This window comes from Epinephelus fuscoguttatus, linkage group LG3, assembly GCF_011397635.1.
Source record: "Epinephelus fuscoguttatus linkage group LG3, E.fuscoguttatus.final_Chr_v1".
Lineage (NCBI taxonomy): Eukaryota > Metazoa > Chordata > Actinopteri > Perciformes > Serranidae > Epinephelus > Epinephelus fuscoguttatus.
The window spans coordinates 40,321,733-40,443,628 of record NC_064754.1 but is presented as its reverse complement, the minus strand read 5'-3'; the positions used below and the strand labels follow the sequence as shown (position 1 = coordinate 40,443,628).

Here is a 121,896-nt window from a genome sequence, read left to right as displayed (position 1 = left end):
TAAACAGCAACAAAAGGGATCAGTGTGTTATATTGGCTTTCCAAATACCATTTTGTGTCCATTGTAGCTCAAAGCACAAAAAACCTGATCAATAATGAAAAAAAGACTAAGATCAGAGTGTTTAAGACAACAAAGCTAGAGAAATCTTGGGTAACAAAGCCAAAAATATATATTTTGTGACACAACCTATGCAATAAATACCTATAAATAAAGACATAAGTAAATGTGCATTTAAAAATGTATTCATGTACACACACAAAGTCACACACATACTGTACATGCAAACTCATTCCCCATACATGTAAGACATTCCCTTGATATAAAAGCAGCTGTCCTACAAAGGTCAGTTTCGTAGTAATGAAAGATAAATTTCACTCTAATAAAATTTCATTTTTAACAAATGTACAGTATCTAGGCATTCAGAAGGGGTCAATACCCAACATTGGCTTCCCTGCATTTAATCTGGCACCATCAAATTATAGGCTTTTATCCAATTCTTTAAAAACAACCCTGGATATTGAAACACAAACCTTCTGAAAACATGACCCAGGACACAAACACTCTTGTTTTCTCTTGGCTCATCAGGATATAAAAACCGAAGCAACGGTGACATGGAGTCTCAAGCATGAACCGAAACAACATCTTTGTAAACTTGTGCTAAACTTATGTAGTAGTAAGTACTTCAAATATGAAATCATTTCATAGACTCTACCTTATTAAAATTTCAATATATTAACATGAGCTGTAGATCCATGTCAGATCAAATTGTAAACAATACAATAAGTTACATTAGTAACATAATCACACAAGAAAGAAACAGCATGGCTTTCTGAAGATAGTCAAGTGAGTCATTATTACTTCAGTTTTACTGTCTTTCTTCTACTGTGTCCTAACAGCAAGTGTCAGTCTACCGCACCACGTCAGATTGCATCGCATGCTCTCTGTCCTCATTGAATCTCTGTTATGATGTGTAAACAAATCACACTCCTATCATCTGTGTGCTCAGAGACATCAGATCGGAGACGCAACTACTGAAAAGATGGGTGAGTATTTACTTTATTGTTGTTGCTACTATACTATATCATACCACCATTTCCACTTTGTAAAACAAGCTAGCTAGCTAGCAAGCCCTGCTGAGAATCCCACACAACAAAGCTAAACAGAAATGGTTAGCTACCTGCCAATCTCCCTCTAGTCAGATGCCAAATTAAGAAGGTTGGCATCTGAGAAAGTATCATACAGCTAACTCCTCATTTTACCCCTGTGAATCAACCGTTCCTCGTCCATCGTGCCACATAAAATAGAAATGGCATGCTGCATAACGCTGCGTCACTCGCAGACAGTTAGGACATTCCAATAAAAAACAATGCCATCAAACTATTTAGTCACTGACGCTCACTTGGGTCGCATTAAGTTAGGACACATTGTCAGGCAGGGATTTTTGCCGATAGAAAGGGAGAGAAGAAAAAATCAAACGCAAACTTCAGGGCTCTCATTGTGGTGCGTCTCCAGTCTCTCTCTATCTTCACCTGTCTGCCCCCGGTCAGCAGGGACGAAACACAGTCCAGACAGTGGATCGCCTTTAACTCAAAGGCTGGAGCTTTGGATCCTAGACGGCCCTCCAGCTTGGTGCTAAACTCCACCATATCTCCAGGATTTAGGTTTAGCAAAACTTGCCTGAACTCATGGCTAGCCATTAGGATTATATCCCTGGCTGGGTCCTCTGTCTCCATACTACCATCCCGGAGCATCCCCACTGTCACCTCAAAACGGTGGCTGTCAAAGCGCTTGACATGGCAGGTATGTTTTGCCAGAGCCTTTATCTGACACATCTCCTCCTCTTCTTGCATTCGGAGCAATAAGGGTAGTGAAATGGTAGCTGACTCAGAACCGGCTGCCAAATTGGCAGCTGTCACGTTTGCAACTGTAGCATTCTTTGGCTCACATTTGGGATAATTCTCTCCATACAGGCAGCGCAGCCAGTCTCCCATGAACACTGGCAACATGCTGATAACCGACTGTGCCCCGTTGTCTGTCTCGACCACGCGGACGTGTTTGAAACGTCCAACCCATGTGACTCTGTGTCCATTAAGATGACTACAAAAGAGCTGTGTCTGGGCCATGCCTTTGGTTTCCCAAGCAGGGGGCCCGCATGCCTGGCTGTACTGTCTCCAAGTCAAGGTGGAATTGTACACCTTCTGTCCCTCTGCATGGTACACATAGATAGAGAAGAATAGGATCACCATGGAGATACAGAGTAAGATGAGTTTGACCGGGCCGCGGTGAGTAAGTGAGCTGAAGACATCCAGAATAGATGTGCTGAAGCGTGTCCACAGCCGCAGGGTGACAGGGATCGCGCAAACTACCAGAGTCACAATCACCTTTGTCAATTCCAGCTCAAGGAACCACTTTAAGACCTGTATCAAGACCATGGCGGCGAGGCCAAAAGCCAGGACAGGCAGGGCAAATAGGAAGAGGAAGTAGGCTACACAGGTGCGCATTAGACCCACAACAGAGGAACTCTGAAGGAGCACCACAGAGAACTCACACCACATGAAGCACACAAGGTATGGAACCAGGAAGCAGTAAGTCCCTCTAAAACCACGCATCCTGGCCATGCTGAAGGTGGAAACAGACAGAAGAGGAAATAAATAATTTTTTAGGGCATGAACTTATCAAGACTGTAGTGGACTTTAAAACCCATTGACACAATATAGTGTCTGAAATAGTGTGTATAACATATCCAATCGCCCATATGCTCACCTGAAGAACAGATAGAACAGATAGACATAGAGCAGGCAGGGGAGACTGAGCTTCAGCACCACTGACTCCCCCAGTGGCAGCGTGGCGAAGGTGCGCCCCAGGCAACGCAGTACTGTCATGTTCTCTGGCAGAAACTGGGTCAGGCCACACAGAGACGATGCAACCTGGATCAAAAAAGAAAGCATGTACATAAACTAGATTTTGTTGCTAAATTTTGAGGGAACAATTTCATTTCATAATCAAGTGTGTTAGATTAAGAAGGATTAAAATAAATATAGATCATGTATGTGTAAAATTCCTGTTAAACATTTCTACTGCTTCATGCTTTGTAAGACTGTAGTTATGATGGTAACAATATTAAAGGAATACTTCACCCCCCAGAATGACCATGTCTATATTAATTACTAACCTCATGTTACATTGAATTTGGAATATGGATGCACAGTATTGGATTTTCTGCCAGTATGCCCATATGCAACCACTCATTTGACTGATACAGATATCAATACATCCACTTTTTTCCCTACCTAATTTTAGTGATCATCAAGTCTCTTCTGTAGTGGAATTAACATGATATTATTCCCTCATACTCTTACTGTGATGGCCCAACAGCAGATGGAGACGTGAAATACAATGTTTTTCAATGTACGTAATATTCATTCATTGTGCAAAATAAGAAAGAGCATGTTGGCCGATTCTGACAGTTCATTTTAAAGCTGGCCGTTATCAGTGATGTGTTGATATCATTGTGTATCCCTAATTTGGGGAGATTTTTCTTGCATCACTTGATGGTGATCGAAGAATCCAAAGACAGAAAAAATTCTTGAAGAATTTTCAAGAAGAATTGAAGTCGAACAGCGATGCTGGACCTTAATAGGTTACTCGTTACTAGTAACATGTAAGACAAATAATATTACCTTTCCCAATAACAAGTAGTGTAATGAATACTAATAAAGTTTCAGTGATAATATTACAGTTACCCCCCAAAACAAATAATTTGTGACAACCTTACTTTTGTTGTCATCCTCCTAATGATTTGAAATCCAACAATCCAATCACATCCCCAGTTTTATTTTCATAATCATCTCCACATGCACACCACAAAGCAGCCAACTAGTCTGGAGAATGGAATTGCTTATGTTCAGCTGCTCGGTAATGTTTCCATTACTTTCATTTTGGGGGGAGGAAAGAACCTCCTGCAACACCTACTATAACTGACAGCACAATAATATAAAAATCCACCCCACCAAAGGTGAACCCTCTGTGAATGCAGAAGATGGCTGTAGCCCTGCACTGGCAAAATGACCAAAACTTAATTTTAATCATGGACAGCTGCAGGCTACAAACACTCTGTAATGAAGCTTGTGGCTGGATATGTGGTGAATGAAATGTTGCCTATCTCCATGATTGACTCTTGTCTTCATCTTTCAAGCCGATCCTTGGGGAAATATCAGCCGCAGGCAACAGAGGGTAAAGAATCATTTGCAAGTTAGCCTTGGCTGCGCTTACTGGCTCATATGCTAATCTCTGTTTTGAGGAGAAAGGACACAATTACCATCTTGTGGTGTGTAACTGAAAAGTAATAAAAGAGGAGTGCTGGCAGGGAGAAAATAGTAAAGTTATTTACTTTTGAAAAGAGTAACGAGTAATGAGTAGTACATTGTTTGAGTAACGAGCCCAACACTGAAACCGCACAGGCGCGCTGTACTCCTTGTCCGTGCCTGGGACTGTTTATGCTAAAGGATTTTGAAGAGTAAGGTTTTAGCCAAACTGCATGTGTATGAGCACACAACTTGAAAAATGAGACTTGTATTATACTGTACAAGTTAAGTATTCCCTTAAATATATTGCGTGATTTGCAGTTATTAGGCTACAGCATGCAAAACTGCAATTCAAAAATTTTTAGTCACGTTATGCCAGTGTCGTGCTCCCCCTGACCTCTATGGCCATTGCTCGGTGTGCGTATGTGGCAGCAGTGGGGCTGAGGCTCTTGTAGCTGACAGCAGTGAAGAGGATGGCCACAGTGGAGAGCTCAGAACACGGGATCCAACCCTTGTCAGCTACAGGGAAGGAGAAAATAACAAAGAAAACAGAGAGAATAAAATAGAGGTACGGTTCTAGGTTGTTCCAGCCAAAGTTGGTCTCTGCCTGCTCCACATCCAGGCCTGGCTCGAAACGTGTCAGCAGAGATGTTAGGGCGCTTAAGTTCTCCCAAGCCTGCCATAAAAAAGGGAAAGGAAGATGTTAGATCAAAGAGTGAAGACGACGCTGACAGGTAAGATTGCAAGCATCCATAACTCTTCACTGCATTTCTGCCTGTTTTGAAACATCAGCCAATAGCCAACTATACTCACCTTGCTGCTCTGTAAAATACGCAGTGTGCAGATGATCATGGAGATGAAAGAGAGGTAGAAGACGAGCAAGGGGATGACAAAAGCAAACAAGTCAACAGTCAGGTTGCTGATAATGAAGAAGAAAATAAGTGCATTAACATGTTGCGTGGGGATGACTGTGCTCAGCCACTGGACGCCAGCCCGCGACGCCCAGTCGACCAGGTGCTCCTTCATCTCAATAATGGCATGCAGCGGGTACTGCAGTATCTGAAGTGAAGAGAGACATATATAGAGAGAGTCCATAATAATTAACATTAAAAAAAAACAAAAAAAGAATTAAGAATTGAATAATTTAACAACAGTAAAAATATCCACAGCAAAAGACCTTCAACAGAAATTTAAAGTCCCCCTCCAAATAAAAATCTGTTTATGATTATTTCTATTGGTGCAAAGTTTGTCACCAGAGGTTTTCACATTCCTTTTCTGTGCACTTCCCTAAAATCTGTGATTCAAATGTACATTGGTCAAGCTAGATTGGGTATGTCACTAATTGAAAAGCCAATTTTTAACAGAAAACACAATGAGTTTATTATTAGCACAGATTCATTAAACCAGTTTCATTTACAGTACACATCATTATGATAGGCTAACTGATATCCATGAATTCCTTTGCAGTCATGTTAACTAGCACTAAATCGCTGAGCAGCCCGTCGGCTACAGCGAGATGAAGTGCTTAGCTAACGGTTATGTGATATTGAAACATACTGGCCAATAAGCTGTATCAGTTTTTCAAGATTACGGACATTACTCTGAAATACTGTCCACCTCAGGAACAAACATGATGTATCAACATATGAATCTGCCAGTGATTATTATTTTTGAAAGCTTAGCATTGTATGCATCATTAAGGTGTGTGTTCATACATGGCACTTTATACATAAAGAAGAAAGCAGGAAAAGCTCGCACACTGATCAGAAAAATGTTTTGTCCACTCCAGAGGTTCATGGATGTTAAGGTAGCATGTTTAATGGTTTTCTTTTTATGTGACTCCTTTCACTTTATATATAAAGTCAGTTTTACACAATATAATAGGGGGTCCCTACACTGTCTCTTTCAGCTAACGGGTCCTTGGCCTGAAAAATGCTGAAGACCCGTGGTGCAGAGAGCACAGTTAGCATTAGCACAGTGAAAGTTTTTACAGCATGGTAGAGCATGCAGTTTTTGGAGGCAAACCAACCAAGATAAACAGACTATAACATTGTAGCAAATGTAATTGTATGTTTCACGACTACTAACGCTGTGTCAGCCACTATCGTTTAGCCTACAAGCTAACAAGCCAACAAACACCATTAAAATATAAAAGATCCCAACTATACTACTTAGTATTGTGATTTGCTGGTTGCCAATTCTGGTGCACAACCAACTCCTGGTCTGACTGAGGCTCAAATGTGTATGGCTGAATCTCTCCCATGCTTCCTCTAATGCTAACATTAGCTATCTCAACACGGGTCCATGTAATTGGTTCAACAGCCCATTGATTCGACATCCCATTAGTCCGACTGTCTGCGGTGCTGAACGGCTCGCGGCAGGCGTATGGTGCGCCGCGACTGGCTTGAGGCGGAGTAGGCTCACAGCTTATGTGTTTATGTGTGTATGTGTGTTTATGTGTGTATGTGTGTCACTTTCTTTTTCATTTTAACCAGTATTTCTCAGTGAGGGAGAAAGAGATTTGCTTCCGACCCCTTTTCAGAGTTTTTTTTTTGGTTTTACTTTTTATGTGCAAAAAAAAACATGGTAAACAAAATAATCATAACCATAGCAGAGGATTTTACATACTTTACAATGTGTCTGGAGGAGGACTTTAATGTAGGATAATTCAAGGTATGAATTCTTATATTAGATATGATTACCATTAAGCGTGATTTCATGTCCATGGCTTTTTTCATGGCCCCATTCTCCCTTGTGTCTCCCAGCATCATCCCACTTCTGGCAAAACTCCATGAACGTCTATAGACCTTCTTGTATCCTGGTGGTACCAGCTCAGCCTTGTGCTTTGAAACACAATATTCTGAATAGTTACAATTAAAAATACAATGACATCTATGTCCTCATGATCACAGATTATTCCCATTTTTGCTGATTTGACTCTTTTACCTCCCGACTGCGGTTGTTAGGTGTAAGGCTTTCAGTCTTGGCTGTGACCTGGCTGTCACTCTGGGGCGAAATACCTTGTGCATACTTTTTAGTCATCTCAACAAAGTCATCCAAGTCCACCAACTGTGTGGCTGAGAGGACACAAACAAAGCAGTTACAGAAAAAGACACATTATATTCACTGTTTCTCTCTCTCTCTGTCTATCTCTCTGTGTCTGCATACTTACCCTCATTCTTAACCATGCTCTCCAGTACTTTCTGGGTCTGGCCTGAAGTTGGGGCAGGAATCCTGTTTGCAGTGCCACCTACTGGTGAGAAATGAGTGAGTGTTAAACATTTCCCTGGAGGCCAGCATGCAATATGATATTCTTCACCCTGACAGCTGCAAATACTGAAATCACAAAGGGGAATATATGATATATGTAACAGTAATGGCAGCTCTCATTATAACAACATACCACGACATTCTGGGCAGTCTGTAATACATAAGGCTGGGCTGTTGTCACAATTCAAAAAAATACTTGCTGGTGTCTTTCTCCACATGTCTGTGATTGTGCACAAGCATCCTACCTGGCACTGCATTGACCTGGCTGACATTTTCTAGCATCTCAGCCACAGCCACCTTCGTCTTCCTGTCTGGGTTGAGTTTCCAGTACATCATCATGGCTGCTTTACGCACTGCCAGCTCAAATTTACTTTCTGTTGACAACCTGCGCACATCGGCCTCATTCTCTGGGGTGATTCCTAGGAAAGGAGGACAGAGAAGGAACAGTTAATGAACCATAAACCTGAATACACAAACAAGCATGTGCTTTGTTGAACCGTGGGACAATAACCTTTTTTCTGGATCCAACAGCGCTGCAATGCTCTTGCTGCACCTTTTCTTCCCTGTTTAGCTGCTTTAATCAGCCAGTCAACAGCAATACCATTATTTAGCTCTGCGTCCTTCTCTTCAGCAAGAAGCAAGTAATGCTGACCCAGCTGTAATACAGAATAGAGGGGATAAATTCAGCGTGTGTGAGCTTGGCCTAACACAGTGGTGCTCAAACTTTTTTCAGCAGTGTACCCCCTTTGAAGTATGTTTTCATCTGAGAACCCCATGACCATCACAAAAGATCTTTGGTATAAATGCACAGTGAACAAGCGTAGACATGAATGAATGAATGTGATTGAATTTGTTGCAGCAGCTGACAGTTTACAGCACATAAAGCAAGGGTAAGAACATGTCTGGAAACGGCAAAAAACCCAGTAGTATTTGAAAATACACCCTCACCCCCCCCAGCACAGGGTGTCACGGCAGGCTGGTAGCCAGCAACAGCTCGGGGTCTAACCAGTGTAATGGCAGCAAAAGAAAGTTTGCTGATCTGATGAGGAGCTGTCTGGTCCTCCAGAGCTTGCTGGATTTGAGTTGCTGCAGCGTTGACTGGGGGTCCGTCTTCAGAGCTGTTGCCTGCTCTCCTCCTGGCGAGGTGGTCTGTAGCGGTCAGGGATTGAAACGGAGGATACACTGTGTCGAGGCTTTAGCTAATGTTAACTACATACACATGAACTTGAAGCTGCAGCTATAAGCCTCCTGTTAGCAGAAGGCTAAACTGCTAGCAACATTTTCTGTCCATGTCTGAAATGCTTGCTGATACTGACGTGTTTTATGTATCTTACTGTCTGTCTCACATTTAGGCTGTCTTTCTGATAGTCCTCTTTTCTTTTTTGGGTTTCCCTGCAGTGTGCGCAGTTGTTGCCAATGCTGACACAGTAACTTTCTCTTCAGGATTCTCAGCTATTAAATCAGGCTTTCACCGAAGAAACATGCACGCACATCTGCTTTTGTAGAACATCCAACAGGAACCCTCTCTCTCTGAAATGATCTATGATTGGACAAAGTCTTCTGTCACTGGCAAGATTGTCTAAATTCTGAAAAAATGTCAAGAGAAGGTTAAGAAGTAAGGTTTATCTCAGTCCATCTGAATTACAATATGCTTAAAGTTAATTATGGGATTTTTGCCTCATGAAGCCAAAAATTAAACGGCTTACCCCAGCTTTAACAACTGGATTGAAAATAGCAATACTACTATACATATATAATGAGGTTCATCAGAATTACATTTACAATTTTTATTGAACTTATTATAGTATAGAAAATATGCACGACTGATATTTTGAAAATTTCCATTAAAAAAAATCTACCCCTAGGGGTGCCCATAACCCTATTTGAGAAGCTCTGGTCTAACTAAGTACAATCGGACAATGTCCCCCATTACTTTGGATAATCCTCAAGGTACATTGGTTTAATAGGGATTATTTCTTTGTTAGAAAGTGGCTCTAATCAGTTAACAGTGAAGTTCATGGAATCACATTTGTGACAGGTGACTACAGAACCCATAATTCCCTGTTCCCGAGGCCATCAGGGTCTCTGTCATGGCTATCTACCAGGGGTGGCAGAGGCCTAGGGGTATATCAAGTGACTTGTTTTCCAATCTTAACTGTCATTTCATAACTTCCTTCTCTCACGGTTATCATTTAATAAGTCTGTTTATAGGGGGATGAGATATCACAGGAATATATTCCTGCCTCTCAATAAGTATAATCTCATAAACTTGCTTAATTAGCATGCTTTTTAAATTGTCCAACACTCATACTTCCCTATGTATGGCTGTAGGTGTATAGCATGTCTATTATGATATATGAACATTATTGGAGTGTCTAATCCACTTTCACTGCATGTATATCTTACTACTGTCCCAATTTGGTCACTCGTTTTTGACATGTTCACTTACACACCCTGTGGTTATTTAGGTGCTTGGTATTTGCAAAAACGTGACGTATAGCATGGGAAAGTTAAAGCCATATAACAAGCCACTTAGGAATTTACCCTTTCAGAGCTGACAGGTCTTATATGCAACGTCTCGGCTCATCTTCCACCTCCACCAGTCCCCCCCCCCACACCCCTTTCTTCTACCAGCACAACGTTTTACATTTGTATTTGTTGTTAGAGAACAAGGCGTAAAGAGAGTGTGAATATTTCATTATCATTTGTGCGAATTCAATGCGGTGCTGCAATGCACTGTAATAGTGTTGAGAATGATTTGTGCGTGTGACAGTATCTTGGTGTATCATATTGAAAGCCTAGGATCATCTTCCAAGGGGCCAAAAATAGACACATGCTCACAACCAGACTGAGTGAACCAGCAGGACTGAAAACAATGCCAAGTGCCACTCTGTGTGCATGTGCTTTAACACACCCGGGTCTGAGCTCTGGCATCACCAGCTTTGGCCTTCTCCTCCAGCTGCTCCATGGACAAATCTTCTTCTGGTTCTTCATCTGGAGGAGCGAGAGGAGATAAATGTTCACATATCCATCTCAATCAGTCTCTGAATCAATGGATTACACAACACACTCGCCTCCAAACTTGTACAGCGGTATAACTTTACTAAAGGAGCAGTGTGACTCAGTGCTGATTTTTACACATACTGTGTTCAAAGCCAGCGATCAACAAATCCCTCCTGACATATATCGTGTAACGTGAGAGTAACAAGAAGTCAGAGGTGGAGTAGATGTGAGAGAGTCTGTACATCTGTCTGTCAATGCAGATCATGTGACGACACCCCAGAGCTCCATCAACACCAAGCCCAGCTACTATGTCACACTATTAGTTGTCACTTGCATTGAGTTTCGTAACGGTTACTGTCTCCCTAGTGTCCTTTAAGCAAAGGGGTTCAGGGGTTCGTTGCCTGTAGGGAAAATGTCAAATGTCATATACTCCTATGCACAGCAAGATATCTTACTGGTACATGAGTTTGTTGGTTTCACTTCCAACAGCTCTGCAATATGACAGTGTAATATCACAATGTTGAAGTGTCTAACTAATAATAATTGTTTCAATGTGGGTATTTTAGTTATTGCTGACAAAAGGCTAACAACAGAGCTTAAGCATGTTCAGATTCACCAAGACAAAGAGGCCACTCGCCAGTAGGAAATGTTGGCACTGTACGTTTCTGCAAACCATAAATATGTTCAATTTTAATGTATCATATGTATCATATCATCATTTCTAAAGTGACTCAACATATGAACTGACTGCTACTCAGTAACCGTTGACACAACCGTTGAGTGGTCGGACAACTAGAAAGGCACTATACAAGTGCGGCCCATTTACCATTTTTACCAAGACATCGCTGTGTTTCAAGTGGGGATTAGCCCCCAGAACTGGGTATTTTAAGCCACCACATGGTCTTATCCCATCTGTAACCAAGTTACTGGTTATGGCATTGTTGAAATGTAAAGGTTCAATGTATCCTTAATAACATGCAAAGTGTAATATATACATAGTTTGCATAAAAGTACAATGCCAACATTTTTTCTGGCAGTTGAGTTGAGTGGCTCTGTGAGACTTAGGCACAGCAGTGCTTTGAGCTCAATGCTAACATCAGCATGCTAACATACTCACAAATACATTGCAAACATGCTGCTAAGCAGGTACAGTAGACTATGATGTCTACCATACTCCCCATCTTAGTTTAGCCTGTTAGCATGCTAACATTGGCTAACATAAGCACTCAACACAAAGTACAGCTGAGACTGATGGAATGTTTTGCAGGTATTTAGTTATAAACCAAAGTATAAATAAGATTTGGAGCTTATGATGACACATTAAAAGTTTGGTCAGAGAGAGGGCCACCAAAGTTTTAAAAATCAATCCTAAGAGGAGCATAAATGTGTGCACCAATTTCAATGGACTAACAATTAGCCAATCAGCGCCACAGGTGGGACCAATGCCATTGTCAAGCGTTTGTCGAGCAGTGCACTGAAACCACCGAAGAGTAATAAAACAGTGGTGAGTGCTATAGACATGACACTGCTATCGAGGCAACTTTGCTCCACTCCGCTCTTAAAACCCCAACAAGTATGTTGGCATGGTTACACATCAGTAAGGACTTAAAAAGACGTTAGATTCAGAAGGTTATGTTGGTCTATAGTGGTTGGTTAGGGAATTGAAACCCTCTTCCCAAAGGAAATCGATTAGAGTGGACGCAATGTCAGACTGAAGATGAAAACAGAGTGTAATAAGTTGACCCTTCTGTCTGATATCAGGCAATTGTAAACCTTGTGGTGGCACTACATGAAAACTGAGGGATCACCAAAGTTAGTAGGATGTATCCTCTGGCGACCATGAACATCAGTAGAAAATTTTGATTGTAATCCATCTAGCAGTTGTTGACATATTTCAGTTTGAACCAAAGTAGTGACTGACCAACCATTTCCATCCCAAAGGGCCTTGCTGCTAGCATGACTAAAGCATGCTGCAAGAATATTTGTCCGCATGTTCACTACTCTGAACCTGCCAGTCATATGGTAAACAGGAGAAGGTAATGTATATGCAAAGGCCTTGCTCTTTTTCTCTGTGGAATTTCTTTCAACACAAATCAGTCACTGAGCAAAGCTGGTGGTCTAACAAGCAGGGATTCAGATGTTGAATTTAACTGAACCATTGGATGACGAAAAAAATATTTAACTTGATGTATTGCATTAATTTCTGTTCTTGTATGACACAGAGATGCAGCCCATGGTGCTTCATAAAACAAGATTACAATGAGTAATACTGCATTCTGGCCAAGAGGGATGTTTATCCAAGGGTTGGGTTACCCTGTTACACACGGAAACACACTCCAAAACATAGCTCAAGGCTTAGCACCACAACACTGCAATTGGGTGCAACTTCTACTCTCAGGCCCATTAAAATTCTCAATATGTCATTTAATTCCAAACTCAGAACAAATATTCTTACCATCCTCTTCATCATTGGCGTCCTCCTGTGCTTTCCTGAGTCTCTCCTGTATAATCACCCTTTTGGCCACGGATGCAAAGGTACGTTTCGTGGGGGCGGATATAGTAATTGCAGGAGCTACAGTGGAAGCAGCAGTAGAGGGAGGAGTAGGGGAATCTGTTGGAGGGTTACAGGTCAAGCTTGGTGATGTAAAGGAGGCAGATGTGAGCTTAGAAAAGGATGACATTTTAGGGGTTTCAGGGGTAGAGAGGTTAGGAGACATAACAAGTGGTGTTTTGCTGGGAGGAGGCGAGGACGGTTTAGTGGGAATAGGTTTAGATGCGAGTTTAGAGGGCCCAGTAGGAGTTAAGGGCTTTGACCCCTTCACAGAATCCATCGGTTTAGATGTGTCTTGAGTGGATGTTTGAGAGGAATAAGATAATTTCCTGGGTTGTGCAGCGGTCTCTGTTGAGGATGGAGGTTTGGCAGGGTGAGAAGGAGCAGCAGAGAGGTCACTGGAGATCACTGAAGGAGGAGTCTGCATGGGGGAGGGAGGAGAGGGTCCATCCATGGCAGGGCATGACCCCGGGGTGTTGACACCAGTAGAAATTGATGCCGAATCCTCCATATTTTCTGGAATTAAAAAAAGGGTGCGAGTCATTTTTCATGTAGCTAATAACAACCATGCACTGCAGCAAAATAATTGAGGTCATTTCTAATAGTGAGTCATAAGTGAAAACACAGCTGGGGGGCTGAATCTGTGAACACCCTGTCAGAGAAATTGGACGACCCTATCCTGTGGATGTTTTGCACCTAAATATGATACCTTCACTGTGAAAGGAGAGGAGTTTTACAAACCTCAGTCAAACCATGTTCTACTCAATTTCAGTCTACATCAGGAAGGGTATTAGATATCTAATAAAATATATGTTGCAATAACATGCAATTAAACTAAACAAAGTGACAAATAAAAATAGAAACACTCTCTTAAGGCTATTCAAACTTTGAAAGAAAATTACAGAAGGGTATTATTAAACTACACACGCGGACACTACGTGTGCGAGTAAAAGAGAACTTAATGCCAAGTTCTCCACATGAGACCTGCGCCATAGCAGCACTGAGTACAACAACAGATAGAAACCTTACCTTGCCGATTTCTTCAGGATAAAAACTCAACTTTCAACTCAACTCAACTCAACTGAATTTAAAAGTTGTGTCAGTAGTCCATGCTCTGCTCCGTGCGCTCCGCACAGCTCCGAGAAACCAGAGACGCTCTGGCCGTTGTCAAACTCTCATGAGTCTGGTCTACAACAACACCGCAACTTTACGGTCTGCCCTCTTTAAATAGACTCGGCCCTGATAGGAGGAAATAAATGCCCATCAAACGGCCGACGTATCTGATTGGTTATTAGCGCGCTCTTGCTTCTCGAACTTCTTAGGGAGATTTTAAGAATTTGTATTATTCTAGGAACAATTTGTCTTTAATTATTATCTCAACTCATTCACTCTTTGTCTCTTCCTGTAGCTTTAAAATGCTTTTAAATGGAGGGTTCAATGATGCTGTATGTGCTGTTATTTCCACTGAGCGGCCGCTGTATTTAAGTAGATTATGGGGTTCCAGGTCAAAGGCCTGCTCTTAATCGAGTCTGACTCTCTCCCATATGGCACGGGAGATGTGGGGACAGGCAGCGGTCTGATAGTAAGGTTACACTTTATCATAAAGGTACACCAAGGAGCTCTCATGATTAAGAAATGAGGATAAGCTTAGATGTTTGCGCCTGACTACTAAAACAGCCTGACAACACGTACTGTTCATAAAAGACAAGGGTCTGAAATGTCATCTTCCATTGGATTTCATGAAATTTTGAACATCAAAGTAACATGATTATTTCTTAAAAGTGAGCAACTGGAGATACATTAATTCATGCATTTGATCATCATGAATCATGTTAGTTATATATTGCTTAAGCAAATGATTTACACTTTTATCTAATGTGTTACCCAGTAATAACAATGATCATGTAATGTTTCTGTAAATAAGCCATTAAGTGTACCAAAAAATTAACTAAAATAATATTAAAAATAAATGTAGATATTAATTACTTGAAAAAATGTGACATAAATTGGAATTTCTGTTGTAATTGGCTTATTTATTTACCTTTAAATTACCTCCCGTACTTAGTAGTCAATCACCAGAGGATCCATGATACTATACTATCATGATACAATATTGTTGTGATTTTAAATATGTTGCAACATGCTGAATATTGCAACAATATATATTCCAATACATTGCAATGACCTTTTTTTTTCAACTGTAAATTATGTCCCCGAAGGAAAACTATGTCAGCACCTGTTTTATCTAATAAGATACAGTTTTCAGTCTGTTCATCTGACTTCAGTCATTTTTTGGCAGCAAAATGTATCTAGTGGATTGAAAAAGCAATTGATTAGGCTACATTATTCTAGTAGGCTACCTAAAGTTTAATTTGTATTTGTCATATTAATAATTTATAAATGATACTTAGCAAAAAAATACTATGCTGTATCGACCCCCCCCCCCCCCCCCCACTGCTACACTGTGTACCTTTCTATTATAAATTTCAAATTTAGCTATATATATTTTTACTTATGTTTTAATTCTTTAACTGATCAATTTTTAAAATGTATTTCTGTATTTATTTCTGTACACACACACACACACACACACACACACACACACACACACACACACTCATATATTATATTGACAGAAAAAAAAAAACCTTTATCAATTAATTAATGCCTACATTTTTTGTAAGATTTTTTTTTGGTTGACTCATTTATTTATTTATTTATTTATTTATTTATTTATTTATTTATGTTAGATTCTGGCCACTTCCATCTTCCATGATAGGCCTGTTTCCAGATACGTGGTATACATGTATTGTATGTATGTATGTACATACTGCCAGAACTGTGTTTATACATGAGCACTGTAATGCTTTCCAATAGGCTGTGTGTGCTGTGTTGTGCTGCTGCTGTGCTTCATGGTTTGGTGCATTGTTCCTCTGGGAGCTGTCCACCTGCGTGAGTACTGAAAAGACAGCTCCCAGCTTCTCTCTCCTTCACTCTCCCTCTCTTTCGCCTTTTCCCAGAATCCCCATGGGCCACAAGAAGGACAGTCTGTTGCTGTCTGGAACAAGACTGACTGCTCACATCAGCAAACATCCCATGAGTACATTCAGGTCACTGGTTTCGGCCCAGATGAGATACCTGCTGCAGCCTGAAGTCTCATACCTGCAGGTTGCACACATTCAAGGCTTTCTTGCAAGTTGCAATAGACCAGCACCCCCTGTATGTGGTCAGCCCTGAAAGCACATACACCATTTAACAATCTGTCTTTCCCTCCCTCCAGATGTGGGTTAAAGGATGACACATGCTGGTTTAATCCTCTGATGGTGTGACCTGCTCACGCACAGCCCCCCACATTAAAGGATGGGTGGTAGGGAGACTTGCTTTCCTTTTATTTATCTGTATGTATGTCTGTGTATGTGCACGTGTGGTTATTAACTAGGCGTTTGCATACTGAAACTAGTTCACTGACACTCCACCACCCTCTAAACTGGAGCACTGCATCATTTCACTTGCATGTGTGCGTGTATGCGTTCATAGGTAGCCCGGAGAGAGCCGCTTTTCACAGTTCACAGCATCAGAGCGCGCTCGAGGGGCGGGGCCGTCAGTGACCCGGTTAGACGTAAGGCAACCGAGGCTTCTGTCTCCATCGTTTCAGATTTTGGGGGGAGTCTCCGTCTGCTGTGGAAGCCACAATGTCTGACTGCAGAAGGCAGTGGAACCGGGAGGATGAGCTGCCGGTGTACCTGGCGGGGCCGATCACCACCGGGCCGAACCAGCGGAAAAGCTACGGGATGTTCAGCTCCGTGGAGGGGGCGTTTGAAAGCAAGACCATAGACTTCGATAACTACGCAGTGGGAAGGAAAGGGAGCCGCACCCCGAGAAGCGGGAGCCGGGAGAGGGTCTTGGACGATGGGGTCACCATCGATAAGGCGTCCAGCGAGGTCCGGGAGGGGTCACTGACCAACTCACCCGGGGACACAGACGATGTGCGCCCCGGTGTTGAGATTAGATTTTCCTCGGGGAAGGAAAGCCCAAATGGGGAGGTAGGACTCAGGATTTTGCTTCTTGGCTTTTTTTCCCCTCTGGTTGTCTTGTATAGATAGATTTCCCTAAAATATGATTGATAAATTAAACAGAAACAAACACGCCTGTAGACTGGTAGAGAACTACTGGCCTAATTAGAGGAAGAACAAAGACTATTGGTTAATGACTGAAAGCATAAATTTGAATAATTAAGTCTTGATATGTGTTGTGTTAGCCTAGAGCTGACATCCCCTCAGGAGTTGTTCTTCTGATACAAGTCTGCATAAATGATGAAGTTTTGTGCTGCATTGCAGTTTGGCCATTTTGGTTTACGACTACGTAGCTCGTAAAAAATCTCCAAAAAGATGCAAACGCACGCTGACACAGTGAAGCTCCTCTCAGTGTGTGGTGCTGAACCGGACAGCTCCAGACAGCGTCTCTCTCTGTATTGTTTTTCTGCTCTCACGTGAGCTGTTTATGCGCGTGTACAGGGGGGTGTGATGTAGCCTACACCGTCTTTCTCGGTGCCGTGAACGCCACCGGGCAGGCGCTTGCTTTCCGCACGCGCACGCACAGGATCGTCAGGTCTTGTCACGGCGCGCGCTCCACGCATCCCGACGCAGCCGTAGCCTTCGGCGGCGGATTCATCGCTGTCCCTGTCTCTCTCTCTCTCACACACATACACGGAAACAATAACCAACACATATCGGGGGAGACAAAGGGGCGCAGAGCGCAGCGCAGGGCGCCGGAGTCATCGCAACCCGCTTCTGAGTTGACTGCCCGGGGGCAGAGCGACAGAGAGAGCATGTCTGGGACCGGTTACCAGGGGAAGAACAGCATCCCCCATCTGACGGTAAGAGACCCGGCCTGGTCAGCGGCGTTGGCTGGAGAGGCTCTCCGCTTGTATGCAAATCCCTGCCGCCAGTGCCGGCAGTGAAGGGATTAAATTCTTAGTGAGGCGGCAAAGGGCAGAAGGCCCTCCTACAGTTTCTCCTGTGTGAAACAGCAAACCCAAGATGGAGAGGTGACAATTCTCAGTGTCTGTGTGTCAAATCGAACGCCTGGTATCACTCAGAGCCGGACAGTGTTGTGTAATCTCGCCGCCTGTCAGAGGGATTAACTCGGTTGACGTGACGGTGCAGGACTCGCACAGGAAACAATGGCTTGCATAAAACAACACAAAAGTGTGAGGCTGGATTTGTGCAAAGATTCATCCCTTTTCAGCTATATTAAAGCATGCACTCTGCAGAAAGCCTCTGTCATTTTTTAGAGTAATATCAAATCCCAAATGAATCCAAAGGCCACTCACAATTTATATAACTAAGCATTACATGTCATATTGTAACAGCGAAGAACACATACTGTTTTCACATTCCTCCTTTTGTTAGCATCCTTGTTGGTTAAAGATGCTGAGAATTCAACAGGGCTGTCAGCTGCCTTCATCTCAAACCATGGGTGATCACTGGTTACCATGGAGATATAACATCTTCCTAAAGCTGTTGCTAGGCACTCTGCATGGTGGTAGAGGGTGTGGACACATAGTAGTCTGAGGAAAAGATGTGCTTTTTTAACACTGCTTTTAGATATCTATCTGATTGTGCTTATAATATCATCCTACCTGCAATGAATGCAAATGAAAGAGGAAGCATACAGCACTAATATTAGCTTTTGTGAGACCCCACCCATGCACAGCGTGTCTCTCCGCTCTCATCCACTGCACCGTCATAATATTACTCTAAGGTCAAGGATTACATAACGGATTGTGCAACAGCTTGTCAGGATTGAATTCAGCCCCCTTTGTACCTCTCCCTCTCCCTCCCCCCCTCTCTTTCTCTGTACTCCTCCCCTGCAGAGTGAAAGGCTGTTGATCAAAGGAGGGCGGGTGGTCAATGATGACCAGTCTCTCTATGCAGACGTCTACATTGAGGATGGGCTCATCAAGTGCGTATATAAAGAGTTAAAAGAAACATAAAAATGTAGATGTGCAAAAAAAATGCAGTTGATAATGATTTCACTTCACTTATTCCCCCTCATATTCCACAACCTGTTTTCATCCACGCCCAATTATTTTCCTGCACTACACTTTATCCCATCCCATCCCTTCTCTACATGCATCTGATCCTTGGCAGGCAGGTGGGGGAGAATCTGGTTGTACCTGGGGGTGTCAAGGTGATTGAGGCTAATGGCCGCATGGTGATACCAGGAGGGATCGATGTCAACACCTGTCTGATGAAGCGTTACCTGGGCACACAGCCTGCTGATGATTTCCTGCAGGGCACCAAGGCTGCGCTTGCTGGCGGCACCACCATGATCAGTGAGTGTGGATGCCGAGATGCACGCATGCAGTCACAGTAACCACATCTTCATTCAAATGTTGAAGAATATTAATTGCATTCTTTCCATCTTAACCTTTGACCCCCTCGCACCTCCCAGTTGACCACGTGACCCCCGAGCCTGGAGAGAGTCTGCTGGAGACGTTCGAGCACTGGCAGGAGGCTGCAGATAAAAAGGCGTGTTGCGATTACTCCCTGCACGTAGACATCCCCCAGTGGGATGAGAGTGTTAAAGATGACTTGGAGCTGCTGGTGCAAGAGAAAGGTGTGTCACTTTTTAGTTGCTCCATAACATTTCAGCACTATGGTCTTTGCTGTAATTCTCATTTCAGTTCCATGTTCATCCTTCTTTTGGACCCATTTCACAAAAACAATAGGGACAGATTTAGAAACAATTTGGCCCAGTGTTGAATCCTCTTACAGCGAAGGCACGGCGAAAATCCATTGTTCTCTACAGCGCTGTCATGGTGGTAGTATTTGAATTCTACTTGTAATCTGTTTTAAGTAAAAAATCACTTTACTTCTGGGGCAGGCTACAAAATAATTCAGTAACAGAGCCAAGGCAGCTGCTTGTGTGACCAGCTCCTTTCCAAGATAAATTTGAGAGTTGTAATTCTTGGCTCAGATGTGAGACAAAAACAAGCTCTGGATGCTTTGTACATCAGGCGAGATGGTGGATCACTTTCTGTATTTTGCAGCTCGAAGTTTGCCTTTTATCTCCTCTTTATTTATTGCATTTCATGATACAATATTTTGGCTACACTCAAATTGTCTTTGTAATCCTTGCTACTGAGTTTTCTTGTTATGAATACATTTTCCACTGTTGTCAGGTGTCAACTCCTTCCAAGTGTACATGGCTTATAAGGACATGTACCAGATGTCGGACTCTCAGGTGTGTTTCATAATCACTACTACTGCACTAATTTCTCATGTAAATCTGTGAATTTCTTTCACTATTAATCTCTTTTTTGGACTCATCCCTCCCTCAGCTCTATGAGGCATTCTCCTTCCTGAAGCAGCTGGGTGCTGTGGTGTTAGTTCATGCTGAAAATGGAGACCTGATTGCTCAGGTAAGTTCAACATGACCTCCTCTATTTTTGTCTTTAAGTGCCCACCAATACCTCTTGTAACATCATCATCACCTTTTAGTGTTTTAACCTCTAGACAGAGCAGTTTACTATGGTGAAATAGCGAACTATATATAATGTCTAGAATAAATCATGCCCAGTGTTCTACTTTTATCGTCTTTCAACCTCCACTGCAGTTGAGAGATATTCTACTTACATAACTCCAGCTCTCACACAGAGAGAGAGGATTAATGCTGCCGAAACCGCTGAGCATGACAGGTTTTTTCATAGACCACCCTGGCTGGTGATCGTTATTTTACTAATGACGATGATGTAACGGTGATTAAGATGGCGAGAGCGAAGGTGCTGATAATGCTGACAGCGGTGATGAAAAGTGGTAGTCGCGGTCACGGAGATGAAGGTCCTGATTAAGGGGACAATTAAGGCGGAAACCATGATGTATGTGAAGATGAATGAGGGTAATGAATGATAATGGGACTGCTGATGAATAATAATGACATACTTGTTGCTATAACTGTAATGGAAATAGAGAGATGGGGGATGAAAAACCTTTAGAAGCACCAACCCACTTGTGAGCACATTATTAAATTATAAAAAAATCTGAAAGAAAGGAGAAACAGAAAGGGGGTGGGGGTGGTTTTCATCTCAATTTTGCCATTCTCCAGACAGTGCTGTCAGAGGCACAACAAGTGCAGCCAGCTAAAGCTCCCCACAGTGCGTTGGCATTCTAGGATTACAATGCACACTTTAGTTTCTTTGATAATATGACAGACCATGAGATTTTCATTTTACAGCCATGAGATAGCAGCGAAGGCACTGCAGAATATGCAAAATGGGTAAAACATGATTTGACAGGTACTGTATGTATTGCTGACAGTTATTATAGTGGGCATGAAGATAATTATAATTAAATTAAGTTCATTTGTGTTTCAGGAACAGAGAAAAATCCTGGGAATGGGAATCACCGGACCTGAAGGCCATCCTCTGAGTCGGCCTGAAGAGGTGATATCATTTTTGTATACTCCATTAACGTATCCTCATACAATGATCATATAATATTCTATGAATTAGGACCCCATGAATTGGCGCCCCTACCAGTTAGGTTTGGTTTCGGAGAAGAATTGTGGTTGGGCATCATCACATTTTGTACTTAATGTAAAGAAAAATAAAGTTACTTAGGTTAGGTTTAGGAAAAGAATCATGGTTGTGCATAGTGACATTACATACTTAACATGAAGTTACATCCTTAATGTAGAGTTATGTGGGTTAGATTTAGGGTTAAGTTACATCGCTTAGGTTTAGGAAAGTAAAGTTTAGTATGTAACTTGACACACACAACCATGATTTTTTTCCTAAACCTGAGCTACATAACTTTATGTTAAGTACGTAACTTAACATTAAGTATGTAAATGACGACCCCAACCATGATTCTTTTCCTAAACCTAACCTACGTAAATTCACTTTCCTAAACCTAACCCATGTAATTTTACAATAAATATGTAACTTTATGCTAAGTATGTAAATGACAACCCACAACCACGATTCTTTTCCTAAACCTAACCTATATAAATTTACTTTCCTAATTCTAACCTACATAACTTTACTTTCCTAAACCTAACCCCTTTATGTTACGTAGATAGCATTACGTTAAGTATGTAACGTGACACACAGACCCATGATTCTTTTCCTGAACCCTGCCTACATAGATTTACTTTCAAAAACTTAACCTACATAATGTAATATTATGTAAGTAACATAAGGTTACATAGGTTAGGTTTAAGGAAAGAAAACTGGTTGGGCATCACCACGTAATGTCATGTTGTCACATGTAATGACATCGTACCTTAGAATAACTCAAATTTCACTTGGTTTTACACTGGTCTTCTGGGGGAAAGTCCTGTGTCTGTTTGACCCATCCACCCCAACCTGCATCCTTATGCAGAGTTTTGCTCTTTAAACGACTTCCATCTTTACTCCAACTTTACATCATTTACTTCCATCTCATGTAATCACAGTCATCATGATTACGTGGGTTATATTTGAATTGTGGTGCATAACTTTTTGTAGGTATATGTATAAGCAGTGCATGAGAACAGCCTGAACCCATCCATCCATCCATCCATCCATCCATCCATCCATCCATCCATCCATCCATCCATCCATCCGTAGGTTTTAATGTTTTCTTTACTCCCTCTCCATGCAGCTGGAGGCTGAGGCAGTGTTCCGTGCCATCACTCTTGGTAACCGTGTAAACTGCCCCGTCTACATCACTAAGGTGATGAGCAAGAGTGCAGCTGACACCATCGCCCAGGCCCGTAGGAAAGGTCAGCCTCTCTTTCTTCTCACCCAAAACATTTCAGCCATTTCATGTATCTGATTCTATTTTAATGACTCTTTCTGAACATGTACTTTTCCCATCCTGACCTACGCTGCCTCACTATCCTCCCATCCAGGTTCTGTAGTTTTTGGGGAGCCGATCACAGCTAGCCTGGTCACTGACGGTTCCCACTACTGGAGCAAGAACTGGGCCAAAGCAGCTGCTTATGTGACCTCTCCACCCTTGAGTCCTGACCCCACAACCCCAGACCACCTCAACACACTGCTGTCTTGGTACGTCTTAAACCTTTTCACCAATGGATGCACATGATGCAATCTAAGTAAATGCACCAAAGTCTCCTTTTAATCCAAAGCCCCTGTGTTTTTTGGTATGTGACGATCATGCTCTGAGAAGCCTGACTAAATATGTAGCCTTCAGTATATTTCATGAACACTGGGACTTGTAAAAACTTTTTTAATTAATGAGGGTAGCGAGAGCAGACCAAGTGTTTAATTTAGTTATAACCTCTGCAGAAAGTGAAATGCAAATCAGCTTTATGACACCAAAGGTGACACCTACAAGGATCTAACTCTCACTCTTTGTCCTTAGATATTAGTTTGGCATTCATGCCACAAACAACTGTTTATGTAATGCACAGTGTCAGAACAGTTTCAGTGAAAAAGATAAACAGATGGAGAGAGGGTGAAGGTGTGTGTATGAGGAGAAGAGGGACAGAAAGTGGAGGGAGTGACTTAATAATGGATAAGCACTGCACTGCATCATTTGCAAGTCACTGTAACTGCATTTAATACTTCATACTATTATACTTTAGACATACATTTATACACGTATAATGTATAAAGTATACCAGTGTATGTATACTGTTATCAGTGCAAAACAAATACATTTTATTTCAGTTTTAACTCATGAGTGTCATAGAGAGGGATGAAGTGCCCCAGACCAAACCCACCTCACTTCTCACTTCACACACTCATACACAACAGCACATCCTGATACACTTTTGACTGTCCCCGATTCCATAAATAGCACAGGAACTAGAATCCTTCATCATCTGTTGCCTTGGCTACCAACAGCCTGCCTCCTCATCCTCCTCCTCCTCCTCATCATCATCATCATCACTCCTCCTCTCTCCACCCTTCCTCTGCAACTCCAGCTTCTCTAGGCGGGTCCGTGCTGTCACACCAGTGGCGTGATACTGCTGGTGTCTTTGAGCGTCTGCTGAGGCGACAGGGTGTATATTTAGGTTTTTTTTTCCCGAACAAAAGAACAATACTTTTCCTCTCATGTCTGCCATGCTCGTTATTTCCATAATAAGTACTCTCATGGCACTGGGGCCGATGATCCCAAAGCTCACTATCATGAAGTAATCACTATAATTAACGAATGACTAAAAGGCCTCAGATGAGAATTTATCCTAATCATAGCTCTTCAAATCCAGCCTCTTGTATATTAACAGGTAAAGGGACTATATATGTTGATAGCTTTCTGATGATGCAGTCTCTCTTGTGTGTGTGATGTGGTCTAGTTAAGGCTGTAGGGACTGGTACTGCAGCTGCATTGCATCATCCGGACTAGTTCAGCTGGCTGTTTTTTTTTTTTTTTTGCCCCAGGCCATAACATGACTTGTTCTTTAACTCCGATGCTCAATGAGGACACCTGATGGCTGAAAGTAGAAATATCCGTCTTTATGTTCATCACAATTGCTTGAATGTGAATATTGTCTTGAACCATAGACAATATTCAAAGGCTAGGCTATGCACTTTTGATCTTTTCCCGTCCTGCTGTAATTATTTACACTGACCTCATTCCAATCACGCCATTACATTACCTAAAATGGCATGCTTTGAAGACCATCTAATTTTTTTTTCATCTGAGCCCTTCTGTCCCCACTACTCTTCAACACACGCCCTCGTCTTGAAGTGATTTGTGCAACCTCCTCTTTTAACTGACCTTGTGATCACAAAGATTGAGCTGCCTTCAATAGGTCGAGGCATTTCAAAATCCTGCGATAAAAAAATATAACAATGTACAGGTTAATCACTGCAGTGTGAAGTCTGTGTTGATAATAATCATTTTGTTGCCTTGATCCAGTGGGGACCTCCAGGTGGTGGGCAGCGCCCACTGTGCGTACAGCACTTCCCAGAAAGCAATCGGTAAAGATGACTTCACCCTGATCCCAGAGGGAACCAACGGAGTGGAGGAGAGAATGGGTTTTGTCTGGGACAAGGCCGTGGTGAGCGATAAGGACATATTTATATGTGTTTGTGTCTTTTGTAAAACTCTGACAGTGAGTTTTGACTCTAAACGCCCTCTTCTCTGTCTCTCAGGCCATGGGGAAAATGGATGAAAACCAGTTTGTGGCAGTAACATCTACCAACGCTGCTAAAATCTTCAATCTGTACCCACGCAAAGGACGGATAGCAGTGGGTTCTGACGCTGACATCGTCATCTGGGACCCTGACAGCATCAAAACCATCACTGCCAAACTCCAGCAGTCGGTGAGTAAAAATAATATAGGAGAAAAGAGATAGGAAATATGATAAAAGAAAAAAGGCAGGATGGATAAATTGTTGAATTGAATTCAAGGGATAACAGGGTAATGAAACTGATGTTCTGTGATCCTCAAATGCTGCTTTGGTTGAGGGAGCAGAAGCACATAAAGGAGAGGAGGCAGGAGAGAAAGGTTCATCTGGGAGATGGCTGTGTGTGAAATAGGATTAAAACCAAAAGCAGAAACACAGGAGGTGAAGTAGGAACCTGAAATGTACTTTGAAGTCGGAATATATTATTCAGTCAAGCCTGGCATTACTGTGAGTGATATCATGGCATATTGCACAGGTGTGGTATCAGAGTAACACAATACATGCATTACATTAGATACAAGGATACACAGCCTGTTTAAAGAAAATTGAAATCCTATTTGACAAGTGCATAAAGGGTTTATCTTTAAATGGTCAGTTTGATCGTTTTTGAAGAGGCATCTGGCCATGCAAATGGTTTTTGGAACTTTTTCTTTTTGGACAATGACATTGAAGTTTCCTCAATAGAAAATAGTTACAGTAAAAGGGTTTCATAATGAGTTCTGGGTGTTATTGTGTTTTGTAAACCTTCGTTTAGAAGAGCCATATTCTGTTAAACACTTTTGTATTGGGTTGGCATCAGAAATCTCCATGACCAATATTTCAAACCTGAGACAAATAAAACAAAAGCTCTATGCATGGCAAGATTCACTAAGAGCTAAGTATGGAAACATGTTCTTTTGTTCTTTATGCAATTTAAGTGATCCCAGCATTTCAATTTTTTTTTTTGAAAGATATGTTTGAGGGTTTTTTTGCCTTCAATAGATAGGACAGCATTAGCATGAAAGGGGGACAGAAAGAGAGGGGATGACATAGAGTAAAGGGCCATGGGTCGGAATCGAACCCTTGGCCATTGCGGCAAAGGCAAAGGCTTTGTACATGGGGTGCCTGCTCTACCAGGTGAACTACTGGGTGCCCCCCAGCATTTAAATTTCAAGAGAAAACAACACATTTAAAGGAACAGTTCATCCCCAAATCAGAAATACATATTTTCCCTCTTACCTGTATTGCCATTTATCAGTCTAGATTGTTTTGGTGTGAGTTGCTGAGTGTTGAACATATCAGCTGAAGAGATGTCTGTCTTCTCTCCAATATAATGGAACTAGATGGCACTCAGCTTGTGGTGCTTAAAGAGCCAGAAAGTACATCTGAAAAACTCAAGAGCAATGTCTCTTTCCAAGAATCATGACCCAGTTACTCAAGATAATCCACAGACGTTGTTGTGAGCAGTTTCATGTAGGTGCTATTTTGTTTCCACCGGACTACACCTGCCAACCGTAGCACTGCACAGAGGAAAGCATGCTTCTACTCAAAGACAAGAGGCTCGTGCTTGTGACAGTGTGAGATGAGATGGCATCATCCTTGGCTGAGCTGTAATGTTAGCTAGCTCAGTGATTCTAGGTGAACTAGCAGTAGATGCACTCTTCCCTCTCCATATTGGCACGGTTAGCGGATGTAGTTTAGTAGAAGGAAAATAGTTCCTACATAAAACTGCTCACAACAAGGTCTGTGGATTATCTTGAGTAACCAGGTCATGATTTCTGGAAACAGACATTGCTGTTGAGTTTTTTAAATGTATTTTTTGGCACTTTGAACACCACAAGCTGAGTGACATCTAGTTTCATTATACTGGAGAGAAGGCATCTCTATGACTGATATCTCCAACACTTGGCAACTCACTACAAAAAAAAAATCTAGATTGATAAACAATGCTGCAGGTAAGAGGATAGATATGTGTCTTTGATTTGGGGGTGAAATGTCCCTTTGAACTCAGCAGCATGGCCTCAGAGGTGAAAATTGGCCTCGAGCAATGTGACACAATACAGTGACGACATTAGACAGTGAATAATGTATTTGGTCTGCTGCAGTGCTCTATAAAGCCCTAATCCAGACTGGTGCCAGCTTTCGGTTATAATCCCCCTTCACCCCTCACCCATTCTTTGCTCCCATCTCTTTACCCATCCCCCTGTATTCACACTGTCGCTCCTCCTATATGCCCCAAGCCTCTCACTTATTCATCCCCCATCTTCTCAAATGCTGCATTTTACTGCATGTATTAAACCCTCTGACACAATGCTTGCTGAAATAGCACAGTGGGCCGCGACTGTGCAGTATATCTGTTCTGATTGGTGGAGGGGGGGACTGAATGAGCTCTCCGTCGTTTATCGGCTTAATTCCCTTTTCACACATTTCTTTGTCTTGTATGTTTTATCACTCCCCATGCAGGCTGCAGAGTACAACATCTTTGAGGGTCTGGAGTGCCGCGGGGGTCCAGCGCTGGTGTTGAGTCAAGGTCGGGTGGTTTATGAGGAAGGCAAGCTGCAGGCCCAGCAGGGCACCGGTCGATTTATTCCCCGCAAGCACTTCCCAGACTATGCTTACCAGCGTATCAAGTTCAGGAACCAGGTATTGTAAAGACATTTCTACAGTAGGGGTAAAATGTGAAATTTAAAATTCCAGCTGGGCAGTCAACACCCAGTTATCGTTTTTCATAACTGTCATCGAAAAAACTTAAAACAATACATATTAAATACACTGATTTATAATTGTTTAATTTGGTTTTGTGTGCATTCAGCAACTTAATACATCCCAAACAAACAAAAACAAACAAAAAATTGTAAGTCATCTTCTCTAAAAATAATGCACCAACATTGGCTCATATAGGACTCACACCTCAGTCCCCTGTGTGAAAGTCCTGTGCTTGACCCACTCACCCACCACATTTTACTCTCTCCATAGACTGTTGTGCTCTTTATATCACGCCACCTGTCCTTCTGGCAGTACATTTGTAATTTTTCCATGTAAATTTACCACTTTAATCTCAGAGAATACCCAAACTTGGCTCATACTTGCCCTAACCCTGACCTTTTTGCCCTAACCCTGACCGCTGCTGACCTTGCAACACTACAATTCTTTATCTATAATGATATGTTTTGACATGTTTACCATTTTTAAAAGATTGCAGCTTCTGGGATTTGAGTATTGCACTTGGCGATATTGAGATTTTGTTAATATTTTGATAAATTGTGCAGCCCTAGCAGAATCCTTAATAATGTGTCTTAGGGATGGATGTAAATATTCGAATAGCAGCAGTGTGCAAGAAGACAAAGACATTCCAAAAGATTTAGATTTGTTTTTGAAGAATTACTAATAGGTTTGTTTTATGTTCGTGTCTCTGTGTTTCTGTCCAGGTGACGTGCAAGCAGGGCGTTACTCGGGGGCTGTATGATGGCCCTGTGTATGATGTCGTTCCTACCCCCAAATATATTACTCCTTCTCCATCAGCCAAAACTTCACCCACCTCTCACCAACCACCACCGATACGCAATCTTCACCAGTCCAACTTCAGCCTATCAGGTAACAGAAATAATATATTCAATCCAGCGATGCTTTTAATGTGTTAAATGGAGGAAACTGTAAATGTCAAGTATGATGTCAAGATGTTCTGTATTAAATAAATTTCTAATATTCAAGTAAATAAATCTAATGTTTCAATTTTGTCTTCATTTCCCAGGGGCACAGATTGATGACAACATCCCTCGTCGATCTGGTCACCGCATTGTAGCACCCCCCGGTGGTCGCTCCAACATCACCAGCCTTGGTTGAACACTTGACTGTGCACAAAGTGTGGTTGTTGTGGGGTTTCACCTCTTGAGTGTGTGTGTATGACTGAGAGTGTGAGCACAACTGGCATGAATGAATACCTTTGTATTTTTTCGGTACAAAGGTAACACGCTCTTTTTAGACCTTTATGATTTTTATCCGTTCGCCTTGAGTCACAGAGAAGAAGCACATTAATACTTCCAATTAAAAGAATAGTGTGATATACAATCAACCAGGTCGTTCAAAAAGACAAAAAAACTCAACAGGCTCACGACTGAGGCGCTCACACACACACAGATCCAGTGTGGGACCCCCTTCAAGCACCCAAATATGACCCTGGTGTTATGTCATAATGTTGTTACCTCCTTTCCCATGAGCATGACTTCCTCCTTCTTCTTCCTTACATCCCACGTCTTACTGTGTGGGTCTGCTCAGACACGGTGCTCCCAGCTGAAGAGAGAACAGATTTCTCCCTCCTGCATCTGTTTTTCAACATCTCAGCAGTATTTGTTTCAATGTGGCTAAAGTGGATCAGTTATACATATTGCATGGACACGTCTTTAGATGTTGCACTACTTGTGGTTTATTGTTGCCATGGAGGAACACTTCAAATTGTACTCAAGGCACATTTGTATTCAGCAGCACAGACATATTCTTATACTGGTAAATGTATGCTTTGGACACATAATGACATTCACTGTGGATAGAGCCAGCTGTTACTAGATTCAAAACACATTCAGTCATGTTAACATTACTGTGAATTTCAATAAAAGCAATGCAGTGTCCTCTCCACCGTCAGATCCTATATGCAAATGTGTCAATACTCTTCTATAAAGTGTGAACAGTAGATGAGCAGTTGGAACAAATACAAAAATGGCTGTGCACTGAAAAATGAATTCCTAGATTGCTGTACCTACATAGAGTTTCACTGTAAAGACTTGATGATGTGTGTGATAGTTTTCTGCCAATCACTCATGCCAGAAATAGATCTTTGTTGTAATGACATGCTCGACTCACTGCTGTAAAAGGGCTTCAGCTCCCACCCCTGCTCTTTAAAACTTCACCGAGAATCTTTTTAAGCCGTTTTTCATTTTATTTGATTGATTCTGGATGTTTTCTTGGTACATTTAGTGTTTCTATGCCACTCTGTTTTGTTGCTGTTGTCTGGTGTCTCCAATGGAACCACTAATGATCAATAAAGACTTGACTGTTGTCAGAAAATGATGGTAAGACAAACATTCCTGAGAGTTTAATGCCAACTGTGTCCTTTCCCATGCCATGTCTTTGTCTTTGTTTGCTGAATTTCTCTGGCACAAATCATTTGCGCCAATTAATCCTGTCAAGTTAAATTTGCAAGTGCTTCAGCTAGGACAATATGGGTTCAACACATGGCCCCTGAGACACACACACACACACACATACACACACCATGCAAAAGGGAACTTATACACACCAGGTGGGGTGGAGTGTGAGGGATAAAATACCAAGTGCCACATTTATTTGGCATTGTTGGGGTGCTTGATTTGCAATTAGAGCAGCCCAGATTATTATGGCATAATAGACTGCAATTATTTAGATATGCACATGCTATGCTCTATGCTAGAGTAGGCAATCATGCACTGCCATGTGGAATAATCATTAGTAAATGTAATCATAAAAAGTTATTTAAAAAAAAGTAATAAAGGTCATAGTGTAATATGTCATAAAAAGCCACAGTATAGTACATCATGTCATACATAATGTCATAGTACGTCATAAAACACTATTAAAATTTCATAAAAAGTTCTATACGTCGTAAAAATGTCATTGTATGTTAAAAAAAAAGTCAGTAAAAAAGTCATAGTATGTCATAAAAATGTCATAAAGTCATAAAAAAGTTAGTCAGTGTGGAAACTTTTCCTCTGCGACCCTCAATGATATACTGGCTCCCTAAAATGGTAATGTTTCAAAATGCTCTAAAATAGTCCGTTTAGCTTGTTGAGTTTCTGACAATTTCTCCTGAGGTAAACAGGCGAATGGCAGGTAACCTGCAGGTAACATATTATGATAACTAACATTAACGATGGTAGATGTATTAGAACTCGCAAACTGGCCCATTTTCATCATGGAAGGCATTTTGAGCATATCTGAATGTTGGGGGATGGGGCCCCCCTAAATATATATCTGATTTTTTTTCCCCCTCTTCTTTCGGCTTTGCTCAACATGGGCGGAGTTGCTCCAAAGCTGCTGTCTACTCTCCTCCCTTCTGAGTAGTCTCATGTGCTGCAGTGAGATGGAGTGACTACTGGTTGCAGTATGGTCCATCTCCATGCATTATGACTGCAGTAGGTTGGAAAATAGCATGATGGAGCACTGAATTTAATTAAAATACACATTATTATGGATCCCACTACTTTTCTCGCTATGTCCCACCCCAAGAAATCCCCCCAGAAACAGACTAAAGTCCACAGCTCCACAGCCAGGGGAATGTGGACACCGAAGGGAAGCTGACAGAGGGGCATGGGCATGAGCCCCGCCAACCTCCCGCCCTCCCTCTGGTTCTCTGGCAGAGAAGCAGAGCACCACCTGTACAGAGGGGCTTGCTGGATGTGAGAAGGGAGCTGAGGCCCTAAGGACATACTGGAGAACCAGAGGGAGTGCAGGTGTCCACACACCCTTGAATGTGAAGCCTTCAACATGCTCTGCAGGCCTTGGCTCTCCTCTCACTCGCTGTGACTGCCCCTCCAGCCCCGGTAAAACCTCCAGCATGCCCTGTAGGCCCTGGCTTGACTCTCAGCTGCCTGGCTCTATCCCACAGCATCAAAGCAGCCTCCAGCTGACCCACGCTGCTCTATATGCAGCCAATGATTTATTATGATTATGTTACAAATACACTGGTTTGATATGTTTTCCAGGCTGCAGTGTCCATAATTTAGTATTTCATGAAGTATTGATGTCCACTTTCAGACAGTGCCATTGAGTTACCTAAATTTGCTCTATGTGGGTGGGGTTAAATGTTTGACCCTGCCTGTGTTGAGTGCTGCCTGGACATGCCAGTGAGGGGTACTTGACTAAATCCTACACACTAGAGCTAAAATCTAACATCTAGATCTAAAATCTCTTTATTGCCTGCCTGTTGTGTATAGGATCCAGCTCAAAATTTGTATTCTTGCTCACAGAGCATCACACTGTCAGGCTCCCACTTAGGTGGCTGAACTCTTTTTCTCTTCTGTATTCTTCAGCTCGCTCTCTTAGGTGCGATGTGTTAAACCTGTTGTCTGTCCATGGCACTCACCTTGAGACCCATGGTGATCTAAGTTCTGAGGCCGTAGCACCTACATTTTGGAATGCTCTGTCTGCACGGTCTGCTGACTCTTTGGTACATTTAAAAGCCTACAAAGGGCACACCTGTTTAGACAGGTGTTTGGATAACTTGTTTGCACTAGCTTTGCATTTTCTTCGTATTTTGTCTATACTTGTTGTGTGTTTGGCTTTTTTTTATTATTTATCTTCTGAGTTTTTACTCTTGTATTTTGCACTTGTAAAGGACTTTGTGAGCTATGATTCTGAGAAACACTATATAAATGCATTTACTTAGTTACCTACCCTTAAGTGGATGCTTTGTTATGGTAAAAGTGCAATCGGGTGAGTTTTGAGGGTCACTGTGCCAGGCAGCCATGAACTGTGTCTGATTAATCTCCAGGCATCACTTCTTTTTTGACAAGGGGAAATGTGTGAAAGCCTTGAGAACATTGTGACAATGATGAGGATAAAAGGATGCCTGAGTACAGACCTTGGAATCTGCCTGCTCCACTGAGTTGACTGAAGATGAAGATGGAAACTGAGTGCAACAAGTCGACAATTTTGGCTGATATCAGGCAAGATAAAAGGTTGGACCCTATATAAATTGAAACCAACAGGGAGTCTGCACCATCAGGTTCCAATTCAATTGCAGGCTCCCTGTAGGTCTCAATTCAATTCATGTCAGAGTGGTTTGATTTAGAAAAATGTATAGAGCAGCAGCACACAAATGACTAAAACCAGAAATCTGTTACCTCAGAAGCCAATATTACACTGTGTATGAAATTAACATTCTACATGGATCAGGACTGAATGTATGCTATAATGACATTTTAAGCTTTTTAGCAATGAATTTAGTTCTGTGTGGGGAGAGGGAATGGATAGATAATGAAGGAAAAGGGAGGACGAACAAATTGTTAAATAGAATACATAGAATAACAGAGTAATTAAGCTAATCTTCAATTACTCCATCAGTTGAGGAAGCAGGGGCGCATAAGAAACGGGAGGCAGGAGAAAAAGGTTTCATGTAATGACATAGTAAAAGCTCTGTGGCAATGAAATTAGTTCTGTGTTTATAGCTTCCTTTCAGAAATTCATTCTGACAAATTAAACTGAAAAATACTTTGATGGAAGTCTTTTGTGTCTGCTGTTGGGGAAATAAATGGACAGAATAAGGACAGGAGAGGCACTAATTGTCATTTCCTTCCAGTAGAACTATTAAGGTGGATATGTTTCATGATTTAAGGCTGATGAGTGTGCTGGAGAAGGTTGAAACGTAACATCATTACTAAGCTCATGTTGAAATAATGGAATATTAAACCTAACATTACACCTTTTTTAGTACTTTTTTTTAAAATGCAACATATTAAATTGTGTGTAAGAGACACCATCCAATAAGATGACACACATTTGACTTTTTACTTTACAACCCATTGAGCACACTTTACTGAACAAGTGGTGGAGCCTGAGGCTGACAAAGTCTGTCAGTCTGACCCTCTGTTCAACATGTGCACAGAGAGATGTTTCAGTGAACAACCTTCCAGACTGCAGTGACATTTGCTATAAAACTGAAAGACATGATGCAGATATAGACATTACTACTATGTAAAAACAATACTGCTTGTGAACAAGCAGTAAGTTAAATCTGTCAGCCTGTGGTGAATTAGTCAGGTATGCTGGTAAACTCCAGCTTCTTGTTTTACACAGCTAGCAGAAATAAACAGGCAACAGTAGGTCACCTAAGCTTGCCTGTAAGTTAAAGAGACAGTTCCATCCCAAATCAAAAATCCATATTTTTCCTCTTACCTGTAGTGCTATTTATTAGTCTGGATTGTTCTGGAGTGAGTTACAGAGTGTTGCAGATGTTGGCTGTAGAGATGTCTGACCAGATGGCACTCAGCCTGTGATGCTCAAAGCACTGGAACAAATACATTTTAAAAACACAGCAGCAATGTCTCTTTTTAGAAATCATGATCTGTTTACTCAAGATAATCCACAGACTTTGTTGTGGTGAAAGTGAAAGTGATATAACTGATCAACGTTTTGGCTCAGTCCATTGGCCGAATAGTGCAGGATAAAGTAACTCAGGAGATAGTCACTTTTCTACATGCTCCCTGCCTACCAACTGTTGGGGCAGTCACAGGCACAATAAATCATTTCCAAACTAGAATTACCATCTTGCAGTTGTATGCCTCCACAAACCCGTCAAGTTGCAATTACAGTTAACATCTATGTCTGTGAAAACATGGATGCTTCACACAGAAGATCTAAACAATCAGAACAGTTTGACCCCTTCTGTTCCTGAGATATGGCACTGAATAATGACCATTACATTATGATGTCACAGTGAAAATGACCTTTGACCTTTTGGATACAAAATGTCATCACTTCATCATTTTATGTTATTAGATATTTGTGGGACATGTTGTCAAGTTTAGCGTATGAATACTTGAGTTATGGCCAAAAACATGTTTTGTGACCTCTGACCACCAAAATCTAATCAGTTCATTCTTGAGTCCAAGTGGATGTTTGAGGAAATTCCCTCAAGGTCTTCTTGAGATATTTGTGACAAAACAATGCTCCAGCCATGGCTGTCCTCGGTGTAGAGGCATAAAAATAAAAATACTTCCATGAATGTGTTAAGTGAAGAAGCACAGTGGTGGATATATAATAATACACAGCAATTCAATAATGCCAATTTCTCTGGTAAGCTATCTTGAAGGCGTTTACAAAATAATATTGATCTTCCACATTGTGAATATTTGTAACTTATATCACTTACAGTCTTCTTCTGAAAAAAAGTTTGTCTTCTGTAATCTGGGGGATTTGAATGTTGCTGACATTTATGTTGGGCTTTGAAAAAGTGTGTGGGGGTAGAATACGGTCCTCTGATATAGTGCAGGGGACATGTCCCCTGTGTCCCCCTGTAAATTACAAACCTGCCTTTGACTAAAAGTTCAGGCCAAGACAAGGCCTTGATGCTTATAAAACCACATTTTTCACTTTTACTGTATCAAAATCTCACAGGCAAACTGTCACGAGCACAATGCGGTTACAGTCTCAAAGTGGCATTACTTATATAACAAGACATAAACCACAAAACTTTTAATCTTGTTGTATACTGTAGTTGTCAGCTTGTTATCATCTTTAAAGTGCTTTCACTTCCAATGTTTCATAGCACCGTATATAATTAATTATGCTGCATCTGTAGTATATCCACACCCATCTGTGGTCCCAGAGGAATGTTTCCCTTCATTGTAGTCCCTGACAATAACAGCTAATTTACTTCACTTAATTTTCACGTTTCATCTGGCAGAGATTGGCAGCACTTGTTCTTAAGTGTTGTCTCCAAGGAAAACTCTTCGGTAGACGAGTTTGTTCAAGATGTTATTCATAAGACAGTTGCATAGATATTATGATAAGTATCACATAAAAATGCACTCTTTCATAAACTGTGACACACTTGAGGGTTTATTTAGAGTCATAAGCTACTAAGATTCTTCACATTATTGCATTTGTAAGGTTCAAGACCAGCCAGGAAAATGACTACACTGACAGTGTGTGTGATGAGATGTTTAATTTCTTTCCCACCTTTAATGCTCAACACATTATACATCATTTCCAGCTCAAGCTTTGTCCTCAATCTTGCCTTTACAAACAATGGAGCAACTTTCCAATCAGCCCAGTCACTATAAGAAAATGTTGGCACTGTACATTTCTGCAAACCATGAAGACATTACATTTGCACATTTCATACGTATCTTATCTTTTCTAAAGTGACAAAGTGTATTAGTTGACTTTGCCATCAGGAGGTGAAGGGGATGGGGGATGGTGTGTTGCTAAGCTGCAGACCACTGTTCAAGACCAGCAAACAACAAAAACATATGTGATTTAATGTTATTGTGTTGTTTCCAGCAGTGTTTTTAGGCACGAAATGTGGGGGATGTACAGTTACCACCACTGTTTTTCCAGCGGGATATGGAAAGTGGTTATTTTTTCCAGAGACATTGCTGCATTTCTGGCATGAAAACTGGCTGTTTTTCACCAAGACATCACTGTGTTTCCTGCCAAGATAGTGCTACAAAAAGCAATTGTTTTTTTTATTTAGACATCACGGCATTCCTTACTGCAATAGTGGCATGAAAAGCTGTCATTTTTTTAAAGACATTGTTGCATTTCCTACTGGTATAGTGGCATGAAAAGCGGTTGTTTGTTTTACAGAGACATCATTGCATTTCTTGCAAGAAATGCAATGATGATCTCTCAAACTAGGTATTTTAAGCCAAAATGTTATCTTTTCCGAACCCATAACCATGTGGTTTTTGTGCCTAAACCTAACCACACATTAACCTAAACGTAAAGTTTCAATGTACCGCCTACATCATAATGCACAGTTGTAATGTATCTGTGGTTTGCAGAGACATAGAGTGAAAACATTTTTTTTCTAGCTATTGGTTTGTTCCCATTTTAAATGTTCATTAAATATACAAAGATCACAAAGACTGTCAGCGAACCAAGTTTTAACTATAAGGGATTTGAAATTATGTCCCAGCAGATAGAGATGTTCTGTAAACATGTTAAAAATGTATTGTTAAAAGCATGCTCTAATGCACAGCAGAGTAGTATAGCACATACAGTAGTTTGACATTTCTGCAGTTATGTGATCTCCCCAGTGAGGCCTCTTTGAGTCGACTGGCTTCAGATATTTTCTATTTATAACATACAGATATGTGAAAAGAACATTTTCCAGCTTCTTCTCCAGATGAACTGATTCCAGACATCACCTTCACAGAAACCAACAGAGACCTACATTCTGCTGCTGCCATCTGCTCTGGGAGCAAACCAAAGAGATGTAATATTGAGCTCGTGAGACTGAAATTATGCAAGTTTCCCGTTTTATGCAGCGGGTCATGAAATCACAGAAATGGAAAACAGTGGAATACAGAGTCTGTGTGTGTTTAGGGTATACAAAAGTCTGAACAGGTGCCATAACAATGCAGAAACTTCCTATCCCTTGAAGAAAACGGGCTGATGTTTGGGAATAACAGGGGGTTGACTGCATCCAGGCAAATTACTGAGCCAGCTGTGCCATTCTTCTACGGCTGAAGGTCCTTGCTGTGTATATCAGAGCTGTATCCAGCTACTATGCAATAAGCAAAAAAATATGCTAGATTTCTCTTCTGAATGCAGCCAGATTGTGAGTAAGATCCAATCAAAAACTAACAATAAAGATGTCTATTGACCTTCAATAAATTCAGTGGATTTTATAGTAATTTCAAGGGAATACAACAAAGAAGAATTTTTCACTGTCAGCAACACATTTCTGGTTAATTCAGGGATCAAAAGCAATATGTGATGTAAAAAAGTCTTTATTTACTTTTTTTTACATATCAAAGTGCCATTCATATCACATTATTTTCAAAGTATTGCAAAAGCTGCATGATATTGAGGCTGTAGCACTCCCATTTGTCCAGTTGGTGTCCATGTTGAGCTTTGTTAAAAGGTCAGGCCTGTCCTTGAGGCAGCCCTACAGTCGATGGATGAGGATTCACAAGATGTTTTTAAAAAATTTACTTCGCCTTGACCAAGGTGAACCTTACTTATCTGACATGACATGGCAAGACTTTTACCAAATGCTCTCAAGGATGACCAATTTATATCGAGTTTTAAAGGACAGCTTTTATTTTTATTGTGAGACCTTTGTCAAGGTGAAGTATGCCCAAAAGCAAACAGTCACACTTAGTTTCGAAAATCCCCCAATACACCCACAAGCCCCTTGACAGCTTAATTCTTACCCCTGAGTTTTTTTAAAAAAGAAAAATAGTTACAAGTTTCAAGTACAGGCTTGAGCTGCTCAATACCTGCGTTCAAATCACAACTGTCACAACTGCAGCATGAAGCTGTCACTTATCTACACACAAGCCAAACACTCTAACAATTAGAAGTTAAAGCACACAACAGCAACAGAAAAAGATAACAAGAGAGAGAGAGAGACAGAGAGATTGGAACCAGAGTCTCAGGTCTTTTAAAAGCCAGAAGTGGTAAACTATCTGCCAATCAGCAGATGAGACTCACCTCTGCAATCACTTGAAGCATCAAATCACACATCAGCACCTGCAGGTCATCAGCTACACACACACATCTATACAGGTCTTTACTACTTTCTGAGGAGCCCAATCTCAAGGTGTCCGTGAGGACACTCTGACTCACTGGATGTAGACTGTGGCTATAAGCTAGCTATTGGCTGGTTATTTATGCCAGCATTCCCCTTCTGCTTTGTATGTGTTACCCTTTTCAAAATCCCCTTTCCACAGGAAACAACAACTTCCAAGCTAACAAGGTACACACTGAAACTGGCAAGTTTTGATGAAGATTGACCCACCAAGGCATACCTGCTTTGTTCTTTCAGTGAACCGTTGTGAAGAATTACAATAACTAAAACAACTTGTTAATGCACCTCAGAAAAGCCCAAACCATGTCTCGCAGAACTCTCGTGCCTGATGTTGATCTGTTTTCAGACACAGCAGGCCAGAATTGATTTGCCACAACCTTTGAAACATCTCCAGTAAAATGATTTCTGAATACAATCCTGTTTGTGCCAGGGGTCTGATTTCAGACCATCCCGAATCCCTACCAGATTAGCAAACTTTCATCTTGCTGCTGTCAACAGAGCCACTCTCCTGCCAGAGACTGTGCTGGGTTAGCATGAACTAACACACCAGCACTGCAAACACCAAACACTTGCTGTTAAACGGTCACGACAAACTCACACCGATAACAAAATGGCTTGTTGTTAAACCTGTTTATAACTGTAAGATGCTAACAGTGAGCCTTGTCACTGTGTGTGCCTTGTGTAGCCCTGTCATTCTATTCTGCAAGGGCACCGTTGCTGCATCCTGGGCTTAGTGCCGCCCTGGGTGATTGCGATTGGTTTAAAGAAACAAATACAAGTCAGAATGTTTTTTCCCCTACAGCAGAATGGTAATATTGTGACTCCAGACCTTTCTCAAATGCTGACACAGTGCTGTCCCTTAATTTGTGTATTTTAAGCCAAAACATGATATTTTAGCTAAGTCAATGTTTTTTGTGCCTTACACTAAACACAAAAGTTTCAACATATCTGCTACATAATAATGTGTAAATGTAATGTATCTGTGGTTTGCAGGAACGTACAATGCCAACATTTCTTTCTGGCAGTTGGGTTGGTAAAAGCAGTGTCAGTGTTTCGTCTTCAACAAACCACTGTTAAACAAATAAATCAGATGTAGTTTGGAAATGAATGGTGGAAAAATAGCAAGCTAAAAGATAATAACTGCAACAAAATCTTTTACAGTGAACACCTTTTCTCATGAAGACTGAAGAACATGATTAAACCCTAAAAAAAACATGTGAAAAAATAAATCTGAAGTGTTTTTCTTTGTGGCTGATACATACTGTACTTATCTCATCCTGAGATGCACTTTTATGTAAAACCACGCTGTGTATGAGTTATTTCCTGCTATTTTACCAAGAGTAGTGATGGCGCAGCTTTGATGAGTTCAAGCTGATGTGACCATGAAAAGATGAAGAGACATAAATGACAGCCTACGGAGGAACACAGGAAGGATAAAATCTCACATCAACCGCCCGCATATCAGGGAGAAAAAATGTTTACAGCTCAGCTGCAAGGCTTTCCTGAACAGAGGAACACAGCACTGACAGAATTTATCACATCTGCAAGGCTTTATGCTCAGCTGTACTGATGCTGGATGTTTCTTTGGTGTTGGAGGGATGCAGCACCCTGCTACAGATGTTAACTGACTGGACATCAGAAAACATTTCAACATATTACACGATTATATCTTTTCCACTTTGAAGCTGTGAGCCCTCTCTTTCTGCATGTAAAGGCAATTCACTTCAGCTCACTTTTACTCGGAAAAGGAGTTTGCTTAAGCCCCTGAAAGCATCTGACAACTCCAAAGACCATTTGATATTTCTGGATAGTGCGTGAGGAGGTTAACATTCTGCGGTTTACTTCACCAGGCACCTCCCTTGCAACCTTTTCCTCTATCTTTATAAAATCCATAAAATTCACATCCACTGGGTCTATCCCCAGGATTTAATTAAGAGTTCAAAGACACTGACATTCTTTCTTTCTTTTTTTTTTTTTTGAATCACCAACAACTCCCCGTCCATTTATCTGGTGAAACTGTGTGATTTATTTACAAAGCCTTTTATGGTCAGCACTTATATGAAATGTCTTAGGACAAGGAGTTGATTGATGCGATACCTGATGCTTTTGATGTTTCAAAAAAGGTTGCTAATACCTTTTATTGTGTGGTGTAATGATTTTTCTTTTATGTGTGTTTTTATGGCTTTATTGCAGGCTGCAGAACAATCGGTCCTTCGGGGATGGTAATGTCTGGACTGCTCTTTCCCGAAGACCTAAAAATTGTGGTCAGTAATTCATAATTTTCAGTTGAAAACAGACTTTTATTGGATGTGACACATGCTGGCATTTTAATACAAGCGATTACACTAATTGCAGATAATGAGGATACAAAATTATATGGCCTTGGAAGTCATAAATTGACATTTCAGCTAGACCCATCAGCCTAGAAAAACACTGTTTCAAACCTTTCCTGAAACAACATAATTTGTTGAACCTGCGATGTGAATATTAAGTTGAAATTGTTTGAAAAATTTAATTAGTAAGTCGCAGTGGATCTACATTAAGTGATAGGCCAGGTACAAAGTGCAGACCAACTTCCTGGCCTGTTGGAATGGAAAACAGTGTACATTTTGCTTTTTCTGTTGTTTTGATGATAATAGGTAACTGAACATTAAAAGATGTTTGGTTTGTTAGTACCAACCACGCATCACCAAATAATGATTAGCATGGTCATTATGAAAACATCATAATCATATATATACTTATTTTTCACACTGATTCTACTATTAAGGTGCACTGGTTGTGGAGGCAGAGGTGGTATTTCTTATAGGTGACAGAAAGGGCACCAAATGTTCTAGGTTTGGCACTACCTGCAAGTGGTGTTTCCATAACCCAAAAACGTCATAAAAAAAGTCATGAAAAAGTCATAAAAAAGTCATAGTGCAGTATATCATTAAACAAGGCATTCAAATGTCATAGTATGTCATAAAAAAAAAAATTACAAAAAAGAAACAGTGTGTGCACTTTTCCTGTGCGGCCCTCAGTCATATGCTGGCTTCTCCAAATGTAATTCAGTCATCAAAACTTTGAAAATCCCTGATCAATTTTTTTTTTTTCCAAAATGCTCGAAAATGATCAGTTTAGCTGTGAAACTTCTAAAAGGTGTCCAGAAGGCTGAAAATGGTCCCCCACCCTCATGTAAAATAAGTAACTATGGCCCTGGTTGGTATCATTTGTAATGGTGGTTTAGCTGTACACAAATGTAAAAATAAATAATTACTGTGCTTTAAGCCTTTTAAATCTTTATGCATATAACATCCAAACCGTACAGGCAGTCACAACTCCCTCACTTTTTCTCACATTTACACTTCTACATTACACCTACAGTAAATGCATCATCCACCTATTATCCATTTTCATATCTGATATGACATAAATTGTGAAATATGAAGAGCCTTATACTCATAAATTTTCCAGATTGCTATAAATTAAACTAGCAGGTGGATCTTCCAGCTGCCGGCTCAAAAGAAGCAGCCTTCAACTCAACATTCAAAGAAATATATTTATAGCTCTTCAATATTGTAGTCTCTGAGATTTATTTAGATAAATCAATTTCTTCCTCGTCCTTCTGCTTCTCTGCTGTCCTTTGCTATGACCAAGGTGAATCTGACACAAAGGAGAACTGCTCACAACATGCTAAAGAACCATCATGTGCACTGCTAGAAAACTAAAGTAATATTAATTCATGACCACATGGTGTCAGTGTTGTATATTGGACTAAGGGGAATACAGATTGCGGGACTTTTTTTTTTTTTTTTTGACATTTTGAGTCCTTCACACTAATCTTTGCAGCAGTTAACACCTCGGAAGCGTTTTCTGATAAGTCTAAGTCCAAATTGCCCTCTACATTTTAAAAGTTTTCTTGCAGCAGGATCCGGTTCAGAAAATTCACCTTTCAAAGATATAGCTGATGGATTGTGCCACATTTAAGTGATACTCTCCAAATATATTCTATTCAGCTGGCATTTCAGCCAGGTGCAATTTGACATTACACATTAAAATAAGAATATCAAGGTGTCATTCTGTTTAATGGGAGGATTTTGGCTCTATTGGTTGGGCATGAAAACGGTTTAAAAATTGAGCTCCACAGTTCAGTCTTGACCTTGTTAATAGAGGATGTCAGTACCATCTCCACTCACTCAGTCGCTTGTTTTGGAGCTTTCAACTGTATCACATGGTCTTCTCTGCCAGATGAAGTTTGCTCAGTTGTCATGGAAGTGTCAGCTCTATAAGCCAGTCTGGTGCCATTTTCTAATGAGGCACCCTTAAGTTGTAAATGTTAGCAAAACATGAATAAAGGGTCAAACATTGTAATGAGCCATCAGCAAAAGAACAGCCAGTCACCTGCAATTATACGCCAATCATTTATAGAGTTTCTACAGCTATTTATCAAGTCTGCATGCCGTACACTAAAAGACTTTGAAAAGACTTATGCAAGACTAAAGTCTGAGACCATATCACACCTAAAGAAAAGGTCAGTTTTAAGCCACACATTTTAAGACTTTGCAAATGCTGGGAATCTTGCAGAATCACTATTTGCAAAACTACAACTAGATTTCTTTTGAGATTATTTCCCATCCTGCTCCTGGTGGAAAATATTGTGCCAAACTCTGTTTAGGATATATGATATATGAACAAATGTATCCACAGAAACATATAACTCTAGAAACACAAGATAAAAGGTGTCACATGTTGACAGTATTCTTTCAGCATTAACGTAATCCATAAAGATAAACTGTTTTTGCGTACGAAAGCAACCAGCCTCCGTTGGTGAGCTGCGCTATCTAAGTGGAAGGAGACCGTGGGAATGAAAGCTAAGATTCAAAAACTAAAGATTTCTCACTGAAATATGTGCTGCTTGGAGGATCTGATACATTCTGAATTAAACACCGACTCTTGTTTACTCCAAAACTCCACCAGTTTCTCCTCCTTTTCCACAGTATGAGAGAACTTGTTCACATTCTTGCTCCTCCCTGGTGTGCCCTCCATGTTTACTGTCTACCCGATGTGCTGCTCCTTGTTTGGTGCTGGAGAGCGTGCAGCTATTGTTTGTTGACAGTGTTCACATTAGTGAACTTCAGCATTTGCATGAGCCCAGACTGAAAACTTACAATAAGATAAAACATGTTTGATTTTGTCAGAATGTGAAGACAAGAAAAACACTTAAAGCTACAGTTACAGACATATTTGCTGTAACTCTCACTGTATTCTACGTGACAAAGATCAAAATCATGACCCTCCTCCTCTTCCAATTGCCTCTGGCATTCACTAGAATCGACAGCAATGCACCAAAAGCAACTATCAGAGCCCAGGAATCTGTAATGCAGCTGTCGATCATGTCAATCACTGCTCATGAACTGTGGTCAGACTGTCAAACTGGGCAGTACTGATCAAATATTAATCAAGACTCTGCGACTGTGTTGCCTACTTTGGTGTTTTACAGCTAAACAGTACACTAAAAATGTTTATGAAAACTTTTGAGGTGAGAAATAGGCAATGTAGTAACAGAATCTTAATTCATATTTGAGTAGTGCTACCTAGTTTGACAGTTTGACTGCAGTGCACAAGCAGTGATTGACATGATTGACAGCTTTATTAAAGACTCCTTGGCTCTAATTGGTTGTTTTTGTTCACGTACAGTAAAGCTGTCAGATGTGCAATAAGGCTTCTGACAGATTTAAGCAAATATGAAAAAAGTGGATTTCATTAAAGTCATCAACTACAGCTTTAAGACAATTTGGCTGAGTTTTATGACCACCTAAACCAAATGATCGAGATCCTGAAAGCGCACACCGACTGAGGTAAAACTCTCATGATTTTTGTTTATGTCATAGTTACTGACTGTGTGAGTTCTCTAAAAGTTAACAGACAAACAAGAAACAAGAGTGTTTGAAGTTTTTAATGTCAAAGTCAAACCTTTACATGATTCATCTTCATACCAAACCATTTGTCGACAGCTCCTCTTCCTCATCATAGCAAATGCAATTAGTTCATTATGTAATTACAGGAAGGGAGCAGCAAAAAACAGAGCCAGCCCCCGTAAGAAAAGAAAACAAACAAGAGGAAAATAAAAATAACATTTTTTTTTTCATTTTTTTCTCAAGTGCAGATTCGAAGACCTTAGGCATGCCATTGTCTGTTACGGGTTCCAGTTGTCTGTTCTACAGTGTAGTTTTATCTGTACATGGCTATAAGGGGTAACAGCACGAGGGGGATGACAGGTACATGATGTGCGCTGAAGTGTCTTGTTTTTAAAAATGTCTCCATTAGTGGGTGATGGTAGATCTCAGACGGTACGCTCTTCTCTGTCTGTCTCCCCTCTCTGTTTTGCAGTAGACTGAAAGATATTCATGTTTAAACGTGCAGTATAAAAAAAGATACACACCCACACAGATTCATGTACAGCAAGTTCCCTTAAATCCGGATGGGAGGGTCTGAAAGGTGCCATAATGACACTGCCATAAAACAGCAGTTTGAAGAAATATCTGCCACTGTGAAGAGGCAGGGCTGTGTCAAGAGTCTCTTTCCAAAGCTTCCAAACTAGACGTTTGTTCTTTAAGACCCTTCTGGTGTCCAAGGGATTGGGACACACTTATCTTTCTCCCAGAGAAACAGCGTGTGTCCTTCTGTCTTTCAGTGTATGAACTCCGCAGGATGTTGTGATTGTTTTCACCAATCCCTTTTCAACGTGAACTATCCATAAACAGATTAACTCCATGCGTTGGGTTACATCCTCAGCACAGTCCATCAATGACAGAGCTCAGTAAACAGCCATGTTGGGGATTTGGGGGTAATGAAGGCTTAGGGAGTAAGTACATCAGTGGCCTAAAACAAGCTAGAGGGAGTCAGTCAGAGTTGTAAAGTTGAAGGTATTTACAGGTATACAAAGTGTAATCACACACATGGAGCACACCCATTTGTCAGGACGATAACCACTGTAAAACGAATGTACAGGAGTACTTTACTGTGTCCACACGTTGAGTTACCTTTCAGTGAGGGGACAGTCAAGCAGCAACAGTGTGTGGGTTTGTGTGTGGCCAAAAACCACAAGTAGTTAGTGAACAAGTTTGTCGCACATCTTACCTGAGTGTTGCTCTTCTTTCTAACTCTACAAGAATCTAGGAACTAAATTGTAGCACATCCTTAACAAGCATGTCTCCCTCGCCTCACCTCATCCAAAACAAGCAGAAAAATGAAGAGACACACTTACTGGCAATTTCCAGCAGCGTTACATTCGCCAATCCAGACATTAATGAGATCAGTGCAGATCAAGGGAGGAGAAGAGAGGAGAAAGGAAACTCATTAAGACCACAGGGACGACCTAACCCTATTATCCCTATCACACCACTGAACCACACACTGATGATGGGAATTAAGATGTGCTGGCCTCGATCCACACCCACTCTTCAGCCCAGTGCAGCAGAGTGTGTCTGGAGTCGTGCAGTAGCTGCTGGGAAGGACGAATGTGAAGGAGTCTGTTATCTGTGCAGTTCAGCACAGCAGTATGGGCGTGTTCAGGTCGGCACTGCGCGGTGAAACGGGGTGCAACAGTACTCTGCGCTCCCACTACATTGTGTTCCTTTTTGTTACAGCCTGCGGCACCCTTTTGTGCCAACTTTGGGCCGTGGAAAACTGAGAGAAAAGGCCCAAGGTTACCCCCAAACTCGCTCCACGATAAAGCAGGAACAGTTTAATCCACTAAAGCTAACTCCCTTGCTGCCATCATTATCTCCATGTCCCCATAAGCACACACATATAATACAGATTTATCCAAATAGGCGTTGTATCCAAAAAAGGCGTGTGGTTTAAAAAAGAGAGACAAAAAGTTAGCATTATCTTTCTTTCATGCAGAGTCCTTTTTTCGTGTCCATTTTTTTTTCTTACAGAAATTTGGTTTTTCTATGAGTCCTACTTACAGTATGCAGAATATCCCATATTCCCACATTGTCTATCATTACATAGATGAAATGTCTGAAATTCCCTTTAATGGAGCCCCACGCATCAGTCAGAGAGATGAGTAATTATTATTTAAATACATTTCATGTTTAAATACTGGCTGGAGGGGGAGCAGGCAAAATGCTACAGCTAGTTCAATGAGAGGCAATATGTTAAAAAATTATGATTAAGAGCACATACACACATAGTGCATATGAATTGCGCACATCTTAACATGGGTTTGTGTCTTTACTTAGGTCTTAATATGCTGAATGTGTGTGTGTGTGTGTGTGTGTGTGTGTGCTTAATGTACTCTGTATGAAAGTTAATGCAAGTTATTATATACTTTATGTTACATGGCCACTGAATCATGTCATAAACTGTGGCCCTACGCATGTTCACATTCTGTAAATGCACTGTATGAGTTTGTGTTTACATGCTTCGGTCTGTGTGTGTGTGTGTCAGTGCGTGCATGCGTGTGTGTGCATGTGTGTGAAAGAACATTTATGATACATGAAACACTGTTAGGATACCGTAGGTTTGCAGTGAACTCATCACCTCAGTCTACTCTGAAACGGTCACAGAGAGATAACACTGCCGTCTCGTCAAATACACACATACAATATATACATACAGACTGGGTGTGAAGGCCAAAATAATAAACACGTATTTTCACACACGCCGGAATTCTGTGGCACTACTGACACTCTATGAGAACCATGTATTCAGAATTACAGTTGATTACTGTAAAAAAACACATTTTCACATTGTTGCAGTTTGTTCTGAATTGTTCATGTTTTTAAAGATACCTGATTTTAGAGATCAGCACATTTTTTCCTACCGTTTAACTGTACAGTGAGAACAATTTTGTCCGTACTTTGATACTCTGTTTGTTAAGATTCTCACGGGATTAGCAGTTTGATTGGTTAATATCCCCGTCTTGTGTTACGATAGAGTCAATTAGACATTACAAAGTTTGATTGGTTTGAATTAGATCCAAAAAACTCAATCAAAGACCCGTTACTTCTTTTCATCTATTTTCGGCTGTTTAAGACCTCGGTGATATTTTCAGCAGATGGTTCACCAGTTGAGTCCAAATCTTGCCTGCTGTAGCCTCGGTGAAAGTTTTTATATGCACCGAGGCATTTATAGCATCAGGATTTACTCAGTCTCAATCTCTCTCTTCTTCACACAGATCCCTCTGTGGCAGAGGGTCAGGCATGCATTGGATTCAGGTAAAAAGAAGAAGAGATGAAGTTGTCCTCCTCCACATGGACATAATAGGATATTTGCCTGTAGGCAACTTTCACTAGTAGTTAAAAAAGACTTCATTTTTTTTAGTACTCCTGGTCAGAGATCTCCAAAGAGTCGATCCATCACTTGCTTGAGTTTAGGTGCCTATAAATAATAATCAGAATCCAAGAGTTCCAATTTGATATACGGCTTTTGGAAAACATCTTTTCTGACATTTTCACATCTTCGCGGGTTTAAAAGGCCTTCCAAACTGATGACTTTCCAGTAAAGTCTTAACCCTCCCTGTTTTTCAGAAAAGGGAGTGGTGCGGTGATGATTGCTCCATTGCGAGGCTGTCACAGGTAGACCTCTCGACGTGACAACGTGAGGCAGGAAGTAGTCTTGTAGTCCCCTCCCGTCCGCGTCAGTGGTATGACCTCAGGTGGGTTCTGGCCCTCTCCTCCTTCCTCCTCTTGCTGGCGCCTTCCGAAGCCTGCGCTGCTAAACGTGTCATAGGATGCTGAAGTCATCTTGCGGTTCAGAAGGTTACGGTTGTGATCGCCCATGTTCCTGTTGCGGTCTCCGCTACCCAGGGTGCCGAGAGGATCCCCATTGGTTAAGGGTAATCTCTGACCTTCTCCGCTGACGACCACCCCAGGTTCTGAGCTCCCTGCGCTGCCGGCACTCTCGCTGTCACTCTCATGGTCATTGCCACGGAGGTTGTTATTATCGTCTCCAGGGGCGAAAGTTGAGAGCCGTGGGGGATCGCTGCCGTGGCGCTGGCGCTGGCGAGGTGAGGGGCGGACGGGCATCCAACAAGTGTCAGAGTGGCCAAACTCATCACACTCCCTGGTACACTTTCCTGTCAGAGCTACGTCTGGCAGCTGTCTGGCATCTGGATAGAGGGACAGAGGGGTAAAAAGAAGAGGAAAAAAATAAGGGTTTTTGCTGCCTTCATTTGATAGTTTTCAGTAAAGACACAGACAGGAAATATGGGGGGAGGGCATGACATGAAGCTAAGGTGCACAAGCAGGATCCAGTGGGGAGGCTGCCATTGCACAGTATGTGTTCTAACCATCAGGACAATCCAAGAAGAGACAATCAGGATTTCCTCACATTTTTACCAATATTCAAAATGTCTCCATAACTTTCCCACAGTATTTTACCCCATTTCTATGACCTTTTTTTTTAAGTAGTTTAAAATGGGTAGGCCTATATAATGATGCAGCCATACATTTTAAACATGTACTCCATTGGCATTTGCAGATAAGCAGACTGCTAGAGCCTGCTAACTTTACTCACTTGCTTGACATTCCTGCCACCAACTAGGTGCATTTAACAATAGGGCAGACTGGCATATAAGGGTACTTTCATAAAATAAAGGTCTTGCCCCTTTTTGGCGATAGAAAACCAATGATATCAATGCAATTTGATGTGAGTTTGGATTATAATTTTGATTTTTTTTTATTTATTTCTTGATCTTGTTTTGTGACTTTGCCTGAATCTGAGAATATTAACAAACCTTCAATAAACCTTGATAAATTAAGACTGATCATTGTCATGCCCCTTCAAGCTTCCCCTGTCTAAGTGGATCAGTGACCTAACACACCAGCCTGAAATTTCACATAAAGATGGCTGGATTACGATACCTTGATATTCAATCAAATATGTATATTTGACTGGATCATCAGATATCGTTTGGCTAAGTGTTGCCTGTAAATAACCAACATGTTAACAGCCAACGGTTTGATCTATAGGCTGAGATTTAGCTGGAGACAACAGTCTGATGCTGCTATACTGAATGACTTTACTCAAGCTAACGTTAGCTATCCACTAGTAGTAACTGTCACCAGCATCATTTAGCCATTTACCTAAGTGACAGTGAATATTCATGCATATTTTGTTGCTCAGATCTCAGTTTGAAAACCTTGGTTAACCCACTACACATCAGCTTTTAAGCATTTTCTTGTTTCTCTCCTGATGTGACAGCACGTTTCTTCCCCCCTTAAGAGGTGCAGCCTTGGCAATGACACAGTACTGGTCTGGTATATGTGTCACTTGATAATAGTGATGTTTCAATGGTTACACAGCACAGTACCAGATTTTAAATAAGTATAATACCAGGAATGCATTTTGCATAATGTTAGGCATGGTTTGGATTTTTATGGACATAGTTTAAACCAGTGGTTCTTCACCTTTTTTGGTGTCAAGGTCCCCTAAATTGATACACATTAGGTGACAAGACATCGCTTCAGGGACATCCATCTGAAGATATTTGGGTTGTCTGACAAGATTCAAACCAGAATTCTTTAGTCGTCAACTACAGTTGAAAAGATAAGTGTGGAGGAAGTGAAACCTATGATTAGAATCATCACCATTGTGACTCTTACTCATATTGGGCTCACTTCTATAGTGAATTAAATAGTGAAAATAAACTATATCCCCCTGGGAGACCCCTTGGAACTCCCTCAAGGACCTCTGGTTGAGAACCACTGTTTTAAACAATAGCCAAAACAATGTATATCAACATTTTTCCAAAACAATCTATTTATTCAAATACAATCCCAGGCCTGGAAAACAATTCTACTTTCACAGCTTTTCCAGGAATTTCATGACCATGGGAACCCTGGACAGTCGAATACGAAAGTAAAGCAGACAGAGTACAAACAGAAGAGATAAGCTGAACATTGAGGAAGACAAGACGAAGAAAAAATGGTTTAAAAAAACGGGACAAAGGTTATAAGGGGAAGTAATTTGAGGGAAGCAAGAAAGGCAAGAAAAATGCTGGTAGAGCAAAATGGAAATTGCTGACTTTGAAAGAATGTTTCTGAAAAAAAATAGCAGCTGTGCTCAGCATTACATGAAAGGTGAAAGGTGAGGTCAAAACAAACAACTACTGAGGCCAAACTGAAGATAATTGTCAGAAATTTGAGTGACAAATCTAAATTTCTTCACATACAGGGAAAGGATTAAGTGCCATAAGTGTTGGTTCAAAAGGTGAGTGAGGCCAACAGAGATGCTGATGCTGATGATCTACAGGGGCAAGTGTCAAAGGTTCTGGTTATTATCTATGTAAATCAGTCATTTATGAATCAATACTGACATGGTGTTAAATGGAGACAGGACCTATAATGATGATAGATGAGGTAAATGTGACTTTCCTGTCAATTACAGAAACTGTGCTGGTGTCATGTAACAGATATTTAAAGTTAAACATTCCATGCACATCTAGTGAGATTTATTTTTATCCACTGTTTGAATTTCTAAATTCTGCCTTACTTGAATTAAACACAAGAAATTAAATATTCCTGTTGTATTCTGACAACTAATTTCAGTTTAGGTGCCTATGTACAGCAGCAGCAGCAGCAGCTGCAGCAGCAAATCCATGTGAAACCAAACAAGCACATCATTATACAGTATAATTATAACCAACACAATGAATTCTCTGTTCAATTCCTCTCTCAATCTGACCGTGAAGAAAATGCATTAAACCTCACAAACATCCTCAAGATTTCCACGTCAGGCAAAAAGCAGCATTTAACCCCGCAGTACAGTCAATCACAGTCCCCAAGGTCATAGTGACCTTGGTGTGTTGCTTCAGTTGTTCCCACTTTGGCGAGACCAAATAAAAAGAAAAGATATAATAAAAAACCTTTTCTTTTTGCTTTTCTCCATCCTTGACAGAGACCCGGTTGGAAAAGGTAAAAACACAATTTCATTGGTAAAAGGGAAAGTTTGGGCTGCTGACTGACAGCAAGGCCACTGATGAGCCTCTGGCACAACGCACTGCCGCACATTAGCTTTTCTAAAGAAGCTTTTCACATAACACACACGCTTTCAAAGAAACATATGTGCAGCACATGCATACACACACAGGACAATTGCTTTATTCATAAAAGAGAAGAGAAAAAAGGCTTGAAACCTTGACAGCAAGTCAGGGTTTCAAAGGTGTGTGTGTGTGTGTGTGTGTGTGTGTGCGTGTGATTGGGAGTGTGCGTATGATAAGAACATGTCTATGGCATTCAGAGAATACAGTACATACAATAAAGCCTTGAGAGACATAATACGAAAGCAAATGTGTGTGGTAGCCTCTTGACCACAACTCTGAATGAGTTCAGTGAATTTTATTGGCTGTTTACTGTATGATGTGTATGTGTATTGGTGTGTGTGTGTGTGTGTGTGTGTGTGTGTATGTGTGGTTGCTCTAACCATTCTCCACATGCTCCTCCTCCCCCACACTGCCCTCCGGTGTGGTCCGCTCGTAGCCTTCCTCGGGCAGCGGCAGAGCACCCAGCCGCGGCCCAGATGAACTCTTGCTGCTCGGCGTCTCCGAGTCCTCCAGGCCACTGTCATAGCAACCGCCATCCTGGGGCTGGCTCACTACCGAGAAGGTCACCCGGCGAAGGGTCCCCTACGGGGAACATACAAACACAATATGGGATTAATCATCCTGCATTCCTAATCTGAGATTCTAAATCTGGGGATTAGGCTGGTGGGCAGGGGTCTGCAAAGACATATTGAGATTATCTGATTGTGTTCGCCTTGATTATGAGCTTAGCTGCTACAATGGAGGGTAATAGTCATCAACCAATCACGGAGGTCTTTCAAAGTTTTCAGTTGGCTTTTAATCCCAGTTTAGATTAATGCTGCTGGACATGGCTGATGTTTACAAACCTCTGGCCAGCCTGGAGACAGTTATTTTTCATCTGGAATGGCGCCCAGTAGCAGCAGCTGGGTAATAGACTCCACTCTCAAAAACACTTACTTGGTGCTCCATTAAAATAAGTGAAAGGTGTTAAATGAAAAGTCTGGTGATATTCTATATTTTTATTACAGTCAACAAATCCTGCTGAAAGAACAAAACCAGTAACGCATTGATCTTATTAACAAGACTTGACGGTGTATCCAAAGCCTGATATAGCTCCATCGTAGTCAATTAAACACACATCAATGAGCCATACTGTGGCAATGGATGACATGTTACTTTATAAAAGATAACATGGACACTGTGGTCTATTTTAAGTTACTCCCAACTACTGTGTTTACACACACACACACACACACACACACACACACACACACACACACACACACACACACACACAAAAGAAACAGATTTACAACCTCAGAGGGAACAAATGGGCTTTTGGCTAAGTGCCACAGACAGGGTAGGAAAGTTGGAAACTATGGGAGGCGAATTATTGCATTGTTGGTTTTGCTTTTTTCATTGAATTTGTTAACAACAACAGAAATAAAGAATATTTTTCTCTGCATACCTCGACAGTGAGTGAAGAATCTGAAAAGGGCAAACGTTCTTCATGAAATGAAGTCATTGGGATCCGCAAAACTATATCAAAAACTCCATTTACAAACTTTGCAACAACTCGAAAAGTATAATTAAAATCTAATTTTGGTGCAGGCCTGTGTTGACAGGTTAGAGCAGCCACAATGCCCGCGTGAGCAGTGCTGCTCAGCTGCAGCACATCTAGAGATTTGGAGGCTCACTGATTTTTTCTGTGTGACGTGAACAAAAATAGACAATGAAAATGGTCTTTTGATATTCATATTTACATTATACCACCTTTCATCTATCACCTTTCACTACAGTTTCAATGTCTAGATCACTCACAGACATCAAGAAATTTGAACACTTCTGTCTTACTCAACCTTTCCTGTTTCCGTTTCACAATAAAAGTGCTCTGACAACGTTTCTATGGACAGAATCCCTTCATTTGATAACACAAGGCTTTTTGTTGTGAAATATTTGCATGACCGTGTTATTGACAGTGCAGTAAGTTGCTTGCATGGCTCCATAAATGAGTGGAGTATCGGCACAATGCTCTCTGTGTGAACACTGCAAGCGTGTGAGCAGCAGTAGTTCAGCGAGGCAGCCATCACATGCTGCACATGCATACAGCTTTGGCCCGGCCCTCATCCATCCATATGCTCGGTACTTCCTAAACACACGCATTTTCACAACTGTAACCTTTAAATAAAAATGCACGTGTTTGGGAAGTACTGAGTGTATGTTTGGATAAATGAGACATGAATTATACTGCACGAGTTGTTTGTGAGTTTGTCAATTGATGTTTTGAAAGTTTTGTTGTTGTTAAATGCAGTCACTGTTTACTTCAATTTATGAAGAATGATCGCCTTTTTGGATTCTCCTTTCACCTTGTGTGCCTATGAGAAAAACAAAATTTTCTTCACAAATTTCAGGTGAGTAATTGATATACAGATGGTATTCCTTAAAGCAATGCTGAAGTCAACTGGGATGTGAATAATACAATTTGTGAAAGCTTGAAGTGCAACCATGTGGCTTTGAAAAGCAGGCTGCACCCATCACTGTGAACACAGAGCAACAGGCCATCTACCACCACTGACAAATATCCCGATCCTGCAGTGGAAGTGGTGGTGATTCAGTAACAAATCACATCATTCACTCAAACTGAGCATTACACCTGCTGTGATTTCACCACACAAATCACCCCAGTCTAGTTAGCAGACCAGTTTTCACTTTGGAGAGGAAAAAAAGGGACTGTAATAAGTCCATGCTGAGAGAATATCTGAGGGAGTTAAATGACTCCGTCTGGCCTGGAGGGATCACTCTGCACCAGGAAGCCTGTTTCCATACAACACCCCTCCTATCTCCTCTCATACTCATTTATCTGCTTGCAAAATTATAACCCTTTCAATTTAGATCTGCTTTGTAACACGCAGCGTATAGCGAGGAAGTGAGGGAACAGAGGGAAGACGCAGATTAAGGCGGTAAAAACTTCAGCTCGGAACGTCGCCTCGGGATAATCTGGAGGGAAACGGATGGACGACTGGCATGAAAGACCAAACTGAACCAATTCTTCTTTTTCCTCCAAACACCAAAAGAAAAGGGAACATTTGAACATTTCACCTAATGAACATGCAAGACAGGAGGAGAGAGGAACACAGCAAAGTTAATTAAGCAGGAGAGGGGAAATTAACGGAGCACTTGTTTCTTCCGCCATTTCTTGACAAGGCTTAGATGAAAAAGGGATGAGAGAAAGTGACTCAGACAGCAAAGATTGTGAGCACAAGCAAGACCGAGGAGGAGGAAGAGATATTAGATTCTAATGGAAAAGGAGCAGTTCTTGGAATCTCAGTGGCTTCATCTTAACTCTCCACAGAGAAAGCAATGTATTTTTAGAGCATTAGTTTAGAAGAAGCAGCCCAACCTCTTTTCCACTCGTTCAGACCAGGGGCGATGGCACAGAGAAGAAAAAGTGGGTGAATAAGTATAAGGGGCTGAGTATTAGAGGGCCAGAGAGGGCACGGGTAAATATCATTTTTGTTGTCATGCGATGAGAAGAAAGTTAATTGTGTGATCTCACCATAATAAGTTTTTGAAATCAGTGATGATGACATCACAAATAAATCCTCTATTTCTTGACTTAACAGGCTGTCAAAACTGTTCTTACGATCATAGCATAATGATAATTCAACATCATGGCTGAATGTTTTTTCATGTTCACAGAATAATTATTTCATGATGATGATGGTGTAAAATGATAATTATTTCTGATCACAAGACAACAAGAGACATTATTTCTCCACACACGTTTCCGTCTCTTCTAACCATCTGGAGGAAATGATATTCCATAATTTTTAACCAGTTTCTGGAGATGTGCCTCATTTTTAAACCAAAGACAATAGCTGGAAATGTCATCTCCTTGCTCAAGTTTTATGGAGCCATGCCATTGTTCAGACAGCTAATAATTCCAAGGCTCCAATAGTCTGGAAAATGTCCTACTGGACCAAAAGCCCATTTGTATGACTGCTTGGTATCTCAAAAACAAATGGCATTGCTGTGAAGGTCCTGAACAAGAGGACATGGCTAATAATCATGCAGGATGAAGTCATCTAATGTCCTACCACAGAAGGCATGACCCACCCTAGTCTGCCTCTAATGGGCCTATCTTGATATTCTTACCCTCACCCTAACCAATCTTACTCGTCACGCCTCAGTCTAACCCACCCAAACAACAAAGGCGACAAGTATTTGCCAAACAGAAGCAAAGTAGGGCAGGTCATGCCTTTGCCATAGTAGGAAGGTCTGATGACATCATTCTGCATAATAATTAGCCATGTGCTTTTGTTTGGTAGACTGTTTAGCACATTCACACTGAAAAGTCCCTTTTATTTTATGTTTAAATGCAAAATAACACATTCATATTTGCTTGTGTTTCACAAAAACAGCAAGGGCATGTGTAATTTTAAGCTACCTGTAATAGGAAATACACAACCTGGAAAATATGTGAAGGATGAATAGATGTTTTACTATGCAACAGATATTTTTTCATCCAGATGGTTAGAAGAGTCTGTGAGGATTCTGGAAATACCTTCAGAGCAGCCGTTAAGTTCTATTAAACAAGAGGCTCCAGCCATGCTGGCAACTCTCTGAAGCCGTACTTGGGCACAGCGGCGCTAATGCCAGCATGGTAACAGGCTTACAATGTTGATGCCAAGCAGGTATAATGTTTACCATGTTTATCTTAGTCATCTTAGTTTAGCCTGATGGCATGCTAACATTTGCTAATTTCTCTGTCAGCACAAAGTGGACTACAGCTAAGGTCAATTTGGAATGTACTAGTATTCAGTAGGTGATTTGTTAATTTTTAACCGGGGGGATGGACAGTGCTACAAATGCTGTGCTGATTCAAATATCATAGAAAAGCTCTGTCAAAAATGAATAATTCTCAAAAAATTATCGCTTATAGGTCAGGATAGGATCTGCATCTGGGGGATGGAAAGGGAAGGCAGCCGAATGAGAGGGATACATTTTGTCATTCTGCTATCAAGGGGGATGGCGTCCCCCCTTGTCACCCTCTCAAACTGCCTTAGTATTAGGCAGACTGAGATGTTGTCCTGATGATGGCACCAGCATGTCTAAAAGCCATCTGGATTTTTCAAAAATTGCTGAGTATTTATTTTTCTGAATAATGGATGCTTAACTCTATGACTCAAATGTAATGATAATACATGAGAGGCACAAACCGTGGATATAGGATTACTATACTAATGCAGAAATCCAGCCTGCGCCACAGGGCCAAACTTGACTGACAGACAAGAAGAGGCACTACTATTGGAGGCCTGCTGGTTGCTCTGTGTGTGTGTGTGTGTGTGTGTGTGTGTGTGTGTGTGTGTGTGTGTGTGTGTTCCATTACAAAATTCATCTGTTCAGCCATGATTCCATCTAATTCAATTTCCCCCTAACCCTCTTTCTGGCCAGAGCTGCCCCCTTTCATTCGTTTATCCCGATAATTTTATTTTCTATTTCTCTCCTCTATCCTCCCATCCTTCGGACTATCCTGCAGTCAACTCTGCTTTTCACAGCTGCAACTCTCCCTCTTTTCTCTGTTCCTCCCTCTCACTTCCTCCGCCCCCTCCTCCCCATCCCCTCTTCTCTTGCTTGTCAGCTTTATGATGTGGCGATCGATGATGTGTCCTTGACCTCGTTATGGGTCCCTCTCCTCTTCCCCACAGCAGGCTTTATTGACCCATAACTCCCCTACACTCCCTAACCCCCTTTTCCCCTCCTTTTCTCTCATCCTCCGTCTTCTCTATTTAAAAGTCTTTTGCTCATTGACAAACCTCTCTAGTATTCTTTTGCCAAATCCCACATTTTGGCATCTTTTAGTCATTAAATTCTACTAATTGTGCTGTCTACACATTCTGTCCCTGTCCCTCTGGCCTCATATAATTGTAGTTTCACTTTTCTTTCACTTACACCGCTACCACTCAATACTCATTCTAACATTTCCCATCAATTTGGTCTTTATTCAGCTTTTAAGATCTCTGTCTTCAATGCTCATACCTTAAATTGATTTTTATTTCCTCTCTGTTTACCCGCTTCTACCTTCCTCTAAAAAAACCCCTCTCAGCACCCAAGTGCCCCTTGATGTTTTCCAATCTGACTCACAAAGCACAAACCATGTTTGGCTGAACAACTGCAATAAAGCTCAGATTACTGAATATCCCAAATATCTACTGAATGTGGGCACACATTCATATGTGTGAGCACACACACACACTCACTCACACACTTGTGAACACAGACACATACGGATGAATTGGCGAAGGTCCAGTGTGGCCTATGAATTCATGCCTGATGGAATATTAATTGAGGTTGACGGAGGACATAAAAAACCTTCCCCTTAATCTGACACGGGCCATTACAGTTCAATACTGACATGGGAGCTTCACTCATTTGCAAGGCATAGAGTGTGTTTGAGTGGGTGTGTATGTGTGTGCATGTAATGCGACTGTACTGTACAAGGATATGAGCATCCTAATACAGTATGGGACTTACTGTGAAGTTATTTCTGGCAGATAGGTATGAATCAAACAGATGCATGATGGATCTGAACTCAGAATAAACTTAACCATCTGAATCTTGCAGCTCTGAACAAACTGTGAAAAAAAGAGTTCCTAATATAGCTTTCATTTCAGGGCAAGAGTGTGTTGTGGCACACGCTTGTGTGTGCATATGCTTATGCTTATGAGTGAGATTTCGCACCTTTATGTTTGTGTTTTTTTACGGCTGTGTATGAGTGTGAGACTTTCAAAGCCTGCAAGATGTGTTATGTCAGCCTGTGAGAATACATGTGTGTGTGCGTTTGCAGTGTGAGGAGGTGCATGTGTGTGTGCGTGCGCAGGTTGGCTCAGTCATCAAGGTAATTAGTGTGTAAACCTCCTTGCTGTCGGTTCAAAGAGAATTAACGAGCTCTAGTTAATTAACAGTCTCCCTCTCTTCTCGTTACATGTGTCTGCATATTCAACACATGTGTGTGCATGTGTGTATGTGCAACATCTGCACATCTGTGCATGTGTGAGCACATGTGGATGTGAGTGTGTTCGTATTTGTCTGTGTCCTACACTGTGGTCTGCATAATGAATTGACAGGATGCAGCTTATGCATAAACCAAAACTACAAATATGGCTGTAGGACTAAAGCCACTTTTCTCTTTGACTGTCTGCTCAGTCTCATTCATTTTTGACATCATCTAGGTTCAGGAGAGAGCCACTATGTAATGGCTGATTCTATTATTTATTAGTTTGTTCAACGAATCTTCATCCAACTGTTTGTGTGATATTTTATGGAAAGTTATGCACCTGGTTCTTATGATATCTTATGAATTAGCACCCCTACTTGTTAGGCTAGGTTGAGGAAAAGATGATATGATAGGGTGTTATCATGTTACATGCTTTATGTAACTTAAAATAACTCAACATTTACTTTTATTTTCACACAGGAGTCACGACACAAAGCCTGGTCTACTGGGCGGAGGCCCTGTGTTTGATTCCCCCAACCAACGGCAAGTACTTGGACTTTCTCACTCTGTCTACTACGTTACTGCCACAGACAGGTTGACATTGGCCTTGTGTGTCGCTACTAGAAGCTGAGAGCCACTGACTAAACTGCTGTATTTGACACCCTGTAAATGAGAACTGGTTGTCCTCACATATACTAAAAAGACTGTGGTCCTCAGAAAGTAATAAAGATATGTGTGTGTGTGTGTGTGTGTCTCTCTCTTATATGAAAGATGAGAGTCTGCAGTGCATAGGTCACATGATCACAGCCTCCTGGCTCATGATTAGATGGGTTATATAAAAATTATAGTGCATTACTTTTCATAGGTAACAAGTGTTTTAGTCATACCACCACTCAGAATGGAGGTAAGATCCCCTCTGCAGGCACTTATTTGTTCATCCAATCACTAAAGTCATGTTGCATGCAAGCAGAGAGAGGATGTCATGCATAATCCATAGCTGGCTAAAGTGCATAGACAAAACATATTCCATTTTAGATATACCACTACATATACTTTCCAGTCAACATTGCCATACTAAAAAAAACCAGCTTATTTAAGGCTAACATTTTTTTTTTTACAATCAATATCCACTGACAGTGTATGATAGCTTTTTGCTCCTGAATTGATATTTGATAAAGTGGATGTAACCAAATTAGTTGACAGAGGCTGTTCAATAATTACATTTGGACTAAACAGCTCTGAGATTTTAATTACATAAAATATGTGTTTTTTCTTGCCTGCTTGCTTTTCTTTATTAAAATGTATCAGACTGTGGCAGAAGGAATTCCTACGTTTTAATGACCGGGAATGAGGGATGATATTTTCTAATATTTCACAAATGTTCATCAGTTACGATGCCGTTTGCCATTCTGATGCATGTCTTCCAGCATCACAAGTGATAGATTATGCTTTTATATTTCTTCATCCAGTACATTTCACTTGCTTCCCTCCTCGCTGCTGCATGTTTGCATTTGTAACTGTGCTGAAATGAGCAAGTGGAGGCAGAAAATATATACTTTCCTTTGTGATGGTCATGTTTTTGTGTTGAGGCAGGCAGACGTCGGACAGTTTTGTGAGCCAAATGTCAATCAAGCAGACACCTGACATCCAATTTGTAATCACTCCCTCCAGACACCTGGAATTTTCCTAATGTTGACTGAGGGGTGTAGCTTTGCGTGCTAATATCCCTGCCAGTGGTCCATCACTGGCGATTTCAGCCTGTGGGTGCGTGATATTTAATGCCAAGCGTCAATATTTCTAAATGTGATTATTTTCATGCCAGAAATAGGATTGTGTGACCCTCATGGGATGCTGAAAGTCTCAATTAAAGGGCAGACTTATGGAATTTTTTAAGTGGCTTGGCAGCTCTAGTGGGCAGGATGACCTATTGAATGTTTAAAACACCCCTGGCATTAACACACAAAATATGGTTTTAGTAAATCATTACTTTACTAAAAACACATTTTAATAGGTGACTAAAAGTTTTAACATTTTGATGTAGCTTTCAGGAAATCTCAACTGCACTCGACGAAGAGATATCTGATATGCAATGCATGATCAATATAACAGTCTAACATCACTATTTATATCATCAAATTATGTCGCCTCATCCTGTTTCTCATAATGTGATAGCTTATTTACTACCTAAAAATAATTGAGCTGATAAAATGTCAAGTCTTCTGCATATTACAGCTATAACTGTGCAGAATATGTAAGGCGATATTGCACTCTGCTACCACAACACACAATGAAAACTAATATGCCTCTGTTGACACCACATGGGTATAGTCCCAGACTTCATATCTGGAATGCTGATCAGTCAAAATGACCTTTGCCTCTGCTCTCTTGTTTTAGAAATCGTGTAGTGCTAATGCAGCCAGCAAATGTGTATGTGCTCAGAGTGGAGTAAGTGTTGGAATGAATAAGTGAAGTACAAGTTTATTATATATCAAATGTTACTGGAAAATAATGAGTTTGTATTGACTGTTTTTCTATTCAAATTATTGAGCAGTCTGACAGCAGGAATGCCGTCACTTTGCATGATTAAACTGTCATGTAAAGATGCTTTGTGTGGTGATACTAACTACATAGATTGATTACACACTATTGTCTAATCTGTATATTCAAAGTGAAAGGTCTAAGTGGCTCTGCTAATGACATGTTTCATTCCTTGCACTTAACCTAAAGTGTGATTGTTCTTGCCGCTCTTTACTATTGTTTTCTACCATTTTAACTGTGTTGCCATTGAGATTCTCAAATACACTCCTGACGTCTTCATTTTAACAGATTTTTTTTTTTTTTTACACGCACCTAAAGTGTGAACTTTGGTGGTGAAACATCACATGAATATCGTGAGTGTTCTTCAGCAAGACACTTTCTTTCTATTGCATTTCCTCTGTGATTCATCACATTGCCAGTGAGGCCAATTAATAAAACTAAACTTTGACTAAGCGATTGAGTCAACTGGTCAGATGTCTCTGTTCTTAGGTTACATCTGCCCAAAAATCTTTGAAACGTTTGCTTGAAAATCCTTTGAAACCCTTTGCTGTCGACTGTTAAGTTATGCATCAAAGGCGAGTGAGGGAAACAGTGAAATATGCTGACAGAAAGCATCTCACAGGGGCTGTGTGTGAACAGGACAGACGTGTTAACAATTCATTTGACGATGATATATTTACACTGGTTATTTAAATATAGAACTGATCTAAAACCACGTTCAAAATCTTGTGCTGTAATGTGGGGTGACGGATGCGGTGTTGGAATGCGGTTTCCCGAGGCTATACTGAAAAGACCAGACGTCCTGTTTACATGGCATACCCATTAGGGTCAAGCAGACAGGTAGAGACAAGTGTCGGGAGACCAAGTGGGAGAAAGAGGGCGACAGCTGATGAATAAAACAACTGATAAATGGGTGATTGAGCAAAAAAAAAGAGAAAAGGACTTTTAATCAGTATGTGTGGCAGGGTACAAATGCTCTAGGAAGAGAGGAACAGACTTGTAAAACTCTGACCACAGACTGTCTGAAGCTGAAATGAAAAGACAAAGAATGCTCTTTAGGGGAGAGGGGCTGGACTATGGTGGTATTTGCAGAATGCAGAAAATGGCTTTGAGCAGGTTGAAACTCAGCTCGGGGAGGGATGAAGCAATATGAGTAACATTTCTTCAGCTGTCTGACTCGCAGATGTTGATGAGCCAAGGCGTCTTGTTACCACAACACAAACAGTCACACAGCTTCCATGCAGATATGGTAAAGCCACACATTAGGTGCACCTGCTCTGCTTATGCTCACACTTGCAGGTGTGTACGCGCACATTTATAACCATGCAGCGTGTATGTTGCAGTGGGACCACCTCTGCAGTAAGAGCAATCCTCCCTTCTCCATGCTTCTGCTTTTTCCCCCCTCCCATATTTCTCTGCTTCCTCTCACCCCTCCTTCACTCTCCCTTCTCTCATTTCCCCTTTCCTCTCCTCTTTCTCCTTTCATCCCTCTTATTCTGCAGTCCACCCCCCCCTCTTCTTTTCCACCCTTCCCTTCTCTCTTTCCTCTGTCTCTCTCTCTCTCCATTGCTCCCTCTAGAAGCAGGTGATGTAGAAGGGTGCTCAGCAGTATCTGACTATCAGGCCTGACTCTGTGAGAGGAATGATAATCACTGTGCTGCACTGCAGAGAGAGAAAGAAGAGAGGGAGCAAGGGAGAAACCGGGAGAGAGAGAAGAGGGAGGGAAAGGGGGCATGAGATAGAGGGAAAGGGGGGCAAGTGCGGCAGTAGAAAAGAGGGGGCAAAATAAAGCGGGGAGGGGGTGAGGGGAGGAGGGCAAGTGAGCGGGACAAAGAGAAAAGAGGGTACAAAGAAAGAGTGAGAGGATTACAGAAACCGAGCACTGCTTTAGTAACATATACCTCCTCGGTGTCATGCACCCTCTTTCCCCTAACACAAGCACCACTTTCCCCTCCTGCACACACACACTCACTCCAACAACACCACCCCTACCACCACAATAGCTTGTAGTACAGCAGCCCCGCGGTATGAGGGAGAGCCTTAGCCTTGTGTCTGAGCGCCAGAGAACATTAACTGCAGCAGCGAGGTCATCTGATCGGCACTATGCGGTCCCTCTCTCTCTCCCTACTCCTCTTCACACTGCTGCAGTCTGCTGCCGGCCCCCCCGTGGACACCAGCGGAACTACCTGCCACGCTGTCCACCGGCACGCCTGGTCCGATAAACAGTTATTGCGGCGTACAATGTATGTATGTAATTTGCCGGAGCTCGCTGTCCATAAATCACTTTCTCTTACTGGGAGCAATTAAAGGCAAACCCTGCGGCCACTTCTCATTATCATTTTCCTAACTAGTTACTGCGAGCGTGTGTGTGTGTGTGTGTGTGTTTGTCTTGTAGGTATGTGTGTTTGTGTGGAGAGGCACAGACAGAAAGAAGCGCTTCACCGCATGCGGGTCTACTGCATCGCCATCCACCACAGCTTTGTTACCATCAAGCTGTCCACTCTGGCATTGAGCTTTCTCCCTTCTCCCTGCCTCCATCTGGGCTCTCCACCCTGCAGATACACAGTGAAAATCACTGACTCTATTCACAGCATCGGGGCCTTTGAAATGTTTATCCTTTTGTGTGGCCGTGGCTGTCTATAGGGGGATGAACAAAACAGAAACAAAAAGCTCATAGAGTGAGACGTAAAGCGAGGCTTACCGGACAAATGCCCATGATTCAGATTAGCCCCTTTGTTGGTGTGTTTGTGTGTGTGATCGTGATGCTCATCGCTTTCCACTGCCAGTCTCTAAAACAGTCATCTCTCTTAATATCCATGACAGCGGCCATTGTTTGGAAAGATGCAAACAGGATGGTGGCGTACAGCTGGCCTTCTGTGTGCACGCGTGAGTAAGAAAGACCATACATATGTATGCGTGCTATTTAGATGGCATTTTACTGCCCATTCTGTGTGTGTGTGTGTGTGTGTGTGTGTGTGTGGACCATTAGACTAATAGTATGCGTGTAAGGAGCAGGCTTTTCCCACCCACTGCTATTGTCCATTAAGGTTGACCAGAGGAGAGTGAACAATGGCTTCACTGTGGGGGCCAGTGTATGAAAGAGTAAAAGTGAGGATGAGGCTAAAGATGCGTAGTCTTACAACACACGGACAGGCACACGCACACTCACACACACACATAGAAACACAACCTCCCTGTTGAGAGTGATTAGGAGTGCTGCTGTGAACAATAGACAGAGTCAATAAAGGACCTCGGAGACATCCGGATACAAGCGCAAGGTCTCTATCCCTCCACTCCCCCTCCACCTCCACCTCAGCCTCCGTTTCCTCCTCCATATTTTCTCTTTTTCTACATCCTGCACACTTTCTTCTCTTTTTTTATCGCAACAAAAACAGCTCTTTTCCTCCACTTTCAAAGTAATTTTATTTACCTTATCTGACCCTGATTTGATTTGTATCTCTCTCATTTTCTTGTTGTCCTCTTTCTCCTCTCCTCTCCTCTCCTCTTCTCTCCTCTTACCTCGTCTCCTCTCATATACCCAGTCTCCTTTGTGGCACTCCTGTCTTTTGTAAAATGGGCGGACGGGGCTGAGCTGACAGAGGCTGACACGGTGGAACGCCACGGCAAACTGAAATCCATCCTGTCAGTTTAGAATCAGTGTCACTCATTTTACAAGGTTAAAGATAGCTTTGCCTAATGTGCTGTCAGACACAAACAAACACGTACGCCACATCGGCCTTATTGCCACACACACACACAAGTGCACGTAAAAGCCATAAAGTGCGCTCACACGTGCACGCTCTGCACTCCAGGAGAAGACCGCATTAAGTCAGCCACCTACATGACCTAAAATGGTAATACGGCATATCTGTGTATGAGAATTGGATATTTCTGAGCGTGTGTGTGTGTGTGTGTGTGTGTGTGTGTGTGTGTGTGTGTGTGTGTGTGTGTGTTTGTGCGTGTGTGAGTGAACCCCATCTCAGCCCTATCACCCCCGTGACAGACACAGTGCCACAGAAATGTCTTGGGGCGCCTCGCCCAATGTCTTGACAATAGTCTCAGTGTGTGTGAGTGACAGAGAGTGACTTGGGGACACAGAGGGGGCGTTATACTGGGTAGACGACACGCACGCACACACACACAAACATTAAAGAGGGAAGACAGTGCACTCTTTCTCTCCCTCTGCGCTATTTCTCATTCCCTCTCTCCCTGACGCAGAGAGACTCAATCATTCTCACACTCTGTCTCCTTTGACGCAGAGGAAAAACATAAAACAACTGCTCCCTCACTCTCTCTCTCACTCTCTTTTTCTGCGCTTGTGTGTGTGTGTGCATGCACAAGCGCAGACTGTATAATTAATACGGCTTTCAATTTCTTTGAGCTATGAAGTATGCTTTTGGTATGCAAACAGACTTCTTGCATGTGAGCGTGTGGATCAGTGTGTGCGTGTGTGCGATTGTGTGTGTTTGTGCTGTTCGATACACCAGAGACCAAGTGCAGAGTCGGGCCATTGAGTGGAAGGAGAAGGAAGGAGGAGAGTTAATGAGAAAGCAGGGGAGAATCCGACCCGTTCCCATCGATAACCCCACACCACACTTCAAGCATATACGTACATTGGCTCCATATTTGCAGTCCCCTTTGAAAATTATGGTTCAGCATTAGGGTTAAGAAACGACTTCAGTGAAGTCATATCCAGCAGAGTTTCAGAGAGCTGAGCCTTTGCTGAGGAGTCGGCCTGATGATTATGCGACTCCTGGCATTAAGAAAAAAAAAAGTTTAAAAATGCAAATTATTCCACAGCTACTGCAGTAAAGAAGTTAAGCTGCAGCTGAAAACATGTTTGCTGCATACTAAAACTAAAGGTATATACTGCACTAATTACTGACTTATAATGAGTAAATGTATATTCTCTTATCAGTATGTTAATGTATGTCTACCTCAGCTGTTAGCAGAACCTTATGGGGGTCATTTGGGGATATGTAGCATTAAAGGGGACGTAGTGTGCTTTTTTTTGTTCCAACGTTACAATGTCAGACGTTCGTATTAAATGTACGTTTCAAATAATGAGGTAAACATATGTAAAAGTAATCCCTGAGCAAAAACCTCAGACTTCAGACCTTTCTTAATACCTCAGCTCAAGATGGATTTCTTCAAATGGTCATCTGCTCCAGGCAAGTGTTTAGATAGAGTACCCCAGGACTGAGTCCTAAAACCCAGAAATAAGTTAGCTTTTTAGTACTGCTGGTTCCCTTGTCTTAAAGTCAGTGAGTTTTTTGAATGGGTTTTTGGTTAGATGCCTGAAATAAGGTCTGTGGTTAACACAAGCTTGTGCCCACTTGTGAATTTTGAAGCTTGTAGGTGTCTTAAAAACAGCAGTTGCTAATTACTGGCGAAATGAGACTACAGAACATCATCATGCCAACCTTGTCTTTACAACCTCGCTATGGTAGAATGCTGAGCCACGAGACCAAGGTGTAGTTTGTTTATTGCCAAACATAAGCTTTTTACTTCTGGCGATTGTATTGAGGACTCAAAAGTCTTGAAAGTGGTGCACATCTAAGCAAAATGTGTAAGTATCATTAACTTCTGTTAGCTACAGAGCTAATTTTCTGCTGTCATCCAAAATGTATTTGAAAAATCCTATTAGCTTTTTGACAACCAAACCAGGGTGACACTAACTTAAGTGTCAGCACACACTGCTACATGTAGGAACAAGCTATAACATGTAGCGTAATCATGGTTGCCAGTGTTAAATTTCTCCCTGATTTCTGATCGTACTCCTGCTGGAACAGGTCCAGTTGTGAAGATTTTAGTTATGAAGCTTTTATTGAGGATTCTTCATGATAGAAAGTGTTGCCATTGCAGGTTACAGTCTTTCCCCAGCTGTAGATGCATTGCTACATGTAGCTACGTGCTAACATCAGGGAAAACATGTAATCTTGCAGATGTTAATTTCTCCTTGATTTCAGATCACATTCCCACTGAAACATGTCCAGTTGTTAAGATTTTGGTTTAAGAGCTTTTATTAGTGACTTTTTAAGGTAGAAAAAGCCACTATACTCGGTTACAGTCATTTTCTGGCTGCAAGTACATGGCTACATGTAACCATGCTAATGTCAGGGAAACATGTAAACTTAGCCAATGTTGTCCTGCTGTAGGTTAGCTTCCCCTTTGTTAACCTGCCATCCCCTCTTTTTAAAAAAATGCAATTCAATTCTCCAAAGCCTATGATACTGAGGGTAAATGTTGTATAAACTTATGCTTGTTGTATCCATCCAACAGTCCAAAATTTAAAGATATTGAGTGTCTAATCATAGAAGATTATACAATTTCTAAAAATATTAATGTGATTATTGCCATTTTGCTTCTAAAATGACAAAACACTGATTATCAAAATTGAATTGCTGTTGAAGAAATAATCAATTGACTGAACAATCATTTAAGCTTGAAACTATTACACTTGGATAGTGCTGTGAAAACTATGTATCACCAAAGTGTTGATTATTCTTTAACTGTAATACAGACTTGTTTCACGTTTTGACACCAAGTAATTTTGTCCAAATGACTTCTACGTCCAATGACAAACCAATGACTTTTTAAAGCTTTTAAAGGGAAAATTGAGCAGTTGTCAACCCATTAATCCTCCACTTTATCTGAAAACTGAAAATTCACCAAGATATATGGCTTTGATGGGACAGCAACAAGATCTCTCATGTAGCCTATATAATATTTGCATAATTTAACTCTTTGTAGTGAAAGGTCAATCTTTGAAATGGAGCACTTTGTAGATACAAGTGCACCAGCTAATATCTACACAAGTCAGAACAAGCTGTGTGTAAATTGGTTCCCTAACAATCCAGATTTCAGACTCACATTCTACATAAAGCCCCATATGGGAGTAGGGAATGAATTATTAAACCATTCGTAATGATCATGCCATGTGAGAGTAACACTGCTTTGTAAAAGTCACACAGAGGCATTTTTCCGGCAGCAGCTACTCAACACGCACATGAAAATAACACCAGCTTCTTTGATATTCAATTAGTAGTTTAGTCAATAATTTTGAATTCAACGTTTGATCACCCTTGAAACTCCACTGCTGCGGCGGCTGCTGCTGTTGCTTTGTGGTTGAGATCCACTTAAAATGTGGCCAAGCTGCATGCTTGACTCCCGCCTTTTAGAAAATTCTGAAAAAAGGGGGGGAAAAAAAGAAAAAACCCATGGAGAGCATGTTGAGGTGAAATCGTCGATTCAACATATTTTTGATGGAAGGCTCCCTGCGATGGCTCTGCTGGATTTAAAAGGCCTGTCGTCAGCAAGGGCCGGCATTAAGAGACACTCTCACACATCTAATTCTAATCAAAGCCTGCTCTTTTTAACAGCCGTGAAAGCTTTCATGTTAACACGACACCGCGACCAAAGCTTTATTCACGCTTTTAAAAGCAACTGACTGGTCAATGAGCATGCGTGTGTGTGTGTGTGTGCCTGCACCTGACAATACGCCATATCTATGTCGACACACTCTATCCTTGCTTCTCATCTTACCGGCGATACTGTGCCTGACTCCCCCAACCATGCATAAATTGCCAGTGATCCCCACTTACACTGTGTGTTTGTTTGTATGTATGCATGCATGCACACGGGGGTGTGTATATTTTCCAAACCATCTCAGGTTGTCGGCTCAGATGTGAGCATTCTTTTATCCAGCCAATTAGAGTTTGCCATTTCATCCCCATGGAAACCTGTTTGGGTCTCTAATTGGCAGACAGATTTGCATGACTTTGATTAAATTTTTTTGTATGTGTGTGTGCTCGTGTTTAAGTTTGTCTGTGTCTGTGAATCTGAGTTTATGTTCAAAACCAGTGTGTTGTTTTGCTTCTCTCATTTCTCTTTTTTCTCAAGCGCTGTTTGTTGCCATCTTCATAATATCTCTGTATTTGTGAAACAGGAGAACAGCGTCGCTTAAATAATGCATGTCTGACTTGTACCTGTGCAGTGTTGACCCATTAAGAGCCAGCTTTACTGTAATGCTGTGCAATTACTGCGCTGTATCAGGAGCACGCATCGATTAAAAGTGCAGTTTAATTCATCAAAGTTCCCTTTGTTTTGGTTTGGGAGTGTCTGGATGTAGATGGGTAAAAAAAGAAAAACAAATATGTTTTCTTATATATTGTGGCTGATGGTTGTTGTGGAAGATATTCATTGGTTATGGCCACGGGAGAGAGTTAAAAGCAGTGCGGTGTGGACGTGTGATTATGCAGTCTGTGTGAGTACGTGTGTGTCAAACAGGTCAAACTATTTTAATGCCTGTGTTTGAAGGCACCAAGGGGATTTCTCTCTGGCGGCTTGACCGGCTAGTTCTTGTAGTTCAGCTCTACCTGTCTCCGTGTGTGTATGTGTGTACGTGTATAGGTGAGCATCTCTTATCTGGTCTATTTCTGACATGAACAGGCAAGTGGGGCTGAACAAGGATCAAAACACACACACACATGCACACATACATTGAAAGTGGTATAATATGGGGCATCGCTGCAGGCAGGGGCCAGCCCACTCAGATTTATGTAACTTCTTCGATAGGGCAGGTAGAAAGCTCTCATTCTCTCACACACACTTACACACTCACACCAAAATAGCCCGAAGAGTCTGAGCCGGCTTTACTCGCAGAGTGAAGCTCCCCCCTCTCCTCCCCTCTCCGGTCTTCTTCTAACCCTAGACCCATATACCTCATTTCTATCTTTTTCATTCCATCTCCTCCTTCTCCATTCTCTCCATCAGCTTTGCACCCCTAGGCAATACCTATGAACACATTCTCATCTTGTAGCTTCACATCTCCCCCCTACCACTCACTAAAGTGTCGTCTTTTCTCCCAGTTGCCTTATTTCTCCTCATCTCCCTGCCCAGCTCTCATAACCCCAAACCCCCATCCTCTCCCCACCCACCACCATCCTCTTTCTTCTAAGCCATGGGCACTGACCAGGAATTTCTCTTCTCCTCCTCCACTCATTTTTATGTCTCCTCCTCTCCCTCTTCCTCTATCTCCATCTTGATCTTCCAATTTATCTATCTTCCACCAACAATTCTAAAACAGATGGCTACACCACGCCTGGGGCAAAAACATTGGCTTTGGACTACAGCACTACCAGGGCCAGTCTTTCACACTCACGCAAGATCTAATAAGCTGATATCCAGCGAGAAATGTGCTTCGATTCGCCAGTAGCAAAAATGCATAAACCATATTGCACAGTGCAGATATTCACACCTTAGGCTTATTCCTTGGTAGCATGCTTAATTTTATCCAATCAGAAAAAATGAAAAGCAAAGATTAAAGCTGACTTTAACTACGGCCTAAAACAGAGCAGGAAGGGGAGTGGAAAATGGAGTGGGTTGTTAAGAGCCATTTGTAAAATTTAAAGAAACTATTAAGTGTTATTAAAAAAAAAAGTTTGGAACCATTAAAAAAACAGGTTTTGAAAAGATGGATCCAGATGGAGAGTGATGAAAAGAGATGAAACCACTTAGGGAGAACAGAGAGATCAATCAGAGGGAAGACAGACGGAGGAGGATGTGGGTGTGTGGGTCTGTGCGTTTGTGTGAGTGGGAGGGGGGAGCAGACAGACATTGGGGGAGATGGAGGGTTGGAAAGAGATGCTTTTTTATTGGATGAGTTACAGAGCAAGGAGTTCAGAAGCAGACAGTGCAGGCGACTAATCTATGGAATATTCACTCATTATTAATGGTGCGCTTGAAAATCAAGTTTTTTTCCCCCCTTGTCATCCTAGTTTTATAAGTTTGTATGTTTGAGTTTGTACCTGTAAACTCTGTTTTAAAAAGTTTGCGTCTGCATGTGCTTGTGGGCTTAATTTTATAAGTCTGAACATTAGGTTCCTGCCTGTATAATCTCCTGCAAATTTGTTCATTCAGTTCCATGGCTTCAAGCTTATTTTTACAACTTCTTCTCAAAATAATGAGCAGGTGTCTGTCTGCATGTTCACAGACTCCTGACAGGCTTTTTTCTAGGTGGCTGCAGGTGATCTGAGGGGGGATGCCAACCCCCTTGTTAGCAAAATGACCAAAATGCATCCCCTTTGTTAACCTGCCATCCCTCTCCACCCCCTGAGTCTGGAACAGGACACTGTGCTATTCGTAGGCAGAGCAAAGCAATTTCTTTTAAACCTGCTTCACAGACTCTTTGTAGCATGTGGTTGGAGCATGAAACATGGATATGATATGATGTTGAATAATTGCCAGAAAAGTGTTTTTGAAGAGCATCATGATGTCACAGTGAAGTTGACCTTTCGGATATAAAACACCATCATTTTATAATTTTATCCTAACGGACACTTATGTGAACCTTTGTCATAGTTTGCATATAAATTCTTGAGTTTTGGTCAAAAACATGTTTTGTGAGGTCACAGTGACCTTGGCCTTTGACCAAACCAACAAAACATTTGTGCCAAATATGAAGAAATTCCCTTAAGGTGTTCTTTTGATATCAAATCAAGGGAATGAGACAGATGCAGGGTCACAGTGACCTTGACCTTTGGCTACCACAATCTAATAAATTCATTCTTGAGTCCAAGTGGACATTTGTGCCAAATTTAAAAACATTTCCTCAAGGTGTCCCTGAGATACAACATTCACAAGAATGGGATGGACAAAAACTTTAATTGTGATGTACCTATCTTATTATACAGCTTTGCTGAGTCCTTATTATTAGGTTATTATGGAATGAACCCTGACAGGGTGACGCAGGTCTTGAATCATGCTGAAGGGATCCCTTGTGTATAAACCCTATAAAGGAGGGACCTATATGGGCCAAATGCCATATATCACAATGTTAACAAAAGTGAAAAATAATTTACGTAGTCAGATCCATTCTAAAATGTATAAGATTATCCCTTGGCCAATGCTTCAGCCTCTCCCCAAGTTTTATGGAAATGGAGCCAAGAGGTTTTTTTTGGAAGACTGCTGACAAACAGACAAACCAAACCGAAAACAAAACCTCCTTGGTGGAGGTAATCAACGCCTCAGTATGCTGACTGTAAAATGAAGTGCTAATTGGATTGTTGGTTTGTAACGTTCAAGGCAGACAACCTGACAATCATGCCCACTGTACGTAATGATAAGTCAGGTATGTGTAAATCAAAATTTAAGGCAGGGTTTGAACTAGAGGTCTTCATGGGTCTACCTGCACCCTTGGGACCAAGACCAAACCCAGGACCTGTATGGGTTAAGATCAATGTTTTATTATGGTTAATCAGATCTGGGTAGGGTCCATTACTGCAGGTCCTGGGTCTGTTTATCATTATGTCTAATACCTGAATCTAAGAAAACCTGTGATCAGTGCTGAGCAAGAGAGAAACACATAAGCGCTGTGTGTGTTAATGTGCGTGATGATTAAGCTGACTTAAGATCGGATTAGAAGAGCAAAAGTAAGGTGACCAAAAAAAATAAAAAATTGGAGGCAGAATGGAGGAAAGATAGTGAGCCTGACAATATTCACAACTTGTAGAAAAATCCTTTTGAATTTTTGATCGGTGGACAAAAGGAATATAAATAATTGAGGAATGGACACATATTCTGACTTTATAAGCACTTAAAACGGAGGACGTCACTACTGTTTTTCCTGTCTCTTCTGTTTTCCATGCCGTCAGTAAATCTGCATAGATTATACTTTGGTGCTCATAGATTCTGTAATATGAACTGGACAAATGGACAATTTACCCAATCGAACAATGTGTAGCATCTCTTTTTAAACATGTTTACATTTAAACGTTTAAACATGCATACTTATATGCAATCTAAGCTGCTTAGAACTATTACAAACTGGTCATCGGGCAGGTGAAGCTCACTACAACAAAGAGAACGGCATCTGCCTTGTCCATTCCATAAAATAGTACGAAGATTTGAGACCCGCCCAGGTCCTGGGTCTCTCTCACCTTGGACATGCTTATATATATTGGGCACAAACAGGTTGGGTTTTATATATTTTTAAATCATCTGCCCCAACCAGATCTCGAAACAGATTTGGGTTTGGATCCGTCATTTTGGACACATGGGGACCTCTAGTTTGAACTTCTCTGTCAAGCTGAATTCTGTCTCCTTCGAGGAGAGACTTTCGGAAAATGTGCACACTTATCTGCATTTTAAGATTCAGTGTGTAGCTTCATAAAGAGTTCTTGGAGAGGATTCTGTGAGACAGTGGTATACAGCCTGGTACAGTGTAAACGATTTGGACTTTAGACGTAGTCGACCAAGACATTGTACAACCCAGTTTGCTTCAGGCATGCAGAGCCCTTTAGTGGTGGACAGAGCACTTGTGTAATTTTTTACACCACAGCTTGTAAGATTAAGCTTGAAGCCATAGAGCCGGCTGCACAAACTCACAAGTTTACTGACAGAAACCTTAATGCTCAGGCTTCAAAAAAATGAAGCCGCAGGCACAGACCTGAATATGTAAACTTTCAGAGCAGAGTTCACAGCAATGAACTTGAATGTACAAGCATATAAAACTAAGATTACAAGTGCAAAACTTTGTTTTCAGCAAATCTTTAACAAAATGAATCCACAATAATAATCATTCCCATACTGCCCTCTGCGCTGATACCTGCAGCATCTGCTAGCAAGGTAAACCAATTCACTCCACCTCACTTCACTTCGCTTCACTTCAGTTTGATTCAATTTGAGTTGACTCAATCCGACTTGATTCCACACAATTTGAATTATTTAATTGAGCTGAGTTGGGCTGAGTCCAATTCAGTTCAATTCAAAATCCATTCAAGTCAATTTAATTCAACCCGGCTCAATACCACTTAATGCACTGAAGATTCTTTTGTGTAGGTGGATAAAGCCAGTCACAGGGCTACTAAGCTGTCTTGAATCCCTGTCTAGTGCGAAAAAGAGAGCTTTTGTTTAGCAATATTGGGTAAAATTGCTCAACCCACAGACAGCCATTAAGGTAATGCTGGAAGGCAGATGAGCTGAATGCAGAGCTGTTCAATACAGAGCAGAGTCTTCAAGAAGCAAATAAAAGGAAGCATCTCAGCGAGGGGCTTGCTATGTAGGTCTTTGTGTGTGTTCGAGTGTGTGTGTGTGTGTGTCAGAGTTAAGAGTTAGTGTGTTTGCAAGCCTCTACGGATGTGTGTGATTCTAGGAGACAGAGTGTACCCGGGTTTGTGCATGTGATTCGATCCAGAGGGAATGGAAGAAGAAACTGATGTAAGAGCCGGAAAACTTTCCTCTCTGCTCGTGTGTCATCATATTCTTATCAGAGTTCGTCTGCTCGCGGTGAAAAGTGTATATGCATAAGGATCTGGGAGGGTGTGTAATTATGTGCTATTATGTACACACAAGAGCGTGTTTCACTGGGCACGTCTGTGTGTGTTAAAATCACACGTCTGACAGCGTCTGCTGTGCGCGTCCCTGCCTCGGCTTGTCTGCGTAGCGTGCGTGTCGGAATGACATTCCCACATTCCTGCCATTTCACAGAGAGCTTGAAACAAAAGCTGAAGGGAGGAGTTGTTAACACAGAAACATTATCAGCTGAACAGCCAGTCTGTATTATCTTGTGTGGTAAACAGCCAAGACAGACAGGGGACTTCCAATCACATTCCAGCTTTGGGTGACCTTGATGTGTGAGGAAACAGACAATTTCTCTCCCTCTGCCTACCGCAATCTCACTCCCTCTGATTCTCCTCTCGCTTTGTCTGTCTTTGTCCTGAGCTCACACACATAGAAACACACCCACACACATCTTTGATTTAATACATTTCTGATTTTGCACTGACTTTCATTTCATGACTCTTAAAACTAACCTCAGCCCTCGCCGCTACATGCCTCCCCTTACCTTAACCTGAATTCCATTATGAACACCCAAAAGCTTTAAAGAGAGGGTGACCAAAATATAATTTTTGACGACAGCTGAACTTATGCCTCGTCTACTCTGGCTGCATAGTGAATGCAGCACATCAGCAGAGCAACAGTAGCTGCGGTCCCTCGTCACCTTCCACACTCACCCCCGGCACCTCTGTTCAATCGGAAAGATCTTGACAGCAGCCCAATACACAACGGCCCTCATTTATCAATCTAATGAATGAACCAACATAGATCTGAGCAGAGAAATCATCTTAGGATAAAGTTCATGTGTGATTAATAAAACATTCTCATCTTGCCAATCACAGCGTAGGAATGGTCGGGCATTGATAAACATGCGGGCTGATAACAACTGTCATTAACATATCCTTTCCCAATATATTCTAGGTTTAGAGGCCTCGCCCCAAGAGTTTACGACATAGGGAGATGTAATACGGCTAAGAAGCTAGAAATGGAAGCGCTGACTTCCCAAGTCCAATTTAACTAATTGGTTCTGTTTGGCAGCCTGTAAAGTGGCATCAACAGAAGTCGAAATAACGCAGTACGGAATGAAATCACTGCTGTGGTCAACAGTGTCGCAGTGGACTATCAAACTCCAGCTGAGGTTGGAATATTTCATTTATACATCATTGATATGTACTAACCCACATGGATTACTAATATTGGCCTATTTATTATATAATATTGCTCTTGTTATAATATTCGTAGAAAATCTCATAACTGACCCACACCATGGAGCACGTGACTGCATGTATTGGATTTGCTTCATTTCAGGCACAACAGGTAGTAGAGGAGACACAGGCGCACCAACAGTGTCTGAGCTGGACTACAGCTCACTAGTCTTTGAATAATACTGCTGCAGGGTTTATTTTTTTCTCTTTAATGATGTTTTAAAGATTAATGATATGGCAGCACCGTGGTGCAGTGGTTACTATTGTCATTCACAGCAAGAGGGTTCCTGGTTCGAATCTGGAGTGGGGGAGTTCTGTGCGGAGTTTGCATGTTCTCCATGTGTCAGAGTGGGTTTTCTCAAGGTTCTCCAGCTTCCTCCCACAGTCCAAAGACATGCAGCTTACTAGGTGAATTTGAGACTCTAAATTGGCCGTAGGTGTGAATGTGAGTGTCTCCATGTGTCAGTCCTGTGATAGTCTGGCAACCTGTGTAGTGTGCACCCTGACCTTGCCCAATGTCAGCTGGGATAGGCTCCGGCCCCCTGCAACCCCCAACATGATAAGTGTTTATGATAAATGAATGAATAAATTAGAGACGGGCATCAGTGGTGGCCAGCCTTCGGTCAGCCTGGAGCCAGTCCCACAGAACCAGGCAACTGTGAGCTGTAATAGAGAGCACGTCTTCATGCGGCACTTATATATTTTTAAGTGATGAATACGTGGCTGCAAATACTAAGATGCTCATTCACCACCAGTCCATGCTGACTCAAATTTGAGTACACAAGTTGAGACCTGACTTGAGATTTGATCGTAGCCTCTGCTATGTTGCGCGTATCCACACTGATAAATGCTGAGCTTTGTGCAGAAATAACTGTATGCCCTGATTGTAAAATCCGTCACGAAGAACAGCAAAAAATACTATCTACTGTAAAAAAAACTAGTAAATCCCTGTGCACAGCAGCGCAGTGCTTCTTCTAGGTGCCAGCTGGTGCAGGACAAATCACAGTCAAAAGCCCAAAAACTTCCAGCGCACACCAGAATATCAGGATTGACACAGAGTTTATTCAAAAATGTTTAAAAACAAAAGGAGCGAACAACGTGTTTTGCATGTTGCTTCATCAGATTCGCTCTTGATTGTCATCAGGTGTGTGCTTAAATAGTCAGGGCAAGTAACAACCAGACAATCAATCAATCAATCAATGAGAAACAAATACAAAGTACATAACCTAGCTGTAATATTAAAGGGAGAGTGCATACAATATAAATAGAAATAGATATCAAAACAGTGATACAAGAAAATACTTTACAATTGCACAGTTCATCATCTGACAAGTCTCAACTCTAATTTTGAGGTAGAGTGTGAACCATATAAATAGTATAGATCAAAAAGGAAGAAAAAAATGTTTTTACATACTTGTTAAGACCCATTGCAATAATGAGATATAAATGCAAAATACATAATCTGGCTGTACCAACTGTACTGAGTACAGTATAAATAGTCAAATAGTCAGATTTTTTTTTTAGAAATACATATCAAAAACAAGTGGGCCAATATAAGAGATGTAAACAAAAGGGGAGATACTCCAGAAGTGACAAAGGTTATACCACAATCTACAATATCTACTCAAGCATTCCTGTCTACACAGGACATGGGGATGTGCCAGGAGGGGTGAAAGTGGCTCAACTTTCACCCCTCCTGGCACATCCCCCTCCCCTCCTCTCCTGTCAGTCCTGATATTCTGGTGTGCGCTGGAAGTTTTTGGGTTTTTTACACTATCTACTATGTCAAGATTCTCCAAATCCATGATTCAGTTTGCCTTTCGATTTCGAGGTCACTGCTTGATTTGACTTTTTTTCAGCACTGGGGGCTATATCATTGTCAGACAAGATCAATTTGTTGAGGTCAGCAGATCATTGGTTTTATGCCATATTTTTCGGAATGTACCACATTAAGGTCATATGGTCAAATTTTAATAATTGACTTAAAACAGTAACTTATTTCTTGCCTGATATCAGACAGAACCGTCAATACTCCATTTCCATCTTCAGTTTGACATTGAGCTAATTTCCATGGGAGAGAGGGATTCAATTTTCCCTAACCAATCACTAGAGACCAACATATTCCCCTGAATCTAATGTCATTTTGAGTCCACACTGATGTGTAGCCATGCCAACATAGCGGTTTTGCCAGAGTTTTAAGATTGAAGTAGAGTGAAGTAAAACAAACTATGATGTCGGGCAACTTTGAGAGGAAAATGTTGATTTAGAACAGCCTTGATGGCAGCGTTTATCTTGTCAGTAGCACTGGCTATTGCTTTTATTACTCTTCACTGGCTCTTGCTCACCACTTGACAACTTTTAACAACAACTTAACAACAAAGTTAGTCCAATAGGTGGCACTGATTGGCTAATGGAGTTCCCTTGCAGCACTATTTAATTGTTTTTATTATATCTAGTCACAACGCATAAAGAAACAATCTGCTTGGGCTCGGTGGAGTGGGCGGATTCAAAGGTCTGTTACCAGGCAAACTTATTTCACCAGTCAGTTGGGTACAGAAAGAAGAGCCAGTGATGGCCAAAGGGTACTTTGCAACAACAGCCTGAGTTTCTTCACTTGAAAAAAAGCAATTAGATCACTTTCACTTCATTAGCATAGTCTACAAACTGTAGTTTTTCTGTCAACCTCCTCTATAACTCAGAGGGCATGTTGGCACATCACTAACTTCAGGTGTATAGTGTGTATGGTGTGGAGTGCAGCTGCAGGCTACCAGTGAGCTAGGCTCATTTCAGTCAATTTCTGGCTTAAAATTGAAATCATGGCATTTCTACTGAACACCATCATTTGACTTTCAGTGCAGACCAAACAAGTGGACATCTATGAAGTTAACTTGAACCATAATGAAACACGGTTCATTCACAGATGCTGTGGCTGAGGATACAGTATGTGACATCAATATAAATATTAAAAAGCTTAACTAAACAGATTTACAGGATTTGTTTATCTGCTGATCCTAGCAAATGAGCAATTATCCCTCTCCGACACAGTTACCAAAGATTATTTGGTAACCATAGCAACATGAATGCATTTTTTTCCTCTAAAATTTCTCATTAAAAACTTTGTTAAAGTTAAGATCTTTGTGACTGCCAGAGAGGATATATGAAGCCAAAAGCTGCAACAAAGGGCAACATGACTTGTGGTCAGTTACGAGAATATTTTTTTTTTGTTTGTTTGTTTTTTTTGCACCAGCTGCTTTTTGCAGCATAGTGCTACAGGATGACAGGTCATTCAAAGTGATTTAATAATCTTGGCTCAAGTTTAATGGTATGCTACGCTGGATTTTTCTATAAAACAACAAAAGACAAAAGTAATCCCTCTCAATCATTACTTATGACCCACGAGAAGTGTGTGGCGGTGTATTTGTCTGCAGAGAACCCTCTACCTGTACTGTCTTATTCTATTCTTATTTTGCTGTGGTCAGAAAGTTCCTGGGCACAGCACTCAAGTGAGGTTGGGACTTCATTTAAAGGTAGCAACCAGGTGCCAGACCATAAGCAGAACATATCCAAAGGGGAGTTACGAGAATCACAGACACAGCATCGGATAATACAAATATAGCAAGGCAAAACGCCAAGCGTGCAAAGCTTGATTCATGAGAATGAATCTGGAGTTGGCTTTTGAGACTGTTAACAAACAATAATCAACAATTCCTGCATTGTATACTTTTAAGACAAAACAGACTCTGAGTAAATGGCACCAATGTTTGATGATTTGTTTATGGAACTGATCTGCACCTTTAAACACAGCTATTTTTAAGGCCTCCATACAATCCTGGTCAAGTGGAAAATCAATATTTACAGGGTAAGCATGTGTTCCATCTCCACAAGCAGAGCATCTAACACAAACACACATCTGTCTCCATTTTCCCGTAATGTTTGAACCTTCCTTCGTCTCCTCTCATCATCTGTACCTCGCTCACTCGCTCTTTCTGGCTCATGTTCCCTCCCCGATGCCCACTGACTCTCACCTCCTCCCTGCCCCCTCCCCTTCCTTCTTTGTCTCCAGGTCAGTAGATCAGTTTTCAGTCTGGCTCGTCGGGTGATCCCCGCTTTGGTTACCTCGTCCTTCTCACCTCTCGCTTACCCCCACCTCCTCACCTCCCCACCTACTTACCCCATGAGCATATGGTCGGCAGCACGACCTGAACTCGCGGTGGCTTTTAATAAATACATCAGTGCTTTGGTATCATCATGACAGGGGTCACGGGTCGATTACAGTGTGTGCGCGTGTAACCGAGAGAAGGAGGGAGGGGTGAGTTTGGTGTGTGTTTCTGTTTTGTTTCTGGTTGACAGTGCCTTCACCCCTGTGACCCTAATGCACGCTGCATGTGATCACAGGAGGTGTACGAGCGGATGCGTTCATGTGGTGAGCCCGACTGCGCGGAGGGGTGAGTGCGGGTCTATGACAGACGCTCATCATATTTAATCCTGGAGGGATTTCGTTGAAATGAAAAGCTGCTTTTCAATTTTATAATCCAGTAGACCTAATCTCTCTGCCAGCGCCCGTCCATACAGTCCAATTAGATGGACGAAACCGGCCGGATGAGTCCTATTCACCACAAAGTCATCTCCATAGCTTGTCCTTGCTGTATCGAAATGCTGTGGCACCCCGTGTCGTGAGAGCCCAATGCTGACCTTGACAAAGCGTTGTGAAACTGTGCAATACACAAAAAAAAAACTGCGCTGTCAACCCACCTGTTTGTGCTGCAGTCTTGGCCTTGTTAACAGTGCATTGATTAGGCTTTGGATCTGTGTGTGTGTGTGTGTGTGTGTGTCTGGTTCGATTCAGCCTTCGTGGCACCGCACTCTCTCACCCGCCCCCACACACACGCTGGGTCCAGGGAGAGAAAGTGCTCACTACAGTAAAAGAAGAAGTCGCACTAGTGAAAACGCTGAGTCGATTTATTCTCAGAGGTCAGTGTGGCGCATGGAAGATGCAGAGATAGCAGCGGTTGGGTGTTTAGATTTATGACCACGCATACGGCAAAGAAAGCAGGGATAACTGTAGAAAAGGAACAAAAGGGTGAGAGTCAAACGGGGAGGTGAAAAGCAAAGAAAAGGACGGTGCGAAGTGCAAATCGAGACTCGCTGTAATGAAAAAAGAAAACGATCCAAACCTGAGAAAAGTGAAAGAGACCTGCTGAGATCAAACAGCCACTATGACCTTTGTTGTGGTTGATTGAGGACAGCAGACAGGAAAAAAACAGTTTTGTGGTGGAGTGTGAGTTATGTGTGTGTGTGTGTGTGGTAGCGGTTAGAGGGTAGAACGAGGCCACTTTGCCCATATTGACTGCAGTGCCATGTGACTGCTGTGATCATTAATGTGTCCTGATGCCAACGGGTATCCTGATGACCCACATCTCAGCAGTCCACTCTCACTCTCTGGCTGCTTCCCAAACCAGACCTCTCTCTCTCTCTCTCGCTCTCCCTGCCTCTCTTCACTTGGAAGCACGTACTCCAACCTTCTCCTTTACACTTCCTTCATCAGCATCAGGGCCGGGTATCGAACCTCGATACTCTCTGGTGCCGACCGAAATGTGTGAGTATCAAAAACAGTCAAGTAGCAAATGTTTGTAGGCTTGTTTACTCATCATTTTTTTGAACATCTACTGTTTTAAATTACAGTTATTTTTATTTTAGACTTTATTTTTCCTCTTACAATTAGACAATACTTGACTTTTGACAACTTAGGCTTCTTTTCAGCCAAATTAGAAATTCCAATATGTTACTTCCATGGGCATGGAAAAGTCAATTAATGTTTGTGAACATTAGCTACTTGCTCTCAAAGCTGGAAACCAGAGAAGTAAGTCTCAAACCTGTGATTTATTAGCAGGGATACTCAACTTACTTTTCTGGGGGGGCCACGATTGCAAAATAAAAGATGACCAGGGGCCAGTTAACAAACAACCATGAAAATGATTTATCAGTATATATAATAAACAACAATCCTGTGTTCAACCTTTTGATATTTGCTGCCCTAACTTGTTTTTGCCAAGAGGCAAATCCAGTTGAGCCAACCCTGTGCAGCTAGATGCAGCAGCCATGCAAAGGTCAGGTGTACGCAGGGGCGTTTTAAGGATTTAAGGACATTCAACCTCTGTCAGGGGGTCTGGGGGGAATCCTCCCCTGGTACTTTTACTTAATAAACAATTTCTATTTTCATGTTTTAAATGCGCTCTGGCACCTTATTTACATTCACATTACAAACAAATTTTCATTATGATTTTCATTATGAATTAGAAAATGGTCAGTGGGACACTCAACACCTTGTTGCGGGCCAGATTTGGCCCATGGGCCATAAGTTGAGGAACACTGGTATAAAGTTTGGAGCTGCTTCGTAGACAATGAATGACAGCCTGATTTTGTGGACCCTTAGAAGGTTCATTCAGGTATAAATTGACTTGTTTAGTTATTATTTGTATTGAACATTTACTGTTTTGAGTCACAGTTTTGCTCATTCTAGACTTTATTTAACTTCAAGAACTTTAGCTTCTTTCATGGAATGACACAAAAAGGTTTTTTTTGTAGAGAAACAAAGTAATGCATTGCGTAACTGTCACACAATTCTCTGTGCATATTGTATGTGCCCCTATCCAATATACATTGAATTAAAGAAATGATTTTTGCAGACAAATCTACAAGGTCGGGATAAAATCATTAGAGTTTAACCTCAGATGCTGTGCGTTCTCTTTGATCTCGATCATTTGATGTAAGGTGGTCATAAAACTCACTTCAAGCATAGGTGAAATATGAGACAATGGGCCCCTGGGCACAGATATGCAAAGGGCTCAAACACCTCTCCTATACAGGAGCAAGACACACAGACTCTGTGGTGGTTTTGCAATTTTTTATGGTCATTTTGTGCCTCTTTGAGAAAATATTCTGGTCTTTTTTGGTGTTTTGTGTTTTCTTTGTAGTCATTTTTGTTCCCTTGTGATTGTTTTGTGACTTTTCATAGTCATTTGGGGCTCTCTGAGGTAATTTTGTGTATGTTTTTGGTGGTTTTGTTTCACTTTGTTGTCATATTGTGTGTCCTTGTGGTTGTTTAGCATCTTTTTGTAGTTGTGTTGTGTCTGTTTGTGGTTGTTTTTCCCATTTTTGTACTTATTTTGTGTCTCTGCAGTTTCTTTGTATCTCTTTGTGGTGTATTTGTGTCTCTTTGTGATAATTTTTAGTCTCTTCCTGGTCAATACATGTTAATTTGAGTGACATTTTGCAGTTGGAGGCCAGGGCGGGGACCTGACACTTTAAGCCCCTTGGTCTGTGCCCAGTAGGCCCTTCCAGGAATCCATCAATGAATCCAAGCTGTGTGAAGTCAGTCTTTTTCTCACTTTGACGTTCTGAGAAAATCAAGCATGTCAAATAAGATTGCAAGTTTTTAGTCTTGGCTCATGCAAATACTGAAGTTCAATGACACAAACAACCAATAGCTTCGCTCTCTCCAGCACTAAACAAGAAGAAAGGAGCAAGAATGTGAACAAGTCTCGGTTCTCGTGGACTGTGGAGAAGGAGGAGAAACTAGTTGTGGAGTGAGCAAGAGTGCATGATCTGATCCACCAATCAGCACTTATTTTTAATGAGAAATCTTAATCTTTGAAATGACTTGCCTCTCATTCCCATGGTCTACCCTCCACTGAAATAGTGCAGCTAACCAACAGGGGCTGGTTTTGAGTTGAGGCAACTAAATCCAAAATGTAAAGCTTGTACACTCTACATTTTATCTTTGTGATCACTTTGATGCTGAATTGATGAGAAAACTGTCGACATATGACGCCTTTTATCTTGTGTTTCTGGAGTTATGTGCTTTTGTGGAAACATAGTAAATTGTTCATATGCTATTTCTTAAAGGGGGTTTGGCGTTACGTTTTCCACTAAGAGCAGGATGGGAAATAATCTCAAAAGGAATCTAGTCGTAGTCTTGCAAAAAGTGATCCTGCAAGATCCCCATTTTTTGCAAAATCTCATTTTCTTTAGACGTGAAAGGGTGTCTTTGAAAGTCTTTTCAAAACCTTCTAATGTATGGCAGGCATAAGGTTTCTAAAAAAGAAGAATAATTTTGTTAGTCATACTGAAACTCGGATATGATACTTGAACTAATATCAGATGATACCTATCCCTTATCAAAATGCAGAACACACACACACACACACACACACACTGCTCTTCTTTCTTTTTATTGGCTCACACTCCCTTTTACTCTATTACTGCCCCTCTCTACAATGCACACATCTTTACCCCTCTCTACCCATTCAGCTAACATCTATCTCTCCATCCTGCTGCCATGCTCTCTTGAGTACACACTCTTACTCACTCTTTCACACACTTCTCCTTTTTTCCCTGTTCATTTTTGTATTCATTCATTCCCACTGATATTGATATTCCTCCTCTTCCCTCTCCTCTCACTTTCCTTGGTGAAGAACTTTGATTTAAAAAATGCCCAACACTGTTGACTGAGCTTTTTTATCATGTTGTTGCCTCTTTGATGCAATCTTGCTCTTCACCCATGACGCCCAGTTTTTATTACTTGCTGTTTTTTGCATTCGTTTTTTCCCTATTTGGAGCACCCTAGTTGGTCTGATGATGTGCTGACTTCAGATAAACAGTTTTTAGAGTTTTCACTGACCCAGTAAAGTAGCTTTGAAATTCAAAGTCTCCCCCCCTTCCCCATCTCGTTTACTCCATCTTCCTCCCCTCCTAACCTCCTATAATTCTCTCCCACTCCTGATCTAATGCTATTCTAAATTCTGTCAGCGCCCCAGTTCCTACATTTGGCACATACTCGCCACCTATTACTCCCTGAGTCTATCTCTCACTTGCACTCACATATAAAATGCATATGTCTTCATGAAATAAGCAGTCCCTCGAGCGCAGTGACAGGCACCCACCAACACAAACCTGCTCGTGTCGCCAAACTGTTTGAGTTAACAAATTCTGACACGTACGTGAACGCAGCCACACACGAGTGCCCAAAGTCTTAGACACACACGCAGATGTACACACACACAGACCTGTGTGTGAAACCACTAGCTGCTGGATATTTTTTAAAAAGGGGCGGGTGGGGGGTGGGGTAGGGCAGGGGGGGCACACTCAACTGCAGCAGAGGAGTTAATTACTCCATACGATCAATAATTCATTACGCTGTCAGTTCGTGGGTCTACGTGTCTCCGTATGTGTGCTGGCATGTTTTGAGTGCACGTAAGCATGAACACCAAACTCTCCCAGTAAGCATTTTCTTTCCCTGGGAACGGCAGATTAAGAGGATTGACTCCGTAATGGATTAACCTCTGGATTGTGTGTGTGCGTGCGCGTTCTCGTGTGTGTGTGTGTGTGTGTGTGTGTTGAGCGGGATCAGAGAGCCCATGTATGAATTGATTAGCCTAAGAAGCTCCTCTCCTTCCTTTTTAATGACCACATCAGCACTTTTTCACCACGGGGAGGATAAATGTAGAGCTGTCCATCACGGAAATGAGACGCCGCCCCTTTAAGAAGGGTTAGCTGTCACTCAAACGTCACTCCTGGGAGTACTCGCCATGGACTAGGGAGACCCTGCTGTGTCAGTGTGTCCAAGATGATAGATGGTGCCTGTGTGTGTGTGTGTGTGTGTGTGTGTGTGTGAGTATTAGTATGTGCACGTGGGTGGAGGGGTGAGTGACTGTCTCTATGCAGTATTTATTTGTCAGCAGGACTCCGGCTTTTAACTGAAGCTTCTCGAGCAAACACCAAAGCCAGCGCATCCATTATCTGTGCAACTAATATTGTTTATCGAATAAACATATATGCTAAATGAAAGAAAGATAACAGCTTGACAAGGGAAACTGAAACACGAAATGACCAATTACCCTGTTGGAGGCAACTATTCGCCCACTCCCTCCGTGTCCTTACTCCAACTGAACTCCTCAGGGGTTTACACGCACGGTAAACATGTGTTACAAACACACACGCACGCGCGCAGTCATGCATGTATACACAGATGCACATTCACATATTGTTTGCCTACAGTAGGGGGTTGACTCATGTCCCCTGCATTAGATCTTGCTAAACAGTGGGCTGATGTTTGACACGGAGCACACACACACTCTGACAGCAGGGTACCGTCACACTGCTCACAGGCTTAGGATGCTGACAAAGACACACGAGTGTGCGTGCGGGCGTGTGTGCGCACACACTGTCAGCTATTTTGTGGAGATAAAATGGTGTTTAGACGTTAGCGACGGGGCGTGCGGAAGAGTATGTCAGCAGATGTGCGAAAAGAAGCTGGGAAGGAGGAGGAGGAGACAGAGAGCAGGAGTCAGAGAGCGGACAAAGTGTCACAAAGAGCTGACTGAGATTTTTTAAAGATAGATTTAAATAAAGAGGACAGAGCAAACAAAAACTAGAGTTACCCTCATGTGATTGTATGCCTCTAAAAACCACTTAATTTGCAGTTACAGTTTTGACATCCATGTCTGTGAAAAACACGGATGCTTCCTCCTGGCAACACAGAAGATCTAAACAATCACTGCAGTTTCAGCGTGGACACAGAGATTAGTGTCACCAATTCAGTACCTGACCAAATGTCTCCCCTTCTGTTCCTGAGATACAACAGTATGATGTCACAATGCAGTTGACCTTTGACCTTTTGAATATAGAATGTCATCACTTCATCCTTGTATCCTATTAGATATTTGTGTGAAATTGTGTCATACTTAGCGAGCAAATTCTTGAGATATGGCCAAAAACATGTTTTGTGAGGTCACAGTGACCTTGACCTTTGACCTTTGACCACCAAATTCTGATCAGTTCATCCATAGTGGACATTTGTGCCAAATTTCAGGAAATTACTCAAGGCCCTCTTGAGACATCCCGGTCACCAGAATGAGAAAGATGCAAGATCACAGTGACCTTGACCTGTGACCAACAAATTCAAATCAGTTCATCCTTGAACTTCAAGTGGATGTTTGTGCCAAATTTGAAGAAAGCCATTCTTGAGATATCATGTTCATGAGAATGAGACAAATGGATGGATATACATACAGATGATTGGACAACCCAAAAACATAATGCCTCTGGCAAAGGTTATCACTAGCGTGGAGGGATAAAAATTGAGGATCCACAGAAAGTAAGTCATCCCAGTCCCTTCCCAGAGCTCCTACCTGTTTGCTGTACTTGTTCCCAGTCTGGCAGCCATACTCTGAGCACTGGTCAGATCCCAGGGACATGGCATCTGCATTACCACTGCCCCCGCTACTGCAGCTGCTGGAGCCGGCGCTCCCCACACAACCCCCACTGCCCACAAACGTGTTGGAGGGAGGCAGGTCCTGGACCGCCTGGTGCTTCTTTCCCTCAGCTGGAGGGGAGTGTGGCTGTAGATTGACTGCGGGGAGAGGTGAACTGGATTTGTAGTGCCTGGCCAGATCTGGGCTCGACTGGTGCCTCCTGCCGCCGCCCATCCGTGGGCTGCCAGGGTCACCGTCCATTGCACAGTAGCGGGCTGCCAAGCGCTCACTAGCACTGCTCAAATCCTCCTCCTCATCATCATTGGCATGGCGTCGCAGCCCGTTGACCGTGACAATACCGCTGTAAAGCGATCTGTCCGCCTTCCCTCCTCCTGCAGCTGCACCGCCACCACTTCCATTTCGTTTGTCCCGTCGAGGTTTGCGTCCGCGGTCTGAGCCCCTGCTGCGGCCGGCCTGTGGCTGAGCCCCCGGGGGACTGAAGAAATCCTCCTCTGGCTCCTTCTTACCGGCTTCATAGCCATTCTTGCCTTGAGCACCACACTGCCGAGCTGTGACTACAAGGAGGATAACCAGGATGACCGCTGCGGCTCCCGCCAGGACACCGATAGCTACACTGAGGCGTTGTTTCCCTAGTGCACGCTCGCTGTCTGGGTCCCCTGCAATGTCCAGTGACAGCGGAGCCATCAGACTGCGGGCCACCTGGGGTGAAAGGTAGAGAGGAGACAAACAAGAGAGGGAGAGATGCCAAGTAAAGGAGGGAAAGAAACAAGAAGAGACAATGAGAAAAAAGTCCAAAACAGCAACTGTAAAAGATGACACACTGGGTGTGAGCCACAAAGACACATCAAACAGCATCTTCCATTTAATTAAACTCATCACCGTCTTTTAGTGGGGGAGCTCCTCTATTATTCCCAGACACATAGAATGTCACTAAATATATAATTGCTCTTGCTTCTCAGTTGCAGCATTTCAAGTTGTAATTCTCCATTTGTGATCTCACATCATCTGCACTGGTGCAGGAAATGCCTGGGATTATGCTGTTTAAAGCTGATTAAAAGAATAAAAGGAAAACCTAAGGTCAGAAACAGTTAGAAGAGGAAAAGTAGGAGAAACAGTCAATAAATGTGCAAATAAAGGCAGAAGACATGCTACAACTGTATCCCCAGAACACAAACACATCTACTGTCTCATCAATGAACAATGCCCCTATTGTAAAAGATAGCGTAGGCGTGGATTTGTTAAGGATTTGCTATCACAATTTTTTGCACTGAGAATTGGGTGGATAGACAGATAGAAGGCTACTGTAAATGTGTGCGCTCTACGGAATAATTTTAGAGACATTTTCTCTCTTCCTTTTAGGGTCTTGAGTTTGTTGTTCTGTTAGCATAATAGCTTTATCTGACGAAAGGCAAATCCACAATGGTCTGTTTAAACCAATTTATATAACACTTATAAAATATGTTGTATTTGGGTTGAAGATAGAGGAGACAAACAATAACCTGTTATGAGCACATATACATGGCTGAGAGCACACACACACACACACACACACACACACACATACACACACAGACATGCTCTGAGCTTGTACACTAATAAAAGGATCATTACAAGAAAGTGGGTTATGCTGAAACACAAACACAGCCATTACTGGTTATGGAGTCTTGCTCTACAGGAGACAATGAGGCTGTGGAGTTCTGGTCTGCAGAGCCGTGGTGGTAATATGGGGCAGGGCCATGAATCTGAATATAGCTAATCAATACATAGCAACTATGTTGGGAGAATCATTACGCAGAGACCTGACAAAATACACACACACACACACACACACACACACAAATGTATGAATGCTCTGACACAAGCCCACACATTGTGTAAGCTGTCCGTTAGCGAGACTACTCATTCTGCAGCCCTGACACCGCGTCTCAGAGCTCATACGACAATTCCTTTGGCCTGTCAAGGCTGCAAATTATATACTCGTGTAATCCCTGCTGCCTTAAGAACGGTGGGTAATAAGGCTCGCAGGAATGAACGGGAGAGAGACAGAGAGCGAGGAGAGAGAAAAGTTCCATTTGAGCCCATGCGGTTTGCCATAGGGCTGGGCAATATTTTACTATTATATCATATATGAGACTAGACATCGTCTTAGATTTTGCATTTCATAACATCGCAATTGTTTCCCTTCCTTGGTTTTAAAGGAGTACTTCGCCTACTAAATGACAATGTGTTTATCAGCTAGTCATGCCGTGCGGCCAGGAAGAAAACTTTGTTGTTCTTGCATGCCTTCATTTGAAATGGTGAACATATTAAAAGTGCTGGCAGGGTTACTTTTAAAACACATTCCACTACTGAAAACATGCCCTAAAATGTTATTTGCAATGTAATCCATTAGATTACTCAAACTATGTAATGTATTCTAAACACTTTGGATTACTTTTGGAATACTACAAAATTGAGCTCATTTGTTTGGGTCTTATATTTCCAAGTGTCCTGGCTGTACATCTCCTTTGTCATTGTCCTCTGGCAGCTGCAATGCACACACTTATTAAAAAAAAAAAAAAAACTGTTAATGGAAAATACGTGCCTCATATGAAACATAAATCGTGTCCTAACAGCAAGTAAGCGTCACTCTCTGTCCACAGTAAATCCATTAAATATGCACTTCTGTTACATCATGCAAACAAACCATGTGGGTCATCTGTTAGCTGTGAGCCCGACTGGAGATGTAACCACTTCAAAGATGCATGAGAATCTTTCTACATTTGTATGTTTTAAAACATAAAATACATTTAATTTGTGGTATCTATATAGCCAACAAAAAGCAGGTTGTTATTAGCGGTAATCATTGGCCAGAAACTTTCAGCCCCCTGGCGATCTCTCTACAGCCACATGCCACTTTGTTTAGGTTTTTATAGTTAAATTAGGAGGTGTTGTGTAGATAACTTTATAAATCAGCCATTTCTCGTCCACTGCGGAGCTTTCAAATCGAGCAACAGGAGTAAATAGACAACAAGGCCTCCGCCAAAAGTTCAGCTCAAAATGGCAGCGTGATTGTGTGAAAGTTTGTAAATGGATGTTTTGATATAGTTTTGCTGTTGCTTAATGTGGACCCCAATCAATCAATAAATCAATATGTTCGCCATTTTCCACGGAGGCATGTGAGACAGTCAGAGTTTTCTTCAAGAATTCAAGGTAACACGGCATGACCAACTGATTTACAAATGGTCATTTTGTTGGTGAAGTATTCCTTTAAAGGCTGCTTTACAGAAAAATGTAATTTCTTGAATTTACCATACTGATCTATAATTTACCTCTACCCACTTAGTCATTATATACATATTACTGATAAGTTGTTGATGATTTGTCAAAAATGTCATTTTCTCTTTCACCCTAGTTTGCAATAACCAAATAAAAAAACTACAGTATCACCTGGAGTATTGGTAATACTCCAGAGAGTGCTGCTCACACAACTGCACTGTGTAACTTGATTATTACATTATCCGAGGCATATTATTAGACTCTCTCATATAGAGCCACATTATTCACTCTCACTTCTCGTTACCCCCGAGCTAAGAACGGGGCTGTGTTATATTTCATTGTTTCATCACCATCTATCTCTGGGTTAAGTTTCATTGTTTTTGAGCAGAGTTGTGTTTGCTTCTTTTCCATTATTCCGCTTCTACTGCAGAGGGCCTCTCCGCCAGGCTCCGCTCTCTCCTCAGCCCCATTGTTCTTCTTTTGCCTGCAGTATTCCTTTCCATTCTCATTCTGCTGGGCATCTCCCTGGCTTAGCGCATCCCCACGCTGTCTGCCGTATTGTGTGTGCAAAACACAGAGAGAAAATAGCGATGCAGTGCCATATGTGTGTACACTATGTGACAGAACAGCCAAGTTTTTGTGTGTTGGGAGTGTGCATGCAGGCATATGCGACGGAGAGAGGCATTAGTAAGGTGTATGGCTGTGTGTCAAGTTACAAGCTAAGTGCAAGCTATGTATAGTCGTCCAAGTGCAGGTGTGTATACTGTACGTGTGCGTGGGCGGGTGCATGCAAGACTGTTAAGTGTTCAGCAGGATAAGCGCAACAGCCAGCTCTACCGCCGTGTTGGAGTGCATCCCTGTGACGCATCCCAAACTCCCAGTGGAATCTTCCATTCTGCTGCATGAGCTTTGTTCTGGCTGGGCTTAACACCACCATCTATCTGCTCCACTCTCCAGGGACTCTGCTATCTGCATGTCACTGCAGATGCCGGTGCTGCGACCACGGTGAGGAGTTCTCCCCTGACCACACTATTGACCCAAGTGCCCAATCTTAGTTGTAGCTCGATGCATCCACAGAACAGAGAGCCGCAGTTTGGTAATTGTTAGCTATTATTCATGTTCACAGAAGGCTGACTGTACATATTTAAAGACATGGAAAAATTCCACATATCAAGATTAAAAAACCCTCTTGATATGAGATGAAACACAAATTGTAAGAATGTGAAAATATCACCAAGAGCCTTAATCAGATTCACAATGGAGTGTAGTTCTCATGTACAAAGTTCTCCAAATGACAGCCATGTCTAAAATACCACAACTATTTCTAAGTCATTCTTTCTCGAGCTCAAACTCTGCAGTATCATATTGTAGCTAATTACCCAACATGTGGTTCACCCAGTACTGTTGGATAGAAGAGACTGGAGTCATTTTCTGCCGTGGTGCTGCAGCAGAAGCAGACGTTTTCCTTCCCTAATTACATCTGGCATCCATCCACCACTCAGTTTGACTTCATTATGAGATGGAGGTATTCTCTCTTCAATGACTTCTACTCAATTACTCCGCCAAGTTCCTCCCTACAATCAAACTAAACTATGCATATTGTAATCAAAGACGGCTTTTATACTGGGCTTGGACATATTACACCCTATTGTTCGATTCAATGGCCCCGGTCATTTAGGCACACTGCAGTTAATTCCACCTGTCAACACCATTGTTCCAGCGCTTACCAAGTGTTCTGTTCTAATCCTCACCCCCTTGATTGTTCAATTTGTACTTTTCATTCTACCCTTAAGTGAAAGCCTTACATTCATGAGGTGTTCTACATACCGGCTGGCGCTCAAATACGACACCTTCTATCTGTGCTCAGTCGTGCGTCTTTGTGTAACAAAAAAAACAACACTGCAATGACACACAGCGTTCTTTTTTTGGAGGCCAGGTTGCCTCCATATGAGGTGAGTCAAAACTCTCAGGTTGTCATAATACAGAAGGTGTTTTTCTCCTGCCAAAACACAAGATTTAGCTTTAAGTGCCGTTCAAAAACAAGGATGCAGAGAATTCAAGGGGCACACAGAGCACAGTGTTATTGTAGTTGCTATGCTACTCTCTAGTATGGCTATATAGTAACATAATTGAAAATGAAAAATGAGCCAAAGTTTACATTATGTACTTGGAAATCATACATTTTTTTAGTAGAAACAACTAGGAAGGCACCACGAAATGCAAACTTTTCAGTACAGACACTTTTCCTCCAAACATCTGCACAATAAGGTGTGTCCTCTGAGATCACAGTCCCCAGTTGATTTTTTTCACACAGACAAGGTGCAATGAAACACCTTTTTTCGAGTGTTGGCGGGATGGCATGGTATTTTGGGCAACCAACACAATCTGTGTTTGACACATTTTTGGAGATATGCATCTCTTATCTGTCTGACTGCTCTTTCCCTCTTAAATGTCTCAGAGCTAACTTAGGCTCGCACCGCTTACGTCACGTTACATGCACAGACCTGACAGCTGAAGACCTTTTCCTCAGAGAAAATATGAGAATGTGTTCTAAACCAAGTTTCAAGTGGGGGGTTAAAACCACAAGCTGTTAGTTTCAGAACAAACGCTGCAACCACAAGGCCACTGAGGCGATTTAATTATTAGTCAATACAAATTACTTTACCCACACCAGAGACCAAGTTTTAGTAATTATTACCTGCCAACATTTATGGCTCAGTTGAACATTTTTTAAAGCATAATGGGAAGTTCGTTTGATTAATACATTGAGGGCAGAGAAGAAAGGAAGATTTCCGCCAGTGTAACGTACGCTAAATTTGAACTCATGTTATTTCTGGTATCTCAGTAATGCCTTTGAGTCTAGTCAATTACCTTTTCACTTCAATGTGGATCCTTCAAGCCAGCTCTAATCTAAATCACACAGATTCATTCAATAATAGTGGATGTGTTAGTACACACATATTTCACACTCCCTTTATTCCCTCCCTGTAAACATTATTCATTCAAAGATTATAGTGGCTTTCAGTTACTTTCCTCTAAGTTTGACCACTTGTTCTGCTCAGAATGGGCTGCCTGACACAATGAAAACTCCCAAACCTCATCAATATTCAGGCATATAGTGAAGAGACACTGCTAAAGTACAATTTCTATTCAAATGAACATACTTCAACCTACTCTGTATTGAAAGGCCAGAACTGGGACATCTCTAACACACTCACCCCTAATACTCGCTCTCTCTCTCTCTCTCTCTCTCTCTCTCACACACACACACACACACACACCTAATGCTCTCAGCTCTGAGTTCAATGTACCATAAAAGAAGAACCACTCCAGTAATAACAGTTATTTTAACCACATAGTCATTATAAGAATGCATTCTGGACAAAGAACATTCAAACTACAAAGAAGCAGGCATTGCCAATAGCCTTCAAAAGAGGGCTTCTTTATCTGGGACAAATATAGACACAATTATTTCCTCAAAAATGGGCAGAAAATTGCAACACCATGCAGACTGTAGAAATTGTGCATTTATCTCATTCTATCAAGAAAATAATCTTCTTACCAGTTTTAGTTTAAACAGCCACAATCAGTTGTCATTACCACCCTCCTCCATTGTAATGTGTTATCAGAGTGGCCATTATTTGAATGGATCAAAGGACAATATCATCACTGTCATTATGGGTTATCATTTACCAACTGTGTGGATTAATAGAGGTCTGCACACATCAAAATAGCACAGAGGATTTCATTACCTTTTCTACTTCAGACGTATTTCATTCAAGGTACCTGTATTTTTTGATGTTGCTGAAATATATATCTTTACATATAAAGATTACCTGTGCATCCACTAGGGTGGCATTGGCCAAGCTCTCGTTGATGAAGACATGGACCAAGGCGGTGGCACAGAGAGAGGGGGCCCCACTATCATTGACCCGGACAACCAAGCGATGCAGACCTCTGTGGCGCCGCTCAAGAGGTTCTGCCAGGGTGATCACTCCATTGGTGTGGCCAATTTCAAACAGTCTGAAGGGATTTCCCCCGACTAGAGCATAACGAAGGTCTGCATTTGGGCCGGTGTCTGAGTCTACAGCTGTTACAGTCCTGACGATTGTGCGGGCACTGCTTGCAGGTGGAAGTAGGGTGTAGGATTCATTGGCTGGAGAGGTGATTGAAGGGGCGTTGTCATTTTCATCAGTTACAAAGAGCGAGACAGTGGCAGTGGCAGTTTTGCGAGGCTCCCCTCCATCCACAGCCCGGACACGGAAGGTGTAGGTGGAAAGCTTTTCACGGTCAAATGATGCAGAAGAGAAGATAGTTCCCGTGTTGTTTTCGATGGAAAACACCTCTTCACGCTCCTTCTCGCCTTCTTCTCCCTCTCCATTCTCTCCTGTCTTCTTCTCGTCAGCTCCATCCATCTCCACAAACAGACTAAGTTCTGCGTTCTCGCCTTCATCAGCATCAGTCACAGTGACCATGCCAACTGGGCTGTTGGCGAGCAGGTTCTCTTTCACGTAGAATGTAAAGATTTCCTGAACAAACTTTGGTGCATTGTCATTTCGGTCTGTCACCTGAATGACAACAGTTGCAGAGCCTTGCAGAGAGGGGGTACCCTTGTCCTTGGCGATAACCCGGAGTTCATATCTCTCTCGCTGCTCACGGTCCAGAACCCCGGTGGCACGGATATCTCCATTATCTGCATCTATGTAAAATGGCCCGTTACCAGCAGGGTCCAGGGAGTACGCAATCTCAGCATTCTTGCCGCTGTCTGCGTCCGTGGCTACCACAGTGACTACCCTTTCCCCAGGTGAATTGTTCTCAGCAAAGTGGACCTCCACAACACTCTGGGCAAAGGTTGGGGCATGGTCATTGATGTCTACCACTCGCACCATCAGTGAGCTGTTGCTGGACAGACTGGGGCTGCCAGAATCTACTGCCACAATGGTAACGCTGTACTCTTTGGTGGCCTCGTAGTCCAGCAAGGCAGAAGTATGTAAGAAGTATTTTTTCTTATTCCTGTGAAAATAATTAGAAAATACATTTCATGAATGTATTAGCAGCCCTAGATGTTAATTTTACAGATCTTGTCGTCAAAGTAGTCATAGAAAATATTACTGCTAATATTTTGCCAGTAGTCATTGTGCTGATCTTTTTATGGGGAATGTTCTATTATATATGAAGAAAATATCACAAATTAGTGAAAATTTCTAATTTTCATTCCACGGGGGCCAAGGCAACATCCTAAAAAATGCTTTATTTCCATGTCCAATCAACTGTCCAAAGCCCAGAGATATGTAGATTACAATAATTTGATACAAAGGCAAGCAACAAAACCTCCAATTTAATTTAAGAAGCAGGGACCAAAAAAATTAGTGGAATATTTCCTTGAAGTGCTGAACCGATTATCAAAATAGCTGGCAGTCAATTTTCAGTCAATAGACCAATCGATGAACCAACTAATCATTTCAGCTCTAATATGCCTTGGTCTTTAATAGACACTTGATTTTAAGAGATCTCCCCGATTGACTGCAGAGAGACAATAATGGTGGAAAAACTGTGACAGATTGTTTTAATTAAATGTCTTGATCGATTTGCTGAAGAGCTCTCATGATTATTACTTTGACTAAAATTCCTTTAGTCAAGGACAGCGCTTTACAACAAACCAGCCTTACTGCACAGGTGTCATAAGCAGTGGCACTGATATCCTAAGATGGCCTTCACTATTTTACCTTACTCCGTCCATTCAATAGCTTTAGGAAGCATCTTTACAGTTAACTGAAGAGTACTGACATTTGCAGCCTGCACGGCAATAATATTATTATTATTAAAAAGTCTAAAGCCCTTGACTTAGAGGAATATTTGCTCAAAGTTTATGGACTGTATTCTAACTACTCTGTAGCCTTAGTGAATGAGTGGCACCACTTGAACCAAGCTTAAATGAAATCTGCATGCAACAACACTCCACACTTCTCTGAATTCTCTGTGGGAAAATAGAAATTGTAGTAATTCCTCCTGGAGCAGTAGAGTGGGTGAGACTTAAAGCAACTGCATGATGAATGTGAAGTTGTCAAGGTCAGAGAACATACGGTATAAAAACAGTCTCAGCCCCTGGTAAAAAGACTTGCGGTTCGTCTGTGAATAATGTTAACTTTTACATTTGCTAACTCTTCATAAACATTTTACAAACTTGGGAAGCTACCTAGGAATGAGCCAAGAAGTCTCTTCAAATCAGTGTATAGGTCCTGAATATCTCTGAATTAAGGACAGTCTAGTAGAGAATTTAAGAACAGACTGCTAAATGTCATGTTAATGAACCAGTGTCTAAACATTCTGGCCATTTCCTTAATGAATAATAACCCGTTTAAAATGAATTGTTCCTTGGGTTTGTGAATCTGGTGCTTAATGGCACATATCCAAATAATATTTGCTTATCATGTGCATAGTTGTTTTTGTCCCCCCCTTAGGTAAAGTGGTGCATTATACTGAGCTCCTATTTAAAATGCATCATTACTTCATGATTACCTCATCATTAGTTAACCATTTTGTGTTCCCTCAAGAAAAGTAGTGCATCATCCCAGCCAAATGACAGGGGCTGATTATTAGATACAGGTTCATCAGTATCTAGCAGTCTGTTTTCAAGAAACTAACTATTAATTGTAGTCCTTATTCAGAGTAATTTAGGAAGTGCTTATTTATAAGCAGTAATGACTGAGCATCTCTGCGGCTTACTGTGATGGGTTACCTTTAGTTTGGCTTACCTGTCAAAGGCTTCATCTGCAGGTAGGGGTGGGAGTGCTGTTTCACCAGCTGGCTTCAGTGTGAATGGGACATCTCCTACAACTGTGCACGTCACTGCCCCATTCTCTCCCTGGTCTCGGTCTGATACCTGTACCAGAGCCACTGGCGTATCCACCAGGACATTCTCCGGTACTAACGCTGCTCCATCTCGAACAGGGATCCTTCCAATCTTTCGGATCTCTACAACTGGAACGTTGTCGTTTTCATCCCGGACAGCCAAAATTACAGTGGTGCGATCAGTGCGGGGTGGCTGACCCCGGTCTCTGGCCGTTACTGTGAACCTCAGTTGAGCCACATCTTCCCTGTCAATCCTGTGAAGGACGCTGAGCCATCCAGTCGCCTCGTCCAGCCGCAGGAGTCGCCTGACAGATTCAGTGGCCGCTCCAAAGACATACTCCACCTGCCCGTTGACTCCAATGTCACGGTCTGACGCTCTGACCTGGAGGACAGGTGTACCGGGAGGAGCATTTTCAGCCATTTCTGCCTCATATGTGGACCTCTCGAACTGTGGGCTGTTGTCATTCACATCAGTGATGGAAACACGAAGCAGGGCTTGGGAGGAACGTGGTGGGTTCCCTCCATCCCGAACCCTGAGAACGAGCTCATATGAGTCTTTTTGCTCACGATCCAATGTGCCTTTCACAATGAGCTGTGGCTGTTTTTCACCATCTGGTATATCTGCAACTTGTAGTTCGAACACAGTGCTCCTGGGTCCTCCTCCACTATCTCCACTTCTACCCCTCCGGTCCCCAAGTCCATCCACTCTAGCAATGGGGTTCCCTCCTGTTGTGCGTCTTGCTGCACTTGACCCAGCTGCACCATCTTGGATCAGCTCATAGCGGTCAATACCGTTCCGCCCAAAATCCCTGTCTGTCGCAGTGGGCAGCAGGTAAAGGGTTCCTATTGGGCGATTCTCCTCAACTGAGAGCTGGAGCACAGGTGAGGGGAAGGAAGGTGTGTTGTCATTGATGTCTGTTATGACCACCCGGCCTTCAAACAGGTCCACCCAGCTCTGCAGCGGCCCTATCACTGACACCTCAAAGTCCAAGAAACACTCATTCTCATCAAATATCATCTGGCACTGTGGGAGCTTCTCTCTGTCGATGCGCCGTGGGCCTGTTGTCAGCTCACCTGTCACATTGTCAATCTTGAAGAACTCTGAGCCGCTCTCCAGGGCGAAGGTGACATCCCCGCTGCCCGTACCTGCCGTGAGGCCCAGGTCTGCGGCCACGTTGCCTATCTTGACGTCAGGTGGGCCCTCCTCCGCCACCCGGTACCGGAGAGCTGAGTCGGCACCCGGTAGCTGAGTCAGCAGCTGCAGCACTAAGACCACGAGGCTGAGAGCCTGCGCCGCGGAGGAGTGCACTGCACCAAGCCTCTGCATGGCTCCCTCTTCCTCTCGCCTCTCTCCTTCCCGCTGTCTGCCTCTGAGCTGCGGCTTGTCTTTTCTTTATTGGTGTTTTGTGGTCTGGTGTAGCTCACAGCGTGGGTGTTTGATTTATCCGTTCTTACCTTCTCCCTATCGCTCTCTGCGGACTGCCGCCTGAGGTCCGGGGAAAAGCTTCCGCACTCTCACTGTAGTTCACTTCAGCGGTGCAGGCTCCTTTTCTTTTATTCCCCTCCAATACTCAGCAGTGCTTTTTTCAACTTCTATAATAATAATTTCTTGCTGGGCTGTTCATGCCACGAAGATATCAAAAAATCCATCCTGCTGCGTAAAAAAGGGAACAACTAATTCATCAGCCTTTGATTAATCCACTTCACTCTTTCTTTGCCGTAAATCGGTGAGCTATCCCGCTGTCACCGGAGGACGCTTATCAGTTCATAATGCCATTTGTAAGTTCTTTTTATTCCAGTCACATTCGGGACAGCGGCTTTTCTCGCGTTTTTCACAGTTAGAAACTGCAATGCAGCACCGCACAAAAGGAAGAAAAAAAAAACACAACACTGCTCAGCTCTCCGGACGCCGAGGAAAATTAACTCATCCCCCCCAAAGAGGAAATCAGTTTAAAAAAAAGTCTTTGGGATGATGCTACTGGATCTTTTCTTACCTTCAGATCCAGCTGCGTTTTTTCCTCTTTTTCCCGCAGTGGAGCAACGTGCCAAGCCGTCGGATTCCTTCACGTAAGTTATGAGGAGACAAGAGTGCTTTTCAGAGCGAGTTTCTCTTCATATATATTTTCCCCTCAATAAAACTAAAAAATCAGAGCCTGTCTTGATGGGCTAAAAATGGAGATTCCGACATCATCACCATCATCATCATCATCATCATCATCAGTTTAGCGTAATCCTATGCAGCCTGTGTTCGGGATGGATGTCTCGGTGATGGACCGAGTGTAGATGCGTCTTTTTCCAAGAGTCCCGCATTCTCTCTCTCTTCCTCTCTCTCTCTCGCTCTCTCCTCCACATGCGCCTCCTCCTCCTCCTCCTCCTCTGGCTTTTTTTCCCTCTCACCTGCACTGCTTGGGACTGCTGCTGCTGCCGGTCTCCAGCGATGCTGCAGTCTCTCTGCCTCCTCTCTCTCTCTCTCCCTCTCTCCTCGCTACTGCAACATTTTTTTCTCCCCGGCCGCGTAACTCGATCGCTGAGCTGTAACGGGAGAGGCAGCAGAGGCGGTGTTGGGTCGCCGTGTGTGTATGTCGGTTACCGGGGACAGACCTCACCTCCCCCTGTCATATAGGAAGATTAAATGGCTTGGTGTCCCGGCTGCTGACAGCTCCTGGTGGGAAAATATCTTTATTCACACATTCATACAAAGGACAAAGAGAGACGGGGAAGAAAAGAGAGTGATCTGGCTTTAATACAAGTCAGCTCAGTGCTCAGTCACATTTCTGCTGGTGCAGCTTTTTTTTTTTGCCGGGGCAAGTGTAGAAGGCTTCATTCATTCTTTTCTGCAGGAGACAGAAATGATCACATACTCTCTGATGGGAAATTACAGTGATGCTCGAGGCCTGCAGTAATTTATACTGTAGGCTAGTGGAACACAAAGTACACTGTCTAACCTAATGGTACTATAATCCACTGGTCATTTATATCCCACTATTACAACTAATATTGCAATGGCAAAATAAATAACAACAAAAAATAAAAGCATATACATACTCTATATTTTTATTATTTCTTATGATACTCAGACATGCTCTGCGTTTCTTTGTTGGCAGTAACCTGCACCTTATGCACACACACACACACACACACACACACACACACACACACACACACACAAGCATGCACACACACTGCCGTGAGGATGTTGTCTCTCGGCGGACCGACCTGCTCGGTGAGGAGCGCAATGCAGCATCGGTCTGCTGCTATTGAACACTACCGGGGCTTCCACGCTGCTGCTCTGTTAAACCCCCTCTGCATTTCTGATTTCCAAGCCAGTCAGGACTCAACTGTCTGCGCCGCCCGGCCTGGCTAGAAAGTAGGGAGATCCTCCCTAACATAATGTTATTGACCAAGAGAGTGTACCGGCTATTAGTGAACAGTTTATGTCTGGCAGAGAGCAAACAGAGACTGACCAACTGCAGAGAGAGGTCATGTATCTTTATCTCTCTTGTATGCCCCCCCCATCTCCCAGTCCTGTCTCCCCGACTTTCCCCCTATGTTTCTCACTTCCCTTTGCATCTCTCATTCTCTCAGCTGCACCAGGAGGAACTTGTGCGTGTGTGTGTTTATGGGCCAATATGCTTAGCATTCCAAAGGCATCGGCACGCGTCCGCTCCAAGCGCACCCACGCCCTCTGTCGTTCGACCTACGCGCGCTTTTATTTCCCTCGAAATCAGTCGGGGATTCGCCCAGTGGTGTGTGCGCGCGTGCATTAGCATGCGTGTGAATTTCAATTGAGAGAAAGTTTTGGAGAAAGAGAGATGTATGTGTGTGTGTGTGTGTGTGTGTGTGTGTGTGTGTGTGTGTGTGTGTGTGTGTGTGTATGTGTGTGTCTTTGCTCCCTGGGTCAGCTCAGTTCACTTTCCCGCTACTTCAGTTGATTTAGGAAAAATTTCAGTCAGATTCGACCTAATGAAAAAAATCATCTAAAATAAATCTGTTGGCCTGAGTGTACTGTTATATCCAACCCATTAAGATATAATTGAGCATGAATCCTCTTTCATCAGCAAATGAGCTGCAGTTTCAATTTGCATATTGAATGAAAAGTGAACTGGTGTGTGTGTGTGTGTGTGTGTGTGTGTGTGTGTGTGTGTGTGTGTGTGTGTTTGTGTGTTCTAGCTAAAGGCAGGATGTTCTTCTTTGGAGAAACATAACCTGGGCTGACATCCGTTATAGCCTAAAGGCCTAATCTACTGTTTGTGCCATCACAAAAGAGGATCACAGCTTCACCACATGGTCTACAAGGATAACTGTGGAAAAAATGAAGACAATCTGCATATCTGATAGCATTTGGCAACTGTTATTCAAGTGAAGTATCAGAGATCAAATTTGCCAGATATCCTGAAGGCATTTTGTGCTCATTCCGCAGGCTCTTTGTAGGCACAGGTCTGGGATAATGAACCTGTGGATGACTGTTCATCCATCCATTCACAGGGTATCAAGAATACAAATCACAGCAGCTCAGACACACCTGTAACATCTTACACTTTCTAGTTTTCAGTACCCTTATTTTGAACTGCGGATACAAAGAAAATAACTTCCATATTTGGCCAGCAGCACTAGTCATTTAGCAATGAGACATTTTATGTTGCCATCCAGTTTCCATGGAGCTCAACCTTTATGCAAATACATTTATGCTTTCAACTTAAAGAATAAGGTTGCTTTTTATTCTATATTTTTCTTATTGTCACTGAATCACATGATCAACAATCTGTGGCACTCAGCCATAAGATAATTTGTTCTGACTGAAGGTGTAGGTCTTTGAAAACAGGTCACAAACAGGGGTGATCTAGGATTTAAAGACACTGGGAGCTCAGCCCAGACCCAGGAGGGTACGGGGGATCCTACTTTCATGCCTATCTATTTTGATCCATTTAAAAAAAAAACAACTTTGGCACCTTATTTATATTCAAAATAGACCTACATGTCATAACCATTGACAAATTGAAATGTATACCTCAGAAATGTTGTCAACTTTCCAGATTATGAATTCTCATGTTAAACAATATTAAAAGTTGTTAGTATTGAGTAGAAACAGAATACTTCACAACTGTTGAAACATTTATTGACAAGAGTTGGAAAAACATTTAACTGTAGTTATGTTGTTGGAATATTAAAAAGGGTTTCTTACACATACATACACACAATTCATTTTTTAAGATACAGTTCATGCAGTGCATCCACTGTTCACTTCTCCATCATGTGCTGCTGTCTGTCTGTCCTTCTCTCTCTCTCTCTCTCTCTCTCTCTCTCTTTGTTGTGACTGTAATGCCTGGTACACACTATACGATATCAGCCCGATTCGAGCCCAATGCAGTATCGGCATGGATCGTGAACGACAATGAGTGTTGAAAGACGACCAGGGATGATTGGTGTGGATGATCATGTAGCGTGTCATGTCTATCACCCAAGTCATGGCCCGATTTTATGACTCCACAATCGCGTAATGTGACATAGTGACTGTTGGAATGGACAGAAATGTTGTATAGTGTGAACCAGGCATAACAGAGCGTTTTTATGCCCCTTCATCAGCCATAACTGTGGCCGGAGGCATTATGTTCTGTCCATCTGTCCGTCCCATTCTCATCATTGCAATATGTCAAGAACACCGCAAGGACATTTCTTCAAATTTGGCACAAACGTCCACTCTGACTTAACATTGAACTCATTAGTATTTGGTGGTCAAATACTTAGCCTTCCTTCTCTGTTGGAAAAATCCCAAAAAATTTTGAAAGAGTTTTTTTTTTCCTGGACCTGTATGCTCTGCCACTTCTATTCTACTTTCCTTACTGTCAGACCCCCTGCACACACACACACACACACACACACACACACACATGGTTAGTTGAGGGACCTGCATTTATTTTGAAAGGCTTATTTGTTATGAGGGCTGCACATTCACACACACCGTGAACACTTTGGATATTATTACTGCCCAGGTAAAGAAGTTTTAGCAGTTGTCTCCAGTTACAAATTTCTCTGTATTTGGCTTGATGACAGCTTTTCTTTTAAACCTCAGGTTGATAATCTTCTTAAAAAGCTGAGGCTGTAATCAGGGTTTTATTTCAGAAACAAATCCTGTTTCTCCTTTGAGGCCAAAAGAAGACTGGTCTCTGCTACCATTTTACCTGTTCTTGATTACTGTGATCTGCTGTACATGAATGCATCGCACATTTTTTCACATATTAGATACCGCAAATTATAATCATAGTGCATTGAGATTTGCTACAAACTGTGAAGCCTTCACTCATCATTGTACGTTTTACTCCAAGGCTGCTTGGCCATGGTCAGCTCAGCTCAGTCATTTGTACTTATTCATTTATAAAGCTATGCTGGGTAAACTCCTTCATACATTTGCACTTTGATTGCACAGAGATCTGACTGTATATATTCTGTGATCTCAAGATGTAGTCTTGTTGTCTGTTCCAAGTGCACGGACTTAGCTGAAAATGAAAGCTTTTATTTGCTTTGCTCCTCTCACTTGGAATAGCCTTCATAAGTCAAAGAAAAGAGAATTGGTCTCTCTGCCTGATTTCAAAGCTCTCATAAGCACAAGGGTGAATGAATCAGTCTGTACCTGTCACTGTGAATAGGTATTTTAATATCTTGAGATGTTAATTTATATCCTCTGTGTTTTTTGTGGTTATTGTTTTTAACTTTTTATGCGGCTGTCTTGGCAAGGTCTCCCTTGTAATAGAAATCATTGATCTCAGTGGAAGTTACCTGGTTAAATATGGGTTAAATAAATAAATAAATACATTTAAAAAAGCATGTATTGTTTTTCAAGCTTCACGGGCTTACATTAAAACTTATATTCTGGACTGCATTCAAAACATTCAGGGCTCATGACCTGACAACACAGATGGTCACAAATGCATTTTTTCTACAATACAAAAGGCTGTGTAATTTCCTGAACAGCTTGGCGCTGTAATTGTACCTTGTTTTGGAGCTATATTCAGCTGCAGATCAAAACATGTATGATCTGAGCATGGAACCTTTCAGTTGCCTCTCTGTCAACTTGTGGTTGGCTTTGGACGGTTGTGGTGTGTGATTGCAAGTTACTCACTGGGATGCGGAAATCAGCTCACCAGTCTGTAAACTCTCTTTCTGTTGACTTCTAGCTAGCCAAGTTTAGGTTTTTTAAATGTATCAGTAAATACTGAGGCAAGACAATGGAAAAGAAATGGGCACCAGCTGAACTAAAATCCTGCTGCACAGACATTGGGGAATAAACTGGACGACCTCTGTTTTGCATCATTTTCCTACGGGACATGAACTGTAATGTCCTTTGATTCACCATAACTTGGCTAAATCCTAGACAGTGCCACTCAACCAGATGACTCTTTTTCTATATGCCAATCTGACAGACCAGCGGATTCAGGCAAGAGAAAGAAATGAGGTGTGTGTGTTGTGGTGCATAAGGACTGGTGTGACGCGGGGAATGTGAGGCGCTGTCCTGCTCCTGCTGTGGATCACTGCTATACACTGTGCAGAGCCGGCTGCAGAGCAGTGTCACTGCTTGTGTTTGGGTGGAGCAGCCATATGGCTGTTTAGGTCAGGATGTGTGGACAGACAAATCGTTTCACAAACAGAAACCATTGATTTCCAGAGCCATACAGAAAACATGGACATTTATAAAGCAGTGAATGCTGACAGGATCACATTTTGCTGTAGTTATACCTTGTACAATTTCATATGACAAATAATAATTGCTTTATTTAATTTTAATTTTTACATTTTTTTTTTTAAAAATACTTTATTAATCCCTGAGGGGAAATTCAATTTTTCACTCTGTTGTCAATTACACACAGGTCCAAACACACACATGCACAAACAGGACCTATACATGCACTAAGTGGAGAGATGTCAGAGTGAGGGGGCTGCCGATGACAGGCGCTCCGAGTGGTTGGGGGGTTCGGTGCCTTGCTCGAGGGTACCTTGGCAGTGCCTAAGAGGTGAACTGGCACCTCTCCAGCTACCAGTCCAAGCTCCATATTTTTGGTCCAGATGGGGACTTGAAGAGGCGACCCTCCGGTTCCCAACCCAAGTCCTACTGCCGCCCTATTGATTGATTGATTGATTGACGTTTGGTGTTTTTAGTGAGTATTGACCTCAGCAGGATGGTGTATGTGGGATTGACTCAAAGCAAATTATATATCACTCAATTCAACCATTTGGTTTTGGTCTACACTGGAATTTCTTGACAAAAATAAGAATGTAGAATGTCTTATCCTGTCATTATTAGCAGTCATTCATATGATTTAAGTGATTATTTGTTTGGGTGAGTTGAGGAGTATTCACATGGGTAAACATCACAGAAGGTGGAAGTTGCTAGGTCCCCCACTTAAAATAGGTTTCCAGCAAATTTAATTGAATTAGCATCAGGATATGAAGTCTGGAGAGTGCGTGATCTTGGAGAATACTAATTATTTGCCCCCCAGTCCAATTCCCAAGAACATTTTTTAAAATCTTTAAAGTTTTCAACTGAATTCCGTCAACGTTAGAGGTGCGGTCAAGAGAAACTAATAATAACTAACCAGTGGGATGGAAATAGTGGGCTAACAGTGGGAAATAGTGTGAAGTGGCATGTGTGAAAGATGTTTAATCCCTTTAATTTAGATTCCAGTGTGTGTTATTTTACAATTGACTTCATCCAGAATTTATTACAGAGCCCCAGCTCAGTTTAAACTCAACCAGCTCTTAAAAAGTTCACTCACCTACATTTATAACAATCTATATTGCACTGCTCCTTTATTCACCTTGAAAATTCTTTGGGTTTCTCATGTTTTGCACACAATCGACAGTTTAAATGAGCACTGCAAATTGTTTATTGATTTCTATTTTGGTGCAGGCACACACAAAAGATTGGAGGGGCTGTCTAGTGACACAACACTAATTGTAGTGTACTTGTGGCACATTTGGTTGTTAGAGCACTAACACTAATGATGGAACCTCTAATTAGCTGCTCTCAACCGTAGCAGTCCTATCCATGGAAGACTCTGCATCAAAGGCCTTAATGACTACAAGCCTGACCTTAGTGGTCAAAAAGCCCTTTGACAGTCTTGTGCAGACTCACCTGAATCGCATCACAGGCCACCCACTGGATCCTCTGAAAGTCACCTCCTACGCAGACCAGAAGATACATGTACAAGCCTGGGGATATATGGAATGATCCTGCCTGATGGTGGACTTGAGCTCAGTGTTCACCACTTTGATCCATGAACTGCTTTACGCTGAGCTCTCCCAACTCACCGCGTCTGCCTCCACCTGTCATGGGATCAGCAGCTTTCTGATCGGCAGGAGAGAGCAAATGAGGCTAGGAAAAGCCAGATCCAACACCTTGACAATCATCAGTGGTGAACCCCAGGGATGTGCGCTCTTTCAGCTTTGGCAACCCCACCATCCATGAGCAAAATGTGATCAAAACAGTGGAGATGAGGGTTGACTTGAGAAGAAGCTTCCTGTCTCTGCATGCCTTTAACTTGGAACTGTGATGGCTGTGGTGACCTTCGAATTCCTGTTAACCACAGTCTGAGATAAGTAGAAGTCTATGAATACTCTGTTGTACCAAAGGAGGAGACATAACAGTTGGTTTCACAGAATAAGGGCCTAATCACACAGAATTCCATCGCTAGAAACATGTTGCCAGTAAAACATGTAGCCGACAAAACACCTAGCCTGCATCCTGCCTGACCTCCTCATTCCTTGTGCAGCATGTCACATTACTCTAGCATTTGTAGAAGCGCCTCTAAGTTAAAATATTTTCAACTTTTCAGCACAAGATGCAGAGTCGCATTACTCTTCAGTGTCACAAGAGGTGGGCATTGCTACTGTTTTGATGCTAGTAGATGTGGTAGGAACAGTGGGGCAATCAACTGCAGATGAAACATGGATATTGGCTGTATTAAATGACGATGGTCACCTTACAGTATAATTCAAACACTGATGCACAAAGGTAAATCTCTGGGGAGTAAAATGGTGTTTAATATGCTGATAAATAGGCTAGCTATTTAGCTGTGAGAGAGTAACAGAGTATGTTTTGAGGAAGGGGGAATTCATATCTCATGTCATGATAGTTTCAAATAGGTTACTGTCTTTGGGAGAAAGACAACATGTAGGGGTGGGTTTTTCCACTGATCACATTTGATCGCCCGGTTGTGCACACAGCCTTGCTCCTCAGGCACACCACACTGTTTCGCGCGATGCCTGACGCCTTGCTAAGACATTTTTAAAGCAGCCACGTCTGTTACAACACGTCTCATTGTGACTGGGGCTTCAGTGATTCTGTCCTAACCATTTCTGTCTAACTGCCTGGTATGGCTGTGTCACCAAAGAGGATACAAAGAGCCTATTATCAGTTTTACTAAAGAGTATAGAAGTTAAAAAAAAGGCCTGGGGTGTGGAGATCATGAGGCCAGGCATTGATGGAGATCAGAGGGATATAACTCAGGGTGGGGCAAAGTCCCCAGTTGAAGTCTTCAGGCCAAATTTCCCAAGGAAAAAAGAAAATGAAAAGGTTACAGAAGTAGTGAGAAATGGATTTAAGACAGTCGTTAGGGTAAGGCTGATTTATAAGGGATGAAACCAGTAATAAGCAGTTTTGTGTAAGTTGCTGAAAATTTGCCATTAGTGATAGTTACTAGGTACTTCTCTTAAAAGTCATTGAAATACATTGCTAGTTACTAGGCGGCATGGTGGTGCAGTGATTAGCACTGTCACTTCACAGCAAGAGGGTTCCTGGTTTGAACCCAGGGTGGGGTAGCCTATCTGAGTGGAGTTTGCATGTTCTCCCCGTGTCAGCGTGCGTTTTCTCCGGGTACTCCGGCTTCCTCCCACAGTCCAAACACATGCAGGCAATATTGCGACCAGTCCAGGGTGTACCCCGCCCCTCACCCTAAGTCAGCTGATAATAAAGTTGCTCCACCATAAACTATAATCACCCTCAGATAGTTTATGGAGTATGTGTAATATTTCAACAGTTGAGATTCAGCAATTCAACTGCTGTTGCTTTGTCTTTAGATGTTTACCTACATCTTTAGTAGACGCCTAGAGTTTTTGTGACAATTCACTACATATGCTCAGAATGATTTAGTTGAACTTAAACTGCTCCTTCAACTAAATAGTTCAAGTTCAACTAAATTATTCTGAAAATATGTAGGTGTGTTCATTAATTGTCACATACTCTATAGATAATCGCTTAAATTGTTGAATCTCAACAAATTAGCAGTTGAAATGTTACAAATATCAACTATCTGTAGGTGGACTACCCAAAAAAAGTTTTACCATAGTTGGTGACTTGAGAAAGTAAATTTACATTACTTTTAAATGTTTGGTTCAATTCTTTTGTTAGTGCACACATATTGGGGAAGTATTGCTGTGGCACAGTGTGGGACCAGACAACTGTCAAATTTCATCTATGACTGTTCCCATTATCACAATGATGAAAAGCGGAACAATAAAACAAACTAGATATGTTTTGATAGGCCTATTTATTATGGCCTTGACAGGCCTTCAAATCAAGCAACTCAAGACAGTTTAAATGCTCTTTTTTACCCTTTGTCTATAGAGTAATTGACATGAAATAATTTTTGAAAAATACATTTTATTTCATTCTTTGTTAACAATACGACATCACCATAGCAACATATTGTTGCGCGTTTTGTTTTGCTGTCCTACCAATCCGTTGGACTGTTTGTTTTTCCCGTGCTGTCCAGAAGCTGTTGTCCATCTGCCACCTACCTAAATCCACGTAAATGTAGCATAATGCTGACTGACTGATTCATGCCATTTATTGCTCCACCATAAAATCAGGTATTGTTAGATCGCAACCCTGAAAAAGTCTGGGAATAGGCTGCGTTTGTCTGCTATGATCAGGACAAAAGTAACAAGCCCATTTAAATTTCAGTAATTGTAATTAGGTTTTATAATTTGAAAAGTATTAGTTACATTTCTAGGTAGCAGTAAAAGTAGTATCCCTCATGCTGCCATATACTTGAATTCCCTTCGTCAAGTGCTTTACATCACAGCGCAACAAACGGATCCCTCATGAGAAAAAGTTTGTCATACATGCTGTCAAAAAGTTAGTCTGGAGTGATGGTAAACTGAATAGCTGACAAATAGTTTATTGTCAAACAGTTACACTGCACATATTGTGTCTCTGTATAGAACATTGGACTGCACCAATTTATTATCCTCTGCAATATATAAAGAGCACAGAAAGAAAAGTACAGAGTAGGCAGGAGGCTCGTGTCCTTCACTGTGTACAGTGCCTTCACACAGGACACTCAGTTGCCGATGCACTCTTCTTTATGATGTGCTAAAGAGGCAGCGTCAAGGTTGGTAAAGGTAAATGACTCAATAAGCCGGTCAAGAACGCCAGCTCTGTTGTAGGCCTGAGTCCAGATTGTTTAGGGGTAGTTTGTGAGAGTAGGAGGAGGACCAAGGTTAAATCAATCCTGCATGACCCCTATCCTCGTGATAGAATCAACAGAGTAAAGCACCATCAGCACCAACGAGGGTCCCTGGCCCTCCTTTATACTAAAGTACATTTGGTCTACAATATTTCCTGTATGCATTTCCCATGTAAACAGTTCATCAAATTAGACTCTGTAATAGCTTAATCACAACTGTAAACACTGCTACAGAGGTGGGCCATATTAGGACGAATGCCAATTAGTTGGTTTTGTCAGTGAGATAAAGACCTAGTAATCAGCAGTTTGATGTCTTTTCAAAGCAACATGAAACAACGACTGTAACAGAGCTCTAAAGAGGCCAAATCATTTGCGCTCTAACTGCCGGAGTATCAGTCAAACAAACTGATAAAAAATGTATTATGTCCAAGGGATGACACTCCAAAATCGTGATAGCATATGCCAACTCAGACAAACTGCAGTGACAAAGAGGAACAGCAGCTGCAAGCTGAAACTAAGCAACAGGGATATGACACATTTACAGTACAGGGGGCTGACAAATACTGCCAATTGTCCTGCAACATAATATGTCTAATTGTTGTAGTATTCAATGACTTCATAAAATATATATTTTTAAAGTGTGTCTCTCCCTTCTTATCCATTTAAACTGAACTTCATCGTGTACTGCTGCATCTACTTTGCATTTGTTTTTGTATATTGACTGCTAACTAGCTCAACCCTCTTGTGCAAATGTCCCTACATGCCCCTGTGGGCCTATGTAGTTATATTTACATCACTATTGTTATGCTTATACCCCTGTTGACGCTGTAAGCACAGGCATATCAGGCTCCTACAGTAAGATGTTAACTGCATTTCTGTAACCCCCTAACTTATTTGTATTATTAGCCTGGGGTACTTCCTTTATTTTTCATGTTTATAATTACATGTAATGCGGGGATTTTACAGCTCTAAATGTTTTAAATCCATCCATCCATCCATTGTCCAGGGCCGACACAAAAGTCAGACAACCATTCATTCTCACATTCACATTTACGGGAGGAAGCCGGAGAACAAGAAGAAAACCTATGCTAAAATGGGGAGAACATGCAAACTCCAAACTGAAAGGCCCAAGCCAGCAAGTGGGTTCAAACCTGGTATTTTGTTTAGGTGACAGTGGTGGCACCACTGTGCTGCCTGTAAATGTTTCAAATGTGTGTAATGATTTAGTGATGACTTTGAATGCAGCTCAAGGGGCTATCACACTGCTGTGCAGTAACTCTCTACCTCCAATGAGGGAACGGTGGCAGCGGGAGAGTGGTTTCAAACGAGGCTGTGGGGTATGAAGTGGTTGCCACCCACATGAACACAAACAGATTTTGCTCTGCCGCAAAGACTTCACGGTCTTGAACCTCTGGCAGTTGCCGCTGGCTTTGGACGATCAAATAGTGGAAGCAGAAAGAGGACAAGATGAAGGAGCTGAAAATGTCGGTGTCTGAATACCCCAACTTATGGCACAACAACTTTTAAGGACAACCAGAAGAAAAACTGGGTCTGGAATAACATTTCCACTTAAGTTAAGATGAACTTAAGATGACCGTCATGGGGCAGCCCCCCCCTGGAGCAAGTGTTGGATCTGACTGAGAAACCTTGGGCATTATCAGCAGATAGCTTATCACTCAAAGTGGCCCACCCTTCATTATGCCTAACTTTGAGCCTTAATAAAATGTGAGATATAAAAAAAATTCATCCACCGAGGCTGTAAACATGTTTATTTCTGCTGTGAAGTTGGGCATTTTAACATGCGGGTCAGTGGGGATTAACTGGCTTCTGGAGCCAGCCTCAAGTGGTCATTCAAAGAACTGCAGTTTTTGTGTTGGCTCATTTTTCAGCCCTATAGATTGTCATGGCAGTTGTGACCACAGCAGCAGCAGCCTAAAATTCACACACATTCACAAAACACATTCATTATATTGTGCCTTAAATATATTGTATTATATAGTTTATTTTTAACTTTGTTTTTTCTTACTTCATTTTTACAACCTTTCTGACTAGATAAGTGAGGTCAAATGGGTTAAAGGTGCAACAGAGTTGACACACTTAGACTATTTTTTCCTGTAAGCAGGCACTCACCAACTCAATAATACAGCAAAAATGCACAGGAAAAATGACATTACTATTGAGTTGATAGTAACTGAACCTAAGGGTGCTGTTCCCACAGCCTGGTGGAGCAGAACAGTGCTCTGATTCTTTTTCTGATTTATATTCTGATCTATACACTGTGGATTTGCCTCAGAGGACACATACAGTATAGTTTTCTAGTTGGCGACGTCACATATGTACTCACTGTTTTACCTTTATGTTTTTGGAGAACATTTTTTGGTTATTATTTTGTCATGTGTTTTTTTTTTCTCCCAGTGGACACATCAGAAACAATCTGCACTGAGACACAGAACAAATCTGCAGTGGCTGTGACCACTGTGAATGTTTATGTGGAGCTTCCCTTTGGGATTTATTTTCAGCACTGGCAGGATAGAATGACTGAATAGACTCCAACAATCCCTATGGGGAATACTGGGTCAGGTGGGATATGTAGTGTCTTGAACTTACCCTTGTGTATCAGCCCAGATTCTTATCACCGACAATTTCACTTGGTAGGCTGCTAAAACAACTGATGAATGTTTAAATGGCCTAACACCATCACTTTTTGATATATACAGGTGTTTGTATTTCAATGAAAGGTGTGCACTTCGATGTACTAAGTGAAGAACCTGTGAAACCCTGTGAAATTCCTGTTTTAATGTCAGTGAAAGATTGTCTCTTGATAATAACACTGGGAATAGCTGGCAAAATATGATTTGAACCTTGGTCTGTCTGAGTGGTCATACTGGTTAGTGAACAGTTGCCTATTTACACCACCAGCAGATATAGAAGATTAGCATTCATTTGAAGCTGATGAATGTAAGTTCAATATTCATTCAATGGTCAGTATTCACTTACCTTTTAGCCCTGTTTTGGGTTCCACCAACTTTTGAGGGACTGTCTTGCTCTTTAAAGTCTGGATTGTAGGATTTAGAGGCATTTAGTGGTAAGGTTTAGGTGAGATTGCAATCAACTGAAATTTCTCCCATGAGGCAAGCCTGTAGACGAACTATAGCGGCAAACACAAAACACTAATGTGCGTATCTAGAGCTGCTGTGTTTGATTTGTCCGTGCTGGACTACTGTAGAAACAATATGGTGAACTCCATAGAAGAGGACCAGGCCTCCTGTGCTCCTGACTTATTCATAGTGGTCAATATTCATAGTGCTCAAACAGTGGAATTACAACACCTGGACTTGTACCTGTAGACTTACATTGGTATAGAGTTGTCTGTAAATTAGTGGATAATTTTTTTGAGCATCACAACCCCCACAAAATGACTTGTTTTCACTAACGGGATTGTTTTTGTCTAGTCTAAAAGAGCCACAAAATCAAATCATTGTATCCCCATTCAAGTTAGAGGAGCACTTAATTGGAAGTAGCCAGTTTGACCAGAGGGAAGTCTCCAGTATGCCTTCTCTAGGAGCTTGATGATGCTGAAGCAGTGGCGATTGTCTGGGTGATATCATAGTGCGGACATGCTTTTTGGTTTCATGCGCTACTGAGCAACTTCCATAGGAATGAACGGGATGTGCCTTCAATCCTGTATCCAGGTCTCTTATACATCCATGAAAAGGACCCACTCTGTACGTAGATATAAACGGCTAATTTTAAGATAATGAAAACATAATGATTTCAAGTAAATTATACACTAATTAAAACATAGTTATGGATATTATTTTCAACTTCTGCCAAGAGATCCCCCTAAATCCTAAACACTAGATCTTTAAGCAGCTATAAAAGTAATGTTGTAGTAGTCATGTCCATTGTTAATATGAAAATATTAATTATAGCCTTGTGGAAAAAATGCTGATTTAATGGACACCTTGGTGGCCTAGAGGTTAAGGTATTGACTTATTGCATAAAATGCAATATACTCTGTGTGCATTTGGCCATGAACTTATGTTGGGCTTTTGTCATTTCCAGTCACTTTATCCTCACATTTCCTATCATATCTCTACTGTTGGCTTTAAACAAGGGCTTTCCATGCTGTAGGAAGTAGGCAAAGGCACTGGAGACTTACTTTTATCTTCTTTTCAGTCTGTAAAAACATAGGCCCTTTTTAAACAGGAATTGTGCAAATTTGCAGGAAAGCCCAATCAGTCTTCGTTCAGCATTGACAGTATAAAAACAAAATCTGGGAGTGCGGCAAAATGACGCCTACCTACTTTGTTTATACGGAATGCGCCTTTTTCGGGGCAATGGGGGGCATGAGCAAGTAACAAAACGTGTAGCTCAGCATGTGACGTAAACAGTGACGTGGGAGGGAAGTCCTTCTGCAATTTTCTCATAAGTTGGGCCGTTCTTCACCGTTCCTGTCATCTGACAGTTAATGGCCTCTTCGTTTGCGAGGGCAAGGAGGGCGCGCAATTCCTTGTCTCCCCAGTTGCTCATCTTTACAGTGTCTGTCAGGTTTGTGTTTCCCTCTTGCTACTAGCTGCTCGCTAATTCCTGCTATCAGCTGTTTCCTGTTTATCCACCGCCAGTGGCTCACACATGCGGCGTCATCAACAGCTCCTCCCACAAGTCATCAACAGCCCCTCCTGTTGCGGAAGGCTGCCTCGGTCTGTTAAAACTAAAAGGGTTCCGCCAATATGTCTACTCTACGAGGCGGAAAATTGTGCGCCTCGGATCAACTCACCAATCCGGCTCTTTGTGTCTAAACGCTCGCAGCTTGCTGGCAAAACGGCCCAACATTTGCGGAAAATCTGGTAGTGTAAAAGGGGCTATAGATAGTAGAGGCTAAAAATGATTTTGACCATGCTTCTACACAACCTACCAAAGACTACAATAACTGATGTCAACAGAATCCCCAACACATTTCTGTCAGGCTATTGCAGTATTTGTGCATGCTAGTGTTGCATGCAAGTACAAGTACAAGTGTTCTAAAACTAAGTTAGCACTCATTATTATGTATTACAAAAAGTTTCCTTTTTGAGTTTAGTAGCCCATCATTTTTACTCTCACGAGGGAGCCAAACACAGGACTCCTGGGGGAAAGTCTTGTGTTGTTTGAACCATCCACCACCCCAACCTGCCTGCTTATGTGGACTTTTGGTCTTAATACTATTTCCTTCTTTACTCCCGTTAAAGCGTTGGTCATTGATCGCAGCCTTGCAAATTACTTGGGTTTAACACAAATTACTGGCTTATGATTATGTTATACAAGTTGTAGTGCATTCCTTTTCCAAGGTGTACAGTGGTGGAAAAAAGTTTTTGGACACCCTTAAAATTTTACACAATCTCAAATATTATCATGAAATATTTGTGGAAAAATCTTTTTTGTGTTTCAAAAGGTGTGGCTGCATTAGACAGATACAAACAAATACAAATTATATTTTTTTGTTTATTGTTTACTAACAAAAAAACTAACAAAACTAAATTCTTGACAGTTTCAATATGTCAGTTCTCAACATTGTCAGTATCAAAGTCAACAAATAACAGAGAATGTGTTCAAAACTGAACAAAAAATAAATAAACCATCACATCATCAAATTAATATTTAGTAGTCCTGCCACTGGCACGTAGTAGAGCTCTAATCCTGGCTGGCATGTTCCCCACGAGCCTTTCACACTGTTGAGGGGTAATCTTGTCCCATTCTTCTTGAATTACTGCTTTTAATTCTTCTAAATTCTTTGGTTTATGCTTTGAAACAGACCTTTTGATAATCCACCACAGATTTTCAATGGGGCTCATGTCCGGGGATTGAGCTGGCCACTCTAAGACCTGGATACTGTGCTCCTGCAGCCAAGTTCTACTGGCCTTGGATGTGTGGCAAGGGGCATTATCTTGTTGAAACATCGAGTTTTTACCTCGACGGAACAGTGCACACGCAGAAGGGAGCGTGTGGGTTTCGAGAATGGTACAATACTTGGTAGAGTTCAATGTGCCATCACTGACAGTGAGATGACCAACACCAGCAGCACTCATGCATCCCCAAACCATGATACTGCCTCCACCATGCCTGACAGTAGGTACTGTACATGCTGGAGATAATGCTTCGCCTGGCCTTCTGCGTACCCTCACATTAGTAGGAGGAAGATAAAGCTGGAAACTGGACTCATCTGACCACAAAATCTTCTTCCAGTTCCTGGCTGTCCAGTTCTTGTGTGCCTGGGCCCAACGACGCCGGGCTAACCTCTGTCTCTCATTGATTAGGGGCTTCTTGATAGCCTTGTAGGACCTTAAGCCATGATCTAAAAGTCGGCCATGTACAGTGCGGGTGGAACACTGGACACCAGTTTGGTTTAACCACTGCTGCTGAAGCTCCTGTGATGTCATTCGGTGGTTTTGCCTGCACATGCGGATCAGGATGCGGTCATTTCTTGCTGAAGAAACCCTTGGACGCCCAGATCTTGGTTTGTCTTCCAAGCTCTTGGTTCGTCTGTATTTCTGCAGAGTGTATCCAACTGCTGAAGGACTGCATCTGCACTTCCTGGCTATCTGGCGGCAGCTGTACCCTTCCTGGCTGAGAATCTTTATCTTCAGGCGTGTTTCCTGCGTTAGGTTCCTTGTTTTAGCCATTTTTGTGTCTGAAGAACTTTCAAATGTGCTGGCTTTATGTAGACACGAAGCTTGGCAACAAAAATTGTGTCTTTTAATAAAAAGAACGACCTTCATCACTGGTACCAAAATGACCCAATACTCAAAATTTCTTATGTATTTTTATGGAATCAACCAATTTTAAGTTTTTAATGGCTTTTTTAGGATTTATTTAGTATTTTGGCTGTGACTGTACTAAAAGAAATTGCACTTGAAGACCTAAGAGTGATTCTTAATGCAATATTTCACAAATGCATGGGGTGTCCGAAAACTTTTTTCCACCACTGTACGTATAAACAGTACATGAGAACAGCCTGCGAGCTAACATCCTCCTGACATCCAAGAAATCCAAGTCGCTGAGCTAATACACTGATTGCTGTTTTTGGCTTCTTCCCCAGTTGTTCAAAACAAACCTCAAAAAACAGCCACATTTTTAAGATGTCTAAAGCCTTATGGGTTAATAGATGTCATCCTTTTTAAAATGAAGACTCGGACATAGGTGCTCTCATGAAGAATTTTGAATGTGGCACCCTTGTCTCTTGTGATTGCTGTAACCCAGCAAGTCTGAAATCCATCATCCAATGGAAATTTGTGGAAACTCAAATAAGCCTGCATCGGCTTGTTGTTGGAACAATACAAGACTCTACAGTGACTTTTGCAGCTTGATTGTGCCATGGTATAGCTCAATTTCTCAATCTCAGTGATAGCGGGAGTTTTTGTCAATGCCCAAATAATGAAAAAAACTGCAGATTAGATTTCAGGTGAAAAAGAGTAGCTGTTCTGCCTGTACTGAAGTTATCTATTATTGTTGTAAATTCTTTAAACAGAGTTGTGCTTTCATGATCAAAGTTGGTTGCATTGGTATTGGACTGTTTGAAATATAAGTTCCTACAAAAAAAGCATTCACTGTTAAGTTCAACCACCACTGTCTCTATTCTACATGACTATCATATTATTTATTTCCACAGGGCTGAATAATTAACTCTTGCCTCTGTGTTCACAGAGGCTTTTTAAATTTTTAATTTTTTCAGTAAAATGATCTTTTAGATCTTTATGCAAGGCCATATCAGTACTGGAGCGGATCCTCAGTGCAGTTAGAAGTGCAAAATCCATCTTCATAAGTTTTAAAATTGACTCTTTTATGCTCAGCAGGGGATATTTCACTTATGTGTTTTGAGAAACATGCCAGAAATCCCATCAACTATATTCATTAATTCACTGCAATATATAGTGTGATTCTGATTCACTGCCACATTTGTGTATTGGGATTCTCAGAAGAGAGCTGAAGCTGAGAGAGAGAGATGTCTGTACTTTCCTTTCTCTCTCACTCAGGCATTCTCACCTCCACACGCACGCATACATCCATCCATCCACCCACAGACACACACACACACACACACACACACACACACACACACACACACACACACACACACACACACACACAATCACGATGCAGGAAGTGGAATTTCTAGTCACCTCACATGCATACAAAACAAACATGGTCTAAAGTATGAGTCCACAACATACATAATTGCACATATGCTATTCTTGTTTCCTTTTACTATCTCACTTACTGAAGTCAGACATGCAAGCATACAGACACGCGTGCACACACACTCACACACACACGCGTGCACACACTAACACAAACATCCTCTCTTCTATTACTACTTTTTACTTCCCACCTGTCAGTTCTCGAAGAAAGGTATACGAGCAGATAGGTCTCGACAGAGCAGCGACTATGCACAATGCATGTGCACGCACGCACGCACGCACGCACGCACACACCAAAGTCAGTTACTTGCTTTATTTCCTAGTGATCCTTCATCTCTCTAAATCCCTCTCCAAGGCTCCTCTCCTAACCCTCTCTTATGCTGTCTATAAAGATGTCTCCATTCTTTTTCATTCTTTTTCTGACAAGAAATTGAGAAAGGTTTCACATATCTGTCTCACTCTTTACTCTTAAGCTTACACATACAGTACACCATAGCTCTTATGTCTCTTTGAAAAAGGAAAGAAATAAAAGAAATCCCTCTTGATCCTCTACAGTGGCCATTTGCTTTGTTAGTGCATTACAATTCAGCCAGCTTTGCTGCAGTGGAAAGAGAGGAAAAAAGAAGCATCCATAATGCTGAGCAAAACTGTCAGCATTATTGTAAAAATCCAGTCTATGCCAGTATTTTATATAAACCTGCAGTTCCACACCATCTGAGATGTCTATTTAGAACAACTGCTCAGTCAAAGAAATTAGCAAATGATTGAATTATTCAATTAAGACTCGAATAACACACAATAACACACAAATAATTGTCAGTCACAACAACAACAAAAAAAACAACACAAGACTCGTGCTTTTTTCCCAACAGTTTCATAAAAGAAATGCCCACATTCTCATCTGATTTCCACCCAAATATTTGGTCCCACACATCCAAATGTTGTTGTGTTTCCTGCTGCAAGCAGTCACTGATCATACAGTTAACAAGCTGCTCCTGCAGCTCAGAAAATACTTCCAATAAGTAAAGAGAAAAATAGTTAGAAAACACAGATGCTAGATATGCACCAGAGTAGAGCCCTGTGCAGGACTGGTTTCTTCCCACCCGCTCCCGCAGTGTGCGTGTTCTACTACCACCCTCTCTGCTCCCACAGTTAGAGTGTCTGCGCTCACCAGCACCCGTGGCACTGGGGGGTGGGGGGCTGAGTACACACGCACAGCAGTCAGTAGCCTTTTTCACACAGTTTGCGCTATAGGGCCACTACAAAGTCCCTTCTTTAAGCTGCCTTTTGCATTTTTACACAGAACCAAACAATGGCAGCATCGTAGCACTCCAGTGTGTGATTTTAGATAGCATGCCTTCATCCTGTAGCAAAAGAGGCATTACGGGCATGACATTTAACACAACAGCATTAGCCTCTAGTGTGACATATGACACTGGTGTTTGCTGCACTTTATAAAAACTAACATGGCAATAATAATTGTTTACCAGCCCTGTTGTCATCCTCTGCTCTGAGAGTAAGGAGCTTCTGGACCTCAGTTTTCCCTGTTTTTGACATTTTCGCCTGCTGTTCATCTTCTTTGAGTTAGCTGCTAACTGCAGCTGGCTGCTTTTTAAGTCTCCCAGTGGTGGATAGCACACATAACACGTCGCAAAAATATTTCACCTGTCCTGTCTATGGCCCTGTCTTGCTGACCGTTCCATTTACACACAGCCACTGATTTGGTGTCGTTACTACATCTGCTGTTGGCTTAAAGGCAAGACAACTCTGTGCCCCATTCTGCGGTCAAACCATGTGTACAGAGCCCTGACGTGAAATAATGGCCCAAAAGTCCTGCCTTAAACAGTAACCCAAACCTACACAAAATATGCAAGTGTTTATCACATTTTGAGTCATGTTTTAAATAACTCCAGAAATGGTTATTATTACATAATCATAATCACAGGACTTGCAGTTTATTTTTTGACCGTCTGCTCCTGTAAGATTTGTGTTGGGTCCTGAAGGATCCCTGTCCCAATGCAATCCTCTACACCAGAATCCCTTTAGGTATTGAAATAAACACTAAATAATCAAAGTACATAGACTGCACTCCAATTTTCCACCAAGATTGTTTTTGTTAATCTTACAAATGTGATTAAGAAAAAACACACAATGTAAATAAACATTTATAATTTTTTTTTTGAAAAACAAAAAATGGCAATAACATACTTACATAGCCTATCAGAAATCCTTCTGCCATATTAAAATTGGTATTTATATAAAGAGTAAAGGTTGAATTATGTCTCAGCTCTTCTTTTGCCTCTTTTATAATCTGTTTAAGAATATTAATATAAAGCGCTTTTGACAAGTTCTTAGTCTTAGACACAAACACACACACACACACACACACACACACACACACACACACACACACACACAATGTCTCTCACCCTTGCCAATAATAGTTTAATTCAAGCAGTGGCAGCTTTAGTCTTAAACTCTCAATTCCTGTGTTGAATAGCTCTCCCAGCAGCTCTCCCCTGGAACGTCATCAGCCTTGGAAATGCTGACAGACTGAAAAAGCAGCTGAGTCATTCTTAATGAAGATCAGGAAGCTTTTCCTCCTTTCCTCCTTTCCCTCCATCATCAGAATAACAAGCATGCTGGCACAGACAGCATAGGCTTACCCCACTGGAAATTTACTGCTACAGCACTAGCTGTCAAAAAGTTACAGACCGTTGGCAAATAAAAGGCAGGACCAGAACAAATTTTTACTTTCCACACTTTACCTTTATTTGTCAGAACAGGTTCCCCCTCCTCTTCCTCCTCCACGAATATTGGTACTTGATTTGCATTGTTCAAAATCTCATAAGAATGTTGTTAAGTCAAACCATTGAGGATGGCCGCAGAGTGACCGCTAAAGTAATACCAAGGGAGAAATAGCAAAGAAAAGACTCTATTAAAGAATCAGCAGGCTCTAAATCTTTTGTAGCTGATATCCTTTGCTGCAGAAAACATAGTTTACTGTAGCCACAATCCCCTGAGGCAAGAGGAAACTGTGTACACTTGGCTGCAAATAATATTTATTGACATCTGCGCAAATATTATCCCAGGCATGAAACCACGTTGCAGTTAAACTCTGAATTTCCGACACTATGTGCAGACCAAACTATATGTCACGGATTCAGTCATGCATGGAGCAGAAACTAAGCGCGGTTGTCAGGCAGCATACATAAATCCTGGACAATGTTTAGAGAGAAGAAACTGTCTGAGTAGCAGGATCGTCTAAGAATGCAGATTACGACGGAAATTCCTGCTCTCTTTTATGCCAGCAGCAGCTGATACATTTGGCCTAGCTGGAGATGCAATGGATTTCATTTCAATTTGTCCAAATACTTGTGAAAAATGTGACTCCACACTTGGCAACCAGCCGGCTGATATTCAGTGTGGTTGTTGACGGTTGAGGCTTTGGTGTCAGATTTTTATAAGTCAGCTTGAATGACTTGAATTTCCGCACTTGAACATCAGTGTTGCTTCCAGGTCCTGTTTGCCATAGAGGAAAAGAGATGCAAAACATGACACTGCAGTCAGTGTTGCTAGGCAGTAATTATAATTTATATACTGGAGGGCTGCTCAAATATGCTGAAAATGCCTTCCCCAGTATACCGATAGAAAATACAACAACAACAAAAAAAAAAGGGTTTTGGTATGCTATGACAGGCAACCACGCATCGCGGTCCGAAACAATCATCAGCAAATTTCTAGGTTCTAGTTTTATGGTGTACTTAAATTCTGTGAGAGGTTTGTTCAAGTGGTGTTGCTGTACTCCAGCAGAAGTAGTTGCTCAACTGCTGTGGGCACAATCATTGTCGAAGACTGTGCTGTCTCTCTCTTTCATTACTTTCAAATTGGAAAACTAAAATTGAATATGAATGATGTGTAGGCTGCATCACTGTTGACTGTTATAGTTCTGATAAAGTGTTGGTATGTCAATTCCTACAGTATTCATTGCTTAGAAGGTTTTTAACCCGGAGCCAAATTCTCCACAGAGGTCCCTTCACTTCCAAAGCAAATGGCCCAGGTGATTTAAACCAGTAAAAAAAAACACACTGAATAAAGCAGTTTCAAATTACAAATCAATGTTTCTCCTACCCTGTTTGGCATTTCGTAGGCGGCTCACTTGCCCAGCACCTGCTATGTGTGCTCACCTTATTTCCGATTCAGACGTTCAAGAGAATTCTACCATGAGCCTGAATTATC

General features: G+C 41.8%; 3 protein-coding genes across 4 annotated transcripts; 1 reads left to right on the top strand and 2 right to left on the bottom strand.

Moving 5' to 3' along the window:
* Positions 1-226: 226 nt before the first annotated feature.
* Positions 227-14,304, bottom strand: wfs1a (Wolfram syndrome 1a (wolframin)). Its single transcript, XM_049572037.1, has 12 exons — positions 14,158-14,304; positions 13,033-13,644; positions 10,489-10,568; positions 8,086-8,230; positions 7,820-7,993; positions 7,477-7,554; positions 7,251-7,381; positions 7,007-7,147; positions 5,118-5,363; positions 4,702-4,980; positions 2,764-2,927; positions 227-2,619 (listed from the first exon to the last, which is right to left on the bottom strand). Exons 2-12 carry the CDS (start codon positions 13,637-13,639, stop codon positions 1,428-1,430), a joined length of 3,237 nt encoding a protein of 1,078 aa, XP_049427994.1. The 5' UTR covers positions 13,640-13,644; positions 14,158-14,304; the 3' UTR covers positions 227-1,427.
* Positions 14,305-16,668: 2,364 nt separating this feature from the next.
* On the top strand, positions 16,669-30,311 carry crmp1 (collapsin response mediator protein 1). 2 transcript variants are annotated; one of them, XM_049572414.1, is made up of 14 exons: positions 16,669-17,171; positions 19,004-19,092; positions 19,281-19,465; positions 19,585-19,749; positions 20,315-20,376; positions 20,474-20,554; positions 21,506-21,574; positions 22,776-22,896; positions 23,026-23,182; positions 25,002-25,143; positions 25,238-25,408; positions 27,716-27,895; positions 28,681-28,846; positions 29,004-30,311. In XM_049572414.1, the coding sequence occupies exons 1-14, from the start codon at positions 16,821-16,823 to the stop codon at positions 29,093-29,095; spliced, it is 2,031 nt and encodes a 676-aa protein (XP_049428371.1). In that variant the 5' UTR covers positions 16,669-16,820; the 3' UTR covers positions 29,096-30,311. The 2 variants fall into 2 exon arrangements, with proteins under 2 accessions (XP_049428371.1, XP_049428372.1); XM_049572415.1 differs by lacking the exon at positions 16,669-17,171 and adding an exon at positions 17,662-18,004.
* A 14,155-nt stretch (positions 30,312-44,466) lies between these two features.
* pcdh7a (protocadherin 7a) lies at positions 44,467-99,492 on the bottom strand. The gene is made up of 5 exons (XM_049571839.1): positions 96,923-99,492; positions 94,004-95,180; positions 86,826-87,608; positions 51,960-52,161; positions 44,467-48,645 (listed from the first exon to the last, which is right to left on the bottom strand). Exons 1-5 carry the CDS (start codon positions 98,344-98,346, stop codon positions 48,107-48,109), a joined length of 4,125 nt encoding a protein of 1,374 aa, XP_049427796.1. The 5' UTR covers positions 98,347-99,492; the 3' UTR covers positions 44,467-48,106.
* Between the last annotated feature and the right edge of the window lie 22,404 nt (positions 99,493-121,896).

What these genes read in the sequence shown, in the direction of transcription:
- wfs1a (XM_049572037.1), bottom strand. Translation starts at nt 13,639, where the DNA reads ATGGAGGATTCGGCATCAATTTCTACTGGTGTCAACACCCCGGGGTCA. An exon ending in CTAACAACCGCAGTCGGGAG is followed by an intron (nt 7,148 to 7,250) that starts GTAAAAGAGTCA and finishes TGTGTTTCAAAG; the next exon opens with CACAAGGCTGAGCTGGTACC. An exon ending in CTGTTCTATCTGTTCTTCAG is followed by an intron (nt 2,620 to 2,763) that starts GTGAGCATATGG and finishes TTCCACCTTCAG; the next exon opens with CATGGCCAGGATGCGTGGTT.
- pcdh7a (XM_049571839.1), bottom strand. Translation starts at nt 98,346, where the DNA reads ATGCAGAGGCTTGGTGCAGTGCACTCCTCCGCGGCGCAGGCTCTCAGC. An exon ending in CCACCCTAGTGGATGCACAG is followed by an intron (nt 87,609 to 94,003) that starts GTAATCTTTATA and finishes CTTTCACCCCAG; the next exon opens with GTGGCCCGCAGTCTGATGGC. An exon ending in GGAACAAGTACAGCAAACAG is followed by an intron (nt 52,162 to 86,825) that starts GTAGGAGCTCTG and finishes TGTTCCCCGTAG; the next exon opens with GGGACCCTTCGCCGGGTGAC.
- crmp1 (XM_049572414.1), top strand. Translation starts at nt 16,821, where the DNA reads ATGTCTGACTGCAGAAGGCAGTGGAACCGGGAGGATGAGCTGCCGGTG. An exon ending in TGGCGGCACCACCATGATCA is followed by an intron (nt 19,466 to 19,584) that starts GTGAGTGTGGAT and finishes CGCACCTCCCAG; the next exon opens with TTGACCACGTGACCCCCGAG. An exon ending in CTCTGAGTCGGCCTGAAGAG is followed by an intron (nt 21,575 to 22,775) that starts GTGATATCATTT and finishes CTCTCCATGCAG; the next exon opens with CTGGAGGCTGAGGCAGTGTT.